This window comes from Elephas maximus, chromosome 25, assembly GCF_024166365.1.
Source record: "Elephas maximus indicus isolate mEleMax1 chromosome 25, mEleMax1 primary haplotype, whole genome shotgun sequence".
NCBI lineage: Eukaryota > Metazoa > Chordata > Mammalia > Proboscidea > Elephantidae > Elephas > Elephas maximus.
The window spans coordinates 40,496,522-40,640,700 of record NC_064843.1 but is presented as its reverse complement, the minus strand read 5'-3'; the positions used below and the strand labels follow the sequence as shown (position 1 = coordinate 40,640,700).

The 144,179-nt window shown below is 44.6% G+C and overlaps 1 protein-coding gene across 2 annotated transcripts; it reads right to left on the bottom strand.

The window, feature by feature from the left end:
* Positions 1-36,776: 36,776 nt before the first annotated feature.
* On the bottom strand, positions 36,777-85,444 carry STK35 (serine/threonine kinase 35). Of its 2 annotated transcripts, none has more exons than XM_049869320.1 (4): positions 85,100-85,444; positions 83,922-84,522; positions 70,146-70,895; positions 36,777-41,644 (listed from the first exon to the last, which is right to left on the bottom strand). In XM_049869320.1, exons 1-3 carry the CDS (start codon positions 85,403-85,405, stop codon positions 70,183-70,185), a joined length of 1,620 nt encoding a protein of 539 aa, XP_049725277.1. In that variant the 5' UTR covers positions 85,406-85,444; the 3' UTR covers positions 36,777-41,644; positions 70,146-70,182. The 2 variants fall into 2 exon arrangements, with proteins under 2 accessions (XP_049725277.1, XP_049725279.1); XM_049869322.1 differs by lacking the exon at positions 36,777-41,644 and adding an exon at positions 57,452-65,967.
* Positions 85,445-144,179: the final 58,735 nt, after the last annotated feature.

Here is a 144,179-nt window from a genome sequence, read left to right as displayed (position 1 = left end):
AACACTCTGGAAACCATATTTATTGGGCCTCGCTGGAGTGCGAGGGCACAGGTTGCCACAGAAGATGGGGGGACAGATTGTGAAAGGCCTTGTGGGGCTTCCACGCTCTGGAGTTTCGACTTCATCCAAAGCCCAGGTCAGGTGTTTGGGGCAGGAGGGCAAAGGGGAAAGACAGAGACAGAGAGACAAGTTAAAGCCTGTTCCAAGGATCCTGGGCAAAGAGAAAGGGACACCAGGCAGAGGCAAATGACATTTAGGAGGCGGGAGCCAGCCCTCGGTGACTAATTGAATATCGAGGAAGAAGTTGTGCCCAATTTTGTGTTTACCCAACACCTTCAATCTAGAAACCCTGGAGAACGGCCCCCTGGTCCCTCTCTGATGCTGGCTTGTGACGCACGCTAGCTCAAGCCAGAGGAGATAAAACCCCTGTGGGGAGAAGCTTGGCTCTGGCCCCTCTTCTCGAGACGCAAACACAGGCTCCAGACGAGTTTTCTGCCGGGAACTTTAATATGTTACAAAAGACTGTGGCGCCTGACTCGCTGCCTGAAGCCTCCCGGGGGTGTGAGGGTGGGGGTGAGAGGAGATGGTGGCTCCTAATATTGTCAGAATCCCCAAGGCCAGACTGCGGGGTTCCAGAGAATCCTGGAACACAGAGTGTCAGAGCCAGAAGGAAAAGTAGCGGAAGTTTCACACCCCTCCTCTTCCAGCAGAGAAGAAAGGAATTGCTGGAGGTCACAGAGGGAGCGATGGAGCATCCTGGGTGCCTGACTCTGTTCTAGCCTCTTTCCACAGTCCTATTTTGCCTTTCTGACCCCATGACCCTTGGCCCCCTACCCTAGAAGATTCGAAAGGCACGCCTCTCAAGGTCACAGGGTGTTTCCAGCTTCAAGGAACAAAGCCCTTAACTCAAAATGCTTTAAACCAGGGGTTCTCAAAGTGGTCCCCAGACCGGCCAGCAACAGTGTCACCTGGGGGCTTGTTAAAAATGCAAATTCTTGGCTTTGCCTACTGAATCAGAAACTCCAAGTGGTGAGGTCAAGCCATCTGTGTTTTAACAGGTGATGCTAATGCCTGCTCGGGTTTCAGAAAAACTGCCTTACAGTAAGGATGTTTATTATCTCATAAAACCAGAGGGAGAGTGGCCGCAGGGCTGGTTAACTCAGTGGCTCGAGGCCTTTAGCAAAGGCCCAGGTTCCGCCTGTCTTTCTTCTGCTTCATCCCTCAGTGCCTGGGCCTCTGTCTTTGGGCCTGGTCTCTCATAGTCACAGGTGGCTGCCTCCATTGACGGCTTCACATGCAAACATGACAACATCAGGAAGCAGAAAGGAGACTGTCTTCTGGACATCTCTTTTGATTGAGAAAACCTTTCCTACAAGTACCCCACTATGATAGTGAGACACGCAGCTGTCCAATGGCGGCTGGGTGGAACTAACACCCGTTTTCCCTCCATGACAGCCCCGGCAACTGCACCAGCGCGATGACGTTGGCGTTATTACAGGAGCTGTCCAACAATCCTGATGGACCATCCCCTGACCACGCCCCGAAGAAGAGCCCACCCCTGCTCTGTTTCCTCCCCATGTATACACCCGTGTGCATCTATGGAGGAGCCAACTTGGCGATGCATGGTCTGCTTCTTAGCTTGGCCAACCAAATAAAGTTGTTCTTCTTTCGCTTTTGCTGGACTTGTGCCTCAGCGTCGCGCTGAGCGAGACCTGGAGGTCCAGTAGCAATTGGTTATGTGTAATCTCCACCTACAGAGAGGAAATACAGCATAGTGATAGAAAGCACAGGCTCTGGAGCCCCTCCCCCACTTCAAATCTTGCTCTGCCATTTGTTAACTGTGTGACCTTGGTCAAGTTACTTAACTTCTCTGTGCCTCCGTTTTCTTATCTATAAAATGGACATAACAATAACACTTATCTCAGACCACCTGTCAGTCCATCGCTCGACTGTCAGTTTGTTGTACCGTGGTGACTTGTGTATTGCTATGATACTGGAAGTTATGTCACTGGTATTTCAAATACCAGCAAGGTCACCCCTGGTGGACAGATTTCAGCAGAGCTTCCAGACTAAGAGAGACTAGGAAGAAAGGCTTGGAGATCTACTTCTGAAAATTAGCCAGTAAAAGCCTAATGGATCACGACAGAATATTGTCCAATATAGTGCTGAAAGATGAGCCCCTTAGGTTAGAAAGCACTACACAGCAGCTGCGAAAATGGACTCAAGCATACGATCGTGAAGATGGTGCAGGACCCGGCAACTTTTCGTTCTGTTATACATGGGGTAGCCATGAGTCAGAGATGACTGGATGCAACTAACAACAACAACAACATAGGGTAGTTAGCGGAACTAAGTGAATTCATATTTGTAAAGCACCCAGAACAATACTTGGCTATATAAGAGCTTGTTAAACAAACATTATTTACACTGTTCTTTAACTTGTTAGTTTGCTTTTTTTTTTAATCTTTCTCTTTAAACTATCAGGCACCTGGTGGTGCAAACAGTTAAGCGCTCAGCTGCTAATTGAAAGCTTGGCGGTTTGAACCCACCCAGAGGCTCGTCAGTGATCTGTTTCCATTATGATTACAGCCAAGAAAACCCTATGGGCAGTTCTACTCTGTCACATGGGGTTGCCTTGGGTTGAACTCCACTCGATAGCACCTGACAACAACAACAACACAGGGCTTGAATGGAGATCGTAGTCCCCTAACAGTGTAGACAGTGCTTCCTCCTCCCTCTTCTTTCCTTCCTTTTTTTGGTTGCCAAGTATTCCATTATACGAATTTGCATAACTGCATACTTTATTTAACAATTAGGCTGTTTTAATTCCTTTAGTATTACAAAGAGTGCTGTAATGGATAAACTTGTAGACATGTTTCATGTGCGCAAGCATATCTGTAGGACAAAATCCCATATATAAAATTGCTGGGCTGGAGGACTTGTGTATTTGTAATTTAGACAGATAGGGTCATGTTGCCCTCCACAGGGGCTACACCAATTGACACTCCCACCGCCAAGGGAGGAAGCGGCCTGTCCCCACAGCCTCATCACCAGCAGTTATCATTTCTCAACTCTTCATACCCTCATGATAGTCCATGTGTATCGTTGCCCTCATTTGCCCAGGAAGACATAGACCTGGAGAGATGGAGGGACTTGCCTGAGGGTGAGCTCAAGGAAGAGCCCAGACGAGGACCTGGGTCTTCCCCAGCCCCGATACTATACTGCACAGTTACCAGAGCTCTCCCCCTCCTGTGGTAGAGAACCCTTTGAATCCCATTTTGTGCACACCAGCTCCCAGTATGCATTCACTCCCACAGCCTGTACCCAGCTCTGTCTGAGGACTGCTCTTGGCCTGTTGGATCCTGCTTTGCCTGTGTTATGGAGAGCTGGAAGGTGCCTGGGGATTTATGTCTGCCAGGAGGAATTTGGAGTCCCCGGATGGTGCAAACAACTAATGCGCTTGGCTGCTAACCAAAAGGTTGGAGGTTCCAGAGGTGCCTTGGAAGAAAAGGCTGGTGATCTACTTCTGAAAACTCTGTTATTGAAACCTATGGAGCACAGTTCTACTCTGACACACATGCAATTGGCATGAGTTGGAGTCAACTGCACAACAACGTGGTGTTTTTTACGGGGAAATTAGTTCCTCCAAGGAGCCCCAGTTGCCCAGTGGCTAAGCTCTTGGCTGCTAACCAAAAGGTCAGTGGTAGGAGCCGACCAGCCGCTCCATGGGAGAACCCCGTGGCAGTCTGCTTTTGTAGACATTCCAGCCTCGGAAGCCCTGTGGGGCACTCTGCCCTACAGGGTCGCTATGGGTCAGGATTGACTCAACATCAATGAGTTTTTGGTTACTTCCTCCAATGACTGATGAGTTCAGGAATATATATACCCCAACTCCCTTGCACCTCAAATGAGGTACTACCTACACCATCTCCAGGGCACCCCTACAGGACTTGCACAAAGTGGGACTTTGATAACACACCCCTGCTTGGCTTCCCTCTGCTCCTGTCTGCTTCCCCGTCCTCCCAGCTGCTCCTGGGAATACTTCACAGCAAGTCACTTTCACAAGAATCCTTGTCTCGGGGTCTACTTCTGCGGAGTTCAACCCAAGACACCTCTGTTGTCTCCTCCACGCTTCTCTGTCTTTGTACCTATTGTTAGAAAATAGATTGGGGAGTGACTAGTGACTAGTTACTTAGTGACACAGCAACCAAGTGGCCAGGGCTGGGACTAGTACCCAGGACTTTTAACTCCTCATCCATATTTCTTCAAAGGAAGGACCGAAACTCCAGCCCTGGCAGAGAATGAAATCTGCCCCTTGCTGTTTTCTCATACTCCGAACGCAGTGAATCTTCTAAAAACACCTGCCTGTGTGTGCATCTCCCCATATGGTGTGTCTGTGTCCCTGGGCCTCTGCCTTATCTTGTCTTCAAAGCAATTATGTTGTCTGAAACTAATATGAATTCAGTATTTCATGTTGGTCACATCCTAAACACTGAGTTTGAGTATAATTGCAGCAGACAGACCATAATACATTTATTTAACATTCCTTGAGTTAGGACCTCTTGCATATATTTGCATACTATTTGCATCTATTTGATTGGACCAGGAGAAAAGAAATCAACAGATGCAGCTCCTGAGTGGGGTAGGCTGGCTTCTCATTACCTAGAAAGGGGGCTGAGAAGCACTAGGCTTCCCCCTGCCCTCAGGGCCAGTGCCTAAATCAGTGGCTGAGCGGACTCTCACCTCTGTACTGCCTACATGGCTGTTTGGGTAGGAGCTGAGGCCCTCCCATGAAGCCCCAGGACTCACCTTACCTAGACTGGGATAAGGCCCCTCTGCGTCCCAGTCTCCCTACCACACGTGTTACTCCAGACCGTGAGATCCATGAAGGCCAACATCACCTCTGTCTTGTCACTGCTAAATTATCAGGACCTATCACAGAGCCGGAGACATGGTGGTTCAGTGGTAGAATTCTCACTCTCCATGTAGGAGATAGGTTCGATTCCTGCCCAATGCACCTCAAACATTTTTAGCACTCATCCGTCAGTGGAGGCTTACATGTTGCTATGATGCTGAGCAGGTTTCAGCAGAGCTTCCAGACTAAGACAGACTAGAAAGAAAGGCCTGGGGATCTACTTCTGAAAATCAGCCGTGAAAACCCTATGGGTCACAAAGTTCCAATCCTCAACTGGTCATGGGGATGGCACAGGACAAGGGAGTGTTCTCCTGGGGTCACCATGAGTTGGGGGCCAATTTTACACAGTTAATGGCAACAGTAACTACCACAGAGCCTGGCATGGAAGAGATGTTTAAAGCACTACTTGGTGGGTGGGTGGGTGGGTGGGTGGATGGGTGGACGGACGGACGGATGGACAGACGGATGGACAGACGGATGGATGGGTGCACATGGTGGTTAATCTGTCCAAAGCACGGTTCTAATCCTGGCCTTCCCTTGGTGGCTGCCTATGAACTATCAGATAAAACCCATTCTGGGATTCAAGGCTTTCACATCTGATTCTGAATCTATGAGTGTACCGACATTCATTGTCACCTACGGTGCCAGGCCCTATGACAATGATCCTGGAATTGCAGATTGAAACTGTAAAGAGGGGAACGATCTTAACCTGCCTGAATCACCGTTTCCCACTTCTCGTCCTTCCCTCTCTACATCTAGTTAGCACATCCTGAGGTCCAAGCAGTGGGTCAAATACCGGGATGGAGAGGGGAGGTTTAGAAACGATATGAAGACCTTCCCCAAGAGCAGATAGCGGGTGTGGAATGACCCTGCATATCCACAAGGCAGGAGGGTTAAAGCTATTCTGAGGTTAGCCAAAAATTGTTTCCTGGCAAGACCCTGGCTACACTTTCCCATTCCTACCACGAGGGGGTGGCAGCGTCCCTGATTACCGCAGCCAGAGCATCTCGGAGCTCCTTTATAGAGGCAGGCTGTGTCCAGGAGTGTCTGAATGTATGAGCCGTGTGTGTGTGTGTGTGTGTGTGTGTGTGTGTGTGTGTGTGTGTGTGTGTGTGTGTGTGTGTGTGTGTGTGTGTGTGTGTGTGTGTGTGTGTGTGTGTGTGTGTGTGTGTGTGTGTGTGTGTGTGTGTGTGTGTGTGTGTGTGTGTGTGTGTGTGTGTGTGTGTGTGTGTGTGTGTGTGTGTGTGTGTGTGTGTGTGTGTGTGTGTGTGTGTGTGTGTGTGTGTGTGTGTGTGTGTGTGTGTGTGTGTGTGTGTGTGTGTGTGTGTGTGTGTGTGTGTGTGTGTGTGTGTGTGTGTGTGTGTGTGTGTGTGTGTGTGTGTGTGTGTGTGTGTGTGTGTGTGTGTGTGTGTGTGTGTGTGTGTGTGTGTGTGTGTGTGTGTGCGCGCTCACAAGTGTGGAAGAGTTGCTGAGCATATGATTGAGTGTACAAGGGTGGAGAGTGTCCTAATTGAGAATGTGTGTCTACGGGTCTAACTCATTCAACGCTCTCACTCATTCACAAATGTTTATTCAGTGTCTCCTCTGTCCCAAGCCCTGTTCTAGATGCTTGGGACGTGGCGGTGGAGAAGACAGAGGCAGTCGGTCCCTGCTGTCCTGAGACCAGGGCTGGGGAGAGGAGAGGCAAATAAAAAAGCAAGCAAACATAAATAAAGTGATATTGCAGGGTGATAAAAAATGATCTAAAGTGGAAGTTAGGGACTAATTTAGACGAGGTGATCAGAGAGGGCCTCTCACAGGAGGGGCCATTGGAGCTGAGACCCAAAGGACAAGAAGGAATCAGCCGAGCAAAGACGTAGGAGACCATCGCAGGCAGAGAACAGAGTGCAAAGTCACGCAGTGATGCCTTGTGGCCATTTGAGGAGTTTGAATTTTACTCTCATGATAGGAAGCTTTAATATAGGGAATGATGTGATGTTCGATTCATAGTTTTCAAAACTCTGTGGCTGCTGAGTGGAAAATGTTTTGGGGTCGGGCTAGGGTAGACAATGAGAAGGCTTGCTTCTGCAATGGTCTAAGCAAGAGCTGATGGAGGCTGGGCCCACAGTGTGGCCATGAAGCTGAGAAGAGAACGGACTTGAAAACATTTTGGAAGTGGCGCTGACCGTGGGGCAAGAAGAGAAAGTAAGGGCAGCTCCTGGGTTCTTGGCCTGAATGTGGCTGGAATTCTAAGTGGTAGCAGCTGTGTTGCCTTGCTCAGGGGACGTTTTCATTCTAAAAGCCTGTATCTGCCTGGGCCCTCTCTGTCCTGGCGTCCTGTCTGGCCAGCTCAGACCTCTGAAGGCCAGTCCTTTCTCTGCCTTTGGGAGAGAGGTTCTGGAATCAGCTGCTTCAGCCCTCCCCCCTAGGCTTACCCAAGACCTTGCACTGTTCAGAAATACCATTTTGCTCTATATGGGGACCTTTCGCTTCAGGCAGCTCCCTTATTCCAAAGTTTTATTCTTCATTCATCAGTCCTTCATGGGGAGAACATGGGCTTTGGAGATGGACTCTTTCAGGGCTCTTACTCTCGGAATCCAGCCACCATGTTGTGAGGGAGCCCAGGCCCCATGGAGAACCAGTTGAGCTAAGGTCTAAGCCAACAACCAGCACCAACCACCCAGCAAATAAGCAGATAAGCCTTCAGATGATTCTAGCCCCAGCCTTGGAGCTACCCCAGCTAATGCCAATGGGAGCAGAGATGAGGTATCTCCACCAAGTCCTACACAAATTGCACACTCATGAGCAAAATAAATGTTGCTGATTTAAGTCACTCTGTTGTGGGGAGATTTGTTGTGTAGCAATAGATAACTGGAATAGATAACTTGAATTCCAGCCCTGCCTTTACCAGATGTGTGAGCTTATGTAAGTTGCTTAACATCTCTGAATCTCATGAGGCACATTACGAGGATTAGAAGTCCTCAAAAATCCAGACAGGTGGGTTAACTTGTAAAGGGTCACACAGGCAACAAGAAGAGTGGAGGCTTGAGCTGGAGGCTTGTGCAGTACATGGTCCAGGGATTTTTGCCCCATACCCTGATGTACCCCCTTAGTGATCCAGGCTGGCTAAGGGACGGATGAGGCCTGAGGAAAAGGGTCATTACCTAGAGGCCTGGAGTGTGTCCACCAAAGGGGCTGCCACCCACTGCAAGTAACTCAGAGCCTTGACCACTTCACCTCAGGATGGCTACCTCCTCTGCAGTCAACACGTTGGACCTTATGTCACCAGGACTCAGGGTGTATCAGACCCACAAATGCTGTCTCCCTCCACCTGTCCTCACTTTCCACCTCTCCTACCAAACCCGGTCTGAAACCTGCCCAGGACCTCTGGAACGCTGCCCTTTCTTCAGGACACAGTTAAGGGCCTGTGCTGCTGACCTGCCACGTGATCTTGGGCAACACACTTGGCCAGGCTAAGTCTCAGTTTCCTCACCTGTAAAATGGGGACAACGATCCCTATGTGCTGAGTTCTTGTCAGGATGTAAGATAGTAATAACAACACAGCACCACTCTTTTCTAATAGGTGCCAGAAGGCTGGAAGTAGGGAGGACCATGTGCAAATGCCACTGCAGGTGGTTGGTCTGCTGTCCAAGCCCCCAAGGACACTCTACCAGCTCTCACCTGTGCCCAAGAAGATCTCATCTCAGCTGGTGATGTGGGCCACCACCAATGCCCTTTGGCCACCCACAGTGTGTGATGATAGCTGTTGCCAAGATCAGCTGCCTACCAGTTGGCTGGCCATTTCTGGATCATTCTAGTGGTTTCTTAGATTTCTTGCCTTGATTTGAGCCTGGGTGGAAGGAAGAGCTAGCCTGAATTTTGGGGACTTCATGAGTTGCCATGCCCCTGGAGAGGTAGACCCAGGAGAGGTTGGAATGAGGAATCCCAAACTGTCATCAGGTTTGGGCCCTGGAGAAGGGGGTGGGCTTGCCAAGACCAGTCTCCGCAGCGCTGAGCCCGTCAGTGGCAGAGGTTGGGCTCTAGAACCCAGATTTATCTCCTAATTCCCATCCCTACCGGAGAGATGATGTAGAGGACTCAATGAGGTCAAGTAGTGAGCCAAGACGGCAAGTAGTAGGCAGTAAAACTAGAATTCCAGCCATGTGTGTCTGTTCCAGGATGACTGCACCATCGTTTATTTACAGACGGCATTCCTTGGAGCCTCAGCCTTCTGCAGAAGTGTCTTCAGGGGCTGGGAGGCAGGTGAAAGAGAAGCTGAGCTCACAAGTGGGAATCTGGTACTCCTCCCCGCATCCATCCATTTTATTTGAGGCTCACAAGAAAAAGAGAAAGACTCATTCATTTAACACCTTAATTGCATACATGTGAAAACGGAAGCTCACAGAGGGTAAGGGACTTGTCCAAGGTGTACAGCAAAGACTAGAAGCCAGGGTTCTGACCCCCCACCCAGGGGCTCCCATTGCTCCCTTTTGTCCCAGGAGGACAATGGGAAATAACGTGTATTCAGTCTGCATGTTGTGGTTTCTTGCTAGGAACTTTGCATACACCAAGTTATTGTTAGCTGTTGTCAAGTTGGCCCCCAGCTCACGGCGACCCCATGCGCAGTGGAACAAAACACTGCCTGGTCCTGTGCCGTCTCCATGATTGGTTGCCGATTGGACTGTTATGATTCATAGGGTTTTCACTGGCTGATTTTCAGAAGTAGATCTTGAGGCCTTTCTACCTAGCCCACCTTAGTCTGGAAGCTCTGCTGAAACCTGTTCAGCATCGTGTGTGTGTGTGTGTGTGTGGTGTTTGTGTGTGTTGTGCGCCATGGCATCAATTCCAATTCATAGCGACCCTATAGGACAGAGTAGAACTACCCCATCGGGTTTCCAAGGAGCAGCTAGTGGATTCAAACTGCCAATATTTTGGTTAGCAGCCTGAGCTCTTAACCACTTCACCACCAACCTCCATTGGCAGATGGTTGATGGCTGTTCATGAGAGGCACTGGCCTGAAACTGAACCCAGGTCTTCTGCATGGAGGGTGAGAATTCTACCACTGACTCACCACTGCTCCCTCTCAGCTCATTTACAGAGGGCAGAACCAAGGCTCAGAGAAAGATGAGCTTCCTAGTAAGTAGCAGAATTTAAACTGATACAGACTGGCTCCAGAGATTTCACACTCAGTCACTGAACTGTGGGTGTCTTTCCCTGAGGCCCTGCTTCTCACACCCTAACACAATCAAGGGCTGGACATGTGGCCTCCTTCTGCCAACTGGTACTTTAACTCCTGAGGGGAATTCTGCAAGGATGGAAGGATTGATGGGGTTGCCCATTGCATACGTGGGGCCCTAACCATTAGGCAGCTACTATTCTGGTTCCTGCCTGGCTTACCAGCCTTTACCTCAATTCTGTGATACTCAATAATCTCCCAATAAATTCCCCTTTACCCAAGTGAGCTAGGCTTGGCATCTGTTGTTTGCTACCAAAGAACTTCACAGGCACAAGGCCAAGGGGGGATGTATCAGCTTGCTTCTGCTGTGGAACAAAACACCCCAAAATTTCATGGATTAAAACACTCGAGCAATCATTTCTCACAATTTAATGCGTCTACTGGGCAGTTACAGCTAAGAGAATGGACTCAAACATACCAACGATCATACAGATAGCACAGGACTAGGCAACGGTCATTCTGTTACACATAGGTTGCCATGAGTCAGAGCCAATTTGATGGCAACTAACAACACTGGGTAATTCTTCTGATCTGGACCAGTCCCTCTGGAACTAGATGGTCTAGGAGAGCCTCACTCAGCCTATCTGGCAGTTGGCAGGCTGGTTTTACTGGGGCGTGGAGTGGGACTCAGCTGGGACAGCTCATCTCTGCCTCAGCCAGCCTCTTATGCTCCAGCTGGCTAGCTCAGGCTCGTTCATATGGTGGTCCGAGTTCCATAGGGCAGCAAGGGCTTTCCAAGCCTCTGTTGGCATCACATTTGCTATTATGCCATTGGCTAAAGCAAGTCACATGGCCAAGCGGAGACTCAGTCTTGTCAGGGACCACCAAAAGGCATAGAGAGAGAAAAATAAATAAATAAATATAAATAAATAAATCAAATAAAAAAATATGCCAAAAGGCATAGAGAGAGAGGGGGGAGTAATTTGTGGCCATTTTTACTGTTACCTACTAGCGGGGATTAGTAGAGGTGGGTGCTGTGATGATTACTGCTGTACAGATGCAGAGACTAAGGCACAGAGAAGGAAAGTGACTAACCCAGCAGTGCACTGTGTGAATATGAGGCAGAGAGGGGCTTTTCCAAACTCAGGAAACCCTGGTGGCATAGTGGTTAAAAGCTATGGCTGCTAACCAAAAAGGTCAGCAGTTAGAATTCCAGGTACTCATGGAAACCATATAAGGCAGTTCTACTCTGTCCTATAGGATTACTATGAATCGGAATTGACTTGATGGCAACAGGTTTGGTTTGGCGGGTGGACCCTCTAACCTCAGTCCACCGTTTAAGGCAGGTCCTGGTTTTTCTCTGTCTGTGATGTGAAACAAGCTGATGTAATAATCTCTTTTGCAATAAGGAAAATTAATGCCACAGTGAAACTTTTGTTGTGCAAAATTAGCAATTTTCATTTCCTGTGTGGTGTGCTGACCTGGGATAATTGCCTTTATGCACAGTAAAATAAGGAGGGGACCTGAAAGAGTTTTCCAGAGCCCAGAAAGGTAGCCTTCATTTAAAAATCAATTACCTATTCCCACTTCAGAGAAAACACTTCACAGATGCATTTTACATTCCAAGTAGAATTCAGTGCTCTTGGCTGAAATCTGCCTGAAAAGAATTTTCAGGACAGAGAGGCCAGACATAGGCTCCCAATTACCTTGGCTATCGATGTTCAGGTGGCAGAATGCAGCAGCCCTATCAATAATAAACTTTTTTTTACATCCAGAAGAAAGCCCCAAAGTGTGAAATAAGCCTTGGTTTTGGCTTTCCCTCATGATGCCTGGTGTGCTATCGATCAATTGATCAGGGTTTACTGTCCCCCATGACCCTCTTCGCAGACACACACTGAATGGTCACATAGAAAAGGCATTGATGAGCCTGTCTTCTTCTAGGTCTGCAGCACATGAACATTGGCCTCAGACAGACCCAAGTTCAAGTCCTTGTTCTGTCACTTTCTGATTGTGCGAAACTGGCTAATTACTCAACAGCACTTGTCCTTGGTTTTCTCATATGTAAAACAGGAGCAATCACCGTACATCACAGAGTCAGGTGCCACAGTGTCATAATGAGGTGTTCCAGGGGCAGCACTTTGTATGAAGGTAAGGGCTAGGGAGTTAGCATTCTATGTACCTCTGGCCTCAGTTTCTCCACAGTACTGACAGGTGGGCAGCTGAGCATAAGTTTAGGCTCTGGAGTAGGATTGTCTAGGTTCAAATCCCAGCTCCACTTCTTACCAGCTGGATGACTTTAGGCAAGTCACTTAACCTCTTTGTGCCTAGGTTTTCTCATCAGTACAGTGGGGTTATCCATGGTGCCTGCCTCAAAAAGTAGATGTAAGAAGTGAATAAATTAATATGTTAGAAAGTCAAGGGCTGAGAGTGGCATGTGGTGTCTTTGCCACCAGTGGGGTGGGAGGAAGAGCATGAAGGAAGGTGGGTGGGAAGGAGAGGCTGGTTCCATTTTTGACTTGTTGAGCTTGAGGTGTTCCTGGGACCTCTGAGGGGAGATAAGGCCCATTAGGATGAAGGGGTGCGCCCCAGGCGGGTGGCTGTGGCACAGATGGATACAAGGCAGGAAGTTTCACTGGTCCTGTAAAATGGTAGAAAAACTGTGTCGGGCGTCACCTTTCTCTGAAGTACTGTGTGCTCCAGAAAGAAGAGCCTGGAAAGCTGATGGGGTAGGGTGAGCCCTGGCCTCAGCCATAACCTCGTTGTACAGGAATCTCTCTGCGAAACATCATGACAACCCTTCATGTCCATACCTGGACTGAGCCCAACAGCCTTTGGTATCAGTCATTCATGTCTCCTTGAGCTCAGCCCCTCCGTGTTTAAAATGAGGACAGTAGTGTCCAGCTTTCACGGGTGTTGTAGAAATTAGAGCTGTTTCTTATATGTAAGGACATGACCCAGAGAGGGCCTTTAAGAGTCAAGAGTTGTTGTTACTGCATCTTGTTGCCCTGATAGCCTCCCTCTGCACCTCCAATTTGTCAGCCAAACCTGGTGGCTCAACCTTCAGAAGCCGTCCAGACCCTGGTCATTTCTCACACCTTTGCCTCTACCAGCCTGGCCTAAGCACCACCACGGTTATGGTCATGGCCTCCTGACCTAACCCCTGCATCCATAGCCCCCCCCACCCCCACCCAAACAGAATCCATTCCCAGTGAGGAGGCTGAGGGACTCTTTAAAAATGGAAAACAAATAATTAAGGACACTTATGAAAAACCAACAGCCAACATTATACTCAATAGAGAAAGATTGAGTATTAGCCCCTTGAAAATGGGAACAAGACAAGGATGCCCACTCTCAACACTCCTATTCAATATTGTACTGGAAGTCCTAGCCAGAGCAATGTGGCAAGAAAAAGAAACAAAAGTTATCTAAATTGGAAAGGAAGAGGTAAAATTATCTCTATTCACAGATGACTTGCTCCTATATGTAGAAAATCCCAAATAATGTACTAAAAATTTCTAGAACTGATACAGGAATTTAGCAAAGTTCCAGGATACAAGGTCAACACACAAAAATCAGTTGGGTTTCTAAACACCAGTAATGAGAAATCTGAAAAGGAGATTAAGAATACAACTCCATTTACAAGAGCATCTATCTTAGTTATCTAGTGCTGCTTTAAGAGAAATACCACAAACGGATGGCTTCAACAAACAGAAGTTTATTCTCTCACAGTACAGTAGGCTAGAATTCCAAATTCAGGGTGTCAACTCCAGGGGGAGGCTTTCTCTCTCTGTCTGCTCTGGGGGAAGGCCCTTGTCATCAATCTTCCCCTGGTACAGGAGCTTCTCCACGCAGGAACCACAGGTCTAATGGGACACACTGTGCTGCAGGCACTGCTTTCTTGGTGGTATGAGGTCCCCATGTCTCTCTGTTCGCTTCTCTCTTTTATATCTCAAAAGAGATTGGCTGAAGACACAATCTAATCTTAGAGATTGAGTCCTGCCTCATTAACATAACTGCCACTAATCCTGCCTCATTAACATCATGGAGGTAGGATTTACAACACATAGAAAAATAACATCAGATGACAAAGTGGTGGACAATCACAATACTGGGAATCATGGCCTAGCCAAGTTGACAGACATTTTTGGGGACACGATTCAATCCATGACAGCATCAAAAAGAAAAAAATATCTAGGAATAAATTTACCCAGGTAAAGTGAAGAGGACTTGAAGCACTTACTAATGAAGATCAAAGACCACAGCCTTCAGTATGGATTGCACCTCAACATAAAGAAAACAGAAATTCTTGCAACTGGACCAATGAGCAACATCATGATAAATGGAGAAAAGATTGAAGTTGTCAAGGATTTCATTTTATTGGGATCCACAATCAACAGCCATGGAAGCAGCAGTCAAGAAATCAAAAGACACATTGCATTGGGTAAATCTGCTGCAAAGGACCTCTTCAAAGTGTTGAAGAGCAAAGATGTCACCTTGAAAACTAAGGTGCGCCTGACCCAAGCAATGGTATTTTCAATCGCATCATATGCATGTGAAAGCTGGAAAATGAATAAGGAAGACGGAAGAAGAATTGATGCCTTTGAATTGTGGTGTTGGCGAAGAATATTGAATATACCATGGACTGCCAAAAGAACGAACAAATGTGTCTCAGAAGAAGTACAACCAGAATGCTCCTTGGAGGCAAGGATGGTAAGACTGCGTCTTACACGCTTTGGACGTGTTGTCAGGAGGGATCAGTCCCCGGAGAAAGACATCATGCTTGGCAGAGTACAGGGTGAGCGGAAAAGAGGAAGGCCCTCAACGAGGTGGATTGACACTGTGGCTGCAACAATGAGCTCTAGCATAATGATTGTAAGGATGTTGCAGGACCGGGCAGTGTTTTGCTCTGTTGTGCATAGAGTTGCTATAAGTCAGAACCGACTCGACGGCACCTAACAACAACAAATGTGAAAGACTTATACAATGAAAATTATAAGACACTGCTGAAAGAGACTGAAAAAGACCTAAAAAGGTGGAAAGACATTTCGTGCTCATAGACTAGAAGACTTAATAGAGACGTCAATACTGTCCAAAGTGATCTACAGATACAACAAAATCCTAATCAAAATTCCAACAGTATTGTTTACAGAAATGGAGAAACTAATCTTCAATTTTATATGGAAAGAAAAAAAAAATCAAACTAATTGCCATGGAGTCAATTCTGACTCATAGTGACCCTATAGGACAGAGTAGAACTGCCCCACAGGGTTTACCAAGGAGCGGCTGGTGGATTTGAACTGCCGACATTTTGGTTAGCGGCTAAGCTCTTAATTACTGTGCCACCAGGGCTCCATGGAAAGACAAGGAAAGCCCAAACAGCCAAATCAATTTTGAAGAACAAAGTAGGAGGCCTACACTTTCTGACTTCAAAACATATTACACAGCTACACTAATCAAAACAGCCTGATACTGGTTTAATGATGAACACATAGACCAATGGAATAGAACTGAAAATCCAGAAATAAACCCAAACACCTATGGTCAATTGATTTTCAGCAAGGGAGCTAAATCCATTCAATGGGGTAGGAACAGTCTTTTTCAATAAGCGGTGCTGACAAAACTGGATTTCTATATGCAGTAAAATGAAGCAAGATCCACACCTCATGTCCTACACAAAAACTAATTCCAAATGGATCAAGGACCTAAATGTTAAATCTAAAACCATAAAGTTCTTGAAAGGTAATATAGCAGCAAACTTTGGGACCTAATTTTTTCAGTGGTAGGTTATCAAACACCATAATGAATGCATGAGCAACAGAAAACAAAATAGATAACTGGGACCTCATAAAAATTAAATACTTATGTTCACCAAAAGACTTTATCAAAAGGGTAAAGAGACTACCTACAGAACTGGGAAAAAATCTTTGGGAACAATATAACCAACAAGGGTCTAATATCTAAAATATACAGAAAACTTCTGCAGCTTAATAACAAAAAAATAAATGACCCAATCAAAAATTGGGCAAAAGATATGAACAGACACGTCACCAAGACGATATTCAAATGGCCAACAGACAGATGAAAAGATGCTCAGTGTCATTAACCATCAGAGAAATGCAAATCAAAACCACAATGAAATACCACTTCACTCTAACTAGGATGGCTAAGATAAACAAACAAACAAAAAAAACAGCAAGTATTGGAGGAGGTGTAGAGAAATTGGAACCCCTATTCATTGTTGGTAGGAATGCAAAATGGTTCATGCATTGTGGAAAATGGTCGAGTGGTTCCTCAAAAAACTACAGGTAGAGCTGCCATAAAAACAAAACAAAACATATCAACAACAAAAAAAAACCCATTGATGTTGAGTCGATTCTGACTCACAGCGACCCTGTAAGATAGAGAACTGCCCCATAGGGTTTCCAAGGATGTAAATCTTTACGGAAGCAAACTGCCACATCTTTCTCCCACAGAGTGGCTAGTGGGTTCAAACCACTGACATTTTAGCAAGAAGCTGAGTGCTTAACTACTGCGCAATCATATGAACCAGCGATTCCACTCGTAGGTATATAACCTAGGGAGCTAATAGAAGTGACAAAACAGACATTTGCATATCGATATTCGTTATAGCACTATTCAGGATAGCAAAAAGATGGAAACAACCTAAGTGCCCATCAACGGATGAATGGATAAGTAAAATGTGGTACATACACACAATGGAATACTACCCAGTGATAAAGAAAAACGAGTTCCTGAAACATCTTACAACGCGTATGAACCTGGAGGACATTACGTTGACTGAAATGAGTAAAAAACAAAAACAAAAAGCAAATATTGTGTGTTTTCACTTTTATGAAATGACATTAATTGGTAAATATACAGAAACTAATATTCATTAGTGGTTACCAGGGGTGGAGCAGGGGGAGAGGGAGAAGTACTCCCTAGGTAGTAGTCACTTTTTTGGGGAAAGGTAGCAATGGATATGGGTGAAGTTTGTGCAGCATGACTGCTGTTACTGATGTCAACGAGCTGTCCATAGGGAAAAGGAACGAATGGGCAAATACTAGGTTGTGTATGGTTTTGCAATAATAACAACCATAACAAGGGGTCTACAGATGCTGATACTAATTAGACATAACCAATCACCTCATGAGATTAGTTCTCTTGGCTTGGGGGCTTGGGGCCGTGGTCTTGTGGAACCATCCAGTCAATTGGCATAATATAGTTCTTAAAATTTATGTTCTACTGTCCAGTATGGTGAGTGGTGTCTGGGGTCTTAAAAGTTTACGAGTGGCCATCTAAAATACAATAATTGCTATTTGTTGATCTGGAACAAAAGAGAAAGAAGGAAACCCAAGAATCAAAGTAGGAACTGGACTACAGAGCTAATTGTCTACATGAACCACTGCCTCTTTCACTTTGAGAACAGAAGAACTAGATGGTGCCCAGCTACCACTACTGAATGTTCTGATCAGAAACATGATAGATGAATCCTGATTAAAAGGAGAAAAATGTGGAACAGAACTTCAAATTCTTACAGAATCCAGACTTACTGGACCTATTGAGGCTGGAGGAGTGTCTGAGATTATAGCCCTGAGTTGCTCTTCAAACCTTGAATTGAAACTATCCTTTGAAGCCTCCTTTAAACTAAGTGACAGTTTAGTCCAAAGAGTAAAGATTGAGCATTGTGTGTCTTAAAAAAAAAAACAACCTATATAAGACAAAAGGGTCAACAGCTATTTTAAAGCATAGATGAGGAGGTGGGGGGAGGGGGGCGGGAAAATTAAGCAAACGGAAGTGAAACAACTAGAACATAAATAATGACAATGTTGACAAATGTGAAGAATGTACTCAATTGCTGATCATTAAGTCTAGAAACTGTGGAATGGGAGCAGATTTTGCTGTGTATTTTCACCAAAAGTAAAAGTAAATTAAAAAATGAAAACACATCCTGTCACTCTGCTGAAAACCCTTCAAAGTCTCCCATCTCGTGCCAAGGACAAGTCTACCAGGCCCTGTGTGATCTGACACCCCAAGTCACATTCTCTTTCTGACTGTGCTTCAGCCACACTGGCCCCCAGTGAATGCAGACACTGCACTGAGGACTCCTGCCCTGCTGTCCCCTCCTCCCTGCTGTCCATGTGGCCGCCCCTTACTCCAGGCAGGTCTCTGCTCAGTGCCACCTCCGCAGGGAGGCTTGCCCTGAACACCCAGACACTCTTTATCCCATTACCCTGATTTCTCTTCAAAGCACTCACTGGCCAATGTGCATTTATTTTCATTTGTCTCCCTGTTCCAGGTTGTAAATGCAAAGAAAGCAGAGCAGATTGAAGGAGTGAATCTGAACCTCCAGCAGTTGGCATAAGGTGGCTGAGCAGACCCTCACTGACCATGATAATAACAATAGCTCTCACTCGTTGACCTCTGAGGAGTAGCCACCCCCTTGCGGTGCATTGCATCCCTGTAACTCTGGGAGGTAAGTCACAGGTACGATTCCCTGGCTTGCCGAGGAGGCCACCAAGGCCAGGAGAAGCCATGTGACCCACACTGAGTCACTCTTCGGGTAAGAGAAGGAAGGCCTGGGGCTCTGGGCTGGGTCCACTGAGGCAGCTCAGGCAGTGAGCCCCAGTGCAAGAAAGCTCAGCAGGCAGCTAGGCGGTGTCCTCAAGGGAACACCTGGAGCCCTGGCATGTGTGGGCAGGTGGACAGGTGGGGCTTGACTTCCCAGGGTCACCAATGGTGTCGGGGACATACCTGGGCCTGAGCTCCTCCCAGGCCCTGAGCGTTTGTACGGGCTTGTGTTTTCAGTGTCAGTGGGCCGAGTAAATGGGTGGTGGGCCCTGTCGGGGCAATTAGGGAACACAAAGCTGAAGAGTTGGCATGCAGGATGTGGCCTGAGGAAGCTTCTCTGGGTGAACACAGAATAATGGCTATGCTTGCCCCTCTCATCCCTGGCTGATGCCTGATTATGTAACATGTTGATGCTGTGAGTGGAATCCACCCAACCCTCTGAGAACTCTGCTTACACCCCAGGAAATGAGCCTCAGGAGAATGACCCAGATGGTACACCACCCTCAACCTGATCAACACACACATACACACGCACTGCTGTCCAAGAGAAAGCAGAAAACTGGCTCTGAAGTCATTCCCTCAAAATATTTATTGAGCACTTACTATGTAGTAGGCATTGTTCTAATTGCTGGGAATATAGTATTGAAAGGGACAGGCAAAATTACTGCCCTTGGGGAACTGGCATGTTAGTGGGAGAGACAGACAATAAACACGACAAATAGATGGTATATTATATGGTAATATGTACTCAGGAAAAAAAATTTTTTTAAAATAAAGCCAACAAGGAAGACAGGAAGAGAAGGAGTGAGCCTGCCAAATAGCAGGTGGGAAGCATTTCAGTACAGCAAACAGGGGCAGAAGCTCTGATGCAGGAGTGTGTGCCCATACTGTGTATCTTCACAACACCACAAAAACAGGTATGTTAAAAATTAAATTTTTTTCATCAGAAGATTAACTAGGTAACTGGCAGCTCCTAAAAATTAAACACTTATACTCATCAAAAGACTTTACCAGAAGAGTAAAAAGAGAACCTACAGACTGGGAAAATTTTTTTGGCTACAACATATCCGACAAGGGTCTGATCTCTAAAATCTATAGAATACTTCAATGCCTCAACAACAAAAAGACAAATAATCCAACTAAAAAAATGGGCAAAGGATATGAACAGACAGTTCACCCAAGAAGACACTAAGGAAATGCTTGCTATCATCAGCCATTAAATCTGTTGCTGTTGAGTTGATTCCTACTCATAATGACCCCATAGAGCAGAGTAGAACTGCCCCATAAGGTTTCCAAGGAGCAGCTGGTAGACTTGAACTGCCAACCTTTTGGTTAGCAGCCAAATGCTTAACCACTGTACCACCAGGGTTCTCATTAGCCATTAGGGAAATGCAAATCAAAGCTACAATGAGATACCATCTCACCCTGACATTACTGGCACTAATTTAAAAAAAAAAAACAGAAAATAACAAACGTTGGAGAGGTTTTGGGGAGATTGGAACTCTTATGCATTGTTGGTGGGAATGTAAATGGTACAATCATTATGAAAAACACTATGGCACCTCCTTAAAAACCTAGAAATAGAAATACCGTATGATCCAGCAATCCCACTCCTAGGAATATATCCTGGAGAATAAGAGCAGTCACATAAATAGACATATGCACATTCATGTTCATTGCAGCATTATTCACAACAGCAAAAAGATGGAAACAACCTAAGTGCCCATCAACAGATGAATGGATAAATTATGGTGCAATACACACAGTGGAATACTATGCAGCAATAGAGAACAATGACGAATCCTGGAAACATCTGACAACATGGATGAATCTGGAGGGCATTCTGCTGAGTGAAATAAGTCAATCATAAAAGGACAAATATTGTATGAGACCTCTATTACAAACACTCAAGAAAAGGTTTACACACACACACGAAACCTTTGATGGTTACAAGGGAAGGGAGGGGTAAGAGGGGAAATCACTAACTAGATAGTAGACAAGTGTTAACTTTGGTGAAGGGAAAGACAACACATAATATCGTGGAAGTCAGCACAACTTGACCAAGGCAAAGTCATAGAAGCTTCCTAAACACATCCAAACACGTTGAGGGACTGAGTTACTGAGGCTGAGGGCTGGGGACCATGGTTTCAGGGGACATCTAGGTCAATTGGCATAACATAGTTCACAAAGAAAATGTTCTACATCCTACTTTGGTGAGTAGCGCCTGGGGTCTTAAAAGTTCGCGAGTAGCCACATAAGATACATCTATTGGTCCCATCCTGTCCGGAGCAAGGGAGAATGAAGAAAACCAAAGACACACGGAAAATATTAGTCCAAAGGACTAATAGACCACATGATCCATAGCCTCCCTCAGCCTGACCCAGAACTAGATGGTGCCTGGCTACCACCACTGACAGCTCTGACAGGGATCAGAATAGAGGGTTCCGGACAGAGAAGGAGAAAAATGTAGAACAAAATTCAAACTCACAATAAAAGATCAGACCTGCTGGTCTCACAGAGACTGGAGGAACACCTGAGACTATAGCCCCTGGACACCCTGCTAACTCAGAACTGAAGCCACTTCTGAAGTCTACCTTTCAGTCAAAGATTAGACAGGCCTATAAAACAAACAATGACACATGTGAGGAACATGCTTTTAGTTCAATCAAGTACATGAAACCAAAAGGGCAACACCCGCTCAAAGCAAAATGAGAAGGCAGGAAGGGACAGTAAAACTGGACGAATGAACATGGGTAACCCGGGGTACAAAGGGAAAGGGGGAGAGTGCTGACATTGTGGGGATTGCAACCAATGTCACAAAACAATTTGTGTATAAATTTTTGAATGAGAAACTAATTTGCGCTGTAAACTTTCACCTAAAGCACAATAACATTTTTAAAAATTAAATATTTTTGAGAAACTGCCAAAGTATTTCCAAAGTGGCTGTACCATTTTACATTCCTGTCAGCAATGTATGGGAGTTCCAGTTCCTCCATATACTCACAAACACTTCGTATGGCCAGCATTTTAATTTTAGCCATTCTAAGTAGGTGTGTAGTGATACTTCCCGATGCCTTTAATTTTCATTTTCTGAATGACTACTAGTGTTAAGTATGTTTTTGTGTGCATATTTACCATTTATATAACTTTTTTGGTGACATTATCTATTTAAATCTTTTGCCAATTATTTCTTGGATGTTTTCTTATTGTTGATTTTTGAAAGTTCTTTACATATTCTGGATGAAAGGCCTTCGTTAGGTTTATGCTTTGTAAAGATTTTTCCCAGTCTATGGTTTGTCTTTTCATTCTCATAACAGCTTGCCTTTTGAAGAGCAGAAGCTTTAAATTTCGATGTAGTCCAATTTATCCATTTGTTCTTTTATGGACTATGCTTCTTGTATCAAAACGCAAAAAAACCAAACCTGTTGCTGTTGAGATGATTCCGACTCATAGTGATTCTATACAACAGAGTAGAACTGCCCCACAGGGTTTCCAAGGAGTGCCTGGTGGATTCGAACTGCTGACCTTTTGATTAGCAGCCAAGCTCTTAACCACTGCACTAGCAAGGCTCCCCAACCTGAGTATATATAGTATCTGTGATGGTTAAGATTGCTTGTCAACTTGGCTGGGCCATGATTCTCAGTGTTTATATGTGATCACTCCCATGATGCGATCTGCTGTGAGTAGCCAATCAGTTGAAAGGGAGTTTCCTTGGGTGTGTGGCCTGCATCTGAATATAAGCAGACATTCTGGCTTTTTGTTCACTCTGAATCCTGCAGCTGCCTCCTGTTCATCTGATCTCCAGTTCTTGGAACTTGAGCTATCAGCTTATCTCTGATCTTGGGATTCCTCCATCTTCACAGCCTGTGAGCAGGAGCCTGCTCTCTGACCTGATAATCTTGGGTTCACCAGCCCTTGCAGCTACATGAAGCAAGCCTTGCAGTCTTGCCTGCCAATCTTGGGATTCATTGAACTTCACGGCTTGTGAGCAAGGGCTGTGCTCTCCGACCTACCGATCTTGGGTTTGCCAGCCCCTGCAGCTACACGAATCGGGAGAAGCCTCTAACCTGGTCCACAAACTTGGGACATTGCAGCCTTGATATCCTTGATATAAATCTCTATTTATATTTATATGCTTTACTGGTTTTGCTTCTCTAGAGAATCCAGCCTAAGACGGTATCTAAGAAATCTTTGTCTAACCCAAGGTAAAAAGATTTCTCCTCATGTTTCCTTCTAGAAGTTTTATAGTTTTAGGTCTGTGATCCATTTTAAGTTAATTTTTGTATATGGTATGAGGCATAAATTGAAGTTCTTCCCTTCCTCACAGGTGGATAGCTAGTTGTTCTATCACCATTTGTAAAAAGGCCATCCTTTCTCGACAGCATTGCCTTCACATCTTTGTTAAAAATCAGTTGCCCACCACACATCTACCGTCAACTGATTTTTGACAAGGATGCTAAGTCCACTTGATGAGGAAAGAAGAGTCTCTTCAATAAATGGTGTTGGGAGAACTGGATTTCCACATGCAGAAAAAATGAAACAGGATTCATACCTCACACCACACACAAAAACAAATTCAAAATAGATAAAGGACCTAAATGTACAAACTAAAGCCAGAAAATTCTTAGAAGAAAATGTAGGGGCAACGCTGTCAGGTCTAGCTTTTAACAATGGGTTATCTAATACAGTAACAAAAGCACGCACAGCAAAAGACAAAATAGATACAAGGGACTGCATAAAAATTAAAAACTTTTGTCCATCAAAACACTTTACAAAAAACATGAAAAGACAAGCTACAGACTGGAAGAATATCTTGAGAAACAATATATCCGGTCAGAATCTAGTAACAAAAAATATATATATAACTTTGACAACTTAACAAAAAGACAAACAACCTAATCATAAAAGGCACAAAGCATTTGAATAGACATTTTGGCAAAGAGGGCATTCAAATGGCCACCAAATACATGAAAAGATGCTCAGCATCAATAGCCAACAGAGAGATGCAAATCAAAACCACAATGAGATACCATTTCTTTCCCGCTAGGGTGGTAAAGAGGAAACAAAACAAAACAAAACAGAAAATAACAAACATTGATGAGGATGTGGGGAAATTGGAACACTTTTCCAATGCTGGTAGAAACGCAAAATGGTAGAGCTATTGTGGAAAACAGTGTGGTGTTTCCTCAAAAAACTAAAAATAGAACTACCATTTGACCAGCAATTCCACTCCTAGGTATTTTACCCCAAAGACTAAAAAGCAGAGGCTCAAATGAATACTTGTACTCCAATGGTCATTGCAGTACTATTCACTATAGCCAAAAGGTAGAAACAACCTAAATGCCCATCAATGGAAAAATGGATAAACAAAATGTGGTACATGCATACATCATACTCAGCCAGTAAGAGAAATGAAATCTTGATACATGCTACAATACAGATGGAGCTGGAAGACGTTATGCTGAGTGAAGTAAGTCAACCACAGAAGGACAAATACTGTATGATCTCACTGATATAAAAAGACAAGAAAAGACAAATCCATAGAGACCAAAGTTTATTAGTGGTTACCAGGGATGGAAGGAAATGGGAAAGAAATGGGCTATTGCTTATGGAGTACTGAGTTGATTAAGCTTAGGTTTGGACAGGTGATTAATGTAATGTAATTACTGTCAATAAGCTGTACACCTGTAAAAAGTTGAATTGGCAAAAGCTGTGTAATATATTGACAATGGCAATTAAAAAAGAAAAGTAGCTGCTGAGGCTGTTTATTTACAATCAAACACCTAATGGGATTTGGTTTCTTGATTTGGAGGTTTATAGTTATGGTTTAATGAGATATCCTAGTTAATTGGCCTAATAACATGTTCAGTGCTTCTGTTCCAGTTCCTAGTTCATTGCATAGTGCCTTGGGTCTTAAAAGCTTGCAAGCAGTTATCCAAGGCACAACAGTTGTTCTCTATTTGCCTGGAGCAACAGAGGAAGGAGCGTCAGGAATAGGAGGCAGAAATAGAACATGTGGCTAATTGCCTCCATGAACAACTGCCTCCTTTGCCATGAAACCAGAAGAACTGGATGGTGCTTAGCTACAATTACTGAACATTTTGATCAAAGATTCTTGTCATGGGTTGAATTGTGTCCCCCCAAAATATGTGTCAACTTAGCTAGGCCATGATTCCCAGTATTGTGTGGTTGTCCTCTGTTTTGTGATCTCATGTAATTATCCTACATGTTGTAAATCCTAGCCTCTCTGCTTGTGGTTATGATCCTATTTGGGAGTGAGTTGTCATGTTAATGAAGGCAGGATTAGAGGCAGTTATGTTAATGAGGCAGGACACAATCTACAGAATTATGTCGTATCTTGAGTTAATCTCTTTTGAGATATGAAAGAGAGAAATGAGCAGAGAGGAGAGGGACCTCAGTACCCCCAAGAAAGAAGAGCCAGTAGTGGAGCACATCCTTTGGACCTGGGGTCCCTACACTGAGAAGATCCTGGATCAGGGGAGGATTGATGACCAAGACATTCCTCCAGAGCCAACAGAGACAGAAAGCTTTCCCGTGGAGATGGAGCCTCGAATTTGGATTTCTAGCCTCCTAAACTGTGAAAGAATAGATTTCTGCTTGTTAAAGCCATCCATTTGTGGTATTTCTGTTATAGCAGCACTAAATAACTAAGACACTTCCATAGAAAAATCCTGATCGAAAGTGGGAACATGCAAAACAGAATTTCAAATTTTCATGAAATCCAGGTTTTCTGGAGCCATGGAGACTTGATGAATCTTTGAAACTATTTCCCTGAGATAATCTTTACACCTTAAACCAAAAATATCCCCCTGACGTCTCCTTAAAACCAAACAATGGTTTAATCTTAACTAGTAAAAAAATATCTGCCTTCTCCTGTCTGGAGAAGAGATGAGAAGGCAGAAGCTGGCCAAATGGACATGAAAGTAGAGAGTGGAGGAAAGGAGTGTGCTGTTTCACCAGAGGGAGAGAAACTAGGAGTATATAGCAACATAAGTTTTTGTATGAGAGACTACTTGTTTTTTAAACTTTCACTTAAAGCAAAATAAAAATAAAAAAAAGTCTGCCTTGAGTATTGTGCTTTTTTAGATCTATCTACATGGAATCAAATTGATTACAGCAACTTAAAGATTAGATAGGAAACTTAGTGGGCAATGAGTTTATGTTAGTGGGGGAGGAACAACTCAGAAAAGGAGGGTGCTAATGGTTGCACAGCTCGAAGACTGTAATTAGTGTCACTGAATTGTACATGTAGAAATTGTTGAGTTGGTGTATGTTCTGCTCTGTATATTCTCAGCAACAACAACAAAAATGAAATAATTTTACGGTCAGTTGTCCAAATACGTGAGGATCTATTTCTGGACTCTCTATTCTGTTCCACTGACCTATATGCTCATCTTTATGTCAATACCATGTTGTTTTAATTATTGTAGATTTATAATAACTCTGAAAATCAGATAGTGTTAGCCCTCTAACTTTGTTCTTTTTCAGAGTTGGTTTGACCAGTCTAGGTCCTTTGCATTTCCACAGGAATTTTAGAATCAGTGTGCCAATTTCTACAAAAAACCTGACTGGGATTTTGATTGGGATTGCATTGGACCTATAGATCAATTTAGGGAAAATTGCCAACTTAACAATAATGAATTTTTTAACCCAAAAGCAAAGTATAACTTTCTATTTATTTAGGTCTTCTTTAATTTCTCTCTGCAATGTCTTACAGTTTTCAAAATACAAGTGTTTCGTATTTTTTGCATATTTATCCCTAAATGGTTTATATATTTATGATATTATAAATAGCATTACTTTTCAATATCAATTCCCAATTGTTCATTGCTAGTTTTTTTTTTAGTATATAGAAATAAATTGATTTTTTAAATTGTATTTTTGGTAAAAGTTTACACAGCAAATTAGGTTCCCATTTAACAACGTTTTTATATATATATTGTGTGTTTAAGTACTACAGCTGCTAACCAAAAGGTCGGCAGTCCGAATCCGCCAGGCGGTCCTTGGAAACTCTACGGGGCAGTTCTCCTCTGTCCTATAGGGTCACTATGAGTCAGAATCGACTCGACAGCAGTGCGTTTGGTTTTTGGGTTTATACGTATTGTTTGGGAGCCCTGGTGGCACGGTGGTTAAGAGCTCAGCTGCTAACCAAAAAGTCAGCAGTTTGAATCCACCAGCTGCTCCTTGGAAACCCTATGGTGCAGTTCTACTCTGTCCTGTAGGGTTTGTATGAGTTGGAATCTACTCAACAGCAATGGATTTGGTTTTTTTGGCGTACATATTGTTCAGCGTCACTTGTTAAATTTTTCACAGTGTGTCAGCATTCTCATTTCCATTCTGGCTGCTCCACCTCCACCACTCTAGCTTTCTTGCCCTCTTTATCTTTTCATCTTTCGTTTTGGGTAAATATTGACCGTTTGGCCTCATATAGATGGTTTTTTAAAAGGAGCACAGTATCCATGGGTGACATTGTTTATTTTATGAGCCAATCTCTTAATCAGCTGAAATGTGACCTCTGGGACTGGGTTCAGTTCCAAATTTAAAGGGTTTATCTCAGGGCAGTAGTTAGTCTCAGGGTACCTTCCAGTTTCCACTGGTCCAGTAAGTCTGGCCTGTTTTTAGGAATTTGAGGTTTGTTCTACATTCTTTTCTCCCATTCTATCTGGGACCATCTATTGTGTCCCCGGTCAGAACAGTTGTTAGTGGTAGCTGGGCACTATCTAGTTCTTCCGGTCTTAGGATAGATGAGGCTGTAGTTTATGTGAGCTATCAGTCCTGTAGACTGGTTTCTTCTTTGTGTCCTTGGTTTCCTTCTTTCTCTTTTGGTTCACACAAGTACACACCAATAGTTGCATCTTATATGGCCTCTCCCAAACTTTTAAGACTCCAGAAGCTACTCGCCAAACTAGGATGTGGAACAATACCTTTATAAACCATGTTATTTCAATTGACTGAGTTGTCCCATAAGACTACGGTCCTAAGCCTTCAAACCCAGTAAACCAAACACTCGAGGTATTTGCTTACTTTTTTTTTAGGAAGTATCCACAATTGTGCCCTGTATGTGCTTTACTATATATATGAATATATATGTAGCACACACAAACACGTATATACATACACTTACAGATACATCTATATATTCATATGCATATACTCACATGTGCCTACCTATACACTTATATGCATACGCCCTGGTAGTGCAGTGCTTAAGAGTTCGGTTGCTAACCAAAAAGGTTGGCAGTTTGAATCCACCAGCCGCTCCTTGGAAATCCTATGGAGCAGTTTCACTCTGTCCTATAGGGTCACCATGAGTCAGAGTCAACTTGACAGCAACAGGTGTGGTTAACCACACATATATTTTTTGGCCGTTATTAGTGTTGTTGCAAAGTAGTTATGTTATAGCATTTACCAAAATTGTCCCTTACTCTTGTGTACTTCTTAATGTCATCATTTACCTTGGTCAAGTTGGTCACCATATTGGGTATTACCTTTCCCATTACCAAAAATAACATGCGTCTACTATCTAGAAAGTGATTGCCTCTCCCTCCCCTTCCATCCCTGGTAACCATCAAAGAACACTGCTTTCTGTGTGTATTCCTATTCTTGTCTTTTTATAAAAGTGAGACCATGTAATATTTGTCCTTTTGTGATTGATTTATTTTACTCGTCATAATGTCCTCCAGGCTCATCCGTGTTATGTTTTGAGAACTCATCATTATTCTTCATAGCTGCATAGTATTCCATTGTATGTATGTACCACAATTTTATTTATCCACTCATCCATTGATAGGCACTTACATTGTTTCCATCTTTTTGCTATTGAGGATAATGCTGCAATGAACATAGGCGTGCATATGTCTATTCATGTCACTGCTATTAGATGTCTAGGAGTAGGATTGCTGGATTATAAGGTATTTCTGTTTCTAGCTTTTTGTGGAAGCACTATACTGTTTCCCATAGTGGTTGTACCATTTCAAATCCCACCAGCAGTGTATAAGAGTTCCACTCTCCCTACAACCTCTCATTCTTTTTTTTTATCAGTGCCATTTTTGCAGGGGTGAGATTTTATCTCATTATAGTGTTGATTTGCATCTCTCTAATAGCTAATGATCATGGGCATCTTTTCATGTGTTTGTTAGCTGCTTGAATATCCTCTTTGGAGAAGTATCTGTTCATGTCCTTTGCCCATTTTTGGATTGAATTATTTGTCTTTTTGTTGTGGAGTTGCTGAAGATTTCTATTTATTTTGGAGATTATTCCCTTATCAGATATGTCATCCCCTCTTTTGATGAGCATAAGTATTTACATTTTAGGAAGTTCCAGTTGTTTAATTTGTCTTCTGCTCGTGCATTTGTAGTTGTGTTTGGTAGTCTATTTCTGCAAAAAACTAGGTCCATAGTTTTGTCTCTATGTGCTCTTCCGGGAACTTTATAGTTTAACATTTAGATCTTTGATACTTTTTGAGTTAGTTTTTTTGTATGATGTGAGGTATGGATTCTGTTTTATTTTTCTGTAAATGGATATCTAGTTTTTGCCAGCAGCATGTGTTAAAGAGACTGTTTCTTCTCCATTGAATGGACTTTGACACTTTGTCAAAAATTAGCGTACCACAGATGGATGGATTTACCTCTGGGTTCTCAATTCTATTCTTTTGGTCTACGTGTCTGTCACTGTACCAGTGCCAGGCTGTTTTGACTGCTGTGGCTGTATTGTATGTTTTGAGATCGGGGGGTATGAGGCCTCCTACCTTGTTCTTCAAAATTGCATTGGCTATTTGGAGCCTCTTTCCTTTCCTTATAAAGTTAGGTGATTAGTTTTTCCATTTCAGTAAAGAATGTTGTCAGGATTTGGATCAGAACTGCATTTATAGCTGTAGATGATTTTGGGTAGTACGGATATTTTCCCAATGTTAAGTCTTCCTATCCATGAGCATGGAATGTTCTTTCATTTATGTAGATCTCTTTTCGTTTCTTGCAGGAGTGTTTTATAGTTTTCATTGTATAGGTCTTTTACATCCCTGGTTAGGTTTATTCCTAGGTATTTTACCCTTTTGGGGCTATTATTAATGGTATTGTTTTCTTGATTTCCTTTTTGGAGTTCTCTATTTAGTTAGTGTATAGGAATCCAGCTGAGTTTTGTGTGTGATCTCGTACTCTGCCACTTTGCTGAGTCCTTCTATTAGATCCGGTAGCTTTCTTAAGGAATCTCTTGTGTTTTCTATGCATAGGTTGATGTCGTCTGTGAATAGGGATAGTTTTTACTTCTTCCTTTCCAATTTTGATACCATTAATTTTCCTTTCTTGCCTTATCGCTCTGGCTATGACTTCCAGTACAGTGTTGAATAAAAGTGCTGAGAGTGGACATCCTTGTCTCGTTCCCGCTCTCAAGGGGAAAGCTCTGTCTTTCTCCATTGAGAATAATGGCAGCCGTTTGTTGTGCATATATACCCTTAACTATGTTGAGGAATTTCCCTTCTATTCCTATTTTGCTGAGAATTTTTATGAGGAAAAGTGTTGGATTTTGTCAAATGCCTTTTCTGCATTGATTGAGATGATTATGTGATACTTTTCATTTGTTTTATTTATGTGGTGAATTACATTGATTGATTTTCTAATGTTGAACCACCCCTTGCATTCCTGGTATAAATCTCACCTGATCATGATGCATTATTATTATTTTTTTTGATATGCTGTTGAATTCTGTTGGCTAGGGGCTTTGTTGAGAATTTTTTTTTCTATATTCATAAGGGATATTGGTCTGTAGTTTTCTTTTTTGGTGAGGAGAAATAGATTGATTTTTGTATATTGATCCTGTATGCTCTAACCTTGCTAACCTCAATAATTCTAATAGCTTTTTTTTTTTTTGAAGATTCTTTTGGATTTTCTACATAGTTGATCATGTCATCTGTGAATAAAAAATTTTACTTCTTTTTTTTTTCCAATCTGTACAATTTTTGTTTCTTCTATTTCTGGCTTGATTAAACTGGTTAGCACCTTCAGTACAGTGTTGAATGGGGAGAGTGGGTATCCCTGACTGATTCCTGTGCTGTTGTTGAGTTGGCCCCGACTCATAAGGAGCCCATGTAAAGTCGAAGGAAATGCTGCGCAGTCCTGTGCCGTCCCCATGATCAGATGTGGTCCGTAGGGTTGTCACCGGCTAGTTTTTCTAAAGCAGATCACCAGGCCTTTCTTCCTACTCCGTCTTAGTCTGGAAGCTCTGCTGAAGCCTGTTCAGCATCATAGCAACACACAAGCTGCCACTGACAAACAGGTGGTGGCTGTGCATGAGAGGCACTGGCTGGGAATCAAACCAGGTCTCTCACATGGGAGCCAAGAATTCTACCATTAAACCACCAATGCCTCTGTTCCTATGTTCGGGAAAAGTATTTAATCTTTTACCACTGTGTATGATGTTAGCTGTAGTCTTTTCGTAGATGTCCAAGGGAGGGCAAACTTGGCAGGGGTTCAGACCTCACAGGAGAAGGTATGGTTCAATTCACTGGATAGCAGGGAATTTCAGGGGTTTAGCCAGGCTGGGGTGACAAGGTGTTGCTCAGCAAGCAACAGACAACTCTCTGGAGTGCAGGGAGGGAGAACGGGTTCCGTGTCCATGCCTGGGCATGCAGGCGGCAGACCTCAGGGCACCTAGTCTGTCGGGGGCTTGCAGGGGGAGCAGCAGCTGTGTGTGGGGGGGAAGGGTCCAACTATGACTCTGGCTTCAAGAGGGCTGCAGAAAGATGACTGCCAGGCTGAGGCTGCAAGCCTGCAAGCCTGCAGGGGGATGGCACCCTGGGCCCGTGGCTGTGGTCAGCATCCACCACAACAGCCCCCACCCTGCCCGGAAGTTGCAGGAGACTCTTCTTCCTGCCATGTCCCTCCAGCATTCTCTACTGAGAGCTTAAAGCCTTGCTCACTTCAAAGGAAAAATGCTAAAGGAATCTGTTGCTTATCACAGAGCACATGTTGAAGGCACGTTTGGAGCTGAGAGGCAATACCAATACGTTAAGAACTGACGCAGATGGGCACAACTTACTATTGGAGCCTCTCTTCAAATCTGGTGGAGACAGGATGTGAGGGTTTCAAGAATGGGGTAGGATGGAGGTAGGGCAGAGGCACGGTCCTGGGAACTGAGTTTGGGGCTTGGAGAGCAGAGAACTGGCTAGGCTTTGGTGGTGGTGGGGAGCGGGAGACCAGGGAGTGAGAGGCACTGGCTCAGTTCTGCAGGCTTCCAGCACTAACCATCTTTTGTTCTCAGATTACTGCTCATTTGATGACCCAGGAAAACAAAGTAATGCTTTTCTGTGCTGGAATTGGGTGGCCTCCTCTCCCAGGCCCCAGCCAGAGGCCTGGCCTGGCTGCCTGTCCAGAATTATGGGGCTAGAGATGTCCACAGGTTGCATCCCAGTAACAGGCTGGGACCAGACCACACTGTCTTAGCCTCTTAGGTCCATCTTACCTGAAACGTTCTGAGGATATGTCTTCTGTATATCCCACACCTGACTCCACAGACGCTGCGTTGTCTGTTTCAGTGTTTTCATCTTAGGACACAGAGCTTGGGATAGGAGGGGCTCAGGAAAATTTGTATGATGAGGGAATACAGGTCTGGATGTATTTCATCTTTGAATGCCCAGTGCCTAGCAGAGCAGGTGCTCGACAAATACTCAAGGCAGGCAGGAAGAAAGCAAAGTAGGCATTGAGCAACTCTGTGGGTCCATTGAAGGGGTCAGAGCTATTGTCAATAATAAAAATTAAAAAGAATCAAACCAGTTGCCATTAAGTCAATTCCAGCTCATGGCAACCCCATGTGGGTCAGAGTAGGGCTGTTCTCCGTAGGGTTTTCAAGGCTGTGACCTTTCGGAAGCAGATCACCAGGCCTTTCTTCTGGGGCCCCTCTAGGTGGATTCAAACCACCAACCATTCGGTTATACCTAACTTTAGTAGAAAAAACCCCTAGTGTCATAGTGGTTAAGTGTTGGGCTGCTAACCAAAAGGTTGGCAGTTAGAATCCACTGGGTGCTTAAGGGAAACCCTCTGGGGCAGTTCTATTCTGCCTTATAGGGTCGCTATGAGTCAGAATCCACTTGACAGCAATGGGTTTGGCTTTTTCTGTTTTGTTTTGTTTTTAACTTTATTAGAATGAGCCAGAGGTACACTGGACGTGGCAGATCCGCTAGTTGCCTACTGCAACATCCAATCTCCCTTCATCCTTAGTAACAGGATGATTCTCCCCCACCCACCCCGTTTCCCAGGCTCCTTGGCACGCAGATGTGGCCAGATGACTAAGTTCTAGCCAGTGGGATGTAAGAGGAAGTGCTGGGCCAGACTTCAGGGAAGGGTCCTTCAAAGGGGCAAGCTCTCTTCCTCCCTTCCTCTCTCTTTTTTCATATAATTTAAATTTTCGTTTTTGTTGTTCCGAATATACACAGCAGAACACACAACTCAACAGTTTCTACAATTCAGTGACATTGATTACATTCTTCAAGTTGTGCAACAATTCTCATCCTCCTTCTCTGAGTTGGTCCTCCCCCGTTAACATAAACTCACTGCCCCCTAAGGTTCCTATCTAATCTTTCCAGTTGCTGTTATCAGTTTGATCCCATATGGATAGACCTCAAAATAGTACAATGCTCAGACATTCTTTACTAGTTAAGATAAACTATTGTTTGGTTTTAAGAAGATTTCAGGGGATATTTTGGTTTAAGGTTTAAAGATTATCTCAATATGAGGCCAGTCAACAATTACCTTAAAACAAAGATGAAAACGTATAAGGGGGCAGGGAAACTAGACTAATGGAAACATAACAACCAGAATGGAAAAATGAGAATGTTCATGCATTGTGAAGAATGGAACAAATGTCACTGAACAACATGTGTAGAAATTGTTCAAGGGGGAACTTAAATTGCTTCACCAAAAACACAATGAAATATTATTAAAAAAAAAAAAGATTATCTCCCGGCAGTAACTTCAGGGGTTCAGCTCCTCAAAGTCTGGAGTCCATGAGAATTTGAAATTCTGCTCTGCATTTTCCCTCTTTTGATCAGGATTCTTCTATAGAATCTTAGATCAAAATGTTCAGTAATGGTAGCCAGGTACCATCTAGTTCTGGTCTAATGGCAAAGGAGGCAGTTATTCATGGAGGCAATTAGCCACACATTCTATTTTCTCCTCCTATTCCTGACTGTCCTTCCTCTGTTGCTCCAGGCGAATACAGACCAATTGTTGTGGTGTGCCTTGAATAGCCACTTACAAGTTCTTAAGGCCACAGTATTATACAGTGAACTAGGAGATAGAATAGAAGCACTAAACACGATACTAGGTCAATTAACTAGGACGTCCCATGAAGCCATAACCCTAAGACTCCAAACCAAGAAACCAAATCCCATGAGATTAGCAGCCTTAGCAGCAACTTTTTTTTTTTGTCCTTGTACTCTCTTCCTCTCTTTAATGCTGCTTGAAATGAGGATGAAATGTCTGCAGCCCTCGGAGCCATCCTGGACTGCGAGGTCACTTTTAAGATGGAAGCAACTTGCTGAAGACACTGGAGCAGGAAGACAGGAGGAGATGGGATCCCTGATAACATCATGTAAGCAGCATGCTACCCCTCTGTTGCCCACCTCCAGACTTCTTGTACGTGAGAGAGAAACCAACTTTTATCTTGTTTAAGCTGCTATTTGGAGTTTCCTGTTCATGCCGCAGTACCTAATCCTCAAGGGCCCTGGTGTGGTTATTATCCCCCTTTTACATATGAGGAAACTTCAGTCTTACATTGGTAGAACAACTTGATCTGAACCCAGGCGTCTCATGGTAGAGCCTGTGTGTGCACCCACTAGGCTACAGATGCCCCCGAGCAGAATGCTAATTGTACACAAGGCACTGGGTAAACACTAGCTGGAGGGTGGCTGGCTCCGCCAAAGTGGGAACCAGGAATGTGAAGGTTTTGGCAGAGTCCTTGATCTGTTGGCTGAGGGAACTGAGCTCTATGTTCTCACCGCGTTTGAGCTGCCTGGGCTTCAGCCCATGGCCTTTTGGCCAGGGACCCAGACCACAGTTATTAAATTCCTCATATTCTGGTCTGCCCTCAAGGAACCAGTAGGTCAAGCAGAGGCAATTATTGGAGGCCTTTTAAAGAGAAAGTGATTCCAGCCCCATGCGAAACAGCACAGGGTGGCTATAGTCCCCAGGAAGGGAATTAGGATCTTAGAGCTGGCTGTGAAGACGATCTCGATTAGCAGCTTCCAAAGTGAGCGTCTTGCCCAAACACCAGTATCAGATGTTAATAGGGGCTCAACATAGAAGCATCAACAATTGTGAAGTTTAAGGAACAGAACTTATTACGTGATTGCTTTGTACCTTTCACGGGCATTGGGCAACTCCAGGAGGAAAATAAGATATAGAGCAATCATTAATGTAATTAAACTTGGATCTCATAGCATGTTTTCCCCCTTGAAAAACATAGTTACCATATGACCCAGAGCCCTAGTGGTGCAGTGGTTAAGAGCTTAGCTGCTAACCAAAAGATAGGCAGTTCGAATCCACCAGCCACTCACTCCTTGGGAACTCTAGAGCGCCGTTCTACTCTTGTCCTGTAGGGTCACTATGAATCAGAATCGACTTGATGGCAACGGATATGGGTACCATATGATTCAGCAATTCTACTCCCAGGCATATACCCAGGGGAATTAAAAACATATGTCCACAGAGAAACTTGCACATGAATGCTCATGAAAGCATTGTATGTGACAGCCAAAAAGTGAGGCTTGCAAACATTCTGCTGAATGAAGGAAGCTAGACACAAAAGGCCACACACTGTATGACTCCATTTACATGAAATGTCCAGAATAGGCAAATCTTTAGAAAGATTAGTGGTTGCCTAGGTCTGGGTGTGTGTGTGGGGTGGGGGGGAGGAATGGGGAGTGACTGCTAACGAACGTGGGTTTCTTTCTGAGGTGTTAAAAACGTTCTGGATTTAGACAGTGTGGCTAGATAATTGCACAGCTCTGTGAATAGACTAAAAACCACTGAATCGTACATTTCAAAAGGGTGAAATTTATATCAATAAAGCTGTTATTTAAAAACAACAACAACCCTGTAGGTTGTCCTTCAAGCTCCACGTTCTTGTCCAGGTTCAACACAGTCTTCTTTGAAAGGAGAGGCTTCACCACCAGCCAGTGGACACCAAACCCCAGGCCTGGACTGCAGTTGGGTCACTTTCAAATTAGGCAGGAATCCACAGTAACTTGTCTTACCTTTTCCTCTCACACACATTTTAAGTCCTGCCTCTGCCCTCATGCAGGAGTTCTATCATTCCTGAGTTCACAGGGTCTCCTCTGGAAGTCCCTGAGCAGTGGGTTCCATGAAGGCATCAACCCTTTCTAGGCTGAGAAGCTTCATTGAGGCTGCAGTGCCGGGAAAGTCAGAAGACTCCAGTACAACCCCAACCCCGTCCCTTTGGGAAAAGGAAACTATTTGTTGAGAGCCTACTAAGTGCCTGACCTGACATCACGTTCTTCAACTGCTCATCCCATTTTATAAAGAAATGGGTGTTTGGTGAGACTGACTTGTCGCTGCTGGCAAGCAGCAGCTTCTGTCTTCCCAGGGCACCAAGCACGCAGCCAGCAGTCTGAGTCTCTGAGCTATAGTTTTTCCATCAGTGGAGGGGCACATACCCCACTCACCATGCAGGATGGCAGAGGTATCAGAAGCACTTAGCACGTAGTAGGACTCTAATAAATGCCAGTCCTCTTTCCTCACAGAATGTGGCTTTTGTTGGCCCAGGCAGCCAGGGAGATGGCTATACGCCTTTTCCTACCCCAAACCAACCACTATGCTTGGTTCCACCAGACACTTTTGCTCCCTGGACATGGATGCCACAAGCACCTCAGCCCACTGAGCTCAGTTCCAACTCTCCCCTGATAGAGCCCACCTCCCTGTTGAGCTCAAGAACCTGGCCCTTACCCTAGAGCGCAGAACTTGCAGAATCAGTGTTGGGATTGGAGTGCCTTTGAGGTTGTCTGGAAGAGTGGCTTGTCGTGTTTTCTTAGGTCCCAAACCCCTCTCAAGAGCATACTAGGGCAGGTCTGAATCACGCCCTCTCCCAACCCTCCCAGCTCCAAGATTTTAGACACGTTTCCTCAGATGTGGAACCGGAATGCCAGTCAAAGGCCACAAGGCCATTTTCTCATTAAGCCTGGGAGCCACAGAGGCAGCTCGGCATCCTTTCTCTCACCCCTTCAGGACTGGGGAGCTGCGGCCCAGGCTGGCGTCTCCTCCCTCCCAAAGAGGTGCCAAGAAAACCACAAGACATCCATCTTCAAATCACATGGCTTCTTTGTCCCCATCAAATAACTTTATTCACACAAACGTCCCTTAATTTACAAAGCCTCAGACATTCATACACATTAGGGGGATCCACAGTGTTCAAGGAATTTAAATATAATGTATCATAGCAACCCAAGTAAACCAAGTACAAAAAATATTCATATAAAGTTGTTCACACGTAGGTCCTAGATTACCAGCTTCTGTGCAAAAAAGAAAAGAAAAATAGATGAACTAGTATTTGAAACTAACTTTGCGCCTGGGTTAAAACCTCCCTCACGTCTAAGTCGGCCCCACAGGAGTATTAAGAAGTCATTGAAATACACTCTGCTGCTCTGATGGGAAGAGAAGCCACTGGGGCTCAAAGGATTTACAATGTCCCTCAGTGACACTCCCTTCCTCCTGTGGCCTCCGTCTGTTCCGACCTGCAATCTGAGTGGGTTCTCAGGCAACCGATGGCCATGTCAGTGCTCAGGGGCTGGGTATGAGGTGGCCAACGGCAGTGCATTCATCCCTCAACGGCTTGGATGCTTAGGTGGCCCAGTCCTAATGTCACACCTCTCCAGACCTGCCCTCAGCCCCCACCCAAGCCTTGAAGCGGCAGGATCAGAGTTGGGCCTGTGCTGTGCCGTCCCACAGGCTGTGCTACAGCCCACATGGGAGACTGGCAGAGGCAGATTGGCCTCAGCCTCCCAAACCTGGCAGCTCCAAGAGCTGGCTGCTGTGCGGCTGCCAGACAGGCCTAGGGAGGGGCAACAGTTAAGAGGAGTGATAACCCAAGAGACCACTTTGTGGAAGGGCCACCAGTGCCCCCTAGATGTGGGAGGAGGGGTGCGTGAGCAGGGCCAATGGAGGAAGGCGCACTTGGTGGGTGAGGCCGGAAGCCCAGGCAGTTTGGTGCAAGGTGGAGTCAGGGTCCCCTCCATAAGAGTAGAGGCCCAATCCCTGCTTTTCCAAGCCTCTGCAGGATACCTTGAGGTTGAAACCCAGAAATCCGTTCTACTAAGGTGTTTTCTGAAAAGGTAAATAGTCAACAGCACAAAAAGAAAGATTCCCACAATGCCAGCTTTTTCCTTTTCTTAGGAAAAAACTCAAGCAAAAATAATAATCTTATTGCTCCACACACTGGTCTTCTAGGAGACAAATGATATGTTATGAGGCTGAGAATCTCCGAGGGGGAACGATTGAGGCAGGGAACATCCAGGGCAAGGAGGCTGTGCAGACGGTGAGTGGTTCTTAGCACCACAGGGTCGGTGAGCAGGGGCCGAGGGCGCGTGCCACCCCCTTGCATCTCTGCCTTCACTGGCTCTGGGCCGCCGCCGGCAGTCCTGTCCAGAAAGCCGGGCTCTAGCTTACGTTACAGTACACCCATCTCCACCTGCGCTGGGCACTCTTCTCCGGCTGTAAACGGTATTTCTTAAGTAAACAGGTAATACACTCCCTCAGGAAGGTGGTCACAGGGCAAATCACATCTAGGTGGCAGGGAAGAATTCCCATTTTCCTGTCCCAAAGCCTCCAGGATGAGGTGAGACTACAGCCCCACCACCTTAGGCCCCAAAGCCCCCAGGTGAGACAGATGGAACCAGTCCTGAATGAACAGACTGTGACATCCTCCAGGCTAGGGGCTAAGTGACAGGGGACCTGCTGGGCAGTAAGAAGCAGAGACAGTCCCTGGCTATAGCTGCCCTGGTGGTGGTGGGGAGATGTGTGCCTGACTCCAGCCCTTGGGAAGTTACAGTTGGGGGAGGGGGCTCAAGGGATAGTCCTTCCCACGTGGCTATCTGTGAATGGGATAGACAGTGCAAGTGACCAACGGACACAGGGGGAAGGAAGCCACGCTACAACTGGGCCAGGAGGTCTAGCCAGGGAGGGCACTGGTATAAGGCACTGTGATCTGGCATGCTGCTTCCTCTCACTGACAGGTAGGGCCGAGAACCTCCCTCCAACAGGCTCTCCCTCCCACAGAGCCAAGAGAAGAACTGACTGCTGTTTTACAATGGGAACTCCTACAGCTTGGGAAGGCCCAACAAACATGGTGGCACTGAGATGCTGACAGGCCTGGGACCTGGGTGGCGAGGCAGAGAGTAAGAGGAAGCTGAGCCACAATGGGAATGATTACAGTGGCTCTGCAGGTGCCCCCTGAGGTCAATCCCAAGGCTGGTCCACCGACTGTGGTAGAGCCAACACTTATTTGGGGACAACTACAACTAACTAGCTGGGTGCTTGTGAGGTGGGCAAAACAGATAGCAGGGGATGGAAGGAGAAGAGAAGAGGGAAGGACAGGCACTTGGGGCGAAAGAGCTGGCCCCATTTGAGCTAGGGGAGGAGGTGCCACCACCAAGCACTGATTGAGTCCTGGAGATGAGGGTATGTGAAGCTGCCTACCCACCTGTGTCCACCTCACCCAAAAAACATGGACATCTCTCAACTACAGGGAAGAAAAACAATGAAGGGGGAGCAGTGATGCTCCAGGGCCTTATTCAGACAGAGCTTGAGAGACCCTGGGAGGACAAATGAAAAAGGCAGGCTAAAGGTTAACAACTTGTTAGGCCTCAGCCTTCACTAGGGATTCTGGAGCGTGGGGCTCAGCCAGGGAGAGGTGGGGTGCTGAGTGTGGGGACTGTTTTTCCTATGTGCTCATGTACAGAGACAGCTGCCTCCAAGGGAAGGCAGGGTGGTGGGGCAGAGAAGGAACGTGCACTGCAACTAGGGGATGCTACTGTTCCAATTCTCCAAGCTGTAACTCAGAGTGCTCTCGGGAGGGTGCTTGAGAAGCCAAGAGTGCAGGAGGCGAGACAGGCACTGTGAATCTCAGCCAAGTTGGGGAAGGGCCTGGTTATGCCTGTTGCCTGCTGGATCCTGCTAACCACAGCCAAATGTCCGCCCATGAGAGGAAGAAACCTTGGTATTGGAGGGCCTTGAGAGATGATCTCTGAGAATGTGAGAAAACACGTTGCCGAGTCTGGTTGTGCTGGTCACTCCCAACTCCCTGGGCCAAAGGACTGCTGCTTTGGAGGGAAATCCCCCCTTGGTCACATACCAACTTAAATGCCCTCCAACGTTCTCTCCCATCAATCCTATGCTGGTTTAGGTAAAACAAAAGCCAAAAACAACCCCCAAGGATCAATTCCTTTCCCCTTCCTCAGAGACCCTTTCTTATCTGGCCTAATGGGTGCCTTTAGAGTTGCCAAAGTAGCGTCTAGATAGACAACACAGGAGCGGTTCCCTTCTTGCACGGTACAGAGAAGCAACCCACTAGGAAGGAGGCCACGTTCAGAGAGGCTGCAAGAACGCTGTTACAGCACAAGAGAGGCTATGCAGACACTGGTGGTGGGGGTGAAGGGTCACAGCCAGGAAAGTTGTAAGGTGGCAAGCCCAGAAATGGGTACCTAAGAGTCGCAGGGGGTATACTGAGTCACATAAGACACCTCCCTGCTCTCAACGGGCCCATTCTTTTCCCATCAGACACATCCACACTGAGAGCTGGCACATAGCAGTAAGCCCCTAGGGGGTGGGGAGATGGTGCTTGACACTATGTCTGCTGGGCAAGGTCACAGGCCCTGGCACACAGGGCCCACCCTTCACTGCAAGGAGATGACAGGGGCAGCTGTTCAGAATACCCTGTTATTATGGCAATGGTCGCACCTGGATCTTAGGGATGTGGCAGTCTTTGTGACAACCAGGACCCTTGGGGGGCACATCTGGGAAGAAGACAACCCAGAGGCAGTAGGTGATGGGTGCTGACCTCACAAGTGGTGAAAGACACCCACTGAAGACCCAGCTGTATCCCAGGCAGAGGTTTGGCACAACAGTTTTCTCCTGGGGGTCTTCCTCGGGAGGAAGAAAATTAACAGGTAGACTTGTAGAGCTGGGGTGGGGAGGCCACCCATCCACCAAGGACGTGGGCGATAGATGATCACCCTCCACCCTCCTCCCCTCAGAGTTCCCGGTTAGAAAGGGCAGAAGGGGGAACTGGTTCCCACCACTGTAAAGTCCAGGTTGTGGCCTGCAGCTTCCAACAGCTTAAAGAGAACACGCCGCAGTTTAGTCCTTTCTTGAGTCTTCTAGGCCAAGCCCTGGTTGTCTTCTTCCAGGAGGTTCTTTGCCTCTGATCATTTCCAAGGCCCAAGGGCTAGCCATAACCAGCCCACCAAGGAGTTCGCCAGTTCCTGCATCTGGTGGGGAGGTGACCCAGAGGACTCTTTAGTCTTCATACCCCATTCCAAGAGGAATCTCCAAATTCTCTCTGGAGAGGCTGGCCTTCTCTGGGAAGTGAGGTGTTAAATTTAATAAGCAGAACTGAGAGATGTGTAAAAGAGAGACAGAAGGGAAAGACAAAAACAAAAAAGCTCCCCAACCCCTTATAAAAATTAAAAAATAAAATTTATACATATGCTTTGTCCATATTAAATTTCTTTAAAGAAACTGGTGCTTGTCCACAGCATAGCTTCCTGCTCTTCTGAAGTCGCAATTGGTTTAAAAAAAAAAAAAAAAAGAAAACAAAAGACAAAAAATAAAATAAAACTAAAAGAGGAAAACATCCAAACAAAGCTTCACATTGCCGGAGATCCAGCTGTCGGGAGATCGCCAACCAGCCAAGCCACCACCTGTACCCTCTGCCGTCCTCTGTGCGAGACATGATGAGACCGTGGGTCCCGAGGGATCAGCCTGGAAGACAGAAGGAGGGAAGGAGGGACATTGGCTCAGTGGGTTTGGGGGCACCTCCAGCTCCAGCACAGGGTGCTGGCATCCAACCCAGAGGAACTCAGAAGCTGTGTGTGTTGTGGGGTGGGGGATATGGCAGCAGGGCAAAGAGTTTTCTAAATATTTACATGGCTTACATCTACCTTCACCACAACCATCATGATGCAGACATACATTATCCTCATTTTTCAGACAAGGAAACTGAGGCACAGGTTTTGTAACTTGCCCAAGGTTGTATCAACTAAAGGGCAGATCCTGGCTCGGAACCCAGATACACTGGTTCCAGCCAAAAACCCGATCAGAAATCCCATCCCTTCCTACTGGCTTCCATGTACTGTTAGGACAAAGACGTCACAGGACCCTGCATGGTCTGTGCCTGCAGACCTTGCCAGACTTGGTTCCACTCGTACTTCTCCCCTGAACTTCCAGGACTCACTGTGCTGTACTTAAACTTTACAGCAACCCTTACAAAGTTTACTTGTCCCATTGTAGAGATGAGAAAAGTGAGGCTCAGAGATGTCACAGTCACACTTGGGCCTCCGCGAACCTGAACCAGGCTACCTTCTAAGATCTTCCAAGGGGCTGATTCACCCAGACTCCCACACGCTGGTGTAGATATGGACTCAGAGCTAGATCTCCCGGGGCCCACTGCTAGGCTGCACTCTGTCCCACTGAGTACGCTGCTGAGCTTAAGAATGAGGGCTCAAAGCCAGAGCCCATGGGTCAAGTCACATGCTGTGCCACTTGACTTTGGGTGAGTCTAAGTCCTCTCCTCCTTGGTTTCTTCACATCTACCCACCTCCCAAGTTATTATGAGGACAAATAACCTAATACATATAAAAAAAACTTAGAATAGTGCCTATTATTATCACTTATTATTTGAGAGCAACTTTGGTGCCAGGCCCTCAGGAAATAAGAAGCCTGCCCTTCAGGGACCTATTTTATTAAATTTAGAGGCCTAGAATACAAGAGCCAGCAGAGAGATTAGTCTTGGCCCAGACTCCACTCCCACCTAGGCTTTCCCAGTCTGGGCAACCTGGTCAGAGCTAGTACAGCACTGTACTAGGCAAAGTGAGGCCCCTCAGGACAGCAATGCTCCATCCTACCTACACAAGGGAATCATCTACGTTTTAAAATGCCTGCTCCCACCCCAGAATGACTCAATCAGACAAGTTTTCCACTGTGTGCTTGAAATCCCACCAGTTGTTTCAATGCTTTGTAAGAAGTTACTGAAGGCCGGTGGGCAGGCTGGTGGGCAGTTCCGCCATCATCAGTCCCTAACACCCTAGTCTCTGAGGGGCCCAGGGGTCTAAGGAAGAGGATTCAATGGGGAAAGTCCACCAATGCCAGGTCCTTGATAGAATCACAAGGACCAGTTGGCATCCAAACACCATCCCTCTCCCCTACCTTGGTGATCTCGGCCCCCAGGGGTGCTGGGGTCTCACACTTCACTGCTTCCAGCACTGAGTGCAGCTCAAGAAAAGGACATGTTCTTGCGAAAAGCCAAGCGAAGGCCCCACAAAAGGAAGATGGGGTCACGAGAACACCTGGTGTCATGGACTGAATTGTATCCCCCCAAAATGTGTGTCAACCTGGCTAGGCCATGATTCTCAGTATTGTGGGGTTGTCCTCTATTTTGTGATCTGATGTAACTATCCTATGTGTTGTTATGTTAAAGAGGAATAGGGTGGGATGCAACACCCTTACTCAGGTCACAGCCCGCATCTGACGTAAGTGGAGTTTCTCTGGGGTATGGCCTGCATCACCTTTTCTCTTATAAGAAATAAAAGGAAAGAGAAGTGAGCATAGAGAGAGGGACCTACTACCACCAAGGAAGAAGAGCTGGGAGCGGAGGACGTCCTTTGGACCTGGAGTCCCTGTGCTCAGAACCTCCTCAACTCACGGAAGATCAATGCCAAGGCACATGGAGATCTCCAAGGGACACCAGGCCCACAGGTGTTGAAAGGAGGCAGGATCTTCCCCCAGGGCCAAAAGAGAGAAAGCCTTCCCCTAGAGCTGACATCCTAAATTTGGACTTCTAGCCTCCTAAACTGTGAGAGAATAAATTTGTTTGTTAAAGCCATCCACTTGTGGTATTTCTGTTATGGCAGCACTAGATAACTAAGACACTTGGGATCAGGCCTAGCTGGACCACTAGCCTTGGATAAGTCATGGCTCTTCAGACTTTTAGTGTGCATCCAAGTCACCTGAGGATCTTGATAAAGCTCAGGCCTGGAATGGGGGTGAGATCCAGCTTTTCTAACAAGCCCACAGGGGACCGTGATGCTGCTGGTCTGAGGACCGCACTTGGAGTTGCAACGGGTGTTTAGATAGCCCCTACACCCTGCCCTCCTCACAGGGCTATGACGAGCCAGTGTGTTACCGCTGGGGGACTTCACATCAAATACAAGAACATCTGACTCAGGATTTCCATCTTTAGGGCACCATCCTAGACATATAAGGTGCGTATAATATTTAGGAACGGTCATTTACAGCAGGGTTTGTCAGAGTGAAAGGCCTGGAAACTGCCTCAAAGTTTGGTGGGATTGGTTAAATGTTATGGCACCGTTGCACTGTGCAATCCTATGCAGCCTTTAGAATGATGTTGATGAATATTCAGTGATAATACAGCCTCTATTTATTGGAAGAAGTTACAAAATAGTGTGCACTCTATGATCCTTTTCAGTGTGTGCGTATGTGTACGTATGTTTTTCTGCATTGAGCAAAGCAGCAGAGCAGAAGGCATTCTGGCAGTAAGACTGGAATCCAGTGCATCAGTCCACTCCAGAAGGGCCTGCTGGCTGACTCACTGCCAGTGCCGTGCCCCAGGTTAGACCTGAGCCAGTTGTGCGGTGGCTACAGACTCCGCCCATTATTAACAGAACACCTCAGGAGCTGTGCTATCTTATGTGGCTGCATTAACCGCATGTGATTATTTGAATTAAATTCAGTTCCTCGGTTACACAAACCACATTTCCTGTGCTCAACAGCCACATGTGGCCGGTGGCTACTGTGCTGGCCAGTGTGGGTGCAGCACTTCCGACACTGCAGTAAGTTCTAGTGGACACTGCTGCTCTACAGTTGCCACACTGAATTCTAACAACCCCATTCAGTGTCATCTCCATTTTATAACAACATGAAGTGCAGACAGCTTACTCTCAGTTATGTCAAAGGTGGCCGGACTATGAACCAGATCTGCTTCCCAAGCTGTGTTCTTTTTCCTATTGTGCTACAGAATCAAAGAAGTTAGAGGCCAGAAGAACTTCGTTCAGTCTAAGGCTTTCATTTGACTGATAGGAAACTGAGGCCCCCAAAGGGGAGGTGACCTACCCAAAGACACACAGAAAGGGACAACACTAGCACTCAGACATTTCATCCCACCACTTTACACCTACCCTCCACCCCACTACTGCCTGCCCTGCTCCTCCTAGATGGCTCTTGGCAGCCCTTCCGGGCCAGCGCCCTCCCCACTGTAACTTGTTGCCTATCTACTACAACAGCACTGGCTGGTCGTCCTCAGCTCCTGGAGAGACACCTGGCTGGTCCTCATAAGAGGCAGTGGGGTACAGGGATATTGGACAATGGACTTCCTGTCAGCCTATTTTCTTCTCTATGAGAAGTGGGGACTTTTCTGAGGTTTGAGTCAACAAATGCCTGAAAAGTACCTGGCCCACCGCAGGTAATGACATGTTTGATGATCCATCCCCTCCCAGCCAGTTGTTTACACAGGCTGTGGGGCCTCAGGCATCAACCATCAAAACTGTTTCTAGCTGGATGAGGGTGCCATGAAAAGGGCACTCTCTCGCATCACAGGAAGGGTGTAAAAATGCCTTTTGGAAAGCAAGTGGGCAATGTTTTCAGAACTTTAAATATGCTTAGACCTGTAGACCACTTCTGGAAATGTAACTTACAATCCTAAATGTGGAAAGAACTTTAAAATAAAGATGTTTGTTAAAGTATATTTAAATTATGAGGCAATAACCTACAAGCCCAATAGAGTATGGCAAAGCAAATGATCCATCTACTCAACGATACACCGCAGAGGCAACGAGTGTGGCATTTTGAACTGTGTTTTGGCAGGAGCACGTCCCTGACTTTAGTGGACAAAAGTAGGCTATAAAGTTGCAAGGCATATAGTATGACCACAACTAGTACAAAACCAAAAGCCCCCACGTGTAGGGAAGTCTGGCATGCAATAAATCTGAACGCTGTGCTTGTCATGGGTGGATTCTCCTCTTCCCTCACTCCTCCTCTGTATTTTTTATATTGAACACACAGGATACTCATTTTTAATGGGGAAAAATATATGTACTTTAATGAAGAGGAAAAATTGGCAGTCCTAATAGAAAGGTCCCTGGGGTAGCTGTCTGAGACCAGTGCCAGCTCTGGCCTGGGCTCCTCCACACTCAGTGGACACTGGAGAACACCCCGCACCTGTCAAACGAAGTCAGACGTGTGACTCCCGCCCACCATACGGCAGAGGGGAGGCCCGATGTCTGGGCATGCAGTGAGGTGGGGCGGATGGTGAAGGCACCGGAAAAGCCTGTGATCTGGAAGAAGGATGCGCGATTTCTCAGGCCCAACTTCTTCCTCGGCTGCTTCTGTTCCCGTTAATTCCCGTTAACAAAAATCCACTGGAGTCCTGTATCTCAGGTTTTGATTTGGAAAACTATAATCAGCAAAGACGTATCTTGTGATTGCTCGGCTACCTCAAACCCTAGCTGCATGCAGCATGCCCATTGCTTACTCCTCTTCCCGCTTTAAACAGAGCAGGCTGATCAAGTAGAAGGCGGGGCCGGGGGAGGGGGAGAAGGACGGTTAGGACAAACACCTTGCCACCCAAGACACTAAAACCTTGCAAAGTATGGCAAGAGAAGCCCAAGAAACTGTACAGCCATGTGTGATCTGCTAAAATAATCTTTAAACAAAACAAAAACCAAACCAAACCCATTGCTGTCAAATCGATTCCAACTCATAGGGACCCTATAGGATAGAGTGGAATTGTCCCATAGGGTTTCCAAGGAGCACCTGGTGGATTTGAACTGCCGACCTTTTGCTTAGCAGCTATAAAACTTAACCACTATGCCACCAGGGTTTCTGCAAAATAATCTTTGGGACCAGTTAGTTAATGATCTTTTCAATACTCCTTTCATCCCCCCAGTAGGACCCAAGCTGAAGACAACCCTCAAAAGGAGGACCATTAGCAGGAAGGTAGCACATGGCAGCTGCAAGGCACTGCCTGCTGGAGGCAGAGATTCTGAAGCCAGAATCTCCTTTTGACATAACAAACAAGTGGAAAAGATGTGACGCAGAAGGTCACACCCTAGCAGAGCCCTCTGCACTCACTTCTGCGACACCAGCTTGTAATGACTGCTATAATCACCGGGTCCCTCGCCAGGAGGGGAAGCTGACATTTCCCACAGGCTCCTCCACCCACCAGCGTTGGCACAGGCTCTGGCCCTCCTGGTAGTAAGCCTCAGGGCAGCTCACAGGTCTGAGTCTGGTTCTCCATGTTGGTAGGGAGAAGGAAAAGAGACGGCTCTCTCTTCTCTGGGGAGGGCCTTGGCTTTGGGGCTCCCCTTCGCCTCCCATCAGAGAAGGCTCACCTTCCACAGGGACTGATGGCACAGTACGTTCACTGGGAGGATGTGGGGCCCTTTCTGTAACTGTGGTAGGAATGGCCCACACCACATGGTTCTGGGGTAAAGCAGCAGCCCCTTGCAGGCACTTGTTGGAAACAATAAATGACACAGGCCCCAGCCCCGTTGGGCCCTCGGGAGGTCTCTGGATTGTTGCACTTCATCTTAGCAGCTGCCACCTTTCAGCTCCCTGAGTGCCCTCCTCTGGCTGGACTGCCTGGTGATCAGCTTCAACCAGCACCTGCCTTCTGGCGAGGCCCCCCCCCCCCCCGCTTAGTTCCCCTACCTCTGACCACAGAGCCCTTCTAGAAGGCAACGCCACATCTGCTAAGCACAGTGAAAACTGCTGATATGACAAACCTGCAGCTGACATCTATAGTACGTTCTTTCTTTTCCACTCTCACCTAATTTTGTAAGGATGGTTATTTGCCCCGTTTTAACGAGGAGACAAACCCAGAGAGAGGGAGCAACTTGCCCCGTACCACCGGGCTGTTAAGTAATAGAAACAGTACTTAATCCAAACCTTTTCAACTCACTGCCCAAACTCTTTCCACTACGACAGTCTTCATTTAGTGCTTTCAGAGCCTTAATGCCGCTTGTCCCCCGTCCCCCCCGCAAAAGCCATTTTGCTCCATCTCCTCAGCGTACGCATTTCCGTATGATATGGGTTTATCTGGGGCAAGGGTCTGGGCAACTAAGGGGCAGGCTCTAACAGCTTGCATTTGAGGTGGTCTTGATGGGAAGGGTATCGGTGATTTGGCAAGGTTTATTGGCAAATCCTTCACTTTCTTATTTGTAGTGGTTAAGTGCTACGGCTGACCAGAGGGTCGGCAGTTCAAATCCACCAGGCGCTCCTCGGAAACTCTAGGGGGCAGTTCTACTCTGTCCTATAGGGTTGCTATGAGTCGGAATCGACTCGATGGCACTGGGTTTGGTTTATTTTTTGGGTAGGATGGAGTTCCCTCTTAACACCCCACCATCTTCTCTCTCTGCAGTGACCACAGCAGCAGTCTCTTGCTGAGCACTTGGTATGTGCTAGGCATGGTCTCAATGCTGTACAGGCAACAACCCAGTAAGGCAGGTGCTGCCAACCGTTTCATAGGCAACTTTCCATCCTCCTACACCACCTTCCGCCCACTGTGCCCCAAGAGGACCAGGTGCTTTACAGCCATTGCCTCCTTTCACCCCAACAACCCTATGAGATAGGAGTATTGTCATCCGGTTTATAGATAAGGAAACTGAAGCTCAGAGAGAAAGACACGGTTAATAAGTAGTAAAGGGTTTGAACTCAGGCTGTCTCACTCCAAAGCCCCTCCTGGGAACATGTAACTCTGTAATGTAAAATCCCTTCCTGGAGAGCCAACAAGAGTTTAAGTGGACCTTAAAACCCATTTAATCCCTTCATTTATAAAGATTCACTCAGAGAAAGTCTCCTGGAAGGCTCGGCTTAGGTGCCTCGGCACAGGTCTGGTTCCCAGGGCACAAAGGGGGATGTGTGCCAGCCAGGCAGTGAGCAGCCTTCCAGCTACTGCTCCTCTGCCAGCCGAGCAGTTGTCTGGCCTGTCCAGGGAGACCGGGGCACCAAACCGTTCCCATTAAGCCCATTAGCAGCTTGAAGAACAGAAGCTGCAGTGAGCTGAGCAATGGGTGGTGGGGTTGGGGACCAAATGAGCTCCTGTGTCACTCTCCTTCCCCCATCCCCAACCTTCAGAGAAAGACCATCTTGGTGATAAAGGATTATCCTTTTTTGTGAAATTATGGTCTTCCCACTTTGTTGGCGCCAAAATGTCATCTCTATGATGAAAGTAAATGGGAGTGGTTTAAAAATTTGGTCCCACCTTTTGCTTTGAAATTGTATTGGCATACAAACTCTCTGGGAACACACTCAGGTTTTACACCCAGCACCCTCACCTGTGTGCTCTATCAGGGAAGCAGCACAGGCTTTATGGCAGACAGTCCCAGGTTCAAGTCCAAGCTCTGTTACTTAATACAGGTAGTCCCTGACTTATGATGGGGTTCTTCCGATGGCTGTTTTAGTTTTCATTATTATTGCCTTTTATTATCATCATTATTTTTATGAAGAAATCAAACGAGGCACTGCATTGGGCATATCTGCTGCAAAAGATCACTTCAAAGTGTTAAAAAAGCAAAGATGTCACTTTAAGGACTAAGGTGAACCTGACCCAAGCCATGGTGTTTTCAATAGCCTCACATGCATCTGAAAGCTAGACGATGAATAAGGAAGACCAAGGAAGAGCTGATGCCTTTGAAAACTGTGGTACTGGCAAAAAATACTGAATACACCATGGACTGCCAGAAGAACAAATCTGTCTTGGAAGAAGTACAGCCAGAATGCTCCTTAGAAGCAAGGATGGTGAGACTTTGTCTCATATACTTTGGATATATTTTCAGGAGGAACCAGTCCCCAGAGAAGGACATCATGCATGCTTAGTAGAGGGTCAGTGAAAAAGATGACCCTCAACGAGACGGACTGACACAGTGGCTGCAACAATGGACTCAAGCACAACAATTGTGAGGATGGTGCAAGACTGGGCAATGTTGTGTTCTGTTGTACATAGGGTTGCTCTGAGTTGGAACCAACTTGATGGCACCTAACAACACAACATTATCAGTATCTTTATAAAACCTATCTGTACTTGTCTTTGGGGGTTGGCATGTGTAAAAATGGTGTGGCAGCAACGTCAGACCTCCCCACCTAACTTCACAAGCAGGAGGAGAGCCATTATCAGCATCAACAACCCAAGGCTGACTGCTGTGAGGTATAAGTCACAGACATGCCTCCTCTCTCCAATCTTTTTACCAATTCTGACACCAACCGTCCCTCCCACGGCACTCTCTACTCCTCTGCTGGATTCATTAATTTGTTGCAATGGCCACACAGAACTCACAGACCATACTCATGATTACAGTGTTTGGAAGTAAAAAGTTACAATTCAGGATCAGGAATGACTCAGGATACAGTTCTTCAGTCAGGTCAGCTTCTCAGCCATGCCCACAGTCAGGCTTCTCTCTAGCCCTTGGCCTGGTCTTTCCCGCTCAGACAAGTGTTACAAAGCTCTTTAGCTCTGCCAGTAAGTGCCCAAGGGCACCCCACCGCACCAGTAAGCCTCAGCCCGAAGGCATTCAGCTCTCTCGCTCTGTGGGTCGGCAGCCGTCTTGCGTTGGTCTCCTGGTTCCTGACGTTTCACGCTGCTACCGCTCTTGCTACTGCTGCACTGCCGCCTCTCACTGCCTTCTGTGTTACAGCTCTCCCTTCCTGTCTCTTAGGTCTAGGAGGATCTTGGCGCAGGAGTCCTGGGTCAAAAGGACACATTCCGCTTCTGGCTCTTTTTCTTGGTAGTAGTGAGGCACCTCCCTCTCGGCCTTTGGGATGGCTCATTTTAAGCCTAGCTGGATGGCAAAACTGACTAATTCCCTTGTTAGGGTTCCATAGACCCTATTTGCATGGTCCCATCCCCCCCACAAGGGCACCATCCACCTTACTGTATTATTAGCAAGCTGTCCAATCCTCTTGGGGGACCATAAGCACCTTATTTGCACAGTCCCACCCAGTCATCTGGTGGGAATTACAAGACCATGGTGAGAAAGGCCATACAAAAGCAGTCCATCACACCCTGTAGCATGAGAATGATAACATCAGCAAGTTATGCACTGCAACAATGTATGCAGTACATATTACTAACGATGAGATATATCAAAAAAAAACCCCCAAAAACAGGGAGAGTCCTAAGTGCGGTTCATCATAACTCAAATACATCGCAAGTTGCGGACTACCTGTAGTCATTTACACAACCTGAGCCTCCTCTTCCTTACGAAAAAATGGGATGGTGCCACCTACCCTCTTGGGGTCCTCTGTGAGGAGTGAGAATTCAAGTAAATTGCCCGTCACAGCGCCAGGAACTGAGTGGGGCAGTCAACAGGCACTATCTTATCGTTAGTTATGTTAATGGTTATTTTGATTCTTAGGGTATCACCGACTAGCTTGCTATAATTCACCTGGAGTGAAAGCTGCTTGTTATAATTCACCTGGAGTGAAAGCTGTACCTAGGAACTTTCTGTCCTTTGTCTACAATACGGAGATGTGAGACTGAAAGCCCTGGTGGTAGAGGAGAGAGTCCATAGCTCTCCAATCCCCAACCTGAAGGATATAAACCTCTGTCGCACCATTGCCGTGACAGCCCTAGGGACAGCCAGGTGGTGACAGAAGTATCCTGAGCACTTTTGGATCGCCTAAAAATGAATTTTTGAAGTCAGAGTAAAGGAACCCAGGAACCTAGAAATTTGAAATACAACCTGGCTGTTTGCTAGAATTTGTTTTCTGTAGAAGGAACCCTGGTAGCACAATGGTTAAGTGCTCAGCTGCTAACCAAAAGGTTGGCAGTTTGAACCCACCAGCTGCTCAGTGGGAGACAAGACTTGGTGATCTGCTCCCATAAAGATTTACAGCCTAGGAAACCCTATGGGGCAGTTCTACACTGTTCTATAGGGTCACTATGAGTTGGAATCGACTCAGTGGCACACAACAGCAATTTTCTGTAATACTGCACAGAACTGTGACACAACATGTTAAAGTGCAGGCCAGTATCCCCGGTGACGATGGCACTTATCAGAGGGCTTGCTCACACACTAGTCTCAGGCTTCAAAGGGCACCTGAGTTAGTCCTACCTGCTGCTAAGGTAGGCAGGAACATTAAGCATCTATTGCCAAGTATGGGACATTGAATACCCTCTCCACTCTACACATACACGTTTGTCTGTGAGAAGGGTTCTCGATAGAAGGGAGGAATTTCAGTCTTGGAAGTTACCTAGCAAGTTGCAAAAGGTTAACACCTAGTAAGTAGGTGGTTAACTGGGATTCAAACCCAAAACCCATGGTTTTTTCTATCCTAGCCTGCCTTCCATCTTAGTAACAAAGAAAGTCAACTCAAAGTGTGGTATTATTGGGTGGTTAGGTCGAGAACTCATTCTTACCTAAATTGTCCCTGAAACCCTGCCTGGTATTATCACGGCTGATAGTCTTTGCTACACTAGACACCTGTAGGACTTAATATGCAGTACCTCCTTTGTCCGGACAAAGGACCATGTAGGAATTATCCTCCACTGTACAGATAAGCAAACTGGGGTTCAGGTTATTAATTTCTGGCATGTCACGCTGTGGAGCAGCCAGGCATCACAGGCCCCAAAGAGGCACAGGGGCAAGATAATCTGTCAAGGTCAAAGATGACAGCCCTTCCCTTCTAAACAGGATTAGTTTCAAAATGAGTCAGTCCCTTGTTTAATACACCAAAGCATGTGGCTCTTTATACTCAGATATCAACATGCCTGGGGGGCAATGCTGTCTATTCCAATCTGTCAGAGGGGCTGAGGTCAGGGAGCCAAGGGTTAGCTATCAACAGTGGTTCTTAAAGTAGGACACAAACAGGGATGAGGCTGCTGTGAGCTGTCTTCAGCACAGTATACAGGGGTCCTGGTGTAGGGTCGGAAGAATGGCGGTAGAGATGACAAATGGGATGATACTGTCTTCAATCTTAAAGGTCTACATAAGGGGCATGGTGTTAGCGAAAAGGGGAACAAGAGGCCAGAGATCATAAAAGTATTCACCAACAGGAGTCTCCAATGATATGGAAGGCTTGGGCACCAGGCCTTATGGTCTGTGCACCCTGATCAGGAGATCAAAACAAGGCAGCTCATCCACAGGCAGGAATCTAAGAGCAGGCCCCAATCATGGGGATGCATCATTCGAAAAGCATGTTCTACAGAATGGCAAAGAGTGTTCTGTCAAGGGCACGGGCTTGGTTGGGAGTGGGACAGGTCTAAAATTTATATCCCAGCTCCACCAATTTCTAGCTCTGACCTTTACCAACTCGTAGCCCCTGGAGTCTCCGTTTTCTCAACTTAGAAAAACGTGGAAAGGTCTACCTTGCAGGGAGTGAAGACCAGTGACGATGTAAGTGAAGGGCACAGTGAGGGATACAGGAGGGACTTAATAAACTATAATAGCGGCTTTAAATTCACGGCAAAAAACAAAATGAAACAACCCCAGTAGTCTTTCACTCAGGCAAAAATTCCAGGCAAGATGACCTGGCCCAAACTCAGTCTCACCCTTCTGCTCTGGGCCTCAGCTCCTGCTGGTCTGGTTACCCCCTGTGCCCCTTCACTGTCAGCTCAGGTTGGACTCACCCTTCGAGGCTTCTCCATGAGCCTCCTCACCGGAAGCACCCCCAGTGGGCTCCCTCTTTACAGGGGCTCTTGTCTGTTCTGTTCTCTTCTTGGGATCATGTGACCACAGATCCCCTACTGACCATCCTGTGTGCACCAATCTTACTGCCCCCTTAGACAAGCTTTCTTAAGGACAGGGGCAATCTTATACGTCTCTTAAGCCTCTCAGGCTGCTAAGCAGTGTTGGGTTTTTAGAAGGAGCTCAAATACTGAGTGACTAATGGAAGCTGGGAGTTAGTACACTGCAGTAAGAAATTAATTTAGGAGCTTCAAAGAATCATTCATTCATTCAGCATGACAGGATTTTAACATAAAATCCTGTGTTTGAGCTCCTCCCCTATTCGGCAGGCATTCCCACTGAGCTTTCCAAAAAGCCAGGTGCAGAAAAGGACACATGCCCTCACCTCAGAAAGTTGGCCACGTCTCCAAGCTCTGGAATCTGTGGTTTTTTTGCCATGCTGTTACACCGTGCCACCCCCTCCCCAATGCCGTCTGAGCTGGGGGTGGGGGGTGGGGGTGGGGAATGAGACACACAGGGGTTAAGGCCTCCTCTGACATTATACAGCCTGTTAGTTACAAATTCCAGTTGTTTCTACTACTCCTTCCCATACTAACCTTTCAACAGGACACCCTCCCTGAAAGGGAAAGAAGACAGACAATTGTCTGTGCAAATACAGACTGTTTTCTCTGGAGGGGGGCCTTAAAATTCAGGGGTGTGGCTAGTTGAGGTGGCCTGGCTTCAGAATATGTCCCCTAAACTGAAAGTTAGTTATAATAAGAGGTTAACGAGAAGAGCAGATTTAGGACTGGGAGGCCAGAATGTGACCTGAACTCTGAGGCCTTCCCCAGATCTTAAAGACCCACCATGGCCTCCCCTTCTGGCCCCAATCATCTATAAAATGGCAAGATACCTAACAACTCTCCTCAGCTAACAAGTGACTGAAGAAGAGACAATAGTGTCCTGGCTGAAGTGCTGCTAGACGTGGTGCAGGGCTCCCATCCTCTGCTTTCAAAATCCATGGACTGCTGAACTAGGGGACTGGGGACAGAGGGCAGCCTTGCAAGGATCTGAGCACCAGCCCTTAGGACACCGGGGCTGCCTAAGTAGCCACTGCCTCCCATCCTTCACATCCTGTTCACACACCTACGTGTGTCCAAAGGAAGCCAGCCCGTGGGCTCTGACAGGCTACGCGGGCTCTAACAGTACAATACAGTCATAGAATGTGGTCCCAGGTGGTGACTATCAAGAGACACTGAAGTAAAATGTGGGAAAAATGATAAACGCCTTCACCTAGTGGTGAGAGTCATGGTAGGAAACCTGGCTTCCCATCTCGTTAGCTCTCTGCCCTGGACTCCTATCTGGGGACTCAGTTTCTTTACCTGCTAACCGAGGGACTTGGGACCAAGCCAGGGGTTCTTAACCTGGGCACTTGCTAATGCCAAGGATGCAAAGGTTCTGCAAACTCCCTGAAGGTACATGAAGTATCACAATGTGTATAAATCCCACTTTTTTTTTTGAGCGGCTATCCCCAACATTCCGTTGCCATCAAGTAGATTCAGACTCATAGCAACCTATAGGACAGCATAGAACTGCCCCATAGGGTTTCTAAGGAGCAGGTGGTATATTCGAACTGCTGACCTTTTGGTTAGCAGCTATAGCTCTTAACCACTGTGCCACCAGGGCTCCTATAAGTTGGAACTGACTCGATGGCACCTAACAACAACCCCCAACATTCAGATTCTGAGAAGGGCCTATGACCCACAGAATACTGAGAAGAGGGCCGCTGAGAAGTCCTTATCTATTAAGGCAAAAATAAAACTAACTAGAGAGCAGAACATGAGTGCCTGGTGGGCCATGCCCATGGCACAGGTGAGCAGTACAACCGGTGTGGCTGGGGTGAGGACCGTGAGGGAATTAGATCAATGTGGAGTATTCTGGAGGAGGCAGACTTCAGTTCAGCTCTCAGGCCCTTTCTAACAGTGGGATGGTTAGGTCTCTATCGTTGCAGGTTTTTAAGCAGAACATGAGACCTCCTGAAAGCAGACAAATGCCATCGAGAGGAGCAGCCTCTAGGCCATGTTAGCTGAGCTCAATCCATGGCCCACTCAACAGTGAGGACACAGCAACAAGCGACAACTGGTGGACCCCAACGGACAGCACGGCACAAGGTACTGAGAGAGAGGGAAGAACACTGTAAGTGTGCTTACATAAGCGGGTGTCAGCTTTAAGTACATCAGAAAGCTCCTTCAGGACAGTGAACAGTTCTCCACAAACTGCAGCTCTTATACACACTGAAACGTGGTCACACTATGGCAGTGATCATGTTGTCTGCACAGCTGACTTGCTTAACGTTGTTTTTAGCCTTTTAATCCCTTGGAGTCTGCTGCCGAAAATGCCAGTATTTCAGTCACCCAAATCTACACAAAAAAGAATCACTGGACAAGACCTAAGATTCTGAGATTTGGAGGTCTCCTTTTTTTTTTTTGGAAACCCTGGTGGCGTAGTAGTTAAGTACTACAGCTGCTAACCAAGGGGTTGGCAGTTCAAATCCGCCAGGCGCTCCTTGGAAACTCTATGGGGCAGTTCTACTCTGTCGTATAGGGTCTCTATGAGTCAGAAATCGACTCGATGGCAGTGGGTTTGGTTTGGTTTGGTGGTGACCAGCAATATTCAGGAATCACAACCTGAAGCAACCTGTCTGGGTCTCAGGAACCACATCCATTTAAACCCGGTCCCTCTGGCCTTGGAAAGTCGCGAGACCATTAGGGTCCTGGGTTTGTAGTTTCCCGTAAGCACCTTAGCTGGTAAACAGGTACTGGGTGGAACTCAAGACAAACTAAGAGGAAACCCTTGTTTCTAAAAAGAGCCCTGGTAATTGGTAGTCAACTATGTGGATACTTTAATTTCCTTCCTCAACTTATTAAGTGTGAAGATAAAATAAAAGCTGCCAACTGCCTCAGTTGGTCCCCAAAGAGACAGGTTCAGCTGCGGCTGCTATGATTAGCAGAGAGAAGGCTCGGGGGACAGGCTAGGATCCTGTGAGAGTTATCCTTCAGGGCCCTCTGCCAGGGAAAAGATGGCTATGGTGCTGTTACTAGGCAAAGGGGAAAGACCACTCTCCCATATGGGGACAGCACAATTTGTGGTTATAAGAGGAACAACTCAAACAAGGTCGTGCCCACAAACTGGGCTGGGCAAAAGGAGACCATATGAACCTTGGGCACTTTTGATTAAGCCCACTGGCCCAAAGACCAACATGCCAATGGGAACTCACTGCGGGCACTTGCTAAGGGATGTGGATATGTCTTGGGGGAAAGAAGGGTACTACAAATTGTTAGAAGTGGAGCAAAAGCAAATGATTAGCCTACGAGGATTTGGCAAAAACAAAATAGAAGGATGAAGACAATACATACAGCTGCCACTTACCGACAGCTCACTATGTGCTAGGCATCGTACTGGATACTGTATGTTTCTTGCACATTTAGTCTCAAAATAGTGCACATTGAGTATCATCACCAGCATTAAAACAGTCCAGGAGATGGGGGCCCAGAGAAGTTAGGTGACTTGCCCAAAGTCACCCAGCTGGTAAGTGTTCGAGCCAGGTCTATCGGTCTATCCGGTTCAAAAGCAAGCACTTCTTCCATTAATGTCCCACACTAATATGGAACCACTGTGTTTCGAATCACCCCATTCCATGGTTGCCCTTCTTCCTTCACATGCTCAAGAAGGTGCACCTGTACTCTCACACCTTCTAAAATTGTGTACAGTCAGGTGTGGCATCTCATCTCCCTCCCCTGGGGGCTAACACTTCTTCCCTCACTGTTACCAACTCTCCTTTCTAAACTACTGTCTTGCAACGCCCCCCACCCACCCTCTTTTTTTTGCAGGATAAAGTTCATCATACTTAGGCTGACATTCAAGGGTCTTTGAAATTTAGCACCATTTAGCTTTCTAACTTTAGCTTCCACATGAACCAGCCCAACAACATATCCTCCCCATGAATTTTCAGTGTTCTGCCTTTGCTCATGCTATGCCCACTGCTTTGAGTGTCCTTCCCTGTCCTTTCTTCAAGGTCTATCTTAAGTCATATGTCCTACATGTTGCCATTACTTACTCCTTCAACGAAAAGCCAGTACTCCCTCCTGACCTCCTGGTAGCATTCAGATGGTACTGTGCCGCCGGTGGCATAGTGGTTAAGTGATTCAGCAGTTCGAATCCACCAGGCACTCCCTGGAAACTCTGTGGGGCAGTTGTACTGTGGCATAGTGGTTAAGTGATTCAGCAGTTCGAATCCACCAGGCACTCCCTGGAAACTCTGTGGGGCAGTTGTACTCTGTCCTAGAGGGTCGCTATGAGTCAGAATTGATTGTTTTTTTTTTGGTGCCCCACAGAATCAACTCGATGGCAACAGGATTTCTGGTGCCCCTATGCACCTGCTAATACAACCTATTCAAGTAGCCCAATGGGAAAGGGCATGGGCACCAGAGTTCTAGCCTTTGAGCTGGCATTTGCCAGCCATGTGGCCAGTGGCAAATTACTCTTTCTGGAGAGACAGTTGTGGGTGGGTGGAGTAGGGAGGGAGAGGAAGAGGAGATTGTGATACCCAGGACACATGAACACGTGAGAATTTAATAAGATATCAGAGTGAAGAGTGCTAAGTCTGGCAAACAGCACATGTTCAGTAAGCTCAGGTGAGAGAAAGATATGGAGGTAGATAAAGAATCCTCCCTGCTGCCTTATGATGGTAGACTCCAGCCTGCAGCAGGCTTGTTCCCATCCAGAAACTGATACAGTGACTACAAGACTACCAGCAAGCTACAACAAAAGCTACAAGCATTTGCCTGAAGAGAGAGAGAGAGGAAGAGAGAGAGAGAGGGAGAGAGAGAGGGAGAGAAAGAGAGAGAAAGAAAAATCTAGGGAGAGAGCTCTAGGATCTCCTAGGTTCTGGGGCAAGGGACCTGGCGAATAAGCAGTGGAGCCAGAGGGGGCCAGCCTCTACCCAAGGCTCAAACCAAGGTGTGAGAAGTCAGCTGCAGGGCTTACAGCCACTTCCCCACTAGGCAGATGTCAAGCTAGGGCTGATCATCTGTTCGGGTCGCATTGCCTGTACTTAGAAACCAGAGGCAACTGAGATCAGAGACCTTCTCCCCGAGCCTCTGTCCCTTCTACTACTTTCCTTAGCCCAAAGTAGAAAGTATTTTCCCAATTTACAAATTAAAGTGGATCTCAAAATCAATCTTACAGTCAGCAACGACAGTCCTGATGTTATGTAACTATGAAAAAGATAAAGAGAGCGGGGTGCCAGCATGAGGAAGCTGCTCTATGGCAGATCACCAGCCTGCCCATGTGACAGGACACCGCACAAGTTTTCAGCTCTAAAAAACAAAAACAACAAAACGCTATGTTCTGGAGACAAAACTAAAGCAGAGTGCATATGCAAATAACAAGAGCCAGACACACCCGGCACCTAATGAGAGGCTCATTACCACGGGAAGAACACAACAAAGCATGACCCAGCCCTCAACTACAGGCTGAGACCTCACCCCTGGCTCTAAAAAGGCCTCCCCAGGCCTCTGAAGGTGCCCATGATCGGTGCTGAGCTCCACTCTAAAGGATGACTGGGTTCTGGACCAATAAGGGCCGCCTGCAAATCGAGACTCAGCAGCTCTCCAAAAACACTCAGGCACTCACAGCTTGCCACCAATATCCATCCAGAGTAGAGAGGATGGTTTTATATCCTTATACACAAGACACGTTTGTGTATTTCCCACCCTTCAAAAATGTCTCCTTCTTCACTGTTCACTACCTTAGAATGGCTATGCCACCTATCAACCAGTTGTTCAAATAACAAATAAAGGAGTCGTCCTTGAGTCCACCCCTTCCGTCACCTCCCTAGTGTAATCCATCTGCAAGCCCTTTAGAAGTCTCCAAAATATACCTGTAATTCATTCACTTTTGTCCATTTCCAGTGCCATCCACCCTAACATGGATAACTCTCCTGGCTTCCACTTCCGCCTCTCTCCCATTCTACTGGTCACACAGCAGCCAGAGTGATCTTCTAACAATGTAAATCGGATTGTGAAGGGCACTGTTCAATGACTACCACAACTTATTAAGTTGGGCATGATCAAGCTCCTGCTCCTCCTGGACCCCCACCATGCCCACCATGCTGCTGCCAATTCTTCCCCCGCTGCCTGGCATGTGCTTCTTCCTTCAGGTCTCAGTTCCAAAGTCACCTCCTCAGAAAGACTTTCTCTGGCCACCCTGGGCAGGCCCCCTATTATCTGCTATTTCCTTCATTATACAAGACTGAAATTGTATCTGCAGTATTCCTTTATATGTCTCTCAAACATATATAGGAGCACATGAACCATTACACAACAAGACACTAATTGCAGCTCTGTTACAGGCTTGGCCATCAAATATGAAAGGGCAGCAGGACTCAACATCTATGGAATGCCTTTTGCATGCCTAGTATCCCTATGCTAGCTTTACATTTATTTTGCATTTAATCCTCATGACAACCTATGGGGTAAGTTAGCAACCCCATTTGATAAACGAGGGCTCCAAGGCTCAGAGAGATGCACGTGATTTCGACAGGTAAGGGGCTGCCTTCATCTCTACAGCCCAAATCTGGCACACAACAGGTGATCAGTAAATGCCTATGGAACAAATAAATGAAGTTTTCTAGTCAGGATTCAAAGCCAAACCCAAGACTTCCACTTAGAGACCTAAACCCTACCCCCGTAGCACATTGCTTCCTGTTCCCAATGCCCCACTGCCTGTTGACTTCCCCCTTTTAAGGGTGATCTCACCCTTAAAACACGGACTCCACAATTACCTGGACGGTGCTCACCTTAGAGCAGCTTATGGTTATCACTACTCAGATGTTCACTTCCCCAGGGCCAGGCAAGCCCACGGTAAAGTTATACAGTATTATCCCTCTAGAAGCAGAAGGCCACAGGGCCTTGCCTCATCCTAAGGACAAATGTACTTCAAGAGAAACTGACCGAGAGCCAGGAGTTTCAGGTCCTGGAACCACTTCCACTAAGGAACCATGAACATGCTGGTATGTTTGTGTATGCACGCACACAAGTGACCCTTCGGGTACTCTGGTTTTCTAGATGAGGAAACCAAGGCCCAGAGGAGAAGCGACTCGCCCAACATCAAAGTCCTACGTAATTCTACAAGACAGAGGCAGGGCTAAAACCCTGTAGGCTCTTCTGGCCCTTAGGCCTATATCCAAGTTTTTTGAGGATAAAGGAGTAAAAGACAAGGCAGACAGTACGCGTGTTAAAAGATGGGAAGGGGCCTGATCCTGCCTTTGCCTGCTTTTGCTAGGGCAGTTCTCAAACTTGAATGTGTCTCAGTATCATCTGGTTGGCTTGTTAATACATCCCTCCCCAGTTTCTAATTCAGTAGGTCTGAGGTGGGGCCATAACATACACATTTCTAACAAGTTCTCAGGTAATGGTGCTGCTGCTGGTCTGGGGACCACAGAACTGCTGTGCCAGGGCTTTTCACTGACATTGTGTGTGCTGGAGGGTGGGACTGGGACCTAGTGAGAGGGAGAGGGAGGAGTGTGGCAATAGCTTGGAGGTAGCTTTGAGATCATAGGGTAGTATCTTGATCTATTAGTAGAAAACTCCTCACGTGTAACATCCTTAGTTCCTGCCACTGATAGAACTGAAGAAATCCCTCCAAACATGGTTAAAATCTATGCAGGGTCATGTAATTAGATGGCAAATTCTGAAGACTCACATCTAAGTCTGCCTGTGGCACCAATATCTTATGCCTGACTCTTAATAAAATTCTTAAACTAGGTGGGGACAGCTGTCCCACTACTATAAAAAAACCAATTGCCATCAAGTCAATTCCAACTCACGGGGACCTCAAAAGGTGGGGTGGAACCACACGATTTCCAAAAGCTCTCCACTCTTCGCGCTCTGGTTGGTACCATGCCCTAAGATTCTCTGAGTGGGGGGAGGCAGGAGGATCTCTGGACCATGTCAGTGGCTGCATCTGGATTTCAGTTTAGACAGTTGGCCCAAACCCTGAAATAATTTTTTCAAAGGTAAAATCACCCTCTTGTTTTTCTGGGGTGTGGTATAGTCACAGTCATTTCTGCTGCCCCATGCAAACCAAGGGTTGCTTCCGAAGAGTCATCAAATCCAAGTACGCAAACTGGTTACTAACAACAAATAAGCCTTTACTTGTGACTTCCAGTTCTCTTTATGTCTGGTACATGGCTGGGCTGTGCTAGTAAAGCCCATGCAATCTGCCAAAATCTGACAGCACCATGCTCTCAGCCCAGGCCTTCGATGTGCCCTAGACTGAAGCTTTCTGGGAGGACATGTTTTAGGCATGTCTGAAAAAAGCAGCAAAGAAAAAACAAAGGGTGCTTGCTGTACACGATGTTTAAGGGTTTCCTAATTCCAAGACAGAAGTAAATGCAGAATGAGTCAAAAGTCACAGGCTCACACCATCTCTGTGACTTTCTCACTGAAATCCAACACAACATACCAAAGCTAACCTGCTTCCCCTGTTACTGCCATGATATCAAACCGCTGAATTAAGAAAACCCAGTTACCGTTCATAAAATTACCTCCCCAGGCCCTACATCAAGACCCTTTTTGCAGCCTGGGAAGTAGCAGCATTTTCATCTTTCTCACTATGCCCCATGGTATGCCTGGGTAGCTCTAATCCATTCCTCCCAAGTCCCTTGGTATCACTTCCTTTTACAAAGAGGCAAAATACAAAATTCTGACCTGTGTAGGATGCAGGCTGAGTTATAGCATTCCCCTGGCACCTCTAACTGAAAGTGAAATTCCACTAAAGTTGGGAAATGCATTGTAGTGTTTTATGGTATTGATTTATTTTTAACTTGCCTGGCAGTTTTAAGGCCTGCCATACCTCTGAATCCAAGAAATGCTGGAGCAGGTCTCCACTTCCTCTGATTTGGAAATACCACTGAGGTCTCGCTAGTGGGAGTGAAACAAGGGCCTGGGAGCACAGCGTACCTCCAGCCGGAAGCTTCACCGATAGAACAGTACCCTTTCCCCTTGACAGCTGAGTCCCGCAGCAATCAAGCTTTAGTACGCCAAAGTGAGTTTCTGCTAAGACCACCTCACTTCTCACCTGGCCTCCAAAATACCCCTAAGCCAACCTTCAAGATTTAGGTCCAAACACCACCTCCTCCGTGAAGCTTTCTTTCTCTGATTGTTCCCTTCCTCTTTGAACTCTACTCTCCCCTGTCTTGCTGCATCTCTCCTGAGCAACATGTTATTACAATTAAATGACCATGTCTTATTCTCACTACTAAACTGTAAGTTCCTAGAGGGTAACATTCGGGTCTAAGCTACCAACACCACCACTGGGCAGAGTCTGCTGTATGCCAGGAGGGCTGCTGCCCACCCAGTCTAACTTGGACCCAGAACCCTTCAACATAGGGCTACAGGGAGCCACATCAATCAGAGCAGACACGAACGATGACAACCTTTACTCAGGATTTAAGGTGTGAAATCCAATTTTAGTCGGAATCCAGTGAATAAGCTGGAACCTTTGTCAGGGAGATAACACAGCAGCCCTTGTCACTTTGCTTTGGGTCTTCACGGACCCCAAGTCTCCAGGCTAAATTCACTGGGAATGGGCTTCTGCCAGGGCACCTGGGAGCAGACACAGCTATGGCCTGTCCCAGGTCACTGGAGCCATGCTCCCTTCAGCACTCCCTCAGCGCCTGGGGCCATCTTGGCTGGGTGGGGTATGTTTGGTTCCATGCCTGCTTCCATGGCTTCTGCCTGTCCTGTTGTCCTGGCCCTTGGTTATGTGGCTGCTTCACTCTCCCAGCTCTGCCTCACCTGCCAGTGCTGGAGGCTCTATCTACTGGGACACAGAGGAACACACATCCAGGCTCACTCATCCAAAGGGGTGGAAGGTGGGCCCTGCTGCAGCATGCCTGTGCTAAGATCAGCTGTCAAACTGTGAAAGACACTCACAGGCAGCACTGTACACCTATGTCTAAGGGGCCCCCTGTGTAGTGTTATCCGCAGGAAGAACCCACCATTTGCCTCAAAATATAAACCTATCAAAAGTTGCTTTTTCGGAGGCTGTGAGAGGCAAAGTGGAACAGTGGAATTCCCAGTCAGATACCTTGTTTCAAACCTTGGCTCTCAAAACCTCAGGAAAGTGACCCTCAGTTTCCTCATCTGCAAAATGAGGGCAAGTAACAGGAATTTATGCAGATGATGTATGATAATATGCGTACTAAAGTGCTGAACTTGGAGCTGAGGCCCCTCGAAGCAGGTTTTAATAACTAGTTACTGTTGGAAGGAGTCTCTGTGCCCCAGCGGTAAGAGGAAGTGGGAGTTGGAAGGCCCCTGGATCATCTCACAACAGCCAGTATGCTAACAGCTGGATGATGGTAAGAGCTATTGGATTTGCCCAAAGGGAGGCTGTCTAGGCTAGGGGAGCCGCAGATGCCTGGCAAGAAGAGAATGTGAGCAGCAACTGGGCCGTGATGTCAACAGCTCCAGGGCAGGCCTGTCCCTTCACGGATGCTTCGATGTCCTGCAGAGTTCCAAGGAACAGGTTACCCCTGGGGGCCACCAGTCCCATTACATAACTGACAGCTGGGCTTCTTCCGGTTGATGGAGCAGGAGCAATCAAGGGATGGCAACAGCAGGGGCAAGAAGTAGGCCGCTGGGGAGCTGCCTGAGCCTTCCAAAACAACAGCCTTCCCCACCTGGGGAGGAAGACGCCTCAGAAAACCCCAGTGAAGATGCAGCCCCAAGAGACATGCCTCTTTGTGTACTGGCACCTAAGGCTGTTAGGATCTTTACAGTCGAAGGCTGAGCTTCAATATCCTGGGGAAAAGAGAACCAGACACACTTGAATCCTCACTCACAATCCCTCCACTCTTGCATGGCACCGTGAAATGCTAGTGAGAGAGGGTAAGGCAGACTGTTGTTTCCATTTAGACAGGGACTCAAAAGAGGCTCAGAAAAGTACAGAAAACAAAAAGAAGCTCAGAGGTTCTGGATCTGCCTGGATCAAAGAGCTAATCATTAGCTAAATACCATTCCCCTCCTCCCCTCAATGATCTCTCTACCTAAAACCCCCATTCTTTAAAGACCTAATCATCCATCTCAGGGCACAAGCTGACATTTCCCTGTCTCCCTTTAGGCAATTCAAGACTCCACCAGACAGTAGGGAGATCAACCTCTGGGGTATAAGGACCACACCACCGGCCCCTGGCAGCTAGATCTTCTCAGTGCAGCCCACCTTGCTTATACTTGCCTTTGAAAAAGTGACCTACTTGTTTACTAGCATACTCTCAACTGTTCCAGGGTAGAAGAAACTACCACTGACTAGAAACCTACTAAGTGCCACGCATAGTGTGCCTGGTACCGCCTAGCCACGTCGCTCGGAGAGTGCTTGGAGCTGGCGAGACATGGGATTCAACCTACTTCAAGCTTAATTTTTTGCTGAATTATGAAAACATTTGAAATTTATAGATGATTCAAGTGAGGTAATACACTGTACAGGTTAAGACCATGGGCTTAGATCTGGGTTCAAATCTAGACTTTGCCCCTTATTAGCTGTTTGGAAAGTTACTTGAAAGAACTAAGTGAAATAACGGTCATAAAGCATTTAGCCTAGGCATGACCAGTAATTATCATCAGCATCTCGGGTCATCTTCAGCACCGTCATCACCCTTTAAAGCTTAACCCACATGTCTTTGTGCTCCAACGTTAGCATGTACATGTCCTCACGGCTGAGCCCAGAAGTCACACAAGACAGAGAAGGCACCTGTTCTAGTTCTGGGTTCCAAATTTTTTGCCTAAAACCCTTTCTAAATTTACCCTCCAGGGACTCAGTTTCGAAAATTGTTACTTAAAACAGACCACGTTAATGAAGAAATTTTTTCCATTTCTTCACATTTTTAGTATTGCTACCGATTAACTTGGCACCTATACTGGACACGCCATGGGTATGATTCCAGGCAACAGGAAACAAAGTGATAGGTGAATTGGAGTTTGTTAATTCAGGCTGGGGACCATTCCTATTACCATGTATCCTTTATTACTTCAACAAGAAATGAGGCCCAATTTCTTTCTCTGATGTTGGGCAGCTGCCAAGATCTCATATGGAGCAGAGAATATCCTCTATGATCACTCAGGTCACACCAACATCTGATTTCCTTCAGCCTTAGCCACCCTCTCCAAATCCACGTCATTCAAGGGCCTTGGCTTCAAAAGGCCCTAGTAACGGAGCTTTGTGTACTGGAGACAGCAGACTCAGCTAGGCATGCAGACTCCCTCATCCCCCAGCACCCTCCCTGGTGATGTGCAGGCGGCGGCTTCTGGAACTTCATGTGGCTAGCTGGTAGAACCACTGGGAATTAAACACCTTCAGAAAACAAAAAATAAAGGAGAGATAGGGCCCATCATTAAGTAATCTTTAAAAATAGATAACGTGGAGGGGGGGTGCTATGGAGGGATGACAAGACATTGAGCAGGGCTGAGTACAGCTTTTGTTTTAAAAGAAAAGCTATTTGGGAATTCTCAGAGGCCAGGCTACTAACGGCCACGGTCTTCAGAGGGGAATGGAGGACAAGGTGACACTTCCACCTCAGGCCAAAGTGTGTATCTAAACAAATTCTACATTTACTTTAAACAGTTTATATAGGGCACTTTCAGAGCCACAACCTCTTGTGATTCTCCCAATCATGTCAATAAGATAAATGTGATCTACTCCATTTTATAGATAATAAAACCAAGACCTGGAGAGGTGAAATAACTTGTTCAAAGTCACAGAGCCAGTAAACCACAGAAATGGGACTCAATTCCTGGCCTGTTGGTCCTGGAACTACACTTTCCACTAGGCCATGAGTTTCTCAGGGGAATCCCATCTTTCCAGCCCACTTTTACAAAAAAAAAAAAAAAAAAACAAAATCACTTAGCCCTGACTTAAACCTTGCTCTGAAAGCCACAATCCTACATTATTGGGTTTTTCTTTATTATGCTGGTCCAAGTGTGTTTACTATAAACATGCAAGGCTGTACACCCTACCTCTCGACTCCAAATTCATCCAACCGCCTACTCTACACCTGTACCTGGATTCTAAATTGGCATTATAACTTGCAGATGATTAAAACCTAACTTTCTCCAGCCAAACTTATGCCTCCCCGCAACTCACCTGATGGCAACTCTATCTCCAATTGCTTAGGCTGAAACCTTGGAGTCATCCTTGATCCTTTTCTTTTTTACCCCACGCATCCAGTCCAGCTGGAAGTCCTGTTGGCCGATTTCGAAACACACCCAAAATCCAATCATCACCTCCCTCCCAAGCCACCATGATCTCATCTGGATTATTACGGTAGCCTCCCATTTTATCCCCTTACTTCCACCCTTACCCCCTACAGTTTATTCTTAGCACAGCAGTTAAGGTTATCCTTTCAAAAGATCAGGTACCACACAACTGACAACAATGACTTCCTATCTCACCCAAGAATAAAACCTAAACTCCTTTACCTAACTGACTCCTAGTTACCTCTCTAGCTTCTTTTCCTATACTCTCTTTGTTCATTCTGCTCCAGACTCCAGGCCAATATACTGACTGTTCCCTGTCTGGGAAACCCTCATGACTCACTTCCTCAAGCTCCTAGCCTTTACTCAAATGTCACTGTCTCAAGGAGACCTGCCCTGATCTCTTCTATTTAAAAGTAAAATACTTCCATCACCTACCTTCCAGCATTCTCCCTCCTTTACCCTACCCTACACTTCCCGCCCCCACCACCCATAGCACTTAACTACGTTCTAATATGTTAAAATAATTTACTCATGTTAATTGTCTCCCCAGAAGATGTTCTACAAGGGCGAGAATTTTTGTATTCTGTTTGCTAATTCATCTTCCATGCCTAAAACAATATCTGGCCAATAGTTTCTCAATAAAATGTTGAATGAATAAATGGAATTAGTTTCTCCATCTAAAAAGCCTGCTGGGGGTGGGAGGATTGGTCAATGATCCCTCCCAATTCAAGCCTCTGATTCTACGAAGTGCCAGGTACAGTTCATTTACACCACAACTGGCTTAAAGCTTCTGACACCACAAAGTATGGCTCCCTGTCATACAGACCCACAATTCTAGGTGCCCAGCTAGGACAGCATCAGATAGGCTAAACTGGTACCAACTGACCAGGTACTATAGTGATTAACTGTCAGAGCCACAAAATGAATTAACCAAACAGCCTGAGACACTTACCAGTAACCAAGTTCCTAATCTTTTCTCCTCTCTTCTCAAGTCACCCCATTTTTCCTAGACAAAGGAACCACTCCTATTTAGCTAGAACTTTACCCTGTAAAATAGCATGTATCCCAATGTAGAGGTCCAAATGGGAGCCCTGGTCTCATTTAGTTGTGGTAACCCCATAATCTTAACTCAAATTCAGGCCCCTCTTTGAATGGTAACTTCTTCCCACTCTAGGGCAAACTCCAATTCTAGGTCTTTTGAAAGCGGAGATGATGAGATAGAATGGGAAGTGACAGCACAAAATACAATTAGAACACTGCTGAGTCCACCGTTTCTGGCTTCTTAACATGGTACTACCCCAAATCTTTGGGGTACGATTTTCTCACTCACTGGGCAGTTGGACAAGTTGGCTCGGCACATAGAAGGTACTCAATAAATGTTTGCAGAATGGAAGAATTAAACCTAGCAACTCAGTTCATAAATTCACTAAGAACACGATAGATGTAACCCAGGTCAACTTTATTAACCAATTCTAACTAGAAATTTGAGGGTGCTGAAAGAAAAGGCCACCTAGGTGACAGAGGGTCCTGTTCCTGATGGGATCCCGAGGCTCCTTCTTTGTGGCCATTGGGCTCACCATTACTCCCCATCACCTCATCTCCAGGCTTTGGCTTATTTCCAGCTTGCCATATACGATATGGGAAGGAGGAGGAAGGCATGAGTAAGATACATGTGACCTTAAATTAGGTAGGATCACTGAGGAAAATGACTGAGCTCCTTGCAGTGTTGTAAAGATGAAACAAAATGGTACGTGTGGAAATACCTAGCATATACGGTGGTCAATGTTCTTTTCCTTTCCCTTTCTACAAAACAAGGCTGGGGATCCTTGTTCAGGAAAACAATTCAAATCTGACTAACACACTAGCCCACTACGTCCATTACTTTTCTTCCTCTACCTTCCACATCTAGCCAGTTGTCTTGCCAATGCTTCTCCCAGAAGATCCAGGCATTCCTCTATTCTCAGTGCTATGCAACTTCCACAACATCTCTTGGCTAGTGTGAATAAAAAAATGAGTCTCCCAGTCCACAAACTTTCTTCTAATACAGCTCGTATATACTGAAAGACCAATGGTTTTCCTAATGATGCAAGAGCTGTCCTATCATCCTTCTGCTCTGGCCCTCAGATGGCTCCCAAATGGCTAAGTCAAAGCCAAATTCCAGGATTCCATGTTCCACCTCATTTCTGACCTTATCTCCCTTTCTCACACCTCAGACTCTGGTCTGACCACTGCTGCTGTTCATAGTGTTCATCTTTGAATTTCCCACCTCAACCTCTGGGCACACTGGTTCCCTCAGCCTGGCAGGATCCTGTGCTCCCTGATCTCCCATGTCTACATTCCTTACTAGTCTGGTCTCTCAGATGTGCTAGGCTCCCAGTGGCATCAGGTCCTTTGCAGAGGCTAGTCCTTCTGCCTGAAAAGCTCTCCCCGGTCCCCAAGTCCCTAATTGTCCTCAAGTTTTAGTTTATTATCACTTTCTCTAGAGAGTATCCTCTGAAAATTAATTTCCCTTAATACCTCTTCTTTTTCATTATAAAACAACTATGATAAATATGGATTAATGTTTGTCTTCCCAGCTAAACTGCAAAATTCAAAGGACGGGGAAAGTTTCTGGTTTTGCTCACCACCTTCACCCCAGGGCCTAGAACAAATGAAAGCCCACGAAAAATCCATTACATAAGCAAAGATTTCCATATAAGAATATGCACTAATACATCCTTCATAATACTTAAAATCTGCTACCAAAATGTTATCAAAAAGTAGGAGAATGGTTACATGGTAGTACATACAATGGAATATTACACAATCATTGAAAGCCATTCTTTCAAAGAAATAATGACATGGGGGGATGCTCAGGGTAGTGTTGGGTGAAAAGAGGAAACAAAACTGCACTTACCTATGAACTGACCTATGAAGTAGGTAAGTGAGTAGAGAGACAACTTTTCTGAGAAAGTGCCTGTACCTCTTCTGCACATTTCTACAGTGAGCATTTATTATTTGAGCATCAGAAAAGTATTTCTAAGAAAAATAACAGACACAGCTCAAATGCAACCTCCTCTCAGAAGACTTCTCTAGGCTTTCCAACTTATACTCAAATAATCCTAAATATCTCCTCGTCGAGACTTGAGGGATGGGGGAGAGGGGATCTTTGCTAATCAGCACTGAGTTCCCTTCAGCCGTGCATTTCCTCCCAGCTTGATGGGGCCCAGTCCCAGGGCCCAGGATGAAGAACCCAGTTTAGTGAGTGCACATGTAGAATAAAAGGCAAGTACTCACCTAATTTAAAAACACCCAAGATGCTTCGCCCTGAATTTTAAGCAGCACATGTGACCTGGTCCATTCTGGTTTCAAGTTCAAAGGCATCAGGCCGGTCCTGTGGGTTAGCAGCTAACATATCTTTCAAGAGCTGCTTGATCCCCTCAGACATGGAAGTCCTGCGTTTCTGGGGGATGTGCAACTCCATCTTTGGGTTTTCTAGCAGCGCCTCACCAACTGGGACAATTTCGGTCCCCTGTTTGATGTAGGTCCCCAGGAGCTCCTTCTTGGTCTCAGAGTCAATGAAAGTGATTCGTTCTATCATTGCCCAGATGATAATGCCTAGGGCAAAGATGTCAGCCTTGGCTGTGTAGTGTCCCTCCCAGACTTCAGGGGCCATGTAGAAGTCTGAGCCGCAGGCTGAGGACAGCCAGTACTTATTCACATTCACATTTTTGTTGTCTTGATTACCCTCCTTGCCTCGGGGGGCCAGCCCAGCACAGACCTTGCTTAGTCCAAAGTCTGCCACCTTGAGGATGGGGGTGCCAGACCGCTCTGTAATGAGGATGTTGTCTGGCTTTAGGTCCCTGTGCACGATGTGGTTTTTGTGCAAGAAGGCTATGGCGCTCGTGAGCTGTAGCATGAAGCTTTTGTTAGTGGCTGGGTCCGGCCTCCGAGACAGGACATACTGATTCAGGTCTCCACCTTCACAGAACTCCATGACAAACCAGAGATAGCAGGGCTCCTCAGCATAACCCAGGATCCTTTCCCCTAAATGAAAAGAAGACAGGAAAGCGTTTGAGATGGACTCATTCACACCACTTTTAGACTAAAGGAATGCAGTGTATTAAAGGCAGTGATGGTGGTGGTAGACAATTACTCTAAGACCAGCACAACTGGCACTGACCCAACTCTACACACTTGGGCCCTTCTCTCACTCACACAGAGGGTGTCGAGATATGACACAGGCAGCAGGGACTGGTGTTAAGCACCTGGGGTTTAGAATTAAAAATGCCTAGGTGGGAACTCTGGTTTTACTGTGACTTAGTTCTCCTTTGCTTATATTTCTGCTGTTTCACCTATAAATGGTCATGCATAACCACTTAATAAGTGCCTGCATTCGCACTTTATGTTCGGTGAAGACTTTATCACCACTCTGTGAAGGAGGAAATATCCCAATCTTACAAAATGAAGAACCTGAGGGTCAGACTTAGATCTAAAAGATTCGAATCCAGTTGAATGTGAAGTCTTTTGGTTCATTATATGGTCTCCCAACAGGCAGCATCATACCACCCACACCTCCCTAAGCTGCTGGGAAGATGAAACAAGGCAAAGCATGTGAAAAGGCTGTGGCAGTAAAGGACTGTACAAACGTACGTTACTAGCATCACTCACTATTACTCCAAGCCAGGCAAATGACGTTCCTCCCCCTTTTCCCTGACCTGTATAATGATTCTTGTTACTGCACCAAGAATAGCACCAGAATTTTCTTTGTCTTTTTCAGAGACACACTCTAACTCATGAGTATTTTTTGCTAACCCAGGTACATATCACATCCACCCATCTCTACGAAGCTTTGTTTCAAGAAGATAACAGATATCTACAACAGCAACCATCACAAGCTGACATGTAATCAGTGGTTGTATGCCTGGCACCAAGGTAAATTTCTACTAACAGTGAAGAGTGGGCAGGAGTTGCCAGGGGTGCAGGAGTCAGAAGGGGCAGCACTTGAGTTACCCTTTGAAGGAGAGGAAGTGAATCAGCAAGGAGAAGCAAGAAGGGAATTCTGGAGCAAAAGATGAAACGGATAATGAGACATAAGAAGAAACGGACCAGAGAGATATAGACAGGAGGCCGTGAGGGAACAGTGGAGTCCAAAGTAGGAAGCATAAGGTGGAATCAAGTTATGTGGGCTTGAAACTCCAGATATGCCTTTCCAAAAGCCTTTCCTTTTGAACGAGAGACTCCAGAAAAGCTGTGACTGGCATCTCCAATCAAGTCCCAATATTCTTTAGAAAGCAACTAACAGCACACTGAACTCTTACACAGAGGTTATGTGACAATTACAACCACCCCACAAGGTAAGTGTAAGTAGGCAGATGTCTCATCTTGCTGATGAAGACTGGGTCTGCGAGCGCAGGGACTCACCTTGGGTGGTCACGTGGATTAGTCCTGACTGAGCCAGGGCCAGAAGACAAGATGGTGTCTCCATTCCACCAAAAATGAGGTCAGCACCTCCTCCTATGGACACCGCCAGAGGGCCCCTTTTATAAGTCATTTACTCTACTTTATTACAAAGAGAACTAGTGATCGGGATGGCATTCCAATGTACCTGAAATTACCAGGCACACAGCCTATCAAAGCCAGTGGTTTGGAAGTTGTAGATGGAGCCAAGAAAATGACATGACGGACAAGGGCAAAAGCTTTGGGTTTCTGACCACGATCTGACAGCCCTCACTTCCCCTGCAATTATATAATGTGTTTGTTTGTATTACTCACAGTCAAATAATACAGGTAGAACCAGTTTAGAGCAGATGGGCTTTTAAAATCAGTTGTTCTCTCATAATCCTCTTTCTAGGTCAATGGCTCCGAGTGGGCAGAGGCTCTCTACCTAATGGCACTACAAAATGATGCAGCAATCAGAAGCCCAAACCCATCTAGAATCTAAAGACCCATAAAAAACCAAAGCAAGAAATGTTTACTGGTGGTAGAGACAGAAAGGAAAAGATAAAAAAGCCATCAAATTCTTTTCGGAAAAGCCTCACCAGAAAACATGAAACTTTCGGTGGGAGGTAAGGGGTAGGGAACGATGATTATTTTATTTACAAAGCTGGTAACTATGGCAACTTAAGTTAAAAAGACAACAAGTCTGCAAAACAGACTGCATAGTGTAAGTCTAGGTTATGAGATTCCAGGGAAAGGGAAAAATGGATAAAAATGTGCCCTACATTAGTGAGTGGGTGGGGTGGATGGGACCCCTGGCCTGAGGAGCTTGCTCTGGGGGAAGTGAGCTAAGCTCAGGAGACACTAAGGGAGGGGGCTGTTGCTTGAAAGGAAAACACTGGACAGGAAGAAGCATTCTCAGAACCAGACACAGCATTGGTGAGCATGACAGAATGGAAAACTGGGGAAAGCTGCTATTTGTCCCAGAGACAAAAGTATTTCTTTGCATAGGCCAGGGCCTTCGGCTTATTTCATAAAATCAACTTCCTGAGAAGCTGGAGCATGTGTTTTTACACTGGAGTCCCCAGCTGCCCACTAGACAACAGAAGATGCAAGTCAGAATTCCAGCCTTTTCCTCTGGGCACATTGCCTATCGGGCCTATCAGCTGCCTCACAGCAAGAGCGAGGGGGGAGTTGTGGACAGTGCCTCGGCTGTACCAGGCATCTGATGTGCCTGTGTGGAAAGGCAAGCCAGGGTGAAGTAACAGCAAGAGTGCAGACCAGAAGGCAAGCAGTCTGGGTTCAGGTCCCAACTCTGCCTGCTGGGTTGTTGGTGGCTTCTCAGTTAAAAGGAAAACATGACAGTGAGTATGGGGAAAGATGGCTAGAATCTTGGGCAAATCCCTGAACTTCTCAGGGCCTTAGTCTTTTTGTTGCCTCAGTTTTCTCGTCTATCGAATGAGAGAATGACACCCACACCACATGATTACTGTGAATTAAGTCACAGATGTGAAAGACATTTTGCACAGTGTAAAGTCCGTTGAGGGAATCACTCACTGGCCACTACTAACATCACCATTCCCTCCCCTCAAACTGAGTCTTAGGAAGTCACTGATTTCAAAAATCTTAAGTGCCAAAGGTCACAGAATACAGCTCTCGTATTAGGCAAAAGATGGATACAATTGACAAATGCCCAAGCCTACACAAGGGTCGGTGAAATTTAGATTGAAAAATGAAAGGTGCACGATCCCCCTCTAAGATATCCCACTTGCCAGGCTTTAACTGCTAAAACCCATGTATTAGTCAGGCCAGCCACTGTCTTTTATTTGGGGTGATCCCTCTATCTAAAACATTCCCTCTGCAGGTGCAGCTGAAGGTACCCTGTAAGGCTCAGCCTGAACGTCCCCTACTTTACACTTGCCTGACCTCCCAGGTAACTGCTCTCCTCGGACCAATCAAGGCCTAGTCTTGTATCTATTTTAGTTTTTATTCAACAAGATCATATATTCTGATTTGTAGCCCATGGTTTAACTCTTCTACTTAACCATGAAAAATGCTGGTATGTTTCACCAGGGACTCTGTTTTATAGGTGGGAAAACTAAGGCTGAGAAAGAATAACTTACCCAAGACCACTGCCATGAGTGGCTGGGTGGATATGAGCCTCCACAGCCAAGTCCTCCCAACAGGCAACACAGTCTCCTAGTTCACAGAGGCCTAAGTTTGCACAGGAGGCCCACCCTCGAGGTAGTTTTACTACCTCTCCCTCAAATCTGATAGCCAGGAGACCAGGAAATAAGTTCTATACTTCAAAATATACCATATGCCACAGTTCACAGGTAAATAGAAAAAATGCTGAGAAAAATCAAGCAGGGGTCTAAAGTTTTATTACTATGGAAATAAAAGTAGTGTTGAAGTATCCCAATAAAATGTGGCCTGCTTTATTCAGAGACTCGAACCCAGTAGGCTCAGCATAAGGATAACACTGCAAGAGCTTTGGTAAGACAGGCACCTCCAGGAAAAGACATTTATAAGCCTATTCCCAAGCCTCCTTCAGAAATCAGATTTTCAGGTTCTAGTCAATTCTCTTCAGACACTTCCTGAACATGCACTGTTTGTCAGACAGAGATGAGAAGTGAGTTACGAGTCTCTGCCCTTGTAAAGGCTTCTGGTATTTAGGTACAGAATGACAACTGTTATGAGAACAAGGAATAGGACACAGTTCTGCCGGGGGTGGGGGGTGCAGGATGAGAGAAAGCAAGTTAATAACTACGAGAGTGGCCCTTCAGCTGGGTCTCCCAGGATGGAGAGAGGGAGCCCACAAGCACAGAGCAGTGTGAGCAGGTCTGAGGTCAACAGAAGAGAAGCAGCAGGAAATGGGTAGAAATGGGGCTGGAGGGGAAGCTGGGATTGTAGAGATGTATGTAAACTAAAGACCTGACTTTAGACTAAAAGAAATGAGAAGTAATTAAGTTCTTGATGTATTCATATTATCACAGAATCTATGAAAGCATCAGTTTGAAGACATACAGGCTGTTGACGAAACTATGACATACTACTGACTAAGTCAACTTCTGATTTCTAAGATGTTAACATGTGAAAAAGCATGTCTTAGAATCAATGAAACAAGTTCCCTCTGGGGCAAGAGGAGTTGAAGACAGGTGGAAGACAGACTAGCAACCAGGAGACCCATCAGGAGGTCCTGAAACCCAGGAAAGTAAGGGCTAGCAAGGCAGGCACTGCTGGCAAAGGAGAAGGAGATGGCAGAAAGGTTTGGGAGGTTTAAAATCAATCACATTTAGGAACTCATCACATGTCATATGTATAAACGACAAATTCAGAGTGTACTCCATCCAATCTTCTCTTCTTACTCCGAGCTCCTACTTATTTAGATGATAATTCCTTTCAATGACAGTTAATAAGCGTTTGTAAAGTGCCTGTGAGATTAATTCATTATTTAACCCTTACAACAACCTGATGAGGCAGGTACTATTATCCCCTTTCACAGGTCAGAAAACTGAAACTCAGACGGTTAAATATGGCCTCACAGCTAGTTAAGGGCAGGGCTCAGGAGTCTCCACAGCCTGAATTCCTAGCTCTGATGCTCTACTATTGCTTTTCAGCACCAGCAGCAGAATTTAACACCTGGATATTTTATTTCCCACTCTGACATGAGCTCCCTGTAAGCAGACTCGCAGGTATGCCCCAAGGAGTTAAATGTTCATCAAGTCCCTAGCGTTGCCGTTCTACCCACACGACATGCAGATTACCGTTTACTTCAGTGGGACTGGAATGACAGCACAAACAGGACAACTCTTTTGGAAAACAATTCAGCAATATGTATTGCAAGTCTTAAAAATGCTCAATCCATTTGACACAAGAATTCCACCCCAGGAACTTATTCTAAGAGTACAAAACAAAACAAAAGCCACCACCAACACCAAAAACACCCAGAACTGGTCTCCCATACAGTACAGTAGAAGTGAAGAACTGGAAACAATTTAAGTGTCCAAGAACAGGGAACGGTTAATTATGGTATTGCTACACTACAACAAAAATTTACTTAAATAGAAAGTCAAAAAAGTACAGATCACATAACATGCCATAAGCATGTTTTAATGTGAAGTGGGGAAAAAAAAAGTAGAATATAAAATTACAGACTTTAAGAAAAAAGATTAGAGGGGAACCCAGAAAAACGAAGGTTGAGTAAGTTATGGCTATAGCCATTCTTGTTTTTGATTGGTTAAGAACTGTACAGTAAAACACTGTCTGTAAAGAAGCGGCTCAGCTGAAGATCAGTCCTGAGAGGCGCGGACCAAAGACCCGTCGGCGTGTCTTCCCAAGGGAAGATGAGGATACAGACCAAGCTCCTAGTCCCAGAAAGTGATCCTGGGCTGTGTCATGTTACTAAGGAGGCTGAGTACGGCATCAACACTGCAGGATGTGTTCCCAGCACTTCATGAGACCAGTCAAATGTCACTGTGCTCTAGGGAGTCGACCTGTCGCAGCAGCTGGCAGGGAAAGAGGGAGTGTCCTACAGAGGCCGAGAGGCCAATTATGAACATGCAGACATATTACAAAGAAAAACGGCTATGGGGTCAGCATCACCCCCATTCTTCCACCTACATGGCTATGTGAGCCTGGACAAACTTCTAAGACCCCACAAATCTGTTTCATTTTTCATAAACTGGGAATAAACACCTACATCGCTGGGCTGTTGTAAGACTTAATTGTGACATGAAACACCTTGCACTGTGCCTGGAGGGAGACTCAGCAGACAACTACTAGGTGTTAATTATGTTAAGGTCTCTGGACACTCCTGGCAGTTGTCCAATATGGCCATAACACAGCGTGTCAAGAACATGGGAAGTGGAGAGAGCACCTGGATGTAAATCTAGACCCTTACCCTTCATTAAGTGTGGTACTGGACAAGTCACTTGACCTTGATGGAGCTTGATTTTCTGGTCTGTAACATTAGGTCACAAAAAAGCACCAAACCAACATCACAGGGGAGGGGATTAAATAAGGCTGAATGTGAAAATACTATGAAAGGCCAGCTATTACAACTTGGAACACCACAGGGATCTTGTTAAAACACAGAGTCTACTGGCCATGCGGAGTGGGAGTAACCCATGCCAATCCCAGCTCAACCTTCTCTTTCTGTATGTTCTGGGCTTTGCCATACACCTAAGCCTTACCTCTTCCCAGGGTCTTCTCTGACTTACCCTTTAACAATTCATCCTTCCCTCCTCCAACTTTCGTCCACATTCCTAGCAACTACTTCCCCCAGAGCACCTCTCAGCTGCAGTGAAGCAGCAGCTTTTGTACTGTATCCATCCTCCCACCAGACTTGGCACTCACAGTGGGGCAGATCAAGTCTCTGGGTTCCCCACAGCACACCTCACACACAGTAGGTGCTCACAAATTGGGTGAAATGAATCAAGATGAGAACTCGTTAGCTGGAGAGGTTTTAAAAAAAGAGAAAGAACAAGGAAAGTCCTGGCAGTAGGGAATGCAGAATACATAGGTTTAAGACAACCGTGGACAGATAAGGGATCTAGAATTGAGTCACTAAGAAGGTCTCCTGGCTCTAAGGAAATCACTAAAGGCTGAATTTGAGTTGAAAATGAACCGATGCTGTACTAGAAAGCTAAGCTCTTCTCAAGACTTTGCACTACCAAAGGTCTTACCCAATACAACCCCAATTAACCAAAGCTCTCATATAAGGATTGTTTCTACCTCCTGGGGCTGGCATCTAAAATCCTCAATGCACACAGAAGGAAGGTGCAATCGGTTGGTCAGTAGCAAAAGAGAGGTCTTCATGGTAGCCACAAGGCATTCGAATAGGTTAGAAAGGAGGCAGCTCCTTTCCCTGGCAGCTGAGACACTGGGAAAGTACCAGCAGAAATTATAAGGGCCACAGAACTGATGAATACACCATTAAAAATAAGTGGTTGCTGGTTAGTATCTCAACTATCCTCATCTCTATCAGCCCTCCTGAGTTTTATAAATGCAGCGTAAAATATAATTATGCCCATCTTGCAACCAAGAAAAACAGAGAAACCCAGAAGTTAAGCTACTTGTCCCAACAGAGCATCAGTGGCTCAGAGAGTAAACTCAAGTTAGAATGCCTAGGCTTGAATCTGGCTGTTGTTTGCGTAGCTGTTTCACATCGGGCCATTTTGTAAACCTTGGTGCTTCAGTCACCTCATCTATAAAAGAAAGATAATTACAGTACTGATTTTAAAAGGTGGTTGCGAGGACTAAAAATAAAACCTTTAGAACAGCTGATTGCCCAGAGCAATCAGCAAGTTTTAACTCTTATTAACAAGGTGAACCTGGGACTTTTGCCTCCAAGCCCAGCGTTTTATTTTTTCCTGTTAGTTACCGGGCCCTGACGCTACCTCTTATCTATGTCAGGGTAGCCAAAGAGCACCATCCAGCTCTCTGGCTCTTTACTAAGGGGTTCGCTAAACATTCAGGCCCCAACCTACAGCAGAGAATTCAGAGTTGCCCTCTAGGGGCACAGGCAGGGATGGCCTTGCCCTGCCCTATGCCCCGAGGTTTTCGCAGGCACTCAATAAGCCTGGGGGAGTCTGCCAACTCATTGCTAGGACCGTAGTCTCCCTCCCCACATTAGCTTTCTCTCTGTGTTTCAAAGTCTATTTGTTGAGACTAGGTCCAATTCCACCTGCTCGAGGAAGCCTTGCTTGATTACATTCTGTTGCTTCCTCACACCTCTAACTAAACTCCTGGAGACAACCCTGTGCTGCTTTCTAGGATGGCCACCACTTGTGACCTTGCATTGTGGTCATCTGGGCATGTGTCTTCTACGCACCTCGTGAGGGAAACTTGTGCAGCCTCTTCTGCGGGGAGTGCCTGGCTCACAGTGGCCACTCAGCATTGGCCCACAGGCAGACACCTCCCATCTCAAGCACCGTCCACCCGAGGTTCCCACCCAACTCAAGCCACCAAATAGTATCTCAGTATAGCAAACATCAAACAATAGCCAATGCAGAAGAAGTATCTTACCAAGTCAGCAATAAGCTAGGCTCCTAGCTCTTCCAAACTTTCTACTTATTCAGTTTCATGAGATAGAACTGCTCTGGATTTTTTTTGGTCCTCACTTGCTGCCATGTGTCAGAATGATCAGTGTTTAAGTTAGACAGCGCCAGAATTTCTGAGCTTGACAATCAGCTCGGGCTTGCCTGTTGCCTTCTAAGCGAATTTTGACTTACGTGGGTGAGGACAATGTCCTTTAGCAATGGAAACAAGGGGATAAAGGCAAACTGCTGATGCCTTAACCCTTCATTTTTAGTTGAACAAAAGTTCTTAAAAGTTAAACACATCAAAACCAACAAAATAACTTATAGGATTGATAATCTGCTTTTAAAAAGCCTGGGAGGCTGGTCTGAGTACTGCCTCTAACTCATCTGGAGGAAGTCCCGTACCTTTTCTGGTCTTCAGCTTCCTTCCCTGTGAAATACAAGGACCTAGCAGAAACCTAAGACCTCTTTTGACTGTCTAGAGTTTCCACTTGCTACATACTGCTTCTGGGTACGACTTGTCCGGTCTATGTTCAGAGAGGAAGAAGGGCACAAGACATAGAAGTCTATCGTAGGTAAATAAGACCAAGACCAGTATTTCAAGAAGCTTCCCTTTTCTTTTTGATACTGGATTATTTATATATCAAAAAATTTGCTGAGACTATACAAATGCCTCTTGTGTATTCAACAGAGAGTTGAGGCTGAAGGTGGAAAATACTCTCTATTTGGCCCAATGGTGAAAGAGGTTCCACTTTCTCTTCTCCATCTATTCATGGCCCGAGGGACCCTTTGGTCAAGGCTGCCTTCTCCAGATTCTCTCTTAATTCTGTACAAAGCTCTTGTTAATGAACCAACCTGCCACTTCCTCCAGTGACCTTGAATAGCATATAAGTCATCTACACAACCCCAAACTTTTCAAATGTAAGTTCCTTCACAACAAACAGTATCCTTCTGCCCCCAACACCACAGTAGGAATATGAGTATGTGGATTTGGGTGAGCCGAGCCTTAATGGCAAGTGTAATACAGTACTTTTTGTTCTACTTCAAAATCGTTCTAGGTTGCAGAAGACTGGGCAAAGGGTGCTTGTAAAGAACTTTTCTGTTTAATGACAGAGTTAAATAAGATTATTCCTAAGACGCCATCCAGCTCTGACATTACTGAATGGTATCAGCATGCATAGACCCGGGACCTAGGACAGACGAAGACTGCTAAATTTGAACGCTTAAGTCAGGAAAACTTACAAGCAGGGTACTGTGAGTCTTTGTACTCCACTTAAAGAAAAATGATGGTCTATTTACCACTTACCACCACTCATCTGTCAGTCTTTTGTACTGTGGTAGTTTGCGTGTTGCTGTGATGCTGGAAGCTGTGCCACTGGTATTTTAAAAACCAGCAGGGCCACCCAGGGTGGACAGATTTCAGCAACCTGCAATACGCAGATGACACAACCTTGCTTGCAGAAAGTGAAAAGGACTTGAAGCATTTACTGATAAAGACCAAAGACTACAGCCTTCAGTATGGATTACACCTCAACATAAAGAAAACAAAAATCCTCACAACTGGACCAATAAGCAACATCACAATAAACAGAGAAGACTGAAGTTGTAAAGAATTTCATTTTACTTGGATCCACAATCAATGCCCATGGAAACAGCAGTCAAGATGCATCACATTGGGCAAATCTGCTAAAAAAGACCTCTTTAAAGTGTTAAAAAGCAAAGATGTCACATTGAGGACGAATGCGGGCCTGACCCAAGCCATGGTATTTTTAATCACCTAATATACGCGCAAAAGCTGGGCAATGAGTGAGGAAGACCAAAGAAGAATTGATGCCTTTACGTTATGGTGTTGGCAAAAAACACTGAATATACCATGGACTGCCAGAAGAACAAACACATCTGTCTTGGAAGAAGTACAGCCAGGATGTTCCTTAGAAGAATGGTGAGACTCTGTTTCACATACTTCGGACGAGTTGTCAGGAAGGACTAGTGTCTGGAGAAGGACCTCATGCTTGGTCAGCAAAAAAGGAAGACCCTCAACGAGGTGGACTGACACAATTTCAACCATGGTCTCAAATACAACAACGATTTTAAGGCTGGCGCGGGACCAGGCACTGTTTCGTTCTGCTGTACACAAGGTCAACTCGGCAGCACCTAACAACATTTACCACTTGATAAATCCACACTTTACATGCAAGCTTCAATGTCAGTCAGTTCCACAAGCAGTGGCAACGCCTGTTTGCTGCTCTACCTCCAAGCCCAGAACATTACCCAACCATAGTAGAAGCTCAAACATTTTTAAAACTCCAAACAACTAAAAGGGATATACTCAGTATGTGACCTAAAGCAAAATATTTCCTTTCTCTAGGCCTCAGTTTTAGTCTGCAAAGGGAGAATATGTCACTTGATGCTGCGTGAGAACAGCCCCCCTGCAGAATGCTGGTGGGCATTCCATAGAATAGGATGTGCCCTCCTGTCAAACAAGTTTGGGAAAGTGGAATAAGAATACTGTGAATCTGGAAGGGGGTGATGGAAGAGGCTTCAGAATGAAGCCTAAACTTAGTGAGGCAATAACTTCCTCCTTACTGAATTTAGTAAGTGTCAATAAGCACCTGCAGCAGCGGCAACCCTATGATATAGGTACTATTTGCCCTTATCTTACAAATAAAAGTAAACAACTTGCCCCATGTCTCATGCAGTCAGTTCACTGACTGAAGGTCTAACCCTAAAATCCATGTTAACCAGAATGCTATGCTGCCACTGTTTACTGTGGAGTTGTGGTAAAGTCTACATGTGAAGGAAGTTTGAATAGTATTTACATGTAGGAGGAGTGAGGGCTTCAAACTCAAGTTGAAGTTTCAAGATTGGCAACACTAAACTGAAGATAGCAGAGGAGCATTAAAAAAATACAGAAGAGGAGCATTAGGCAAAGCCAATTCCCACACCCCAAGGAAGTCCTTCATATGGAAGTCCAGGCCATTCATTAACTATAGCAGAGGAGAAAGTTTGAGAATGGTAAGGCTGAGAATAAGCCAAGAGCTCCCAGAGTACAGACAGATTAAAAGTATCTCCTGGGGAATCTTTTCAAAACAAATACATTCACCCTGGGGAGAGGGTGGGCTTTTTCAGAATGGAAGGGGCAGGGATGGGAATGAAGGTGGAACTCTATTTTGGTGGGAAAAAAAAAAGAACCTCAGATGATAATGGTCATGTTCCGTGATCCACCGGTCAGCAAGTGGCCTGAAATGGACAAGGCGTTCTGTGGGAATGAGTTGGTGGGACCTTAAAAAGCAAGGTTGGGCAAAAACCCCAAACAAGATTTCCGGAAACTATCTTATCTAATCTCACCCAAAACCCCACCCATTCTTAAAGACCAATTCAAGTTCATTCTCAGGGTAGGGAGGGCACCATTACCCCTATGAAAGGACTCAGGCATCAAGGCAGATCTGGGTTCAGATCATGTAAGCTATCAGAAGTTGTAAGGAAGCCAAGAGTACAGCTTCTTGAGTCAGTCCTGACTTCCCTTACAAGTTGATTAACCTTGATCAAGTTATGTTCTCTCTACCTCAGTTTATCCATTTATAGAAATGGGTCACGTTTACTTTTAAAATTATTACCTAAAATCATTTCTGTAAGACATCTTGGATAGTGTTCAGGCCGTAGCTGGGATTCAGATTAGTTCCCTTTTCCCTGGATTCTTTTGCCTCAGGAAGCCTCCTTCAACTTCTCTAGCCCACTGCCCCCTCTCCTCTCTGAACAGATCCTTAGCTACTCCTAGTCTGAACAAGGCAAGTGAGTACTGAGCACTCCCTAACTGCAGTTAAAACCCTTCAACTAATATCATTAATTCTCCCAAGACTGAAAGTCCTCTTGCCTTCCTGAGTTCCATTTTCCCTAAAAGTTAAATCACTTACCAGCGACAAAGTAAGACATAGGAAAAATATGTGAGATGTTTTGTTCTGTGACAGCTCTAGCCCACCTGTGGGGTTATTAGTCTGCATGCCCCCAAAGGACTTGCCTGGAAACTAAGTTGCTTGATTGCCTCAAGATGAAGGGGTGAGGGTCTCAGAGGAAAATGTAGACTACGAAGCAAAAGTTTTGGGAGTGGAGCTGGAAGGTGTCTGGGTATTTGGACCCAGACAGGGAGGGGGTGTGGGTGGGTCCACCAAAACTGGTTTTGTTTTGGGAGTGAAAGAAAAGCGGCCCTAGAGAGCCAGGAGACTCTGCAATTCTTTCACCAACTCAGAACTCAACCCCTTCCACCCTCCTACAACTCATCTTAAAAGTGTTAGACGTTTGATAACAATGGCTTACACTTACTAAGCACTTTAATAAGCCAATGATTAGCACTTAATGAGCTCTTATTATGAAAATATCAGCTAACATTTGGGCCGGGGACTGACTGCAGGTCCTGAGAAGGGAGGAGAGCCCGAATGCCTGGGCCTGGAAAGGAGGCACTGAGGGTGTGTCCAGGCCATGGGTGACAGGACCAGAACTAGGGCCCAGGAGTCCTGGGGGCAGTTTGGGCCGGGCCATCTAGAGATCGGCGGCTCTAGGCCCTGTGTGGGCGTCATGGCCCGCGGGCTCCTACCTTTAAGCGAGGTCTCCACCAGGCGCAGGTAAAGCTGCGAACTCTTGTTGCCGTGGCTCATACGTTGGGCTAGCCCGTTGCGCTGCAGGACACACTCCTCAAACTGCACGACATTCTGGTGGCGCCGCTTGAGGCTGGTCAGGGCCCAGAATTCGGCCAGCGCCAGCTCCACGTTCTCGGGCGCGTCGCAGCGGATCTTCTTGACCGCCACCCGGGCCCCGCTGCGCCCGGCCACCGCCTCGTAAACCACGCCGTAGCTGCCGCGCCCGATCTCCGCCAAAAGGCTATAGCGCGGCCGCGCCGACCCGCCGCCGCCCTCCGGCCGCCGCCGCGCCAGGTAGGCCTCGCCCGGGGCCTCGACCGCCGCCGGATCCATGGCCTGGGCCGCCGCCGCCGGCCTCAGCTTCGCGCTGGGCGCCCGCGGCACTGGGCTTCGCCTTTTCCGCTCGGGGCTTTGTGTACCTCTGCGGGCGCCGTCCTCCTCCCCCGTTTCCATGGCTGCGGGCGGCGGGGGGAGCAGCAACGGCGCTGCCCGGGCCCCCCCTGCCTCATCCCTCCGTCCGGCCCCGGGACGCGGAGGTGCGAGACCTTGGATTGCGACCTGCGGGGCAAAGAATCGGTTAAACGACCAGGCCGAGGCGGAGAGGCGAGGAGCTCAGGCCGCAGAGCGTCCCGCCTCCGGCCGCCGCGGCCCCTTTAAGACCGAAACCACCGCCGCTGATTGAAGGGGGGGGTAAGCGGGTGCGACGGAACCACAGGGCAACAGCTCAGAGGTGGAACCGGAAAGGAAAGCAAAAACTCCCTGCTTTCTAAATCAATTTATGGTGTAGAAATAGAAAAAAACATGACCTGCTATCGTCACAATTTAAGAAAATCTCCTTAAGAGGTGATTCGGACCGTTGAAGTCTTTTTCCCCGCCTGGTCACCACTGGGCTCCCCCTCCCCACGTCCCACCCTGTGTCCTTCCGGGGTGTAAACAGTGCTTTGAATCAAGCTGGAGCGGAGCCCAGCAGATCCGCCCAAGTCCCGTAGGGCGGCGGGGGGAGGGAGTTGGCCTAAGAAAGTTTGGCGTCGCCCAGGGCTTCAAGCCTAGTCCGCTTCCCCTCCCCTGGCGCCCGAGAAGGCGAAGGTAGCCTTGGCTGCGGCGCTTCCTTTTACTCCGCGGCACGCGCGCTTACCTGGCCGGCACCCCTCCACTTCCGGGCGGCCCGTTTCCCCCCTGGAGTCCTCGCCTGGGGATGGTCTGTTCCCGGCCGGGGCCGCCTCCGGGACTGAGCAGAGCGAGACGCGGTGGCCAGGGCTAGGCGCGTGACGGCTCCTGCTGCTTCACCGGCGGTGGCTGCGGCGCTCGCGGGGCGGAAGCGGGCCTCCAGGCTCCCGCGGCTCTCCACGTGTTCGCGCCAGCTGTGCCCTTTACATAACCCCTTTATATAAGGCGCACCTCCCGCCGGCGCTCGGGCTGGCGGGGACTCCTGGTGGCCCATCCCCCGGAGGCCGGCCGAGCGCCGCACTGCCGGAGTCCTGCCGGGGTCAACGGAGCAGCCGCAGCCGGGGCCCAATCACGGGCGAGAACGCTCAGGAACACCCGACCAACGAAATTTGGGCGCCAAATTTCCGCGATGCGCCGCGGCCCATGGGCCTCCGCAGCTGCTTGCGCAGCGCGGCGTCTCCTCTCGCCTGCGCGGCGTGAATAGGGCCCGCACGCAGTAGGCGCCTTAATAAATACCGATTGGGTGATTGGATTGGTCGGTTTGATTGATTCGTAGCTCGGCCTTGGCAACCGCCTGTACTGGATTAGAATCTCCGCCCTGCCTTCTAGCCCAGTCGTCTCGGGCAAACCATTGCCCTTGGTTCGCTCTGCAAAATGGGTAGACTCGGCCTTACCTTCCAGGGTTGTTAGGACTAAATGCAGTACATGTGTGGATATAAATGTGTGTGTGTTTTATAGATATATGTAAAAAAAACTCAGTGCTCATATGTATGTGTATATATATATATATATATATTCGTTGTTGTCAAGTCGATTTCGACTCATAGCGACCCTGTAGGACAAAGTAAAACTGCCCCATAGAGTTCCCAAGGAGTTCCTGGTGGGTTCGAACTGCTGACCTTTTGGTTAGTAGCATAGCACTTAACCACTAGCCACCAGGGTGTGTGTGTGTATATGTATACGTATATGTATACGTATATATATACTTATATATCTCCATTGCTGTTCAGTCGATACTGACTCAGCGACCCTATAGGACTCATAGGGTCACTATGAGTTTGAATCGACTCGACGGCAACAGGTATATACGTATATATATTTTTATTTCATGTATTAAATATAAATGTTTATAAAACATACATATTATATATATATATATATATATATATATATATATATATATATATATATATATATATATATATATATACCTCCTCGCTGAATTGACTGCAGGCTGAGAGTGCTTAATACAACATTTAGGCATGGGTTATTAACTGCTTTGTACCCCATTGTCTAGTAAAAAAAAAAATTTTTTTTTTTTTTTAGATGCCCAATAAATATTTATTGACTGCTTATACTGTGCTAGGCAGCATTCTGAGTCGCTGGGAAGGATCAGACAAAATAGTCTCTGCTTAGCTGAGGTTCTGTGCCATTGGAGGAGACAGAAAACATACCTGGGTGACCTTGGGCAAGTTAACCAACCGTCTTGTGTCTCTGTTCCTCATCTGTAACATGGGAAGAACAGGGTTTGGCACAATAAATGTTAGGTGTTATTATTAAATAAACACAAAGGATAATTTTCGACAGTTATAAATCTGATGGGTAAAAAGAATGAGATAAAAAGTGCCAGGGAGTTAGGGACAGCCACTTCTGATAGCATGGTCATGGAAAGCCTCTGTAACTTATTTTTGGTTAAAATTTCAAATTTACACGTAAATTACAATAGTAATATTTTTTTGTCATATACTTTGCAAGCACATTAACAAAGTGTTACATTTTGCTATATTTGCATTACATCCTCATTTGCATACATGGATATATACACACATAAGCACTGTGTGTGTATATATATATATATACGCACATTATTTTTTCCTAAACAATTTTGGAGTAAATTTCAAACATCATATATTTCTGTGTGTATTTCCTAAGAACAAGGATATCCTCTTTAATAATCTCAGTGCAATTATCAAGATGAGGAATTTTAACAATGATACAATTATTTAATACAAAGCCCTTAAGTCCATATTTAAGTTTAGCTAATTGTGCCAATAATGCCCTTTATAGTTATTCCCCAGGATCCAGTTCAGGATCACATGTTGTATCTAGTTGTCATGTCTCTTTAGTTTCCTTTATTCTGGAAAGGCAGTTATTTCCTCAGCCTTTCTTTGTCTTTCATGACTGACGTTTTTGAAGAGTACTGTCCAGTTATTTTGTAGAATGTCCCCAAATTTGGATTTGTGTAGTATGTTCTCAGGATTAGGTTCAGATTACCCATTCTTGACAGGAATACTACTCAACTTTGTATCATCCGAGTATTACATCAGGAGGTAATAACATTGATTTGTCCAAATATTGAAAAAACAAACAGTAGCTGTGGAGTTAATTCAGACTCTTGGCGACCCCATGTATGTCAGAGTAGAACTGTTGTGCTCCGTAGGATTTTCAGTGACTGATTTTCTCAGAAGCAGATCGCCCAGGTGGATTCAAACCTCCAGCCTTTCAGTTAGCCAAGCACATTAACCATTTGTATCAACTATCCAGGGACTCCTTGTCCCAAAATTCCCAAAACAACCCCTTGTTGTTGCGTGGATTCTGACTCATAGCAAACGTACAGAACAGAGTAGGACTGCCTGACAGAGTTTCCAAGGAGAGGCTGGTAGATTCGAACTGCTGGCCTTTTGGTTAGCAGCCGAGCTCTTAACCACTGTGCCACCAGGGCTCCATCCCAATATTGGTGATGTTAAATTTGATTGGTTGCCGAGTTACTCCACTGTAGAGTTACTATTTTTCCCTTTGTAATTAATGCATATCTTGTGGGAAGATATTTTGAGACTATCCTATTCTTTGTCAGACTTTCACAGTGGCTAAATGCTTGGCTGCTTACTGAAAGATCGGTGGTTCGAGCCCACTAGCAGCTCTGTGGGAGAAAGATGGGGCAGTATGCCTCTAATGATTACAGCCTTGGAAACCCGGAAACCTCATGGGGGCAGTTTTACTTTTTTTTATAGGGTTACTATGAGTCGGAATCGCCTGGATGGCCGTGAGTTCTGTTTTTGGTTCGTCATCAGACTTTTGCCTGCTGGTTTTAGCATTCAATGATGATTCTTGCCTAAATCGGTTATTATGGCAGCAGAATGGTGATTGGAAGGCCTGAATTCCATGCTAAAACTATTGCAAAGGTATTCCAGGAAGAGGAAATAGCAAGTGCAAGCCTTGAGACAGGAACAACCTTGATGTTAAACTTAAGCCAATTGGTGAGTATGTAAAATGATACAAACACTTTGGAAAAACAGTTTGGCAGTTTTTTAATGAAGTTAAATATATATCTACCCTAAAAAAAAAAAATGAAACCCATTGCAATCAATTCTAACTCAGAGCAACTTTATATGACAGAGTAGAGCTGCCCATAGAGTTTCCAAGGAGTGCCTGGCAGATTTGAACTGCTGACCTTTTGGTTGGCAGCCATAGCACTTAATCACTACACCACCAGGGCTTCCGGCCCAGCAAATCCACACTTAGGTATTTACCCAAGAGAAATGACCACGTATATCTGCAAACTCATAGGAATGTTCATAGCAGCTTTTTCCACAATAGCCCCAAACTGGAAAACACTCCAATGTCTGTCAACAAATGAATGGATAAACAAACTGTGGGATTTCCATACAAGGAAATGCTACCCAGCAAGAAAAAAGGAATGAGATATTGGTAGATCCCACAATATAAATGAATCAAAAATAATTATGCTGAGTGAAAGAACACAAAAGAGTACAAACTGGATGATTCTGTATAAAGTTCTAGAAAATGCAGACTTAGAGGGACAGAAAGCAGGTCCAGTGGTTGGGGTAAAAAAAAAAGAGAGGGAGAAATAAAAAGAAGTATGAGGAAACTTTTTGGGGTGGGGGATATGCTGATTATCTTGATTGTGGTGATGGTTTCAAGGGGGAGGAATATGTCAAGAAATTTCAAATTGTACACTTTAAATATGTGCAGCTTAGTGTACATGAAATTTTATCCCAAAACTATAAAAAAAAAAAAGGTGGGGTGGGGGAGAGAATACGTACTGTATGATTTCATTTATATGAAGTCAAGCAGCTCTGATCTATAGTGGCAGAAATCCTATCAGTAGTTGTCTTTGTGGGTAGGAATTGACTACTGAGGCACAAGGGAAATTTCTGGGTGGTGGAGTCGTATTCTATGTAAATTACATCTCAGTGAAGTTGATTTAAAAGCTTTTGACAAAGCAAAACCCTGCAGCAATGTAGATCTGATTCCCTACTTGGAACCCTCTAAGGACAGAAGGCTGCGTTGTGCAGCCTGGGCCCCTGTGCCAGGCACGGCTCTGGCCCCAGCTTTGCCATCACCTGGCTCCACAGGTTGAGCAAGGCTAGTGGAATCCCTCTCCTGCCTAGTTTCCCCACCTGAATTTTGAAAGAGATTGGAGCTGAAGCCCTGGGAGAACCACAAGGAGTATGAATCCTATTGTATGTGATGAGAAGGGTCAGACTACTCGATAAATAATTGATGCCTTGACAAAAAAAAATTGGTTTTGCTTAAATTACAGAAGTAACCTGTATTTATTGTTATGACTAAAAGCCAACAGTTACAAAGGTTTTCTATTTGCCAGGCATGGGGATTAATAAAGAATTTTCATAACAATCCTGTGAGGTAGTTACTATCATTAGCCCCATTTTACAGATGGAGAGACTGAGTGTGGAGTTCATATAGCTGGGGTTTGAACTGAGGCCCCAGGCTGTTCACACCACCTTGCTCTACTCAGCCCCTCCCCAGGTAAGACATGTGAACACTTATAGCAAGCTTTCTTCCACTCCTTCTTCTGCCAACAAACATGCCTGCCTCAGTGTCCCTGGATCCGCACGCAGAGCTAGACACATAATGAGCTCAGCAGTGAGGTTTCTGGCCCTTCCAGCATGCCTGGCATACAGAAGGGAAGCCCTGCATGTGCTGAGCGCCCATTTGCTGTGTCCAGAGCGCTGTAAGGCATGTTGGACCCTTAGTTCTGCCCCCTCTTACACAAGGAGCTCTAGGTCAGTCTAGTGTGGAAGCCAAAATCCACTCATACTGATGCGCAAGGCTACACTAAGAGCCCTTCATTCAGCTAAGATTTTTTGAGTTCCTACTATGTGCCAGGCACCATTTGAGGAAATGGGCCACAGGACAGAACTCAATTCCTGCCTTCAAGGGGCTGACAAAATAGGACAAAATGGGATTGTGTGATTGCAAGTAACAGTATTCCGATGAAGGATTATAAAGTGGGTAAAGGGATAACAAGAGACGGGGTAGGTGCTCTTTTAGAATGAATGGTTTGGGAAAAACTCTAAGAAGGTGACCGTTGAGCAGAGTTTTGATTTAAGGGAAAGAGCCAGCCAAATGCATATCTGCTGGAAAAGTATACCTGTCAGAGGGAAGAACAAGTGCAAAAACTGATGGGAGCACACAAGGGGGTCAGTGTGGCTGGAGCTGAGTGAATGCGGAAGAGGGGTGGGAACTGAGGGGGAGAGATGGGATGGGCTCATTCTGAGGCAGAGACTTGTGGGCCCTTGTAAAGACTTTGGATTTATCGAGCGCTGAGGCTCAGATGTTGTGTGCTGTTGAGTCAGTTCAGACTCAGAGCAACCTTATAGGATGGAGTGAACTGCCCCATAGGGTTTCCAAGGCTGAAATGTTTACAGGAGCAGATGGTCAGGTCTTTTCTCCTGTGGAGCTGCTGGTGGGTTCGAACCACCCATCTTTCAGTTAGAAGCTGAGTGCCTAACCTTTGCATCACCAGGGCTCTTTGAGTCTCAGGTTATTACGTTAAGAGCTGTCCCCAGTGAGCGAAAAGGCAGAGCATTGAGGCTGAGCCTGGTGACCCAGTCTTCTCCCCCGTCCCCATAAGCCAAGTGGCTTGAGAGCACCTGAGGGGCAGCCAGCCCTGGGGATGGATCCTTGGGAAACGTGGGGCTGTGGCCTGGGAGGGAAAGGATGGGCAGAGTAGAGGAGAGTAACGGGATAGAAGCTAGGAGAGAGAAGGGTTGGGAATGTCTAGGGGCCTGGGCGAGAGATTAGGAGGGAGCAAGGGGGAGGGTTGAGAGTTGGAGGTTGGAGCAGCACCAGACTGAGAACACAGGACATGGTGGTTTCGACAAGAGGGGTTAGTGGTGGGCAAAGGTTAAGGGAAGAGAAGCTGATACAGGGGACCTGGAGGAGGATTTTGGAAGGTATGGTTAGTGCTGAAGGATGGAAGCTTGAGGTGAGTGGCTCAATGGAGGGGCTACTGTGGAAGCAGGGTATACTGGGAAGGGGTGGGGGAAGGCGATGCCACAGACCTGGTGAGCTCCTCTCCCCTACTGGAGCTGGAAGAAGGCTCCAGGAGGACCCGAGCTTGTCATGATGGCTAAGACCGTGTAGCCCGCAATGACTCTGTGGGGGACCGTTTTTGTCCTCATTTTATGAACGGAGAGACTGAGGCTTGGAAGTTAAGTTACATCATGAGTAAGTGGAATAACTGGAATTTGAACTGTACTCTTAACCACTATACCAATGGTTCCCAAACTTGAGCCTAGCATCAGCATCACCTGGAATTAAAATCCAGGTTGCTAGGCCCCACCCCCAGAGTGGCTGGGTCAGCAAGCCCGGGGCAGGACCTGATAATTTGCATTTCTAACAAGGCACCAAGGAGCCCTGGTGGCCAGTGGTTAAACACTGGGCTGCGAAAGGAAAGGTCCACAGGAGAAAGATGTGGCAGCATGCTTCCGTGAAGATCACAGCCTTGGAAACCCTGTGGGGCGGACTAGAGTGTCGACGACAAATTTTTTTTTAGAACACATTGCCAGTCGATGCTGCTGTTGATTCTACTGGCTTAGGGGCTCCACTATAAGAACCACTTCATTATACTAAAGAGGCCTGGTGGTGCAACAGGTAAACGCTGGGCTGCTAACCAAAATGTTGGCGGTTCAAACCCACCAGCCACTCAGTGGGAGAACGATGTGACAGTCGGCTTCTGTAAAGATTACCCCAAAACCCACTGCCATTGAGTCAATTCCTACTCATAATGACCCCGTAGGGTTCCAAGGCTGTTAATCTTTATGGACGCAGACTGCCACCTTTCTCCCACGGAGTCACTGGTGGTTTTGAACTGCTGACCTTTCAGCTAGCCGTCAATCTCTTTAACCATTGCACCACTAGGCCTTCTAAAGACTACAGCCTTGGAAACCCTTTGGGGGCAGTTCTGTTCTGTCACATGGGGTCACTATGAGTCAAAATCAACTTGACCACACTTAACAACAACAATACTGCCCCTAGGCTGAGCACAGAGCTAGGACAATTGTAGAGAAATTGAGTTTTGGCAAAGACTTTGGGGATGAATTAGAGCTACTATGTAGAAAACTAAGCAAATAAGATATGAGGTGATTATTGTAGCCAAGAAAGACAAAATCAATGTACAAGAAAAACATTGTAATCATGGTAAACTATAAGGCTCAGCTGGAAATAAAATTACGTTGTCATTATAATGTAAAAACTGCACGTTGTCTTAACCAAAAATTATGACATAGTTATTTTGGGAAAATTGGGGAAGGGAAGTGTGTGTTTGGAGGTGTGTGTGTGAGAGAGAGAGACAATGAGAGAGCAAGAGAGCAGGAAAAGAAATCTTTATCTTTGATAACTAAATACAGAGAAAAGGTCTAAAACTGATCATTTTTCAGTGATGCTGACAGCCGGTAATGGAGAGGTAACCACAGGGCGGGGTTTGGGAGTGGGACAGGGAATTTTTCTTATAAGCCTTGCAGTAGTATCTAACTTTTAAACAGTATATATATATTTATTACTTGGATTAAAATTCAAATTAAAAATAAAAGTGAGCGTGGGCATCAGCTGCCACCAAAGCAGCCTGTCAGCTTGGTGGCGCTGTTCAGCTTCAGGCAGAGAGGTAGACCTGTGTCACTGAAAACACAGGCGGCCTACCAGTAGTGCCTTCATTATACTTGGGGAACGTTGAACTGGAACCCTGTAGGACTCAATAGAGCAGGCCTCTTGGCTATTAAATGATGGGGCCAACTCTCAGAAAACAAGGACTGATGCAGATACAGCCATCCCGTCTCCAAAGCTTAATGGAGTGTTCTAATTTCAAATGTTCTTCCTACTGGCAGCCAAAAAGGTTAAGAAATTCCAATGTTTCTTCCTCTCACATTTGAGAATGGCATACAGTTCTCCATCACGGTATGTATCTGAATATTTGGTGCAGAAAATTGGTTGCTAAGTTCTTAGGAGTTGTTTATGGTTTTTGGAAAGATAAAGGATAAAATGCAGAACTAGCAGGGTGAAGTCTTTTACCCGGTAACTACTAGGACATTCAAAATAAATTATTGGGAAATCTGGATGAAAAATATACAACCACAAGGCAAGAAAGTGCCCTCATTGATCAAAGTGTAAAGCAACACAATCTTTTTGGAAGGCAATTTGATAACTCATTATTTATTAATATATTTAAAAATTTATATACTTTGATCCAGCAATTCCATTTCCAGAAATTTATCCTATAGAAATACTTAGCAGAGTGTAGAAAAATATATGTGCAACAAACATTTTTATTGTGGTTATTTGTAATTGCGGTGTGGTGGATCACTTTTATATGGCCTTTCTCTCCATGGTCTTGTAATTCTGACCAAATGATTCAGTGAAACTTGTGGCTTACCAAGGGGACTGGACAGCTTGCTAATAATGAAAATAAGGTATATGGAATCCTAACGAGGAGATTGGTCAGTTTTGCCATCCTGCTAGGCATAAAATGGGCCATACCAGAAGCAGAAAGCGGGAACCTCAGTACCACCAAGAAAGAACAGTTGAAAGTGGAGTGCATCCTTTGGACCTGGGGTCCCTGCGCAGAGAACCTCCTAGGCCCAGGAGACGGAGACCTATAACACCAGAGACGGCACCATACAGCAAGAAACGGAGACAAGCGTGGCAGAGAACTGGCAGCAGCAGAACCAGGAGACTGGCAGGAGAAGGCACAGTGGGCTTTCTGGCCCATGGAGTGAGAAAGCTGACTGCCTTTGGGCAGGAGGCTTGCTGGCAGAGTAGGGTGCCTTCTGGCACTTGACAGAGCTAGGCTTGCCAACCGACGGAGCGAAAGAGTTGAGCAACTTCGGGCAGGAGGCTTTCTGGAGAAGTGGGGTGACTCCAGGTACCTACTGGTGAGGATAAACAGCTTTGTAACGCTTGCCCGAGCAGGGCAGAGGCCGGGCAGGCCCAAGAGGCCCAAGGGGCCAAGGGCCAGAGAGAGGCCTACCTGTGGGCACAGCTGAGAAGAGGCTGTCCTGATGGACATTCCTGATCTTGAATTATAATGTGTAATTTTCCTAATAAACCTCATAACTGTGAGTATGGCCTGTGAGTTCTGTGTGCCCACTGCAATGAATGATTGAACCCAGCAGAGGAGTAGAGAGTGCCATGGGAAGATGGCTGGTGTCAGAATTGGTAAAAAGTTTGGAGAGAGGAGGTGTGTCTGACTTCTACCTCATAGGAATCAGCTTTGGGCTGGTGCTAGTGATGATTCTCACTCCACTTCATGAATTTTTAGGTGCCCCCGCCATTTCATTTTTACAGTAATAATAAAATATTAGAAACCCTCAAGTGTCTACAGCAGGGAATTAGTTACATCCATTTGAATGTAACATAGATATCAAAAAGAAGGAATTAGATTTGTATGTACCACCACAGAACAAATGCTCACAGTCTTTCTTTGCATAAAACGGAGAATGTAAATAGGATCTATAGTATGGCCTCATATTTTATCTAATTTTGTATTCATAACTGCTAACCTTTATTAAGTTATTTCTCTGTACTTGGGGGTGTCCTAAGTGCTCTATGTGATCCCAGTAAGTCTGTAGGGTAGGTTTTATTATTATCTCTATTTTACATAGAAACTGAGGCACAGAGAGGGTAAGAGGCTTTTTTAAGGCGACACCACTAAGAAGTGGTGGAGCTTGGATTCAAGCCTAGGCATGTCAGATCCAAAGCTCATGGCCTTGAACCATTACATTAAACAGCCTCTGTACTTATGAGTTAGTTTATGCATAAAGGAAACCTTTGGGTAAATAATACTCTATATGCTTGGTTTTTGGAGCCCTGGTGGCGTAGTGGTTAAGAGCTTGGCTGCTAACCAAAAGGTCAGCAGTTCGAATCCACCAGCTGCTCTTTGGAAACCCTATGGGGGCAGTTCTACTCTGTCCTATAGGGTCATTATGAGTCAGAATAGATTCCACGGCAATGGGCTTGGTTTTTTTGGGTTAGTGCTGTTGAACATCTTTTCATGTGTCTATTAGCCATTTGTACGTCTTCTTTGGGAAAATGTCTACATCCTTTGCCCATTTTTAAATTGGGGTGTCTTTTATTATTATTATTTTTTATTATAGTTGTAAGACCTCTTCATATATTTCAATACTATTATCGGATATATGATTTGCATATAATTTCTCCCATTCTGTGGATTGTCTTTTCACTTTCTTTTTTTTTTATTGTGCTTTAAGTGAAAGTTTACAGTTCCAGTTAGTTTCTCATACAAAAATTTATACATGCATTGTTATGTGACCCTAGTTGCTCTCCCTATAATGTGACAGCACACTCCTCCTTTCCACTCCAGATTTTCTGTGTCCATTCAACTGGTTCATGTCCCTTTCTGCCTTCTCATCTCACCTCCAGACAGGAGCTACACATTTAGTCTCCTGGATCTACTTGAGCTAAGAAGCACTCTCTTCACGAGTACCATTTTCTATCTTATAGTCCAGTCTAGTCTTTGTCTGAAGAGTTGACTTCGGGAATGGTTTCAGTTCTGGGCTAACAGAGTCCGGGGGCCATGTCTTTTGGGGTCCCTCCAGTCTCGGTCAGACCGTTAAGTCTGGTGTTTTTACTGGAATTTGAGTTCTGCATCCCACTTTTCTCCTGCTCCTTCAGGGGCTTGTCTTTTCACTTTCTTGATGGTGTCATTTGAAGCACAAAATCAACTGATTTTAATATTCCATTTTATCTATTTATTTTGTCACTTGTGTTTTTGGTGTTATATCTAAGAATCCAATGCCAAATCCAAGATCATGAAAGTTTGCCCCTATGTTTTCTTCTAAGAGTTTCACAAACCGTTTTATGGGTTTTAGTTCTAATATTTAGGTCATTGACCTATTTTGAATTAATTTTTGTAATGTTGTTGTTGCTGGGTGCTGTTGAGTGGATTCCAGCTCATAGCAACCCTATGTGACAGAGTGGAACTTCTCTATGGGGTTTTCTTGCCTGTAATCTTTATGGGGGCAGATCACCAGGTCTTTCTCTTGCGGAGCTGCTGGGTGGGTTTGAACCGCCAACCTTTAGTTAGCAGCCGAGCACTTAACTGTTGTACCCACCTGGACTTCTTAATGATGTGAGGTAGGGGTCCAAATTCATTCTTTTGCATGTGGATATCCGATTTCCCAGCACCATCTGTGGAAGAGACTATTTCCCCATTGAATGGTCTTGGCATCCTTACAAAAAATCAGTTGGCCGTAGATGCATGGGTTTATTTTTGGACTCTCAATTCTATTCCTTTGGTCTTTATGTCTATCCTATGCCCGTACCACACTCTTTTGATTATTGTAGTTTTGTAATAAGTTTTGAAATCAGGAAGTGTGAGTTCTCCAACTTAGTTCTTCTTTTTCAATATTATTTTGGCTAGTCAGGGCCCCTTGCAATTCCATATAAATGTGAGGATCAACTTTTCCATTTCTGCCAACAAAGCCACTGGAATTTTGATAGGGATTGCGTTGAATCTGTAGATTATGTGGGTAGTATTGCCATCTTAACAGTATTAAGTCTTCCAATCTATGAATGTGGGATGTATTTCTATTTACTTAGGTTATTTTTTATTTCTCCCAGCAATGTTTTGTAGTTTTCAGTGTATCGGTCTTCCAACTCCTTGGTTAAATTTATTCCTAGGCATTTTTTTCTTTTGGATGCTACAGTAAATAGAATTGTTTTCTTAATTTCCTTTTCAGATTGTTCATTACTGATGTACAGAAACACAGTTGATTTTTGTGTGTCAATCTTGTACCCTGCAGCTTTGCTGAATTTATTTGCTGAATGTGTGTATTCTTTGGAATTTTCTATATATAGGATCATGTCATTTTCACTAGAGATTACTTTTTCCTTTCCAATTTGGATGCCTTTTATTTCTTCTTGTCTAGTTGCTCTGGCTAGAACTTCTAGTACAGTGGTGAAAAGCAGTGGTGAAAGTGGGCATCCTTTGTATGAACTTCTAAGTACTTTTTTTGTAAGCACAAGAAAACAATAAAATTCAGTAAGAAAAAAAATAATGTAGAGTATTCATTCATTTCTTCAATAAGTACTTATTAAACTCCTACTGTTTACCAGGTTGGGGACTGAGATGGTTAAAACTTTCTTCCTATCATGGAGGAGCTCATGGTCTAGTGAGGTCACAAAGAAAGAAATATCCAGTTTACAGTCTCTTCTAGATCTATTGCTTTAGATTTTGATTGTGGAACTATGGCCACAGATAAATGGGGCCATAGGTATCAACACTCACAATGCTGCCTCTTTCAACTAAGGGGAACCAGGTGCAATGATGGGCTCTGAACATTATGCACTGCCTTCTGGTCATTCTCTATAAAATTTATTCTTGGTTCAACAAACACTGACTGGGTCTTAGGCCCTCTATGTGAGATGGGGATCCTGGGATATATAAGAGGGTCCCTGCTGGTAGTAGCTCACTGTTTTGTCAGGAAAACTGACATGATTACAAATAGTTTGTTTTCCCTTAGTGAAAATAATGGTAATAATTAATATTTAAAAAGTATTTACCAGCGTCTTAGTCATCTAGTGCTGCTATAACAGAAATATCACAAGTGGGTGGCTTTAACATAGAGAAGTTTATTCTCTCACAGTCCAGTGGGCTAGAAGTCCGAACTCAGGGCGCCGGCTCCAGGGGAAGGCTTTCTCTGTTGACTCTGGAGGAAGGTCCTTGTCATCAGTCTTCCCTTGGTCTGGGAGCACCTCAGCACAGGAACCTCAGGTCCAAAGGATGTGCTCTGCTCCCAGCACCACTTTTTTGGTGGTATGAGGTCTCCCTCTCTCTCTGCTTGCTTCTCTCTTTTATATTTCAAAGAGATTGGCTTAAGACACTATCTAATCTTGTATATCTCAACATAAGTGCCACTAATCCATCTCATTTCCTCATAGTGATCCATCTCATTTCCTCATAGTGATAGGATTTATAACACATAGGGAAATCACAGGAAACCCTGGTGGCGTAGCGGTTAAGTGCTACAGCTGCTAACCAAAGGTCAGCAGTTCAAATTTACCAGGTGCTCCTTGGAAACTCTATGGGGCAGTTCTACTCTGTCCCGTAGGGTTGCTATGAGTTGGAATCAACTCGACGGCAATGGGTTTGGTTTTTTGGTCTGGAGGGAAATCACATAAATGGTGGACAATAACACAATACTGTAACTCGTGGCCCAGCTAAGATTTGGGAGACAAAATTCAATCCATGACAACCAGGCATTGTTTTAAGCATTTTTTTTTTTTAATAGACTATTTTTCTGAGCAGTTTGAGGATTACAGAAAAATTGTGCAAAAAGTACAGAGAATTCCCATATACCCTCTAAATGAATAATTCCTTTTATAAGGATCAGCACAAAGCTGGTTCCTATGTCTTTTTGTGGCTCGATAGCACATTTCTTTTATTGCTGAGGAGTCCTCCATTGTATGGTTGGACCAAATTTTGTTTATCCATTCACCTGTTGAAGGACATCTTGGTTGCTTCTAATTTTTGCCAATTATGAATGAAGCTGCTATAAACATGTGTGTGCAGATTTTTATTTGGGCATACATTTTCATCTCATTTATGTAAATACCTCAAGTACTTTTCACGTGTACTATCTTACTGAATTCTTAAAACAACCCTACGAGATATTATTATTACCTCTATTTTACAGCTAGGAAGTAGAAGCCCATGGAATTCCAACCCAGGTTAAGCGCTTGGAGGAGTCCAACCAAACAGCCCAGCTTGTAGTGAATCAATCATAATAAAAATAATATTAACAATAATAACAGAACCTATCACAATTAATTCTCACATAGCTTTATGGGTTTTAAATGCTTTCAATACTACACGTCTCAGCATTAGATGGTTCCAAATATAAGGGGACACTCCCATTTTTGCACAATGAGACAACTCCTAGAAAGAAAATATTTGGGGGTCCAACTTGAATATGTAAATTCTAAATGCTGTAGATAAAATAAACAAGTGTCTATGCATGATACTTATTTTATGTATGCCCATACTTTTAACATCTTAAATTATTTGAATAATATGTTAATTTAAAAATGTTGTTTTCAACTCTCATATTTTACAAAACCATCTTGTTCCATCTCCATGTCTTCGTTATCACTGCATTTCTGTGTCACCAAACCTGCTTTCCAAATTCCATCTACTTCACTCCTATCTAAATTGCTTATGATCCAGGACGTTTTGAGCTTTTATGTGAGGCCATTTCTGAAGTATTGTATCCTACAAGTTCCTTTCGCTTAATTTTAGGACAGTTTTCCTCCCATTTGTACCATAGGTTTATACTCATGATCACAACATTTGAACACTTACTGTATTGCTTTTTAAAGTTGTCTTTAGAAGGCTTGCATCTTGATAGGAGGTCTATGTAAAGGGTGTGAGGTTGACCCCCAATAAATGACTGAATCTGTGTCAAAAACATTTTTTTATCAGCCGCAAAGAGAAATGAAGTCCTGATACATGCTACAACACAGATGAACCTTGAAAGCATTATGCTGAGTAAAATAAATCACAAAAGGATAAATATTGTAGATCTTACTTATATGAAGTATCTGGAAGAGACAAAAGAATAGGGACCAAATATTTATTAGTGGTTACCAGGGGTTGGAAGGAGAAGGATAGGGGGAGTCATTGTTTAGGAAATAGTGAGTTTTTGTTTATATTGTTGTTAGGTGCTGTTGAGTCTGTTCCAACTCCTAGCAGCCCCATGTTCAACAGAATGAAACACTGCCCAGTCCTGTGCCATCCTCATAATCGTTATATTTGACCATTGTTGCAGACACTGTGTCAGTCCATCTCTTGATGACACTCTACCAAACATGAGATCCTTCTCCAGGGACTGGTCCTTCCTGATAACATGTCCAAAGTACATGAGATGTAGTCTCACCGTAGTTTCATCTAAGGAGCATTCTGGTTGTTCTTGTTCCAAGTCAGAATTGTTCATTCTTCTGGTAGTCCATGGGATATTCAATACTCTTCACCAACACCATAATTCAAAGGCATCAGTTCTTCTTCTGTCTTCCTTATTCATTGTCCAGCTTTCACGTGCGTATGGGGCAACTGAAAATATTATGGCTTGGGTCAGGGGCACCTTAGACCTCAAGGTGACATCTTTGCTTTTTAACATTTTAAAGACATCTTTTGCAACGTATTCGTCCATTGGAATACATCATCTGATTTCCTGGCTGTGGTGATGGAAAATTTGGCAGCAATTACTGGTGATGCTTACACAACATGATTAAAGCAATTAATATCAATAATTGTATATGTGCAAAATGTTGAACTGGCAAATGTTGTGTTACATATATCTTTACAATAATAAACAAGTTTTAAACCAGTTTCTTCAGGTGACTTCTGTAAATTGCTTTTCCCCAAACAATAATTTTGTTTTGTGAAAGTCTAGGGAATATGAATGGCTTTGTGAGCCTTTGTGTAAAAACTTAATTAAATACAAGACAACTCTCTCTTCTGAGGAATAATTTTTTTTGGAAAAACCTTTTGGCTTGTGTTCAGGTATAGATGGTGTCTTAGTCATCTAGTGCTGCTATAACAGAAATATCACAAGTGGATGGCTTTAACAAAGAGAAGTTTATTCTCTCACAGTCCGGTAGGCTAAAAGTCCGAAATCAGGGCCCTGGCTCCAGGGGAAGGCTTTCTCTGTGTCAGCTCTGAAGGAAGGTCCTTGTCATCAGTCTTCCATTGGTCTTGGACCATTTCAGCACAGGAACCTCAGGTCCAAAGGATGCGCTCTGCTCCCAGCACTGCTTTCTTGGTGGTATGAGGTCCACATGTCTCTCTGCTAGCTTCTCTCTTTTATATCTCAAAAGAGATTGGCTTAAGATGCTATCTAATCTTATAGATCTCATCAGTACAACTGCCACTAATCCATCTTATTACACCGTAGCGATAGGATTTACAACACATAGTGAAATCACATCAGAAGATAAAATGGTAGACAATCATACAAGGGAATCATGACCTAGCCAAGCTGACAGATATTTTGGGGGGACACAGTTCAATCCGTGGCAGATGGTGTGTTAAATAACCTGATTTATTCTAAGTGGCAAACCTGCCTGTGCAAACCTGTGTGGTAAGCACTATCCCCATGAGTAAATTTAGACTTAAGACTTACCCAAGGCCACCTAACAAGTAAGTGGCAGAGCTGGGACACAACTCAAATCCAGGCCTACTGATTCCCTTGTACCCTCATTACAGCACTGAGAACGTTTCTAAGCCTCCTTCGTAATCTAGATGGCTGGCCCTGGTAGATATGTGGGGCTGTGTTGATAGAATGCTAATGCTGATTAATTTATTATTCCTTTATTGCCATATGGTTGTGTAGCTGTGTGCGGTATTTCATAAAGAGAATGGCAAAGCAATTTGCAAACATAAAACCCAGATGCTTATTTTTAATTTTGGGGTTTCTGTTCCAAATCTATCGCAAAACAAGACAGGCCATTTACACTATAAATAACCCTCCCCACCCCAATCCCACCCCCCAGTATCTATCTCTAAAGATTCCCAGAATCTGCTCTTTGGTCATGATGGGGTTTATTTCCTTACATTTGTTTTGTTCTTGAAAAGCAACTCTTCCAGATGCGAAGTGGGAATTTCCAATGGTGCCATCCTTAGGAGTGGAAGGTAACCTTGCGGTGGTGTAAGCTTCTCCAGGCTCCTGAGAACTGATTGTACGCATCTCTTCCCAGCTCTGCTCAGTGACAGCATGTGGGTAGCTTAAAATCAGCCTTGTGGGAGTATTTACACCATGGAAATTAGCCAGCCCTACAAATCAAGGTCCCTTCTGTCCCTCCTCTGCCCTGCCTCCCACAAATTATTTAACCTCCTTGTACTTAGTTTCTCTCTCTACCTTGTTGCTGTTAGCTGCTGCTGAAAACGCTATGGAGCACCGTTTCACTCTGACACGCTGTTGCAGTGAGTAATTTGCTGATGTTATCATTCTTATGCCAATCTCAATCCAATAAAGATCAGATTGATAAAGATACTGATAATAAAAGGCAGTAATGATGAAAATTAAAAAAAAAAAAAAGGTATTCTACTTGCATCAGAACCAATTTACAGGGTAAGTTTCTGTTTGGTGAAGCAATGCACTTGTGGTACTTCTGTTATAGCAGCACTTGATATTAAGACAGAATCTGGTACTGGAAGAGTGGGGTGTGGGGTGCTGCTCTGCCAGGTACTTAAAATGTGGAAGCAGTTTTGAAACTCTGAATGGGTAGAGGCTGGAAGAGTTTTAAGATTCCCTTGAAGAGACTGTTGGTGAAATTATGGAAATCAAAGACTCAGAAGGACGTGAGAAGAGCTGTAACACTGGAGACAGTGCAGACAGCGAGAAGCAGCCGTAGAGAAACAGCAGCACCAGAACCAGGAGGTCTGTGAGACGCCAACCCACAGAGCAAGAGAGCTGAGTACCTTTATACAGGAGGCTTCCTGGAGGAGTGGGGTGCCTCTGGGCACTTATTAGTGGAGCTAGGCTTGCCAACCCACAGAGAAAGATGAAGCAGTCTGCTTGCATAAAGATTAACCCCCCCCCCCAAAAAACCAAACCCAGTGCCGTCAAGTTGATTCCAACTCATAGCGACCCTATAGGACAGAGTAGAACTGCCCCATAGAGTTTCCAAGGAGCGCCTGGTGGATTCGAACTGCCAACCCTTTGGTTAGCAGACGTAGCACTTAACCACTATGCCACCAGGGTTTCCCCATAAAGATTACAGCCTTGGAAATCCTATGGGGCAGTTCTACCCTGTCTTATAGGGTCACTATGAGTCGGAATCAACTTGATAGCAACAGGTTTGATTTTTTGTTTTTTCAGTCCTTTCTAAAAGTCCCTGGGTGGTGCAAAGGGTTTGTGCTTCACTACTGTCTTAGTTATCAAGTGCTGCTATAACAGAAATACCACAAGTGGATGGCTTTAACAAACAAGAACTTATTCTCCCACGGTCTAGGAAGCTAGAAGTCTGAATTCAAGGTGCCAGCCAGAGGAAGTCTTTCTCTCTATATCAGTTTTGGAGGAAGGTCCTTGTCATCAATTTTCCCCTGGCTAGGAGCTTCTCAACATAGGGACCCTGGGTCCAAAGGACACATGCATCCCTCCTGGTTCTTCATTCTTAGTAGCATGGGGCTCCCCTGTCTCTCTGCTCGCTTCTCTCTTTTATATGTCAGAAGAGATTGACTCAAGATACAACCTAATCCTGTAGATTGACTCCTGCTTCATTAAATAACTGCCTCTAATCCTGCCTCATTAACATCATAGAGATTAGGGTTTACAACAAAGGGATAATCACATCAGATCACAAAATGGTGGACAACCACACAATACTGGGAATCATGGCCTAGCCAAGTTGACACACATTTTTGGGGGACACAATTTAATCCATGACTACTAAAGGTGCCTGTTTGAACTCACCCAGTGTTGCCTCGAAAGAAAGAGCTGGCAATCCGCTTCATAGAGATTATAGCCAAGAAAATCCTATGAAGCAGTTCTACTCTGACACACGTTGGGTAGCCATGAGCCTAAATCAACTCCACAGAAGTGGGTTTGGATTTTCTTTTTTAAAAGTCCTTTTCTACAGACAGGAGGGAGCGGGGAGAAAGAAAAAGGGAAAGAGAGAGAGAGAACAAATCTAGTTGACAGTATATTACTTTAGACTTCTTGTTCTGACTCAGAATAAAGGTCAGGGTGTTCTGGTCTAGCTTGGTCCCAGGGAACAAACATCGTTCTGAGAAGCCAGGAGGCTCCTGGGCATGAAACACCGGTCTGCAATGACTGAGTGTCCTTTTGAGAAAGGTCTTTCTCTGTGTCAAAATTTCTCATAAGTCTTGACCTTGAGGCCTCTACATACCATTCAGACCAAGCATGGGGAGAAAGAGGCTTTGTGGGTTATTCAGAGACAGTAAGTTCTTTCCTCCTGATTGATTATTTTCCTCCCATTCTTAATCCCTAGGCCGTCCCCAAAGCATCCATGAGTGGCCAGTCTCAGCCCACAGAGACTGCTCTGGGGAGAGGAAAAGAGTTTCTGGCCACCATTTCAGATTATGAATTGGTTTTCGTTTCTCATCCAAATCATTCATCAAAGCACGATTTAGCAGGGAGCACAGAAAAACACAGAAGTTGACTCAAAATGGCCACTTAGAAATGTTTATCGGTATCCATTGTGTGTCAGACTCTGAACCAGACCTGTGGGAATATTTCAAGGTGGCTAAACTCTGTCCTTGCCTCAAGAGCTTCTGCGCTGGTGGGAAATGATCTGACCACACACTGGACAGCAACGAGGACCCTGAGTGGACTGAGTGCATGGTGAGGAGAAATGACCTCTGCCTGGACCAGGAAAAGGAAGTACACTTGAACTTGTCCTTAAAAGGAAGAGTGGGATGTCACCAGATAGATAAAGGGACAGCACACTCAAAGGAATTATCTTAGGGATGATATAGATTCAATTGTCTTAACACAGACCTAAAGTAACAGTGAGGGCAATGATGATTCAATGGTAGAATTCTCACCTTCCATGCAAGAGAACGGGGCCAATGCGCCTCATGTGCAGCCACCAGTCATCTTGTCAGCAGAGGCTTGCATGTTGCTATGATGCTTATCAGGTTCAGAAGAGCTTCCAGACTAAGACAGACTAGGAAGAAATGTCTGTCGATCTACTTCTGAAAGATCACAGCCATTGAAAACTCTATGGAGCCCACTTTGACTCTGAAACATACGGGGCCACCATGAGTTGGGGTTGAATCAGCAACTGCTATTGAGTTCCCAGGTGATGCCGGTGATGGTGGTCAAGGAACTTTGAAAAACACTGGTGTACGAAATGTGAAGCCAAAGAAGGTTTGGACAAGAGAGTGAGATGATGAGGTCTGCATTTCAGAAAGCTGATTCTGATGCAGTGATAGAGAACGAGCTGTACTGAATCTTTCCAGAGTATGAGAGCTTCACACCTCTTGATCCTTATGTTCCCAAGAAATTTCACTCAAGAAAAACAGAGCCTGCAAAGAAGAGTGCAGAGAATTCCAGGGCTTGAGGGTGACTCTCCACTCCTGGAAGGGCCAATGGAGCCAGCCTCAACCTTGACCCATCAGTCCTTTGCTTTGTGTGCAAAAGCCTGGATATGTGTGGTCTTGGGCAAGTCCCTCTCCACCCTAGACCTTGGTTTCTCCATCAATAATAATAATGAGGACTATGTACCTGCTTGATGTGCCAGGGATGATTAGATGGCACAGATCAAAAATTTGGATAATGCCTTGAGCCTATCAGGACTCTGGCATGCTCCTGTACTCTGGATTGGAGAGTAAACTGGCACAATCCCTGGAGGACAATTTGACAATCAAACCAGAATATTAAGTGCCCATGCCCTTTGACCTAATAGTTTCATTTCCAGAAAGTAAGACTACAGATACATTCGTGATTATGTGCAAAAGACAAGGTTATCCAATGCCCATTGTTTGTACTGGCAAGAGACAGAAGCAACCTAAATGTCATCCAGAGAGGAATGGCTAAATAAATCGTTGTGGATCCAAAAATAGAATAATGGGCAGTCCTTAAAAATAACAAGTTAGATCTATATGAACAGGTTTGAAATGATCCCATAGATATATACAAAGCAAGGGACAGAAGGAACAGTGTTGTAACTGGGTGGGTTCAAATAGCCAATCTTTAGGTTAGTGGTTGTCACGAATTAAATTGTGTCCCCCCAAATGTGTGTCAACTTGGCTAGGGCATGATTCCCAGTCTTGTACAGTTGTCCAAAATTTTGTGATCTGGTATGATTATCCTTTTGTTATAGGAGCACTTGATAACTAAGACAAAATTTGGTACTTGTAGAGTGAGGTGCTGCTCTAACAGATACCTAAAATGTGGAAGCAGCTTTGAAACTATGAATGGGTAGAGGCTGGAAGAGTTTTAAGATTCCCTAGAAGAGACTGTTGGTGGAATTATGAAAATCAAAGACAATCCTGGGGAGGACTCAGAAGGAAGTGAAGAGTGCTGTAACATCGGAGACAGCAAAGAAGAGCAAGAAGCAGCTGCAGAGAAACAGCAGCACCAGAACCAGGAAACCGGTGCTATGCCAACCCACAGGGTGAGAGAGCTGAATGCCTTTGTGCAGGAGGCTTCCTGGCGGAGTTGGGTACCTCCAGGCACTTATCAGTGGAGCTAGGCCTGCCAACCAATGTAGCAAGAGAGCTGAATGCTTTCTAGTCAAGGTTTACTGGTGGAGTGGGGTGCCTCCAGGGACTTATTGGTAGAGCTGAAGTGTTTTGGAACATTTGTCTGAGCAGGGCATATGCCTGGGTGGCCCAAGGGCTTGAGGAGCCAAGAGGCCAAGGAACCAGGAAGCAGAAGCTGAAGAGACAACAAACATAGGAAGCAGAGCTGCCTCAGTTTCAAAGGGTGGGGCCATGATCTCTGGGGTTTCAAAGGGTGGGACCACAGTCTCCTAGGTTTCAGAGTCAGATCTTCACCAACTTGGTTCCAGAGCATGGGGCTATCTTTCATAAATGCCAGTCGCATGGGGCCAGATCTGCTGCCCAAAGCTGAGGATGCGGGGCTGCCACGTCCAGGGGACAGAAGAAGGGGGCCTGCTGGGGCTGAGGGGGTGGAGTTGCCACTCAGATGGACTAGGAGAATGGGGCTGCCCAAAGCTGAAGGAGCAGAGATACCATTCCAGTGAGCCTGAAAGGTGGAGCTGAAGCTCCACCCAGAGTCTGGAGGGCAGGGTCATTGTCTAAATGGTCTCAGAGAACAAAGGATTACTTTCAAGCTTTGAGAGCTAATGTAATGTGTTCTGCTGTCTTGCTTGGTGCCTGTTATCCCTTCTTCCCCTGCAGTTTCTCATATTTGTAATGGAAATGTCTACCTTGTGCCTGTCCTACCACTGTAGTTTGGAAGCAGATAACTTGTATTCTAGATTTCACAGATGAAGAGGAATTTTTGGAATTGGACTTGGAGTTGATTTAAGACTTTTGCTATGATATGACGGGGTGAATGGGTTTTACATGTGGCAAGGACATGAATTTTTGGAGGCCAAAGGGTGGAATGTGATGGATTGAATTGTGTCCTCCCAAAAATGTGTCAGCTTGGCTAGGCCATGATTCCCAGTATTGAGTGGCTGTCCACCATTTTGTGATCTGATATGATTATCCTGTGTGTTGTAAATCCTAACCTCTATGACGTTAATGAGGCAGGATTAGAGGCAGTTATGTTAATAAGGTAGGAGTCAATCTACAGGATTAGGGTGTATCTTGAATCAATCTCTTTTGATATATAAAGAGAGAAGCGAGCAGAGAGACAGGGGAACCACCCACCACCAAGAATGAACAACCAGGAGGGGGTGTGTCCTTTGGGCCTGGGACCCCTGTGCTGATAAGCTCCTAGACCAGAGGGAGATTGATGAAAAGGACCTTCCGCCACAGCTGATAGAGAAAACCTTCCCCTGGAGCTGGCACCCTGAATTCAGACTTCTAGCCTCTTTGACTATGGGAGAATAAATTTTTGTTTATTGCAGCCATCCACTTGTGGTATTTCTGTTACAGCAGCACTTGATAACCAAGACAGTAGTCAAGTGCAAACCCTTTGAACCATCCAGGGACTTTTGGAAAGGACTGAAAAACCAAAAAAATCAAACCTGTTGCCATCAAGTTGATTCTGACTCATAGTGACCCTATAGGACAGGGTAGAACTGCCCCATAGGATTTCCAAGGCTGTAATCTTTATGGAAGCAGACTGACTCATCTTTTTCCTGCAAAGCAGCTGGTGAATTTGAACAACTGACCTCTTCTTTAGCAGCCAAGTGCTTAGCCACTGTTTCTCCAGGGCTAGAAAAAGGACTAATAAGTCCTAAATCATCCATTACTTATCAAATATTGATTGGATATCCACTCTGTGGCAGGCACCGTACTGGGCCCTTAGAATACAAAGAGGAGGAAAATGCTTTCCCTGCCCTTACTCACTGTAAAGTGTAGGAGCAGATGTGTGGACAAATGATTACAATAATTCAGGGTTTTCCAAATGCCTGGGAGTCCCCAAGACCCTTTGAGGGGATATGTGAGGTCAAAAATCTTTTCATAAAACACTAGGACATTGTCTTAGTCATCTAGTGCTGCTATAACAGAAATACTACAAGTGGATGGCTTTAACAAAGAGAAATTTATTCTCTCACAGTCTAGTAGGCTACAAGACCAAAATCAGGGCGTCAGCTCCAGGGGAAGGCTTTCTCTGTCGGCTCTGGAGGAAGGTCTGTGTCATCAATCTTGCCTTGGCCTAGGAGCTTCTCCGCTCAGGAACCTCAGGTCCAAAGGACATGCTCTGTTCCTGGCATTGCTTTCTTGGTGGTATGAGGTCCTCGTGTCTCTCTGCTCGCTTTTCTCTCTCTTTTTTTTTTTTTTTTATCTCAAATGAGATTGGCTTAGGATACTATCTAATCTTGTAGATCTCATCAGTATAATTGCCAGTAATCCATCTCATCACATCATAGTGATCGAATTTACAACACTTAGGGAAATCACATCAAATGACAAAATGATAAACAATCATACAATGCTGGGAATCATGACCTAGCCAAGTTGACAGATATCTTTGGGGGACACAATTCAGTCCATGACAGACATTATTTGCCTGTTTCACTCTTACTCTTTCGCAAGTAGACAGTGAAGTTTTCCAGAGGCTACACGAGGTTTGATATCATAACACAGTCTAATGCAGAAACAGATACGAGACTCCATTTGTCTATTAAGCCAGGCACTAAAGAGATTTACAAAAATGTAAAGCAATGTCACCCTTCTCACTATTTCTTGGGGGGGAAATATACTTATTTTTCATAAAATGATTTATTTATATTACCATGTAATGGGCTTATTGTTTTGAAAATAGATTAATATTTTAAAAATTTCTCCATTTTAATTTCTACTGTAAAAAACCTGTTGCCATCCAGTTGAATCTGATTCATAGCGACCCTATAGGACACAGTAGAACTGCCCCAGAGGGTTTCCAAGAAGCGGCTGGTGGATTCTAACTGCCAACCTTTTGGTTAGCTTTTGAACTTTTAACCATATAGCCCCCATAAACAAAATCAATAATTTTTTTTAAAACCTTTTAATTTTGAGATTATTGTAAATTTACATGCGATTATAAGAAATACTGCAGAGAAATCCTGTATACTCATCACCCAGCTTCCCCTAGTGGTAACATCTTGCATAACATAGTACAATATCACAACCAGGACATTGGCATGGATGTAATCGACAGATTTTATTCAGATTTCACCACTTTTACGTGCACTCATTTGTGTGTGTGTGTTTAGTTTTATGCAATTTTATCCTTTTTGTAGATTTGTGTGACAGCAACCACAGTCATAATACAGAACAGCTCCATCACCACGTTCTCCTGCTACCTTTTTATACTTACAGCCACCTCTCTCCCTCCCCTCCCAAAGCCCTGTTCTCCATTGCTATCATTTTGCCATTTCAAGAATGTTATATAAACTTGATCATACAATATGTAATCTTTTGAGATTGGCTTTTTTTCACTCAGCATAATTCCCTTGAGATCTATCTAAGTCGTTGCAGGTATCAACAGTTCATTCCTTTGTATTGCTGAGTCATATTTCATGTGTGTGTGTGTGTATCATACACATTGAAGGACATTTGGAATGTTTCTGACTTCTGGCTGTTATGAATAAAGCTGCTATGAAATTTGTCTACAGGTTTTGTGTGAACATAAGTTTTTCATTTCTATGGGATAAATGCCCAAGAGTACAATAGCTGGGTCGTATGGTAAGCACATGCTTAATTTTTATGAACCTCCGTATTCTTTTCCAGAGTGGCTGTACCATTTTACAGTCCTCCAGCAACTTAAGAGTGATTCAATTTTTCTGCATCCTCACCGGCATTTGGTGTTATCACTGTTATGTATTTTAGTCATTCTGATAAAAAAAACCCACTGCCTTTGAGTCGATTATGACTCATAGTGACACTACAGGACAGAGTTGAACTGCCCCTTTCCAAGGCTGCAATCTTTACAGAAGCAGACTGCCACATCTTTCTCCCGCCGAGTGGCTGGTGGGTCCAGTTAGCAGTCCAGTGTTTAACCACTGCACCACCAGGGCTCAACAGGTATGTAGTGAAAGCGCAATGTGGTTTTAATTTGCATTTCCTTAGTGGCTAATGATACTTAAAGTTTTTTTCACGTGCTTCTATGCCAAATGTATATGCCAAATCTTTTTCAGTGTGATTCTGTTTATGTCTTTTGCTTATTTCCTAATTGGATTATTTTTTTTTTTTACTGTTGACTTTTGAGAGCTCTTTATACATTCTAGCATCCCTGGTGGCTCAGTTTTCTTATTCGGAAAATTGGGAAACAATTCTTACTTTTCTAGGGAACTGTGAGGATTAAGGGAGATGAGGTACTTAAACCGGTAAGCGCTGTACTGGGCACCATGTAGGCGCTCAATGAATGGTAGTTACCGTCACTCCCCCCATGGTTTTCTTGACCTGTTCTACGTGTTATAAACACTTCTTTTGATGCTTACCCTACACCTGATTTCATTGGTATGGCTCTCGATCAGTGGTTCTCAAACTTTACTACGCATCCGAAAATCACCAAACCCACTGCCGTCTAGTCAATTCCAAATCACTGAGCATCAGCTGTCATAAAACTGATACTCAAACTTGTTAAAACACAGTTTCAGTGTTTTGACTCTGGAAAACAGACTCTTAAGAGTTTCTGATTTAGTGGCTTGGGGTAGGACCTGACAATTTGCATTACTAAAAAGTTCCCAGGTGACGTTGATGCTGCAGGTCCAGGGACCACATTTTGAGAAGCACTACTCTAGATACTCCCTATAATAGTCCCAACATATGTTAGAAGGAATTAAAATGCTCAAGTTCTACATATGAATAGATTTTCAAAGGAAATGGCTTGTTGTGTTTGCTTTTCAAAATGGAGAGACTTCTGGTTTTAAGATGGCCAAAATTGTAGCTGTTGTTATCCTGTTCTCATTAAATCTTTGCAGGCAATAAGGAGAACATACAACAGAAACACCCTCTCCATCTGTGATGAAACTGGGAGTCATTCTCTAACCCTGAAATGAAGACAGAACTGGGGGTGGGGAATTGCAAACACTTTGTTAGAGTGCTGGAAGGTCAAATATACTGCCAAGGGCAAGGCATACACTGAGGAGTAGCCCGTTCACCCCAGAACCCCAGAAAGGCTCAGCAATGGCAGAACGAGGTACTGCAGAAAGTGGAGGTAAAAAAAAAAAAAAAAAAAAAAAAACTTTTTTTTTTTTTTGGAGGTAAAGTGAGGTACAAAAACAGGAGGAGTGGCTGTAAGTCATTGTTGTGGGACATTTCGACCCAATGCAGTTAGGGACTTCTCCCCTCAGAGGATGCCAGGGCTTTAATCTCTGGAGAATTGGAATCAAAGAGTTTCCAGATTTAGAGACCACAGTCACAGCATGGGGGAAAGATGGGAGGCTGGACTGGAAATAGGTCTTACCTAAAAAGCTCCATACTGAGTAATGAAGCCCCCCATCTCCTCCCAGCCCAGCTCCACATCATTTGCATATAGGCTCCTTCAGCATCATCCCCTGTCCCCAGCTGGCAGTAGACTGGAGCTTCCTTCTGCGAAGAAACCAAACTGCCTCAGAGAAAAACCTGCAGTCGTGACATTTGGGGCTTCTCCATGAAGAATCTGGCTGGACACTTGGTTGTCCTACAGTGAGATGTATCAGTTGTCAGATCCTATCCATGTTCACAGAGCTTGCAATCAGCATTTGCTTGCCTCACTTTGGAAGTAAAGGTCATCAGTCATTTGACGAGTTTCCAACAGGAACGAGAGAAACCAGACAAAATACTGGTGAAGAAGCAACGTGTTGCTGTTACTGACACTTTGGCCTTCTCTGGGCCTGTTTGCCCATCTGCAAATGCAAGGCTGACTTATATTCTTCACCTAGGATCCCTGCTCCCTTTGACACTGGGTGCCAGTTTCTGTGAGTGTGTGCCATGGGCTGAATTATGGGGTGGAATCCATCAGATTCTCCAAGGAGGTCTGAGACTCCCCCAGGAAGTGATGAACCACTGAGATCTCTGGGTTTATTCCCTGAATATATTTTGCTTTTCTCACACTCTAGGCTTCTGAACATGCTGGGAACTTTGACGCATCTTTTCTTTTCCTTTTCTGTGGAGTTAATTCTTACTCTTCCAGACTTATCTGAGAAATCTGGTTGTCCAGAAGTCTTCCTTGACCCCAACTTCCTGTCTGGGTTAGATGTCTCCTAGGTAAGGGGCCTTCTGTACACTTTCTGCATCTCCTTTAGAGGGTTTTATCTGCTGCTTCTGGGGCAAACTCCCCTCTCCCAAAAGCCTGGTCGGCCAGCTGAACAATAATATCCCGGCAGCACTTGCTTCCCCAGGTTCAGGATGAAGCGTTTGTTATTAATTAGGTGAGAGCTGGACTGGATAGGTACTTGGGAGTAAATCAGCTCAGACCTTTGAATTATGCTTCAAAGCTCAGCAGAAGGCAGAGGGAGCTGACTGGAGAATGAAAAAGGGAAAGAAAGACTCATTATTAAAACTTTTTATGCCTCTGTCCTTAGGCTACCTAGTGGGGCTGCGCTTACTGAGGCTTTCCTGAATACTGTGAAATTGAGCTTGAAGTTGGAAAAGGGGAAGTCAAGGCAACACTTTGACCTTCTGGTCCAGCACCAGATCTGGGATCTGTCAGGAGAGTGGTGTGAAGTGTCCTGGTGGGCCCAGCCCTAAACCATGTGGTGTGTGGGATAGACATTAATCATTTGGGGGCCACCCTGCATCTGAACCCTTTTTCTATACTTGGAGAATTCTCCACATTATAAGTCTTACTGGGAAGCAGAGATCACTCTATATTCAGGAAGCCTCAAAGGACATATGTTCAATTTCCCAGCCTCCCTTGCAGCTATAGCATGGACATGCGACGTAGGCCCAACCAATCAGGTAAACACACCCATACTTTAAATAGAAAGCAAATGACACAAGAAAATGAAGAAGGTGAGGAAGGCTTGCTTGAAGGGGCAGTAGTCACAGGAAATCTGTATTCCTGAACCGGAGGTAGCAGTGGTGCTGTGGCTCCCAGGCTGGAGGGACTGGGGGTGCAATCCACCATGTCTAGTGCTTCACCAGAGCAGCGTGTTCTCCCCAGACCAGCTCCGTTTTTATTTTCAGCATGGTTCCCCACTGCAGAGTTCTTGTCTTTGTTCGATTCTCTCTAAAAGCAGAGCCTGAAACAAGGACCTCAGGTGGAGGTGGTTTATTTGGGAGGCAATCCCAAGAAGCAGACATGAAGAAATAAGCAGAACAATAGATAGAAAGAGGAAAAGTTCACAAAGGTGCATTATCAAGGTGGCTCCTAAGGGAAGTGGAGGCTCAACCCCAGCTGGGACCTCTGAAAAACAAAAGAATGTGAGGCAATTATCCACCAAGTCCCTTCCCATTGGGTTGCCCCAAGGGACAGTAACTTTCTTGTGCTCTGGGCTGCACCTATGGGGCTGAGCAGACTCCTGGGGGTTGGAGAAGACTCTGAGGCAGAAAAGCAGATGGGGCAGACCCCTGAAATGGAACATGATCAGTGTGCTTACAGAACTGTCCACCACAGCTGTGACCAAGCAGTTGTGACGTGGGGCACCTGTGTTTCTGCCCTTACTTTGATTCTTCAGTTCTCCTGGGAATTCTCTGCACTACCCTGTATCTTTTTTTAAAGCGTATTTCTTTTATATTTACATCAGTCAGGTTGGCATATACCTGTGGGTTGCTATCAGGAACCCTCACTGATACAGAGTGAGCCCAGACAGCTGAGTAAGTTGCCCAGGATCTGGCAGGGACACCCTTCCCTCTGTGTCCTAGAAATACATTTAGTCCTGAGCCTGTGGATTCTTCTTCTTAAATCCTCCACTTCCACCAGCCACTATCCAGGTTCAGGCTCTCATCATCTCTCATCTGGATACACCATGGACAACCAGTCTCCCTGCTTACCTCTCTAACTCCATTCTCCTCTTCTCCTATCCATTCCTTCTGCTGCATTGCAACCAGAGCAATTCTCAAAAATCCAAACCTGACTTTGGTGGGGAGTGTGGAAACCTTTGCAATGGCTCCTGCCTTATTCATCTGTCCTCTACACAGGTTGAACCACTGTCAATTCTCAGAATCCTGAGGTCCTATGCAGGTCAATTTATGCACTATTTCATTCAAAGTAGTGGAGTCCAGCCTAGTCATGGTATCATTTCACATGGTTGCTGTGAAGATCAGATGAGATAATACATACATGTAAAGTGCCTGGCATGATTAAGTGCTAGCTTTTGCATTATTGTTGATGCTGTTATTATGTAGTGAACAACTGCCACTGTTCTATTAGGACATTGGGGCGTCATTTACTAGAATATGTATGGAGTGGGGTGGAATATCATGACATACTTTGGAGAAGGGAGCTGATCAACGTGTATATTTTAGAGAAGGGTCATTACTAGGGAGAAACTGGGATGGATGATGGTGGTGATGCTCCTTCAAGTTGGAGCTAAGCATGCTGGCCTGAAAGCCTGTCTTAAAAGGAAACATTTATCAAGGTAAATGTCCTGGGTCCACACTGACTTCATTTTACTGGTTTTGTTTTATTGTTTCATCTGCCCAGGGGAATGGATCCTTGAAACTCCAAGAGAGATGAATGGGAAGATTCCATGTGCTAATCTCATTTCCAAATGTAATTGGCGCCTGAATTATGAAGCTTTCTGCTTCCAAAAGGCTACATTAACAGAGCCATCCATCCTCCTGGTCCTCTAGGTGGGCCGGGGTGCCATTGTGATACACGTTCATTGCTTCAGCAATGGAGAACTAGTAGAATTTGTACAACCTTTCTGGAGGGCAATTTGGCAATATGTATCAAAATTTTAAATTTAAAGAACCTCCAGCCCAGCGATTTCATTTCAAGAATTTAATTTATCCCAAAGAAGTAATTGGACAAATGTGTAAGGACACTTGTATAAAGATGTCCAGTGCAGCTTTGTTTATAATAGTGAATAACTGGAAACATTCTAAATGTCCAACAATAGGGGGCAGGTTGCATCTATTATGGTATATCCACACAATGACATCCTTACTATGCAATTGTTGCCAAAGATGAAGTAGAGCTCTACTTACGGAAAGACCTCCACAGTATTCAGGCAGATCCTGCAGAATGTTTTAACCCGGTTACCATTCTTTCGTTAGAGTGTTTCTTGGTTTACAATACCCAACCTCGATAGAATATATATGTCTCTAAATAACAATGCTTTTTTTGACAAATGTTTACATACAAAAACATTTATATATTACATCTCTAAAACTCAATAGAACATTTTAATAAAATTTTTATAAAAGGGACAGCCTGTTTGCTTGACTCCGTTGGTCTTTTGCCCCTTTCCCATTCTCCCTGCTTGGAACACGGATGTGTTGCCTGGAGGTGCAGTAAACATTATGCAGCTGTGAGCTACAGAGCCTGACAATGAAAGCCTGCGTGCTCTGGTAGAAAGGAGAAGGAAAGAGGCAGCCTACCTATGACTTATTATATGAGGCATATACATTTTTTACTTGTTTCTGACACTTTTTGTCATCTCCTCTGCTATATGCTTCCAAACACAATTCTGATGCAATTGTTGTAACATTTTCCCTTTATTCTCTTTCTAAAACCCAATGATAAAAATATGTACTAATAAATAGACCTGTCTGAGTCGAAAAAAAGAAGATACAATAGGAAAAAAACCAATCAAGTGACAACCAAAGAGCTGGGCTAGAAGTAAGAGAGGCCATGTTATCATACACAAAGTGAGTGTTTAACAACCAATTTAATCGTTGGTGGTCTGGAAACAATATTAAGCATTTTATATCCGAACATGACAGGTTTTTTGTTTTTTTTTTTTCAAACTTAATACACAGGCATTTCACTATGTTTGGTAAAGTTTTAGGAAATTGGTTAAGGGTTTTGGATGATGTGTGATACATTATAATTTTCCTATTTAATATAATGGGAATAGGTCCCCTGTTGGCATTTCCACTAAGCACATCTGTCTTTTAGAAATACATCTACTACATGTATTAGTGACCAAACCAAAAACCAAACCCACTGCCATCGAGTGGATTTTGACTTATAGCAACCCCACAGGGTTTCCAAAGCTGTAAATCTCTATGGAAGCAGGCAGACACATCTTGCTCCCAACCACCAACCTTTTGGTTGGCAGCTGATCGCTTTAACCACTGTACCACCAAGGCTCCTTAGCTTAGTGATAGTCAGTGAGAAATGCCTGAGCTAAGTTAAAAAGCTGGTTATAAACAACTCTTATACTATATCATTTGGAAAGCTTTGGGCTGTATGTAAACTTGGGATGGTGGAAACATTAATGAAATGTTATTGTCTTACTCAGGAAGTTCAGAAGTAGTGTTTACAAAGTTGGCGGATTCAGCGGCATGATGGCATCATCAAAGCCTCAAGTTCTTTCCATATTTCTGCTCTGCCATCCCCAGGTTTTTGGCTCGTCCTCTTAGCCTCAGTCCCCTCATGGTCCAAAGATGTCTGCCATTGTTTCAGGAGTGACACACCAATGACAATGTGTTGAGGCAGAAAAGACCTTAAATGTGTTCCTTTCGGAGACTGAGGAACACTTTCCCAGAACCCCCATCAGACTTCTCCGCATCGGTCATGGTCAGAATTGGATCATGTGCCCATTCTTAACCCCAGTGGGAAGGAGAATGGGAGTATCACAAAGAACTGAGAACAGCAGATCTCAATCCTGGCTGCCTATTAATACCGGCAAAATATTAATGCCAGAATCCACAACAGACCAATTAATGCTGTATCTCTGGGGCCTGGGGCTTGGTATATATTTTTAACTTCCCAGGTATTTTTGATGGGCAGCTAGGGTTCCAAACCATCCTTTTGGACTAATTATAAATCACCTCCTGGGTCTAGAAAAGGGGCAATTTCCCCTGAAGTACTTGGCCACTAGCCACCTGAAGAATACTGGGGTTGTGTTAGCAGAGAAAATGATGGGAAGTGTTTGTTGTATAGGCAAATGATAGTGTTTGCCATATACGGTGTGCTCTAATCTGTCGGTTAATTATATAAATACATGAAGTGACATAAAAAAAAAAAATTGCCATTTAGTTGATTCCGTCTCATAGAGACTCTATATATACCTAGAAAGAAACCTGGAAGACCATAGATCAAACTTTTAATAGTGATTATCATTGTGGGGGGAGGGGGATTCATTACAGGTGATTTTCACTTATTACTAGATATTTTTCTCTGGTTTTGGAATTTCTACAATGATCATTCATGACATAATCAGAAAAACAATGAGTATACATCCATTTAAAAAAAAAGATTTAAAAGAAGAAGAAGAAATTGTAGGGGAAGAAGAGTGACCTCTGTGGGGCAAGCTTAGTTCTTGGTTCAGGAACTCATTGTTATTGAGTGTAGAATTCATCGCCACCCAAAAAAGAGCCCCTTTCTTTCCCAAGTGGTCAGGGGCAAGGTAAACTGATCACGGCAGTCTGCTTCTCCTTCCCAGTGACTGGTTTAGGGCAGGACATGTGATGTGACTGTGGCCAATAAGATGTGATGAAGCACGCACTGGATGGGAAGGTCCTGGGAAATACTTCTTTATCTTCCAAAGAGATACAGGAAAAGAGAATTTCCTCTTTCCCTAGACATATCCCTGACTACACGTAACGTTTAAAAATTTCAGCAGCCATCTGATAATTGCGTGGGGATAAAGTCCCCACACTGAGGATTACAAGGTGAACACATATAGGAAGAATGTGGATCCTTGGTGGCATTTTTTTTTAAAACCTGAGGTATAGCTTTCATACAAGTAAGTACACAAAACATAGGTGCACAGCTTAGTGGATTTTTACATATCTGTAAACTCATGTAACTACCACCCAGATCAGCATATAGAACATTTCCAGCACTCCAGAGGGTTCTCTCATGCCCCTTCCCAATCATACTCGCCACTGTTTAATTTTTATTTCCATAAATTAGCTTTACTTGTTCTTGAACTTCATATAAATGGATTCCTGTACTACATACTCTTTTGTGTTTGGCTTCTTTTGATCAAAGAGTTTTTGAGATGCCTTCATGTTGTGTATATCAGTAGCTTAAAATCACTCTGTAGTGTTCCATTGGTACCTCAACTCATTTATCCATTTCCTTTTAGTAGGCATATTAATTATTTCTAGTTTTTGGATACATACATATGTATTTACTTAAAAATATATATTTTATTGAAAAAATAGGATATATATATATATGCAAAAAACTGAAACCTGTTGCATTTGAGCTAATTCAAACTCATAGTGACCTATAGGAAAGAGTAGAACTGCCCCATAGGGTTTCCAAGGAGTGGCTGGTGGATTCGAACTGTCAACATTTTGGTTAGAAGCCAAACTCTTAACCACTGTGCCACCAGGGCTCCATATATCTATAAAGATGCTATGAACTTATTCAATCTGTATGCTGAGCATACATCTGTAAACTGGACATTATGAAGAAGACCATGGCATCAGGATTGGAGGAAGGCTCTTTAACAACCTGCAATATGTAGATGGCACAACCTTGCTTGCTGAAAGTGAAGGGGGCTTGAAGCACTTATTGATGAAGATCAAAAAGTACAGCCTTCAGTATGAATTACACTTCAACATGAAGAAAACAAAAATCCTCACAGGTGGACCAATAAGCAACATCATGATAAACAGAAAAAAGATTGAAGTTGTCAAGGATTTCATTTCACTTGGATCCATAATCAATGCCCATGGAAATAGTAGTCAAGAAATCAAACGATGTATTGCCTTGGGTAATCTGCTACAAAAGACCTCTTTAAAGTGTTAAAAAAGCAAAGATGTCACTTTGAGTCCTAAGGTGCACCCGATCCAAGCCATGGTGTTTTAATCACCTTATATGCATGGGAAAGCTGGACAAAGAATAAGGAAGACTGAAGAAGAATTGATGCCTTTGAATTATGGTGCTGTCAAAGAATATTGAATATACCATGGGCTGTCAGAAGAATGAACAAATCTGTCCTGGAAGAAGTACAGCCAGATGCTCCTTAGAGAGCTACATATTTAGAATTTATAGATATTTCCAAACCGTGGCTTAAAGTGGTTAAACCAATTTACACACCCATCAGCAGTACCACTCCTCTCTCAGTATGTCATACTGTGGTGGCTTCTGTGTTGCTGTGATGCTGGAAGCTATGCCACCAGTATTTCAAATATCAGCAGGGTCACCCATGGTGGACAGGTTTCAGACAAGCTACTAGAGTAAGACAGGCTGAGAAGGAGGACCTGGAAGTCTACTTCTAAAAAAATTGCAGTGAAAACCTTATGAATAGCAGTGGAACATTGATACAGTGCCAGAAGATGAGCCCCTCAGGTTGGAAGGCACTCAAAATATGGCTGGGTAAGAGCTGTCTCCTCAAAGTAGAGCTGACCTCAATGACATGGATGGAGTCAAGTTTTTGGAACCTTCATTTGCTGATGTGGTGCCACTCAAAATAAGAAAACAGCTGCAAATTCCATTAGTAATTGAAATGTGGAATGTATGAAGTATGAATCTAGGAAAATTGGAAGTTGTCAAAAATGAAATGGAATGCTTAAACATCACTATCATAGGCATTAGTGACCTGAAATGGACTGGTATTGGCCATTTTGAATCAGACAATCATATGGTCTACTATGCTGCCAATGACAAATTGAAGAGTAATGACACCACATTCATCCTCAAAAAGAACATTTCAAGATCTTCCTAAAGTATAATGCTGTAGCTGATGGGATAAAATCTATATGCCTAAAAGGATGACCAGTTAATATGACTATTATTCAAATTTATGCACCAATCACTAAGGCCAACGTCTGCAGTCTGAAATTGATCAAAAATGCAATCAAGATGCATTGATAATTACTTGTGATTGGAATCCAAAAGTTGGAAACAAAGAAGAAGGATCCCTCCCGAATTTAGAGACCATCTCAAGGATAAATTTGACACATTGAACACTAATGACCGAAGACCAGATGAGTTGTGGAATGACATCAAGGACATCATACATGAAGAAAACAAGAGGTGATTAAAAAGACATGAAAGAAAGAAAATACAAAAACGGATATCAGAAGAGACTCTGAAACTTGCTCTTGAGCATAGAGTAGCTAAATTGAATGGAAGAAACGAAGTAAAACAGCTGAACAGAAGATTACAAAGAGTGGTTCGAGAAGACAAAGTAAGGCATTATAATGAAATCTGCAAAGACCTGGAGTTAGAAAACCAAAATGGAAGTACTTGCTCAGCATTTCTCAAGCTGAAAGAACTGAAGAGAAAATTCAAGCCTCGAGGCGCAATATTGAAGGATTCTATGGGGAAAATATTGAATGACGCAGGAAGCATCAAAAAAAGATGGCAGAAATACAGAGTCACTGTACTAAAAATAATTTGTTGGGGTTCAACCATTTCAGGAGGTAGCATATGATCAAAAACCAATGGTAGTACTGAAGGAAGAAATCCAAACTGCACTGAAGACATTGGAGAAAAACAAGGCTTCAGGAATTGATGCAATACCAACTGAGATGTTTCAGCAAACATGTGCTGTGCTAAAAGTGCTCATTTATCTATGCCAAGAAATTTGGAAGACTGCTACCTGGCCAACAGGCAGAAAGATCCATATTTGTGCCCATTCCAAAGAAAGGTGATCCAACAGAATTTTGAAATTACTGAATAATATCATTAATATCACATTCAAGTAAAATTTTGCTGAAGATCATTCAAAAGTGGTTGCAGCAGTACATCAACAGAGAATTGCCAGAAATTCAAGCCAGATTCAGAAGAGGACATGGAGCAAGGGACATCATTGCTGATATCAGGTGGATCTTGGTTGAAAGCAGAGAATACTGGAAAGGTGTTTACCAGTGTTTTATTGACTATGCAGAGGCATTCATTCGACTGTGTGGATCATAACAAATTATGGATAACATTGTAAAGAATAGGAATTCCAGAACACTTAATTGTGCTCATGAGGAACCTGTACATAAACCAAGAGGTAGTCGCTGGAACAGAACAAGGGGATACTTCATGGTTTAAAATCAGGAAAGGTGTGTGTCAAGGCTGTATCCTTTCACCGTATTTATTCAATCTGTATGCTGAGCAAATAATCTGAGAAGCTGGAACTATATGAAGAAGAGTGTGCCATCAGGATTGAAGGAAGACTCATTAACAACCTGCAATATGCAGATGACACAACCTTGTTTGCTCAAAGTGAAGAGGATTTAAAGCACTTACTGATGAAGATCAAAGACTACATAAAGATTTCAGTATGGATTACACCTCAACATAAAGAAAACAAAAATCCTCACAAAGGGACCAATAAGCAACATCATGATAAACAGAGAAAAGATTAAAGTTGTCAAGGATTTCATTTTACTTGGATCCAAGAATCAACACTCACGGAAGCAGCAGTCGCAATATCAAACCACACATCGCATTGGACAAATCTGCTGCAAAAGACCTCTTTAAAGTGTTAAAAAGCTAAAATGTCACTTTAAGGACTAAGGTGTGCCTGATCCAAGCCATGGTATTTTCAACCACCTCATATGCATGTGCAAGCTGGACAATGAATAAGGAAGACTTAAGAAAGAATTGATGCCTTTGAATTATGGTGTTGTCAAAGAATATTGAATATACCATGGACTGCCAGAAGAACAACCAAATCTGTCTTGGAAGAAGTACACAGCCAGAATGCTCCTTAGAAGCAAGGATGGCGAAACTTGGTCTCACATGCTTTGGACATGTTGTTGGGAGGGACCAGTCACTGGAGAAGGACATTATGCTTGGTAAAGCAGAGGATCAGCAAAAAGTAGCAAGGCCCTCCATGTGATAGATTGACACAGTGGCTGCAACCATGGGCTGAAGCATAACAGTGATTGTGAGGATGATGCAGGACCAGGCAGTGTTTCCTTCTGTTGCACACAGGGTTGCAGTGAGTCAGAACCGACTTGACAGCTTTTTTAATGATAACAGCTTAAGCCATTTTTTTTTTCTGGTTACTTACAGCCAAAAGCATCTCAACTGATACAACAAACTTGTCCTGTAATGTGATGGATTAAGCACAAAGTTTGAGTCTGTGTGGCCATGGGAAAGTCACCTAACATCTCTGGGCCTATTTCTTCATCTATGGAAAACTCGCGGGGTCGGAAAGTCCTGTTTTTCACAAACTGGTGAACACTAACTCATCTTTTGTGTCTCACTTTAACTATAACTGTCTTTGGGAAGGCTCCTCTGACTCTTCAAGTAAAACCTAGATTTTCTTTTTCTATACATGCCCTTCAAGCGATCACACGCTGTAATGTCATTGTGTGTATGTTTGTCTCCATCGGTGCCTTACTGGATTAGTTACGGACCTGTAGGAAACAGAAGGCACACTTAAAGGGCTTAATTGAAGAGAGTTTAATGAAGAGACAATTAGAGAGGAATGGATAGGATTACGTGCACCTATAAGGGATGGTGAAGTACACCAGGGACTAGCCACAGAGGCGGGTTTCTTGAGCCTGCAGGATCAAGATGAAGGAAGTGTTATGGAACCCAGTGAGACCTGTAACTGTGGGAAAGCGGCTGCTGAACAGATGCTGTGGAGGTATAATGGAACACAGCTGTTGTGAGAACCGTGGACAGGTGGGGAGGGGAAAATAAATACCTCAAAGTCATTCTTATTTCATTCTCTGATTGCCTTCAGTGTTCTCATTGGCTGAACCTAGCCCTGGTGGCACGGTGGTTAAGAGCTCAGTTGCCAACCAAGAGTTCAGCAGTTTGAATCTACCAGCCACTCTTTGGAAATCCTATGGGGGCAGTTCTACTCTGTCATATAGGGTCTCTATGAGTCAGAATTGACTCAGTGGCACAGAAGAACAACAGCATTATCCTAAAACTTGCCTTTTCATTTAATAACATATCTTGGACACCTTTCTCTTCCAGCAAGTATCATTTTTATTCTTTTTCACATCTGCCTGGTGTTCATTTGTAGGTATGTGTTGTGATTTGTTTGCCCTTTCACATATCAACAGGCACCTGGTGTGTAAATGTAGCAGGTTGGGGACCTACTTAGCACAGTGCCTGGTACAGAGTAGACCCTCAAGAAGGGTTTGTTACTGGAAAGAGAATATACATTAAACCTGTAAAATACCATTGTTGTTGTTGCTAGGTGCCGCCGAGTCAGTTCCGACTCATAGCAACCCTATGCACAACAGAACAAAACACTGCCCGGTCCTGAGCCATCCTTACAATCGTTGTAATGCTTGAGCTCATTGTTGCAGCCACTGTGTCAATCCACCTCGTTGAGGGTCTTCCTCTTTTCCGCTGACCCTGTACTCTGCCAAGCATGATGTCCTTCTCCAGGGATTCATCCCTCCTGACAACATGTCCAAAGTATGTAAGAAGCACTCTCGCCATCCTTGCCTCTAAGGATTATTCTGGCTGCACTTCTTCCAAGACAGATTTGTTCATTCTTTTGGCAGTCCATGCTATATTCAATATTCTTTGCCAACACCACAATTCAAAGGCATCAACTGTTCTTTGATCTTCCTTATTCATTGTCCAGCTTTCACATGCATATGATGTGATTGAAAATACCATGGGTTGGTCAGGCGGGCCTTAGTCTTCAGGGTGACATCTTTGTTCTTCAACACTTTGAAGAGGTCCTTTGCAGCAGATTTGCCCAATGCAGTGCGTCTTTTGATTTCTTGACTGCTGCTTCCATGGCTGTTGATTGTGGATCCAAGTAAAATGAAATCCTTGACAACTTCAATCTTTTCTCCATTTATCAGGATGTTGCTCTTTGGTCCAGTTGTGAGGATTTTTGTTTTCTTTATGTTGAGGTGTAATCCATACTGAAGGCTGTGGTCTTTGATCTTCATTAGTAAGTGCTTCAAGTCCTCTTCACTTTCAGCAAGCAAGGTTGTGTCATCTGCATAACACAGGTTGTTAATGAGTCTTCCTCCAATCCTGATGCCCTGTTCTTCTTCATATAGTCCAGCTTCTCGGATTATTTGTTCAGCATACAGATTAAATAGGTATGGTGAAAGAATACAACCCTGACGCACACCTTTCCTCACTTTAAACCAATCAGTATCCCCTTGTTATGTCTGAACAACTGCCTCTTCATCTATATAAAGGTTCCTCATGAGCACAATTAAGTGTTCTGAAATTCCCATTCTTCACAATGTTATCCATAGTTTGTTACGATCCACATAGTCGAATGCCTTTGCATAGTCAGTAAAGCACAGGTAAACATCCTTCTGGTATTCTCTGCTTTCAGCCAGCATACATCTGACATCAGCGATGATATCCCTGGTTCCACATCCTCTTCTGAAACTGGCCTGAATTTCTGGCAGTTCCCTGTTGATATATTGCTGCAGCCGCTTTTGAATGATCTTTAGCAAAATTTTGCTTGCGTGTGATATTAACAATATTGTTCTATAATTTCCACATTCGGTTGGATCACCTTTCTTGGGAATAGGCATAAATATGGATCTCTTCCAGTCAGTTGGCCAGGAAGCTGTCTTCCATATTTCTTGGCATAGACGAGTGAGCACCTCCAGTGCTGCATCTGTTTGTTGAAACATCTCAGTTGATATGCCATCAATTCCTGGAGCCTTGTTTTTCGCCAATGCCTTCAGAGCAGCTTGGACTTCTTCCTTCAGTACCATTCGTTCCTGATCATATGCCACCTCTTGAAATGGTTGAATATTGACTCTTTTTGGTATGATGACTCTGTATATCCCTTCCATCTTCTTTTGATGCTTCCTGCGTCGTTTAATATTTTCCCCATGGAATCCTTCACTATTGCAACTCGAGGCTTGAATTTTTTCTTCAGTTCTTTCAGCTTGAGAAACGCTGAGCATGCTCTTCCCTTTTGGTTTTCCATCTCCAGTTCTTTGCACATGTCATTATAATACTTTGTCTTCTCGAGAGGCCCTTTGAAATCTTCTGTTCAGTTCTTTTACTTCATCAATTCTTCCTTTTGCTTTAGCTGCTCAATGCTCAAGAGCAAGTTTCAGAGTCTTCTCTGACATCCATCTTGGTCTTTTCTTTCAGTCCTGTCTTTTCACTGACCTCTTGCTTTCTTCATGGATGATGTCCTTGATGTCATTCCACAACTCATCTGGTCTTTGGTCACTAGTGTTCAATGTGTCAAATCTATTCTTCAGATGGTCTCTAAATTCAGGTGGGATATACTCAAGGTCATATTTTGGCTCTTGTGGACTTGCTCTGATTTTCTTCAGTTTCAGCTTGAACTTGCATATGAGCAATTGATGGTCTGTTCCACAGTCAGCCCCTGGCCTTGTTCTGACTGATGATATTGAGCTTTTCCATCGTCCCTTTCCACAGTGAGGTCCATGTGTATATTAAAAAAAAAAAATTTTTTTTTTTTTTATAGTCACCGCTTATGTTGGTGAAAGAGGGTATTTGCAATGAAGTAGTCGTTGGTCTCGCAAAATTCTATCATTCGATCTCTGGCATTGTTTCTATCACCAAGGCCATATTTTCCAACTGCTGATCCTTCTTCTTTGTTTCCAACTTTCCCATTCCAATGGCCAGTAATTATCAATGTGTCTCGATTGCATGTTCGATCAATTTCAAACTGCAGCAGCTGATAAAAATCTTCAGTTTCTTCATCTTTGCCCTTAGTGGTTGGTGCGTAAATTTGAATAATAATTGTATTAACTGGTCTTCCTTGTAGGCGTATGGATATGATCCTATCACTGACAGCGTTGTACTTCAGGATAGATCTTGAAACGTTCTCTTTGACAATGAATGCAACACCATTCCTCTTCGAGTTGTCATTCCCAGCATAGTAGACTGTATTATTGTCTGATTCAAAATGGCCAATACCAGTCCATTTCATTTCACTAATGCCTAGGATATCGATGTTTATGCGTTCCATTTCATTTTTGACAATTTCCAATTTTCCTAGACTCATACTTCGTACATTCCAGGTTCTGATTATTAATGGATGTTTGCAGCTGTTTCTTCTCATTTTGAGTCATGCCACATCAGCAAATGAAGGTCCCAAAAGCTTTACTCCATCCACGTCATTAAGGTCGACTCTGCTTTGAGGAGGCAGCTCTTCCCCAGTCATCTTTTGAGTGCCTTCCAACCTGGGGGACTCATCTTCCAGCACTATATCAGACAATGTTCCACTGCTATTCATAAGGTTTTCACTGGCTAATGCTTTTCAGAAGTAGACTGCCGGGTTCTTCTTCCTAGTCTGTCTTAGTCTGGAAGCTCAGCTGAAACCTGTCCTCCATGGGTGACCCTGCTGGTATTTGAATACCGGTGGGATAGCTTCCAGAATCACAGCAACACACAAGCCCCCACAGTACAACAAACTGACAGACATGTGGGGGTCAAAATAAAATACCATAGACGTGTAAAATATGGAGGGAAGATTGGGCTCCCATTACTGCATCTTATCCTATCCCAGTTTTGTCAATTGGGTTAGGAATCATCTCTAGATGCACAGGGCATGACATAGACCCAGAAGCCCCTCTGTGCCCCCCAGTGAGGAACGGAGGAGATTGCTGAGAGTCGTGACAAACAGTGAGCCTGTGGAGTGTAGGGTGGCCAGCGAGGCAGGGCAAGATGGAGGATGTAGCTAACACTCTTAGCTTCTCAGGTGCCCAGGAGATTTGCATGGTAAAGAGGCCACACCACAGAGAAGAGATCACAAGTGGCAATGGCTGTGGACTCCAACAGATCATGGGTGTCAATGGCTCTTAGTACATCCACTGACCAGGCTGTGCAAGGGCCATCTCTGTGATACCAGCAAGGACCCAGTGAGGCAAAGGACTTAGTTTTACCCTGAGTAAGGTGGCCTTTGTCTTTGGCTCCAGAGAAATAATGCTTGGAGTAGTTGGGATGCCTTCATCTGGGACTTTCAGGTCACACCTGAGGATTTGTCCTGGTAAGTGGGGGCTAGCCAGATCAGAAAAGACTCATCTGGGAGGCCAACATCAACCAGCCTCAGGAGGCATGATTTGGCCTATCATGCAGGACTGGCCAATAAAACCTATTCAGCAAAAGGAGGGTGACGTGCCTTCTCTGAGACATGGCAGCTCCACGTTGGGATCCTTTCCAGACCTCACATGCCCATCTCTTCCTTATGATGGTCCTGATTCATATCCTTTTACTATAATAAAACTGGTAATTGTAAGTATAATATCTTCTATGAGTTGTTTGAACAAATTAACAAACCCAATGACAGTGTCCTCTTATCTTGTAAGGTCTGACCTAGCCCTGGGTGGCTAAGACAGAAAGAGATAGAGTATTACGTGGGTGGCTGGTTTCAGAAGTGATGGAGAAGTGGGGAAGTGGGAATATGATTGATCTTCACCTTTTGGGAATCAGCTTTATGCAGATTCTTATCCACAAAGCTATCGTCATAGTCCTAAAGGACAGTACAAGGGCCACCTCCTCCCCATGCCATGTGGCCATCTCTCCTACACCCAGGTGCTATCATGGGCAGAAAGAGGGGGTGGAGGAAACATTTGAAGAAAAAAAGCAGCTCCGGGGTTTTAAACTGATAGTCGGACACAACATTTATGAAAAAGAGGCTGAGACAAAACAAAAACATAGGTTTTCAACCAGGGGTAGTACCCTACTCATTGGGGCCACTTGGAAAGATGTGGAGAATTTTTTCTCATTTATTATGAAAATTTTTAAACAGAAAAGTAAAAAGACTAATAGAATAAACATACATATATACATATCCTAGATTTCTCAAGTTTTTTTTTTTTTTTTTTTGCCATATTTGCTTTATCTATTTTCTTTTCTGAAGTAGTTAAAGGTAAATTACAGACATTCTGGCATTTCACCCCTAAATGCATCTCTGAAAAGTAAGAATATTTTTGTGTATAATGTGGGGGCATTCGTGGTTGTCACTGGGGAGTGCTACTGGCATTTAGTGGGTGAGGGGTAAGGATGCTAAATGTCCTGCAATGCCTGGTTTCCTTCAGCACATTGGCCCAAAACTCCAACAGTGTCATCTTCTGGAAATCCTACTCTATAGAAGGGTAAGTGTGTGTATACGTGTGTGTGTGCGTGCGTGCATGTGTGTGTGGGTAGGGGGTGCTATCATATCTTTATTAACTTTATATACATGTCTTTATTATAAAAGTAACCCATAAACTGGTAAAATATGGGGACATACCAAAAAACATAAAGAAGCAGGAAAAAAAAAACACTTATAATTCCATCCACCAAGGGTCAACCACTGTTAACATTGTGGCATACTTCCTTTCAGTCTTTGTCTTTTTACATAGTTAAGATCATACTAAGTATACAATTTCCTATTTTGGGAATACAGATTTTTAATTGGTTATTTAAAGACTCCAGTCCTCTGCCCACTCACCACCACCCAGTGGGCTGGGGAGCTGGAGGGCAAGAGGAGATCTATCTCTGAAACGAAGAAATGCTGCATTAAAAAAAATGTTCCTAATTTGTAGTTTGTTAATTTACCTTCACCCTACCTACTTGTAACCTCAGTTAATCTTCAGAATGACCTTATGATGTAGGGATTATCATCCCCATTTTCCAGATGAGCTGTCTCAGGTCAGGGAGTTTAGGAAGCCCTCTCAAGGTCCTAACTCATGAAACCAGAACTTACAGTTGATTCCACAGCCTGTGCTCTTCACCATTCTGATTTGTGGTCCTGAATGTAACTATCTGCACCCTCCTGTGAGAGGGAAGCAGGGATACTAGGAACCCAGAGCAGCACTTGACCCAGGGATGTTGAGAGATGGGAGATTCCCAGACTGTCTTCTATTGAATCTTGAATGACAAATAGGATTAAGTCAGTTTGTGGGAGAGGACCCTCATTTCCCCAGTGATCATCTACTTCTCAGTTAGGGGCATGGTTTGGGGAAGAAGAGCTTACTTATATGTCTGTGTGTGTGTGTGTGTGTGTGTGTGTGCGCTTGGGGTCAGTACCTGGAATGAGAACAGAAACTACCTGTAGTAGGTTAAAGATGGCTACAAATTCTTTGGTACTCTTTCCACTCAAGAGGAGGGTCTATGTCCCTCTCCTTGAATCTGGGCAGGCTTGGTGACTGCTTGACCAATAGAACACAGTAGACATGAAATTGTACCCATTTTCAGGCCAAGGCCTTAAGAGTCTATAAGCTTCCATATTCTGTTTCTTGGAGCACTTGCTCTTAGAACCCAGCTGCCATGGTGTGAGGAAGCCCCAGACACTCTATGGAGAGGCCCATGTGGAGATTATAGAGACCACTGGTCTACAACCCCTGGCTTAGCTCTTAGTCATCAGCCAGAATCAACTTTCTACCTATGTAACCATCTTGTAAGTGAATCCTCCAGCCCTGTTCAAACCTCCCCACTTGATGCTGCATGGAGCAGAGATGAGCCAACCCTGCCAAGCTCTGCCCAAATTGCAGATTTATGAACAAAATAAATGACTGTTGGTATTTTAAGCCACCAAGTTTTGGAATTGTTTGTTATGCAGCAATAAATAACTACAAAACCACCACTTTCCAAGCTAATCCTCGAGCCGAACTTCATGTCAAACCCTTCATACCTACCGTCTCCTTTAATCCTCACATCTCCCTCTAAGGTAATAAAAACAATAAACCAAAAACCAAACCCAGTGCCATCGAGTTGATTCCGACTCATAGCAACCCTGTAGGACAGAGTAGAACTGCCCCATAGAGTTTCCAAGAGCACCTGGTGGATTCGAACTGCTGACCTTTTGGTTAGCAGCTGTAGCACTTAACCACTATGCCACCAGAATTTCCAAATAAAACAATAGCTGACATTTATTGAGTGCTTGCTGATGTGCAGTGTAGTTCTAAATACTTTTTTAATGCCAACTCATTTAATTTTTCCAGTAACCCTGTTTCATAGGTACTCTCATCTTTATTTTACAGGCAAGGAAACAGACACAGTGAAATTAGAGAACTTGTCCCAAACCACATGGTAAGTGGCAGAGCCAAGAACCCAAGCTCACATAGTCTGGTTTGAAAGCCAACAATCCTATCTACAACCATGCACTGCCTTACTCAGGTGCACAAGGTTGTTGTCCCTAGTTTATAGATAAGAAACTGAGTATTGGAAAGGTGAAGTGACTTCCTCAAGGTCACATAGCTAATGAGTGCCTTTAGACCATTTATCCTCTGTGTCACTTAGGAATTCCTCCATTGAAACCGCCACAACCCTGCCAAGTTTGATTGTCCTTTGGACCTGAATAAGCCTGGTTGGCTCTCAATTTCTAATGATGTCCTCTACCTTGTTCTGCGGCTTCCTCACTCTGTAGCTGTAGCTATAGCATCCAGTGACCTATGGCTATTTCCGCACATTCAATTTTATCCTCAAAGCACAGGATTTTTTCAATCAAGAAGGTTCTTTAAAAGAATGCGCTCAGTGCTCTGAAGGGCTTTCCAAAAGATGTTTCCAACATTCCAAGGATAGTTGGTGCTTTGAGTAATACTAGGCCTTGGCCTCCCCGTTCCTGCACCTGCCTTGTCCCCATTGTAAACGATCGGTGGAGGCGAGCCAGGAAGGATTTCAGAGATAAAAGAAAGTGAGCATCAGCTCTACAGTCACATGGACCTGTGACCCAGGGCAATTATTTAACCTCACTGAACCCTGTCTGTCAGTTTATCATACCGTGGTTACTTACGTGTTGCTATGATGTGGAAACTATGCCACTGGTATTTCAAATACCAGCAGGGCCACCCATAGTGGACAGTTTTTAGTGGAGGTTCCAGACTAAGACAGACTGGGAAAAAAATGCCTGGTGATCTGCTTCAAAAAATTAGCCAATGAAAACCCTATCGATGGCAACAAAATAGTGCCCAGTATAGTACTGGAAGATGAACCCCCTAGGTTAGAAGGCAGCAACAATGGCCTTGAGCATACCAACAATCATGAAGATGGCGCAGGACTGAGCAATGTTTCCTTCTGTTGTATGTGGAGCCAGCTCAACGGCAATTAGCAACAAGAATAACAAACTCTCATTCATTTATCTGTAAAAAAACGAGATTATTAACTGCCTCTGCCTCATGGGGTTGTTGTGGGGATTAAATGAGGCAATGTAGTGTTTCCCAGGGTATGTTTCAGTTGTTGCCCTAGGTTCCAGGAGTGCATCAGTTACTGAGGGCCTCCTTGGCCAAGGTCTTAATCTTCCCTTGGAGCCCATATCCGAAGATGGTTGATGTAGAAGTATAACGGCCTGGTCATTTTGGCCCAATATGTGACAGCACCAAAGGGTTATTTTAGCTTCAGAGCTGTCTGTGGGATTTACCAAGGCTGTTGTTAGATTTCACCACCGCTTGACTTCTCCTTCTGCCCAATTCTACTCCCCCCGCCCCAGCCCCCTGCCCGCCACCATAGGTGTTGATCCCAAGGGCGTTCCTTAATAAGCATTCTGCCCCGGAAACTGTTTCATACGCTGTGCGGAAATCCCATAGCTCAGTGACTGGCATGTAGTAATCATTCTATGAATTTTTAAAAATCCTCCTCCTCCTCATTATTGTCTGTATGACTTCTGTGTGCTAGACATTTATGCCCAGTATTTAACGCACAGTGGAAGAGTTTCTTACTTGCCTCCAGTATCTATTTTTCCCTTTTCTATAATAACAGAGTTTAAAGCTGGGCATATGTATGCACAGAATAAAGATTCCATTTTCAGCCTCCTTTGCCATGTGACTAGGTTCCAGCCAATAAGATATGTGCATGGATGCAACTTTCAGGTCGAGTCCTCAAATGGAAGGCAGTTTCCTTTCCCCTCCTCTATACTCCTTCCTGCGAGCTGGGCAGGAATGGTGGAGCTACCTAAGAGAACAAGCTGGTGGCAACCATGAACGGTTTACACCCAGACTGTTAAGGGAAAGGGCAATAAACTTCCTGCTGCATAAGCCACTATTATTTTATGTCTCTATTACAGCAGCAGAAACAGTGTTCTAATTTATACATACTCATTACCATATTTAATCCTTGTAAAAACTGCATGAGGTACTATTATTATCCTTATTCAAAAATCAGGAGACTAACAACATTCTTTAATGAAATGGAAAAACTAATCTCCAACTGTTTATGGAAAGGAAGGAGGCCCTGAATAACTAAAGCGTTAGTGTTTTTTTTTTTTATTATTGTGCTTTTGGCATAAGTTTACAGAGCAAATTTGTTTTCCATTAAACAGTTAATACACAAATCGGTTTGTGACATTGACGCCAGCCCCGTGATGTGTCAGCACTCTCCCCTTCTTAACCCCAGGTTCCCTGTTTCCATTCATCCAGTTTTTCTGTCCCTTCCTGCCTTCTTGTCTTTGTATTTGGGCTGGTGCACCCATTAGTCTTGTATATATGATTGAACTATGAAGCACGCCCATCACTTGCGTTATTGACTCTATAGACCTAATTTTTGGCTGAAGGGTGAATCTCAGGAGTGACTTCAGCTGAGTTAAAAGGGTGTCCTGGGGCCATGCTCTTGGAGTTTCTCCAGTCTCTATCAGACCAGCAAGCCTGGTCTTTGTGTGTGTGTGTGAATTTGAATTTTGTTCTACATTTTTCTCCTGCCCTGTCCAGAATCCTCTATTGTGATCCCTGCAAGAACAGCTTTTGGTAGTAACAAGGCACCATCTAGTTGTTTAACTGTATTATTGACGGAGGAGAACAAAGTAGGAGGCCTTATGCTTCCCAATCTCAGAACTTTCTATACAGCCACTGTAATCAAAACAGCCTGGTACTGGTATAATGACAGACACATAGACCAATAGAACAAAATTGAAAACTCAGAAGTACATCTGTCTAGGTATGGACAGCTGATCTTCAACAAAATGTCAAAGTCCATTCAATGGGAGAGATTGTCTCCTTAACAAATGGTGCTGGCAAAACCGGATATACATTTTCAGAAAAACAAAACAGGATCCATACCTTACACCATACACAAAAACTAACTCAAAAAGGATCAAAGACCTAAATGTTAAACCTAAAGCCATAAAGTTCCTGGAAGACAACATAGGGACAAATCTAGGGGTTCTAATCTATAGCATAAACACACTTTCAAACATAGCTAAAAATGCACAAACAACAGAAGATAAACGAGATAACTGAGACCTCCTAAAAATTAAATACTCATATTCACCAAAAAACTTTGCCAAAAGACAACAGAGAACCCCTGAGGGAGCAGAACAGTGGGATGCAGACCCCAAATTCTCATAAAAAGACCAGACTTAATGGTCTGACTGAGACTAGAAGAATCCCAGCAGTCATGGTCCCCAAACCTTCTGTTGGCCCAGGACAGGAACCATTCCCAAAGACAACTCATCAGACATGGAAGGGACTGGACAATGGGTTGGAGAGAGATGCTGATGAAGAGTGAGCTACTTGTATCAGGTGGACACCTGAGACTGTGTTGGCATCTCCTGTCTGGAGGGGAGATAGGAGGGTAGAGAGGGTTAGAAACTGGCAAAATTGTCACGAGAGGAGAGACTGGAAGGAGGGAGCAGGCTGACTCATTAGGGGGAGAGTAAGTGGGAGTATGGAGTAAGGTGTATGTAAGCTTATATGTGACAGACTGCCTTGATTTGTAAACTTTCACTTAAAGCACAATAAAAATTATTTTAAAAATAAAATAAAATAACTTTGCCAAAAGAGTAAAAAGAGAACATACAGACTGCGAAAATTTTTTTGGCAATGACATATCTGACAAAGATCTATCTCTAAAATATATAGGAAACTTCAACACCTCAACAACAAAAAGACAAACAAACCAATCAAAAATCAGGCAAAGGACATGAACAGACACTTCACCAAAGAAGACATTCAGGCAGCTAACACATGAAGAAATGCTTTCGATCATTAGCAGTTAACCACAAAAACCCCATTGCCGTCATTAACCATTAGAGAGATGCAAACGAAAACTACAATGAGATACCACTTCACTCTTGCAAAAATGGCACTAATCGAAAAAACAGAAAACAATAAATGCTGGAGAGGCTATGGGGAGATTGGAACCCTTACACACTGCTGGAGGGATTATAAAATGGTAAGCCAATATGAAAAATGGTATGGCTGTTCCTCAGAAAGCTATAAATATCATATAACTCAGCAATCCCATCCCTAGGAATACATCCTAGAGAAATAAGAGCCGTCACACAAATAGACATATGCACACCCATGTTCATCACAGCATTAATCACAATAGCAAAAAGATGGAAACAGCCTAAGTGTCCATCAATGGATGAATGGATAAACCAACTGTGGTACATACAGTGGTACATACATACAATGAAATACTACACAATGATAAAGAATAATGATGAGTCTGCAAAACATCTTATAACATGGATGAATCTGGAGGACATTATCCTGAACAAAATAAGCCAATCACAAAAGAAAAATATGATGCCATTTTTATAAAAAGTCAAGAATAGGTTTACTCACAGAAAGCAACATTCTCTGATGGTTACCAGGGATGGGAGGAGTTGGAAGAGAGAATCATTTATTAGATAGTAAAAAAAAAAAAAAAAAATTAGATAGTAGATGTGTTAATTCTGGCAAAAGGAAAGGCAATAAACAATATGGCAGAAGTCAACACAACATAATCAAGATAAATGAAGACACTGAGAGGTACACAAGAATAAAGGACAAATAATAAGTGCCCCTGATGTGTTTATCAGTTTGTCATACTGAGGGGGCTTGCATGTCCCTGTGATGCTGGAAGCTATGCCACTGGTATAAGATACCAGCAGGGTCACCCATGGCAGACAGGTTTTGGCTGAGCTCCCAGACTAAGACAGACCAAGAAGGACCCAATAGTCTACTTCTGAAAAGAATTAGCCAGTGAAAGCCTTATGAATAGCAGCAGAACATTGTGTGATACAGTTAGTGCCAGAACATGAACCCCTCAGGTTGGAAGGCACTCAAAAACACCTGGGGAAGAGCTGCCTCCTCAAAGTAGAGTCACCCTTAATGACATAGAGGGAGTCAAGCTTTCGAGACCTTCATCTGCTGATGTGGTACGACTCAAAATGAGAAGAAAGAGCTGGAAACATCCATTAGTAATCGGAACGTGGAATGTACGAAGTAGGAATCTAGGAAAATTGGAAATCGCCAAAAATGAAATGGAATGCATAAACATCAATATTCTAAGCATTAGTGAGCTGAAATGGACTGGTATTGGCCATTCTGAATTGGACAATCATATGGTCTACTATGCTGGGAACAATAACTTGAAGAAGAATGGCATTGCATTCATCATCAAAAAGAACATTTCGAAATCTATCCTGAAGTACAACGCTGTCAGTTATAGGATAATATCCATGCACCTACAAGGAAGACCAGTTAATACAACTGTTATTCAAACTTATGCACCAACCACTAAGGCCAAAGATGAAGAAACTGAAGATTTTTACCAGCTTCTGCAGTCTGAAACTGATCGAACATGCAATCAGGATGCATTGATAATTACTGGTGATTGGAATGCCGAAGTTGGAAACAAAGAAGAAAGATCAATAGTTGGAAAATATGATAGAAACGATGCTGGAGATCACATGATAGAATTTTGTAAGACCAATGACTTCTTCACTGCAAATACCTTTTTTCACCAACATATATGGCAACTATATACATGGACCTCGCCAGATGGAATACACAGGAATCAAATCGACTACGTCTGTGGAAAGAGACAATGGAAAAGCTCAGTATCTTCAGTTAGAACAAGGCCAGGGGCCAACTGTGGAAAAGACCATTAATTGCTCACATGCAAGTTCAATTTGAAACCGAAGAAAATTAGAACAAATCGATGAGAGTCAGAGTACGACCTTGAGTATATCCCACCTGAATTTAGAGACCATCTCGAGAACAGATTTGACGTGCTGAACACTAATGATGGAAGACCAGATGAGTTGTGGAATGACATCAAGGACATCATACATGAAGAAAGCAAGAAGTCATTGAAAAGACAGGAAAGAAAGAAAAGACCAAAATGGATGTCAGAAAAGACGCTGAAACATGCTCTTGAATGTCAAGCAGCTAAAGCAAAAGGCAGAGATAATGAAGTAAAAGAACTGAAGATTTCAAAGGGTGGCTCGAGAAGACAAAGTAAAGTATTATAATGACATGTGCAAAGAGCTGGAGTCAGAAACTTAAAAGGGAAGAACACGCTCAGCATTTCTCAAGCTGAAAGAACTGAAGAAAAAATTCAAGCCTCGAATTGCAACAGTGAAGGAGTCTATGGGGAAAATATTAAATGACGCAGGAAGCATCAAAAGAAGACGGAAGGAATACACAGATTTATTACACCAAAAACAACTGGTCGACATTCAACGATTTCAAGAGGTAGCATATGACCAGCAACCAATGGTACTGAAGAAAGAAGTCGAGGCTGCACTGCAGGCGTTAGTGAAAAGCAAGGCTCCAGGAACTGATGGAATATCAACTGAGATGTTTCAACAAACAGATGCAGCACTGGAGATGCTCACTCGTCTATGCCAAGAAATTTGGAAGACAGCTGCCTGGCCAACTGATTGGAAGAGATCCATATTTATGCCTATTCCCAAGTAAGTTGATCCAACCAAATGCAGAAATTATTGAACAATATCATCAATATCACATGCAAGCAACATTTTGCTGAAGACCATTCAGAAGCATCTGCAGCAGTATATCGACAGGAACTGCCAGAAGTTCAGGCCAGATTCAGAAGAGGATGCAGAAGCAAGGGTACCATTGCTGATGTCAGATGGATCCTGGCTGAAAGCAGGGAATACCGGAAAGATGTTGACCTGTGTTTTATTGACTATGCAAAGGCATTCAACTCTGTGGATCATAACAAACTATGGATACCATTGCGAACAATGGGAATTCCAGAACACTTAATTGTGCTCATGAGGAACCTTTACATAGACAAAGAGACAGTCGTTCAAACAGAACAAGGGGATACCGATTGGTTTAAAGTCAGGAAAGGTGTGCGTCAGGGTTGTATTCTTTCACCATACCTAGACAGTCTGTATGCTGAGCAAATAATCTGAGAAGCTGGATTCTGTGAGGAAAAATGCGGCATCAAGATTGGTGGAAGATTCATTAACAACTTGCTTTATGCTGATGACACAACGTTGCTTGCTGAAAGTGAAGAGGACTTGAAGCACTTACCACAGCCTTCAGTATGGATTATATGTCAACATAAAGAAAACAAAAATCTTCACAACTGGACCAATGAGCAACATCATGATAAACGGAGAACAGATTGAAGTTGTCAAGGATTTCATTTTACTTGGATCCAGAATCAACAAGCCGTGGAAGCAGCAGTCAAAAAAATCAAAAGACACATTGCATTGGGCAAATCTGCTGCAAAGGACCTCTTTGAAGTGTTGAAAAGCAAAGATGTCATCTTGAAGACTAAGGCGCACCTGACCCAAGCCATGGTGTTTTCAATCTCATCATCTGCATTTCAGAGCTGGACAATGAATAAGGAAGACTGAAGAAGAACTGACGCCTCTGAATTGTGGTGTTGGTGAAGAATATTGAATATACCATGACTGCCAGAATAATGAACAAACCTGTCTTGGAAGAAGTACAACCAGAATGCTCCTTAGAAGCAAGGATGGCAGACTATGTCTCACATACTTTGGACATTTTATAAGGAGGGACCAGTCCCTGGTGAAGGACATCATGCTTGGTAAAATACAGGGTCAGCAGAAAAGAGGAAGACCCTCAATGAGATGGACTGACACAGTGGCTGCAACAATGGGCTCAAGCATAACTACAATTGTGAGCATGGCACAGGACCAGGCAGTGTTTTGTTCTGTGGTGCACAGGGTCGCTATGAGTTGGAACTGACTTGACAGCACCTAACAACAACAACATAAATGCTATAACATATACAGTTCTGCAACAAAGTAATAACAACCAAAATTTGTGAGTGGTTACGTAAGTAGATATATATGCTATATAGGTGTGGGAGGGTATATGCGAGGGCATGTGTGTGCATATATAGGTGTAGCTGTGGGCATTTGTATGTACATATTTGTATGTGCTAAATATATATTATATATATAATACAGCACTTAGGAGGCACAGTTAAGGAAACTTTCTGGACATATCCAAACACCTCGAGGGACTGTTACTAGGTTTGAAGGCTCAGTACCATAGTCTCAGGGGACATCTAGGTCAATTGGCATAACATAATTCATAAAGATAATGTTCTACATCCTAGAATACTGAGTAGCATCTGGGGTCTTAAAGGCTTGTGAGTGGCCATCTGAGATGTAACTATTGGGCTCCTCCCATTTGGAGCAATGAAAATTGAAGGAAACGAAAGACTCGAAGAAATAATTAGTTTGCAGGACTAATGGCCCACACAACTGGAGACCAGAACTAAAGGCTGCCCTGCTATCACTACTGACTGCTCTGACCAGGGACACAATAGAAAGACCCAGTAAGAATGTGATAAAAATGTAGAACAAAGCTTAAATTCATAAAAAAATAATCAGACTTTACTGGACTGATAGAGGCTGGAGGAAATCCTGAGACTAGCACCGTAAGACACCCTCTTAATCTGGAACTGAAGCCACACCTGGAGGTCGCCTTTCAGCCAAATAAGAGATTAGTCTATAAAATAAATAATAATACCCATGAAGAATGTGATTCTTAGGCCAATCAACTATATGAGACCAAACGGGCAACATTTTCCCAAAAGCAAAGATGTGAAGGCGGGGAGGGGAAGGGAAACTGGAGAGATGGAAACAGGGAACACCAAAAAAATACAGAAGGCAGGGTGGAAATGGGGAGAGTGCTGACACATTGTGAGGACTGCAACCAATGTCATGGGAAATTTTCTGTATGAATTGTTGAATGGGAATGTAATTTGATGTGTAAACTTCCACATAAAACACAATAAAATGTTCAACAAAAATCAGGAGACTGAGGTTCAAGGAAGCCATGTTACAGCCTGTTGTCATGGTGAGCTACTGTGAAGCCATACTGAAAAGCAGACTTGTCTATCCACACCCACAGGAAAGATTATCATCATCCTCTTGGGAAGACTTTCCACCTTGGTCAGGAAATCAGAACCCACTCTAAGTATTACAAGCAGAAAAAGATTTAATAGAAGGAATTAGGGGCTTACAAAGAAACAAAAGTGAGGAGAAGTCAACGCTATTGCTCAGGTTTACTGCTAGCTTTCAGAGAATCAAGAAGTTGCAGTAATGCAAGAAAACTGCTGCTGAAGATCACAATTGCCTGTAGCTTCAAGGAGGTGATTTGCAGGAAAGTGTCTACAGGCTGCTGCAGAACCGACTGTGGCTGTGTGTTGAAGCTCATGTGTCTGCCCACTAGTGCAGAGGGGAAATAATGTACCTTCTGTCTCTCTTCTGCCTTCCAGTATTATGTGAGTGCCTTTTGTTGGCAATCCGACCTAGAAACCTATTTGCGAGGGATTCTCAGAAATGTGACTTCCAAGCTTCTAGTCTGTGCTATGCAGGACAGCATAGAAGGGTGGGGATAGTGCTAAGCTGCGAACAGGAAATCTAGTAATCGTTACATCTACAGAACCAATGGGTAAGGGCAATGCTTAACCTAGAAGGGGACCAACAGGCCTCATTGGATGAAGGTGGAAGAGGTATTATTTAATGTGAGGGAGGGGGGTAAGTTCATCTTGTGGGAAGCAGAGCTGGCCTCTCTCTGTGAAAGCTGAAAGGCTAGCGTCTTTGAATTCTAGGCTCTTTTGCAGTTAGGTATGGACATGTGACCTGGCTCAGCCCATAAGATGCACCTACTCTCTAAACTTTGAGTGAAGGGTTAGTAACACAAAGTAAGAATTTATTGTGGTGGCAGGGGCAGCAATGAACACTGTATCCCATTTCTGAAGAGCAGCCATAGGTACCAAGCCTACAGCAGTGTCCTTTGACCAGTTCTGTTGGGGGAAGTGGTGTAAGCCATAGGATCCAGTGCTCCATGGAAGCACTGGCCTCATGGGACCAGGTTTGTGGCAGAATTTAGGTTGTGTTTTTGGCTGCAGAGCTTCCAAGCCTAGTTCTCTAGCCTTTCCTCCTCCCAGTGATTCATTGGGTTAACTAATATCTTTTCAATAAATCTATTTTCTACTTAAATTAATTTTGTTGCCTGCTATGAAGAGACCTGACAATAACTCAGAAGGTCATCTGAAGATTCACACAGCTCCCGCTACACAGCATCCTGAGTTAGTCATGGTTCAGGTGAACCAATGTGACAGAATAAAGAGCCTTGGTGGACTACTTGTCTTTGCAAACCTGGAGGCCTAGATTCAGAATTAACTCCCCCAAGGGCACTAAATCACTTGAAAGGTGGTGCTACGTGATGCCTCTGGGGCATGTGTGGGCAGAAGAGGCCAAAGCCTCAGGCAGATAGAAGCTTTTCTCCCGCTCACCTGAGCGACCTTGGTGGGTGGGGTGGGGGAGGGACACTAATTAAGAAGGAAGAGAAGCAATAGAAGACATGCCAGCTTCTGGCAGCAACTTCTTCCAAAGCTAATCTGGGTTGTGTCTGACAAAGGAGGATGCTCATTGAGGCACCTGGCAGCTGAGCTCTGAAATAAGCTCAGCTTATTTTTATTTTTTTTTATGCAGCATATCAGAAATCAGCCCTCCCTCGGTGGCTCAGTGCAATATAGAGGCTAAGAACAATGGCTGTAGAGTCAGACCTGGTTCTTATGTGCTCTGTGACCTTGGGAAAGTTACTTTAGCCCTCCGAGCCTCTGCTTCCTCTTCTGTAAAAGATGACTAATACCTGTATTGCAGGTGTAGAAAACACCAAATACAGAGCTTGGCATGAGGGCAATGGTGCTTTGGTGTAGAATTCTCACCTTTCAAGTCAGACATGCAGGTTCCATTCCCAGCCAACGTACTTCATGTGCAGCCACCAGCTGTCTGTCAATGGGGGCTAGCGTGCTGCTATAACGCTGAACAGGTTTCAGTGGAGCTTCTAGACTAAGACAGACTGGGAAGAAAGGCCTGATGATCTATTTGCAAACATCAGCCAGTGAAAACCCTATGGATCACAGCAGTCTGATCCGCAACTGATCATGGGGATGGCACAGCACCAGGCAGTGTTTCGTTCCATTTTGCCAATATTGAGGACCTACTACGTGTCAGGTGCTCTAATATATACCATCTCTTTTAATTTCCACAGCAACTCAGGGCTTCCAAGGTATGACTAGCAAGCCCTGGAGTTTGCAGCACAGTAGCATGGCAGTGACCCTGTAAGGTAGGAATTCTCCCCATGTTATAGAGAAGGAAACTGCGGGGCAGCAGACACTTTGGGACCGCCTCCATAATCTCCTGCCCTTACCACCTCAGTGACTCCCAACAGCTAGCACCTGCATTTCTTTGCCCAACAGTTTCCTCCTGCTGCTAGCCTGGGAGGCTGAAAGTGCTGGAACATTAACAACCCACTCCCCAGCAACTTTCAACTGCTGACTGATAGCAGTTTCTGGATAAATACCCTATCCCCCTTGCCCCTCAGGGGAATAATCCTGAGGCAGGTGTTCTATGCTGTCTCCCAGAACTGCCCAGTGAGTTTAAGCTCCAGTAGCCCACAGTAGTAACTGCCTTAATCACACCCCCTCTATTGGCTGCCTTTCCTTCTCTACTCACCTATCATATGAGCACTACTCTATGCTGCCGACTAGTCAGTAGAACCTGTCCTTTCAACCAAGACTGGGGCTGTCAATCCTACCCTGAATACTCTTCATGGTAGGGGCCAGAGGCCAGGGTCGCCATTTCACTTATAACTGCACCCTCTCCATATGCCCACTTTAGTTCCTGGAACAGATTTAAGTGGAATGCAAACGTTTCCCTTCCCAGTGTCTCAAGCAAGAGTTGACACCTCTGCTTGCATTTCAGGAACCAATCTCCTGGCATTCTGCTACTTGTTGACAGCTCCTCAGCTAGACACAATCAGCAATTATACATTGTCAGAGGCTTATCAATGGCTTCTCTCTTGGAGTTAGTGGCTCTGGAAGGCAAAGGTGCCTCGAAGAGGATTCTGTAGAGACAAGCTGGTGATGACACCCACGGACCGGGAGAACAAAAGCTTTTTGTTGAACAGTGGCCAAAAATAACTCTTTTATGTTGGGAGGAAGAGCCATAGGAACTTTAGGGTAGTGGAAAAAATGTAGATGTCAACTTTCCTGAGGCTGCTATTAGTGGCTAAAAGTGGCACATTTAGTCACATTATCTCAGAGAATATAAGAGAGAAGCTATAATGTCAGAGCTGGAGAGACTCGTCAGGGTCTGTGAGCCTGGCCCCTTCTTATCCACATATAAGGAGTCTGAGGCCCAGAGAAGGTCAGGACTTGCTTAAGATCACACAGTGAAAAAAATGTCTTGGCCTCCCATCCAATGAATGGGCTCAGGGACCTCGGAGGTGAGATGCAGGTTGTCTAGGCAAAGGTGAGCATGCAGAGAAGGCTCATCAAAATGGGCTTACAGAAGTGGCTGGTCTGGCCTTCTGCCAGCTTCCATAGTCATCAGAGGGGGTATTTTTAATACAAGCATTTGATCTGGTTATTCTCGTTTAAAAGCTTTCAGTGGCTTTCCAGTGGACAGGATAAAGTCCAATCCCTTGTATAATGGATAGAATTTAAGCGTAGTCAGGGAAATACAGCATGGTGGTCCAGAGCAGGAACTTTGGAGTCAGAGAGATCTGGGCTCAAGTCTTGGCTTTGCCACTTAGTAGCTGTGTGGCTGTCATGGATCAAATGGTTCCCCGCCTCCCCCCCCGCCGCCCCATATATATCAACTTGGTTAGGCCATGATTCCCAGTGTTGTGTGGCTGTTCTCCATTTCAATGTGATCTTCCTAAAAAAAAAAAAAAAAAAAGATCTTCCTATGTGTTGTAAATCCTACCTCTGTGATATTAATGAGGTGGGATAGGCAGCAGTTATATTAATGAGGCAGGACTCAATCTACAAGATTGAACTGTGTCTTGAGCCAATATTTTTTGAGATATAAAAGACAGAAGTGAACTGAGAGACAGGGGGACTTCATACCATCAAGAAATCAGCACCGGGAGCAGAGCACATCTGTGGACCCAGGGTTCCTGTGCAGAGATGTCCCTAGTCCAGGAAAAGATTGATGAGAAGGACCTTCCTCCAGAGTCAACAGAGAGAGAAAGCCTTCCCCTGGAGCTGACGCCCTGAATTTGGACTTCTAGCCCACTAGACCGTAAGAAAATAAATTTCTCTTTGTTAAAGTCATCCACCTGTCATATTTCTGTTACAGCAGCACTAGATGACTAAGACAGTGACCTTCAGTAAGTTATGAATCTTTCAGATGCACCGTTGGGCTAATAGTAGCAACTCTCTCACATATTTGAGAGGATTAAATGAGATGATACAAGCACAAGCACTTAGCAGTGTGCCTGACTCAGAGTATTAGCTGCCATTATTACTATTATTGTTACTATTACTTTTTTTTTTTATGTGACATTCCAGGCCCCTGTGACTTGGTCCCAGACTGCCTCTCCAGTTTTGTCTTTTTTCCTGTTTCATTCTCACATGCATGAAGGACTTGTTACAGCTCCACAGTACTAGGGTCTTTATTCTTTCTACTTAAAGCCCCCTTTCGCCTATCCTTTAAAACTCAGCTCAGGTGTCTCCTTCCCTGGGAAAAAATCTCTGACT

Coding starts and splice junctions, on each gene's coding strand:
- STK35 (XM_049869320.1), bottom strand. CDS start 85,405: ATGGGCCACCAGGAGTCCCCGCCAGCCCGAGCGCCGGCGGGAGGTGCG. Junction 84,523..85,099: donor AGTGGAGGGGTGCCGGCCAG/GTAAGCGCGCGT, acceptor TTTGCCCCGCAG/GTCGCAATCCAAGGTCTCGC. Junction 70,896..83,921: donor GGTGGAGACCTCGCTTAAAG/GTAGGAGCCCGC, acceptor CTTTTCATTTAG/GGGAAAGGATCCTGGGTTAT.